This window comes from Chroicocephalus ridibundus, chromosome 2, assembly GCF_963924245.1.
Source record: "Chroicocephalus ridibundus chromosome 2, bChrRid1.1, whole genome shotgun sequence".
Lineage (NCBI taxonomy): Eukaryota > Metazoa > Chordata > Aves > Charadriiformes > Laridae > Chroicocephalus > Chroicocephalus ridibundus.
Genome location: NC_086285.1, coordinates 35,553,335 through 35,697,122, shown reverse-complemented (window position 1 = coordinate 35,697,122; position 143,788 = coordinate 35,553,335). Strand labels below are relative to the sequence as shown.

Sequence of the window (143,788 nt, the reverse complement as noted above, 5' to 3'; positions counted from 1 at the left end):
CTGGAACTTGTTTTAAAGGAGAAACTGCTAGCACTGTTACTGCTGCTGTTCACAGGAAAGCCTGCAATTATAAAATTTATAAAAAAAGTTAGAATGGGCACAACTGTGATACTAAGCTACTGCTGTATTTCAATACTGCAGGAGAAGAAAAACTCAAGAAAATGTTTAACTGTTAGTTCTTAATGCAGGAACTTACTTGACAACCCGAAGCCTGATGTTTGCTGTCCTCCAAATCCAAAGGCAGGCAGTGGTTGAGTGACCGTGTTCTTTAATTCAGATAGCTTAAAAAAAGCGGGGAAATGCCTTTCAATAAATACTTGAAGCAAAAATACAGCTGCCCAGTCCAATTTAATACAACTTAGAGTAAGTTAGACCCTGATCACTTTCATTACAATTGCATGCTCTTGCAGCTATGAAAAAAATGCTTTAAGGCTCTACACTATTCTCTGTAAAACACTCCAGAAACACCAATATATTGCAATTTACAGATTGCTGTCTGTCAGTCAGTGACCTGAACACCTCTTCCAGCTCTCGTTCTCATATCTTACCTATTTCAGTTAGTGCTTTATGACCCTATCTATGTCATTGCCTTGACTTAGTCCGTTCTTTCACCTTCGCAAATCTAGTCTTCAACCGTGCTAAAGCCCAAAATCCGCTTCTCGCCTTCAGCATTGAACATAGCAAGGGGTATGAATACATTACTAAAACTTTAATGTGCTTCACGCAGACTCCACTTAAATCAACTTACTCTGTCTCCCTGATTATTTAATACTGACTTTAACTCAAGCATTCTTTTCTGACACATCTAGATTCACAGGTGTTTGTCACCTTCCCAGGAACAACTACTATTTGCATCTTCAAATTTTATACAAGCAGTTTCTCTCTCACCTATCTATCAATTTCTCATTCTGGCATTACCAAAATGTTCTGTTTATCCTAAGATGACCTGGAGAACAATTCTGGTCTCATCTGCTGATTATACCTTTGAAGAGTCAAATATCAGCACATGGAAGAAAAGGTGGGGTGGATACTTGCCTCTTACTATACATGTACTCAACCAGATCCTGACCTTAAGCTATGGTTACTTCCATGAGGCTTGCAATGCTAGTATTCCAAACCTGGGATCCAGCTGCTGCCTTGGTAACACGGAACCATCCTGATTCACTACTGTCCTTAGTTAACTAAAGGGTTTTATAATACCTGCCTGCAATTCACCAATTTCATGATTCCAAAGAAAGGTGGATGTAAGACCCAAAACTGTGTTCACAGACTTTCACGTTCACCTGACTCAGATAATCTTTCAGTCACATTTCTATCACCTATAAAAAAACCACATAGATGGAGAGATGTGGCAGTTTTCAAACTGCAATCATTACTCTCATGTAATTCCTCCTTACACCCTTTCCACTCTCTCTAATGTTCCCAGGAGCGTTCTAAGATTACTGTCAAGGTCCTTGTGCCGCCAGTCAGCCAAACACTTTCATGCCACATGTTTTTCAAGGCTGCAGTGCCAGCACATAACACATCATAGTTGAGATTTTCAGAACAGTTCACAGATCTACCATAAAATTGCTATTGAATCTAGGAATCAAACATTTTCATTTCTCAGCTATTTAGGTGCAAACAAGAATGCTCTAAAAAGAATCATGTATATTTGGTTGTAAAATATAGTATCCTGTGATCTTCAAAGCAATACCTATCACCTATTTGTATAAGGCTAATAGAAGTGTAGTTAAGTATTTGATAACAGCTGAAGTTTCTATAGAACACTTGCAAAATCTCTTCATTAAAAACAAGGTGCCACATTACAACTACCATGTCTTAGAAATCTTTGTAACAGAAACTAACGTTGATGTTTGCAGGACAGTTTGGTAGGATGTGTCTAACGAAACATGAATCTAGGAAAAACATTTGCCCAAGATTAATAAAAAAAAATGACATCAGGAACAAAAACATTTTACCTTTCATTAACACTTACCAAAGCCGCTTTTGTCGATGCATTTAAAGTTTTCAACTGAAGCAGACGATTTTTCCATTGTTCCGCTAACTGTCGGACAGAATTTATCTAAAAAGGGGGAAAAGAAAAGCGTGGGTTTATTATTGGTGAAGACACAAAAAATAAAGAAAACAGAGAGATCTGAAAACTAAACTTAAAGAAGATTTCCAGAATTAGAAAAGAAACTTCATTAAGCCAAGAAGACAAGATTTTTGCTTTCGTGAAACTTCAAACTGAGAAGCTGAAATTTTTGTTATTAACACACAGTTCCTTTCAATTCTCTTACTATTGACCTTAAATCAACTTTTTTACTTCATGTAACAATAAGATTAAAAAAATGTCCTGGGGCTTTCTAAATCTAAGTTCTACCACTGTCAGAATTAGGTGCTTGGGGGGGAAAAAAAAAAAAAAGACACCAAAACCCAACAAACCACACATAAAATATGTAAGCTTTAAGTATAAGAGAACAAGCTCTTCAGTCTTTGTTTTATTTCTGGCTTGTGCACTTACATTAAGTACACTCATTAAGCTGAAGCTCTAAGATTTGCTTTAGCTTCTCTCCCATTTTAAAAAAAAAAATGCTCACTTTCAACACACTGCAATTCAGAACACTTTAATAGTATTGCCCTAAAATATTTAGCTTTGCAGAAATTAACTTTCTTAATTTAAATCAACCCCTTTAATGTGATCCAACAGATTACCGCACAGAACATATACAGCAATAAATAGTACCTATGTCTATTGGATAACTGTGATTAAACAAGAAACTTGAAAGTCATTAAATAACTTAGGTTTCAGTAATTTCAAATGTGTATTTCCTATATTTAAGTTTATCAACACACCTTATTCGAAGCCCGACCTAATTGAATTTTCATTAAAAACTAACCAAGTAAAATATATAATGTCCCAAATGCCTGCAAGAGTGGCATGAGTAATCTTTTTGTAAATGAATTCCTTAATTTTTCAAAAGGGTCTTACATCACAAACATCAATAATTCTTTTGTGTCTAGTCACATGCTGGAAGATCATGTTGCTTGGCATCAGCTCTTATACAACAGACTGGAAAATTCAGATTTTGACCCAGTTTAAGAATAGAAACACAGGCTTTGGAAGAGACATGTTGTAATTAAACACTTTGTGAGACAACTGTATCATACAGTTCTCATCTATATACTGAGACTTTCATGAACTTGCATTCAGTGCTTCAGTGAGGCCACAAATGTTTTTTTTAACAGCCAGGCATAGTGTGTTGTTTAATCCTTTCTGTTTTTTTTTTTAGTTGAAGTTTCTTAAAAAAATTCTCTCCTGTCTTTGAAAATGCAATTCTGATAATTCTAAACATGTGAAGCAAGAGTGGTGACAATCGCAATTCCTTCTGTAATACAGAACCAGACGGAAGAGGAAAGAGTGCAATGTAGCTTGATTTAGTTTGTACTTGCATCTATCCAATAGCCTAATTGCTCTCCTGGCACAACATTGAACTGTGCTAGCTTCCTTGATATTGATAGCACTATGAGGGAGGAACAATGCATATAATTTTTTATATATACATATATATAAATATACATATATATACACACACAAAAATCCATATATATTACTTCATTTCTAGAAACATATATACTCCTTCAGAAGTATCTGCTATTTTCAGCATTAAGTCCCTGCAATAAAGATATGTAAAAGAACAAAGTCAAATAAACTTCCTCAGCGTTCTACCTAAAGTGCTATATATCCAGCTATAACAATCAAACTGACTAACAGCATACAAAGTATGAAACTTCTGAGATAGGATTCAAATAACTTCTACAAATAACACACACGAGCAGGGACAAGACTAAGACAAGGAGTGTGTAGGTTTAGAAAGACCATGCATTTAACTGAGACTAGCTAAAAGTCTATTGCTACCACTTTTTGTAGGAGCTGATATGTCTAGATATTTAGGCCACCAGTTTTAGAAGCACAGATCTGATAGTTTTACCCTGTGATCTCAGACAGAAATAGGAAGTTACAGTAGAGCAGGCAGACTAGCAGCTATTTTTGCATTCTATTTGGTGCACAAAAATTAAAAAAATATTTTGACATTCTGATAATCTCCTGGAGTCTGGTAATTAAACGAGTCAAGAGTTGCCACCTGAAGAATAGTAACAAGTCCTATCCCACAATGTGTCCACATCAGTCAGCATTTTTTTTAAATACTTACGTAGTTCTGAACATCATTGTTTGCTCTACAGTTATAATACTCCAGATGCAATTCTTCTGGTGAGAAATCTGTAAAGCCTGTAAGGAGAGGAATAATCAAAAACCTCCAAGAAAATATATCAGTACTTCCATTTGCCTTCTACAGTTATGAAGAGATGGGCCTTAGTACATTATCTGTAAGTCAGTTACAGTTGGAGACACAAAAAGGATTAATTACAAAATTTCAAAGATGAATGTCCAACATGAATTTGCCATAATCCAATATTCTTTTCTGTTACAGCACAAGGCAAATCATCGCCTTGCAAATGGTTCCACAGAGGTACAAAAGCGTAAGAAACATCCTAAATATTAGCAATACGCGGCAACACTAAAAACCATTACCTACCTGAGACATTTGGCTTTTCTTTCATTGGTGAATAAGATGAAAATATCCATTGTCCTGAAGTTTCCCAAATTTCCATGTCTTTGGCTACACATTCGCTAGAAAAGAAAACAAAGTAAAACCACAGGCGAAAGTGAAATTATACAGTCAAAACAAAACCACCAGAAGCAATCGCCTAGTTCGAATCTAAAGTTAGATTCAAAGACCCACTACCATGAAAATGAAGCAGGACACTAGTCTGAGTGAACAAGAAAAGCACTCAGTTCTCCGTGGAAAAAATGCACTTATTTGGCAAGATACATAAGTGCCTCTTCAAAGCATTTTACTTTATCATCTAACTGCAAGTAAATCAAGCCAGATCTTAAAACAAAAAAAATAATCCCAAACCACACAAAGTATTTCGTTAATCCTCGTATGGCATATGCTGTCACAGGATTTTCCCTGAAGCTGTTGATCACAACACAATTTAAAACCTTCTCAATACTAAATGATTTTACAATATAAATGAATACACACAGTATTAAATAGCAAAATTGAGAAAAAAAGAGGAAGGAAATAAAAAAAAAAGAGAATAGTGTTCAATATCAGTTTATGAAAAAGAATCAAAAGCATAAAAATCCAGACATTGCAAAGGCAGAGAAATAGAAGCTACATCAACAAAAGATAATCCAAATGTAAACAAAGAGTGAAAGGGTAAAACTGAAGTAGACAAGCAAATCACTACATAGTAAGAAATAAACAAAGATTTTAACTATTTCAGGTATTTGCTGCACAATACACATTCACATTTGAGAAGCTGAATAAATAATCTGTTAAGCATCGTCTTAATGTAATCTTAAAAAAAAAAAAAAAAAAAGTTTTTCCAAAACCTCACTTCTTCAAGAAATCACACTGCCTGTTACTTCTCATCACCTGCCCTGTAATCATCTTGAACCTGCTGGTCACTCTCAACTGACTCTAACATACACACATGTGAAACCAGGTTTCAATCATTTTGCCATTAGCAGAACAATTTTTATCTTCAGTGTCAGGAAAACTAAGTCAAATACTTCATCTTCTCAGACTTTTTTAAAGGGTTGAAATGCTGTCCAGGGGGCTCTGACCCATTATTTTCGAGTACCAAAATCTTTGTTTCCTTCCTTATCCTTCTGCCCACAACTTAAATACCATACCATCTTACTAATATCACAGTTGTCTAGCTGCCCAACCCAGGTTCAAAACAAGGATCACTTTCTTCCCATGCCAGCATAACGCAAGAGAACTAAATGAAGTATTGTTTTCTCCAGTTCTGACTGCAGGTCCCAGCTTCCTCCTCATGATTGTGTCCTCTGCATTATCTCTTGTAAGGCAGTGAGCTTTTAAACCGCTCATCCTAAATGCTTTCAGTGAGACAGGACTATATCTTACAGAAGCCTCTCCTCTTCATCTTTATAGCCATCAGCAATATTTTGACTGCTCATTAACGCAGAGAATCTGTTCTGCGAAAAGTCTGCATTTCTGCTGCCGCCGCCTGATGATCCAAAATCAGAGGAGCCAAAAAATCCTCTTCCGTGATCTCTGCTGCCACCCCATGCGTTAGACTTGAAGGTAGATGGCTGGATAACATTAGTGTATCTCTGGTTAGCAGTACCCCACGCGTTGCCTCCTCCTCCTCCTCTGCTAGTGCCTTCCAATAAAAGAAAACAACAAACAGAAATTTTAAATCATTAAGATACTGAACAATACCACATCAGTAAAAACTGTAAGTATAACTATTCTTAGGGGGGCAATAAGAATCTCGAAAAGAAAACGTATAAGTTTTTTTTCCCCCTAATGAGTTAACCTAGTTATTTAGTGAGCTTAACCCAGCGAGTTCCAGAAGCGGGAGACGAAGGTGAACTAGTCCTCACATCACCACGCCAGCACCAACCCCTCGGCAACGCAGAAAAGACACTGTTTCAGTTTTACTTATGTGGTTTCATAAAAGCAACTACCCCAGCAGAAAAAATAGTAAAGGAAATTTAACTCACAGTACGCTTACGTTAGGGGACGTTAAGACGCCTCGGCGGCTGCCCCCGGGGGCTGCCTCTCCCCGGGGGAGGCCGCCTCTGCACCCCCAGCCCCCCGGCCTACAGGCCGCTGTGCAGGCCCCACGCCTCCCCCTCCGCGCCTCCGCCCTCGGTGGTACCTTGGTAGTGGGGTGCGGAGGACCCGTAGCGCCCGCCGCGGGGATGCTCGTTCCAGCACCTCTCGCCGAAGCGGCAGCGGCCCTGGAGGAAGAACTGACAGATGGCCATGGCGGCCACCCCCCCTTCCCAGCCGCCGCCACAGGCCGGCGCCCTGACGTCAGACGCAGGCGCCGCGCGGCGCGGCGGGGAAGAGGCGGAGCCAAGGCGCGAGCCCGTCGCCGAGCAACCGCCGCCGGCGCGCGAGGCCAACGGCCGCCGCGCTCCCAACGGCCGGCGTCGAAAGAGGGCGGCTGAGGGCAGGGGCTGTCAGGCGGTGGGCTCTGTCGCCGCGCGTCGCGATACACGGCACGGCCTGGGGCAGGGGAGCGTCGCCTTCAGTGGAGATGGCGAGGTAAAAATCGAGGCGGGAAAAACAAAACAAAACAAAACAAAAACCCCCAAACAAACCCAAAACTACCAGGCGTATGTAAACATCACGAGCATCGTCACCCTGCGCAAAGGTTGAGGCATTAGGAAGGGACGGGGGATGGGAGGGATTGAGGAGCAGCGTGGAGCCCCACCACCAGGAAAGCCACACGGAGAAGATGGTAACGTGTTGAGGGACACGCTACTTCTCACATGTCGTTTCCTTCATCGTACTTAAAAGTTTTTCCAGTAGCTTTAAAAAAAAAAAAGAATTATTAACCCCCTTGAAAGTAAAGTTAGAAAAAGGCGCTTCACAATTTTAAAGGCAGATACAAAAAAACCCACCAAACCACCATCAGTCTGTACAACCTAAAAAGTGCACACTTCCCTCCAGTTTTTACGGTATTGTAGAATTGAGGATCAAAGACACCAGGGACATGTTTGTTTCATGGCTCAGAAAAAGGGAAAGGCAAGGGGGAACATGAAGTGTTATAGCATTCGCTTACTACTAAATAAAGAACTGAGCTGCAGGAACCACTATTAAAAGCCCATGAGTGCATCCACTACTTTCTGCACAAGCAGAGTTGTTAGGATGAGGAAGAAAATGAGGAGGAAGTCTACAAAGAAGAACTGACTTTGAAAACTGGAATTTATACTACTTAGGAGAACTTGGAGGATCTTCACATATAAAACAGACTAAAAATCCACACCACCAGCAATGCACAAGGTACAGGTAGGCAAGCACCAACTTTTTAAGTTAACTCGATAGTCTCATAGAAACAGATCTGAAAAAATTAGCAAGTTAGAAGAGAGGTGTCAAATTAAGATATTAATGAACTAACATGGGAGCAGGACAGACATACATACATCGTTTGTATAGTCTTCCAGAAGCTGGAAGATGTACATGCTATTGACACCAATAGCTTGACAAGCTGAACTTCCACGCTGGAATAAATTCACTATCATGTTGGCTGGAAACATTTACAGAACTATATGCTTATAAACCAGAGATTAATAACCATGTGCAACTTTAGAGGACTTCTAGAAAGTATCTTTAATGACTTGGTTCATGCCATTTTAAAAACAGTCATTTTCAAGAATAAAATCAATACATTTGTTGTATTGACTTTGCTTTCCCAGTCCTATTCCCATCTTTGCTAATGGTTTGGCATCCACAGTATGTACAGTATGATGCCTGGGAAGATACATTGAAAATTAATCCCAAATTTCCAACTTGCTAATTATAGTGCACAATTATTGTTAACAACCCCCACCATCCCCCTACCTCAGTATAATAAAATAAAAAAAAGGTCTGTCTGTGAAAGCTCCCCAAAATGCCAAAGATGTCATTAGCAAAGTATTATGGCCTGTCTAACTTTAAAAATTGATACGCAGTCATGCAAATGATGGAAGAAAGTCACTGGAAGAGGGTAGCTATCATAATCTAGAGAGCTGTATAGCCTATCCCCATTTACCATGGGAATCTTTATTATACTGCTGTCCTTGGTCTTTTCCTGAGGAAAAATCTTCATTGTGTTCTAGTAAGATTTCTGCAAGTAGGTATAAATGAGAAAGATTTTTGCCCATATTTCTCATGACCCAAGCTGCATTTACTCACCTTTATTAAATGAAGAATCTCTACAACTGAGCTCAGTAAAGTGTCATTTAACCAGTGTCCTGATTTCAGCTTGGACAGAGTTAATTTTCTTCCTAGTAGCTGCTGTGTTTTGGATTTAGTATGAGAATAATGTTGATAGCCACAACTAAACCAATATGTGTTAAATAATGCTTATATTAAGTCAAGGACTTTTTCAGCTTCCCACAGAAGCTGAGAGGGAGCATAGACAGGACAAGCTGGACAAAGGAACAGTCCACACATCATGCTCAATATATAAATAGGGGTTGACCGGGGGGCAGAAATCCACAACTGCTGCTTGGGACAGGCTGGGCAATTGATCATTGGGTGGTGAGCAATTGTATTGCAGCACTTATTTTGTATATTCTCTTATCACTATTATTTACTTTTCCGTTACTGTTCTATTAAACTGTCTTTATTTCAGCCCACAAGTGGATTTTTTTCCTTTTTCTCCCTCTTCTCCCTACCCTACTCAGAGTGGGGGTGCATGGTCCTAGTTGCTGGCTGGGGTTAAACCATGACAATCATAAATCTTATCTTCATCAAATGCTTTGAGTTCTTTTAAGTAATTGGATTTGGTCTATTTTTGACAAGGCCACACACAGAGTCCTTTTAAAGGAAGATGCCATATGATTTCAGCTAGGTAAGTGGATTCTCAAAACACATCCCCATCTCTTAAAACAGACAAGAAAATGGGCATGACGAAATCCATGTTATACAATGTGCTGTATATACAAATTGAAAGACCGCATCTCAGTTTTTCCTGTTACTCAGTTTAACAAGATTCAATAAAACATGGAAGCAAAGCACCAATAGCCATCTTTCCCCAAGTCCTTGAAGAATGTCTCAACGTCTCCTACAGGTCTTCAGGTCTCTAAAGTTTCTTCATTTGCCCCACAAGTGTCTACAACACAGATTAAACAACTTGTCACTGGGAAAGCACGGACTTTAGAGTTGGCTATCCACTTGTCTGTTTCAGTATTATATTCAAGAATGTGCCCCAATCGACCAACACCCTGAAAACCAGCCAGGACATAGACTACAGATCCCACGGCAGCACACTTCACTGTTACACCTTTCCATGGCATTGGAGACACCATCTTCCATTCATTCATCTTGATATCGTAATATTCTACATTATCAAGGCCACCTACAAAGCAACGAAATAGATAACCGCTTATTACATTATACCATACAGAGTGAACACAAATGCTTCATTAAACTTAGTCTTTATTTTCAAGGTTTAGATTAAAACATAAACCCTAGAGTTAAAAACAAACAACCAACCTCGAAAAAAGGCCACAGATTTCTAAACTACCAATTTACCCTTTTATAAATACAGAAATAGAGAAAAGTAAAGAGGAGACTGAAAGTCAGATGCGTTGCAACAAGTTTCACATTATATGCTTTCTAGAGATTCTAACACATTACTTCATGAACAGAACAACTAACAATGCCGAATTTCTTACGGATTTGTGGCTAGTGACTAAAATGCAGGAATCCACCTGAAACTTCCCTATAGTGAGGGCATTTTACTCTAGAGGGGTCACCAGTACCTTTACCTAAATTAGTCATTTACTGATAGAGGATGTCTCTCTCCATTATGATATTAAAATCATTGAAGTTTAAAAGCCTAAGTCCCTTTGAAAAGGGCCAAGGGAATCAAAAGTTATTGAAGAAAAGTAGATTTTTTTTTTAATTTTTTTCTAGGAAAATAGGCTGGTAATTACACTTCACAATATCTACAAACAACCTGTTATCCCTATTTAACAATCATAATAGGAGTCACAGTTTTCACTTCCAGTACTGAATTATTAGACCTGAGAGATTAAGAAACCTTTATATAATGTTAAGAGGTACAAATATTTCACCCCAACCATAGCTTTCCCCCATTATATAACAATAAGAAAAATTAATCAGTCAGGCTACAGAATATGAATGATGAAATAATACTTTAGCTTCTTCATTCAATAATACACACTTCTAAAATGAGTATTCAGTGAATACACTAACATTTTGCAAAATGGCAGCTCTGGCTACAACTGATTTATAAAATGTTTGTGCAAAAATGCATCTACTGATGTTTTTGCATTAGAAATCAACCGTGCCGGAAGAGTTTTAGTAGCTAATTAAAATACAAGCTATATTCTAAAATAGCATTCATCTGAAATGAAGTATTTCAACTACCATAAATAGCAATTAATAAACCCCATAGCTGAGAATTTTCATTTGAAAAGCACTTCAGAAACTCTGTGTAATTAAAATTCAATTCTCTTGGGAAATAAACTACTATTATTCTAGTTTTAAAGACAAGGAGACAGGCAGCTCATAAATTACCTGCCCATGACAATAAGTCACATTTCAAAACTAGGGCAGTCAAAAAAGTTCTCGCTTTTTCACCACTTTAAAAATAGCCGACTAGCTTTAAGTTTTTAGACTGAAGTTCCTAGAATAATGGCTACACCTTTACCTGTCTCTCAAAAGAATACTAAACACGCATTCATGCAAGAATGCTCTCAAAATACATAATGAACAACGAAAAAAAAAAGAAGTTATCTTTTCTCTAATGACTGCTTTAGCCATTATAACTACTGCAGAACTGGGCTACAGTATGGGTACATTATCTGAATTTTGACAGCACTGTCATTAGTAAAAGAGTTTGAGAAACAAGATACAGTGAAGTAGGGAGGTGAAAGAAAGAAGGCAACAACAATGATGTGGTGACAACAGGACGTGTTTTATGGTACTGCTCAAAGTTTTTCAGCTGAACAGAGCAGAATGAATTCTTTGCAAAAGAAAAAAGGCCCTCATGAAACCTGCTAGAGAATTAATGGAATTAAAGTACCTAAGCCATTTTGTCCACCCACAGCAAATATTTTGTCCTTTACAAACACCAGCCCGTGATTCTTCCTGGCTTCAATCATTGGACACAGCTCCGTCCATCTGGGGAAAAAAAAAACACAAACAAAAACAGGGAAGCTCACTATTTAGTACCTAAAAAAATAAGTATAAAATATGTAAATAAAACCTAGTATTAGGAAAATGAAATATCACAGAATCCCAGAAAGGTAGGGGTTGGAAGGGACCTTTGGAGATCATCTAGTCTGACTCCCCTTCCACAAATATGGAAATATGGAAATATGGAATAAACCTGCTTAAGAAAAACTACTTTTTAAGTAAAATTACAAATAACTAATTTATTACTGCTTAACTCAGGAAAATTCCTTACCGCATACAATTCTTCCTATTAACCTATACTTCAGTTATTTACAGAGCAAGCAAAGCCACAAGTGACCAAAAATAATCAGAATTGATACAATACTTACGTTTCAGTAGCTGGATCATAAACTTCACAGGAATTTAGGACTCTTCCAGAAACATTGTTTCCCAAACTTCCTCCACATACATAAATGAGACCATTCGCCTCTACCATTCCATGGCTGCATCGCTGAGTCAGCATGCTGGGCTTTGTGTGCCAGCTTTCTGTTCTTGTGTCATAGCATTCAAATAAATATAGTGCAGAATTTCCTTAAAAAAATAGAAACCCACCGAAGTGGCATTAATTTTTATGGCTGTCTTTCTAGAGAAGAGTCTAACAGTAATTATCAAATTGATGCTTTATTTGTTAGTTGAAAAGGGAAAGCTGCTTTCCCATCTCCAAAAGCAGAACTAACCAACTTGAAACTTGGGACTTTTCAGAAAGCACATACTTGGAACTCTTTTGACTCTTGTTCCAAAATATGGAAGTTTATAAAACTGCTATTTGTTATTTGTGTTTAAAACCAAAAACAAATTATGAGATTTTTTTTTTAGGGAGGGAATAAACACTGAACGGAGATGTATATAAATTATGATCATATTCTCATCATCTCATGCTACTCTCACTACTTGGAAATATATTGAACTTTCAGATGCGAAGATGAAACCAGCTTTGTAAACTTCGAGAAAAAAACCTCATGAATCTGTACTAAACAATGTGACTTGCCCAGGTTTCAGAATAATTGTTGCCTTTGGAATTAGATAGCTTGATTATACCACAGCATACTCCTGAATTATTAGTAACCACAAGACGGCTATCCCTCACCATTTTACTTTTTTCCTGGGGACTGGCAGATACTTATTTTCTGGAAATGCAAAGTCTGTGTACTCCTCCCTCAAGGGCCAGTAAAACTATTACTGAAATCAGAACCAATTTTTCTAACGACGATAGATGGAAGCTTAAAGACTTGTGCTCAGGTAACTAGCTGAACCACAGACAAAGCAGAGAAGGCTGGATACAACTTTCTCAGAAAAGAACAAGAATCCTTCTCCCCTTTGTTTCAATAAATAAATTCACCTAGAACAGTTAAAGGTGCCTTCTTTTGTGCCTCTTTTTCCTTGCCTTTCTACTTCTAAAAATTGTCTCTCACTAGCAGCACTTGCGACCAGCTGGGGATTTGAACCCTCAAAACAGTGCTATGTTTCCAGATGCAAAATACAAGAGCAGACTCCTATATACTGTGTGTTTATTTACTCCTACCACGTAATTCTCAGTATCACGAAGAACTGTATAGAGTGGGACATATTTTTTCCTTGATGTAAATACACATCCTTATTGCTTTGAAGTTGTAGAAATTCTTGTCTATGGAAAATACAGCAGAACTGTCTTTAATGTCTTTTTTTTTTTTAAAAAAAAAAAAAAAGGTAAAAGCTTCCGTTTTCAGCATGCTGTCAGTATAATGTTAAATGTTTTTCCTGCATCTAAATATAGTGGAAGAATCTACTATGTTTAGCTTTCAAACTCTGATAACTATTGCAAATAAGACAGTACTCCCATCCATTCAAAAAGGGGAAAACAAGCCCTGTTTTCTGTAATGGACTGGTACAGTAATTTGTTTTCCAAACTCTTCAATCAATGCAAAAAGCACGCAGTTTTTATATTTCTCTACAGCTTTTTCAGCAATTAATAGTTTCACATAATTGCCTGCTCCAAATGAGAAAATACTAGATTCAGGATAGACAGACTTCTCCAAACAGTGTTCACTGGATTCCAAAGAAAAAAAAAATACATGCAAAAAACCCTCCGTAATTAATTATTAGCTTTTATTATTCTGTCTTCCATAATATTTACGGATAACAAAGTGAAACTGCAGTAATGTGAGGTTGAATTTAAAAGAAAACTAATTTAGTTTCCATTACAATTGTACTAACTAATTACAATGTATTAGAAAATAAAATGTACAATCAAAGCTTGTATCATGCTGACATGCGGGAAACTCGGAAGATCTATAAGATTTTGTAGCGTTCCAAGTTTCCCAATGCAGCCTTAGTGAAGCCCATTTGAAGTAATGGGAAAGGTGCTATTTCACATGTATACACTAGGTGGCGGCTAGGAGCAGTCTAATCTGCTGCTACGTGAGACCTCAGGATTTTAGAAGTTGGGTAACATTACCTCAATGTCACAACTTCCCATTAAGTGACTTATCAATGTTAAGCACCGATTATGACCTTTTTTTTCTCTGCTCACCTCCCTCTGCAGCAGCGACGAACTCAAAAGGATTTACTAGAAAATTTCTCCCTAGCTTTAGGGTTTGGTGGGGGTGTGTGTGTGTGCGTGTGTGTGTGTTTTCTTTTTTTCTTTCCCAGAACACAGGCTTTTTTAAAGCTTTGTATTTTTATGGATATAGCATACCTACATTCCCACTTTGGGTTTGCTTCTGATGTATCGTACTTAGAAAAACAATAATTTTAAAATGTTGCTATAACAAGTCACCCACCAGGTTTCTTGGTAAGAGAAAAAAACAACAGTCTTATTTTTTTTTTTTACTAGGATAAGTAATAATGTCTAAAGAAAGTAGTATTTCTCTATTTACTGAGGCAAAACAACAGAATAACAAACAGAAGATAACTTCTGTCATTTGACAGAAAAATTGGACAAATTCCTTTACAGGGCCAGGTATGATTTCACTACCAAAAGCATTGTTTCAAAAGCATTTTTTCACCTTCTTTTCCTGTCCCCCCTTATAAAAAACTTCATTAAGCTCAACATATGTTGTATACTAGTAATACCATGGTCAAAATGGTGCTATTCTGGCCATACATGACAGAAAATTTTAAATCACAGTGAGTTCTGTGGATTTTCCGAAGGAAGACAAGAGCAGAGTGGGACTCCCAAAATACATTTGCTTGTCCCTAGTAACTACAACTCTTAAGAGTTGCAGTGTACTTTATGCTCTAGTTAATGTAAGTATTATTCATTTCAATCAGTGAAACCACTTTTAAAACAAAACAGAAATGGATTGTTGGATTGTGGGGAGGATAAAATCCTAAATATGGGAAAATAAACTCATTAGGCTAACATGGCAACGTGCAGTTTCTTTTCAACAGTCATGCAAAAAACAGAAAAATTTCCAGGTATCTTTGTTTGTGCTTTTTTTTTTTCGTTTTGTTTTAAAGATTTTTAGTGTCTTACCCACTTCTGAACCACCAGATGTATAAATTTTGCCCTCAGCAGCACAGGCTGCAAGGCTATCTCGAGGTGTTGGAGGTCCTAGCTTGGAATACCAGCTATCCTTCACCACATTGTAGCAGTCCATTCGCTTTATAGGGAAGAGCTGGGAACCACCCAAAATATAAACTACGTTGTCCCAGAAGACACAAGCTGCATCCCTGCGCTTTTCAAAGGGACATCGGATGTCTGTCCAGCTGTAATCCTGCATTACAAAGAACAAGTAATGTCTAATAGATTATAACACTTACCTGCACAGTGAGTGTTTTTCAAAAAGAGCTTTTCATAGAGATTTAGATATGGTCAGTTTTAAAGTTCCTTTTCAAAACAAAAATGAATACTGTTTATTGAAGAATATTCCTCAGTCGTACTCTTGAAAAATTCTCTTAGACACAGACATAGTTAGCTGCAATGAACCATGACATTATGAATTTCTATTTCCTCATCCCCTGTGTGCACCCAGTATAGCTTCCCTGAAAAACAGATATTTTTCTTCCCCAGCAGAATTGACCTCCTGCTGCTATCATGCTAGAAACAATGCATGTGATCAATAAAATAGGATTACACTTTCTTTTACAGGAATGGAAAAAGACATCTTACATATAGTAACAGATTCTTTCTAAAAGAAAAATATAATACAGAATGTACCAAACAAAGGCGATGGAAAAAGGAGAAGATAATATCCAAATTGACAAGCAACTCAGTTAAAAAGCTCCGATACATACTTTATTACCAAGACAACTAGAAGCTTATTTACAGAATTTACAAAACACAAATGATCTATAGCTATCCACAGTTGATAGCATGAGAAATAGGGTAATGCTCCATCACAAATACTGGCAGTCATGTTGCCTAGAAACTGATTTTGCATGGATTGGCAAAATCGGCGAGTATCTGGTATGGGCAGTAACACTACCCAAAGCCTTAAGAACACCAAACTCAGCAACTGATGGCAGACCAGGATAGCATACAGCACAAGAAACACGTCTTGAGTAATAGCATCTCACATATTCCATGAGCATAGCTTTTATCCTATACTGAACAGGAAAGTATGGGACCTTAACTGTTATCTGTGCCACCTCAGGATGGTCTAGCTCAACCTGCTGAATGACCTTCATTGTAATGGTTCACACAAGACGTTACATCATTACATTTTCTTAGCAAGGACATACTTCAAACACCTTGGTCAATGAGGAAGAACAGCGACTCCTACATGGGGGTTCAAAGAAAGAGAGGCAGAGCATGTTATAGTCCAAAACATCTTACAATCTTTTCTTGTAGCATCCCCCATATCAAGAAGAGCTGGCAGGTGCATGTGGCCCTTTATGGTGAGAAACAGGTCCTCAGGCATCCTAGAAAGGAAAGCCATACTACAGCATGGCAAAATAAATAGCTGCATAAATCTTAAGAAAATGTCTTAGTGCATTGTGCAAGATCAACATATTTCCCAGCTCAAACTTCTGGCACTTTTACAAAAAATCCTGTTGTTTTCCCTTAATGTTATAAAGGGCTGTGATCTGACCCACTTTTATGGCCTCAATTCATAGCTACTATTTCATCCACACCTTTATCAAATGAAAAGCCATAACCTGAGCATACTCAGCAGTCTCCTCCTATTTCAGCAGGAGATCATTTAGATCATTCTCTTGTAATGCTCTTCAGTGTGCCTGCACCACATAGAATTGATTTAAATTTATGCATTTTACGCAATTAAGAGTTATGTGGAAGAGCTGCTTTATGCCACAGTCAAGATCCACACAGCCCTGGGCAGTGGCAAGCCTCATTTTTGAGGGGCTGAGTAGGGAAAGAAAGACCATGATAGGTACATGGTGACACTTTCCCTGATGATCTTTGTTTTCAACAATTGTGATGCAGGACACTAGAGGCAGAAGCTATACCTTTGTATTTAATAGTTTTGAAAGGCTTTTATCTCTTTCATGAACATATTTAATCACTTATTAAAACTATGTGAACTCCTAGCAGCCACAAGACCCTGTGACAAGAATGGCACATGTAATTATGGGCCATGTGAAAGAGTTTGGGCCTTTTGTTTGAGATTTTTTCCTCACTTTCAGTTGATACCTCCTCTTCCAAGTTTGTCAGGGAAAACAGCAGACATATATACGGACAACCTCCCCACTAATAGCTCTGTGTCTTCATAAAAGGTATGCTGGTTCCCTTAATCATCAAGAAATAGTGTTGCCAGGCATATGTCACTTTTTACTTGCCATTGCTCGATTTTGCACTGTTAGAAAGTTAAAACTTCCAGCCATTTCTGGTCACTAGAGACACCAATTTCAAAAGAATAAGCATATTGCTGCCTCAAAATCCCATAAAATCCTATATACATTTTTATGAAGAATTCATAAAACAAGTATTTCATTTCCAACTTGGGAAAAGAAAAAAAAAAGCAGCTTTAAAAAAATATTCTGTAGAAAATTCAACAAGAAAATGCTTCCCACCACCATTAATAGGACATCTAGGATTTCTAGCAGCATTCTGAAAACAAACATCTCTACTCAAAATATTGCCCACAAGTTTTATGCCCATCTGCATCTGTCCTGTTGCATCATTTTCCTTTCTTGATGAAGTACATGCATAAATAGAAGTTACAAAGACAACAAATATAGACAAAGTAATACTGCTAACAGTCTCAACAAATAACACACAGTATCCAATCCATTCTTATTTAAAGAACCCTTTTTGACAACAAGGAAATGAAGATCAACATTAGAGACTAATTTTGTGTGCAAAGCAATAGGTGAAAGTTAAATTTTTTTGCACTGTTTTTATAGTATTAAAATTATTGAAATTTCTATCATTTACAACTGAGAAAGTATTTTCAGGAAAAATGTAACCTTTGTTTTGAATGGTTTCTTTAGTTGACATACAAGAATTTAATTAAATTCAATAATTTAATTAAAATCACAAGTGAAGGACTAGGTCACTACTCAATCAGTTCACAAACAGAATTTCACTTCTTTCCCAAGGTCCTAACCTTGCAAAAGTACATACACAACCTTAATTCTTTGTTCTGTGACATTCCATGATCTTTTGATAACACTAAAGTGAGTTAAATATGATATAGTCTTTGCAGCACTCACTGGAGCCTTACATCCCACACTTCTTTTGCATGCACACAATGCTAATTCAACAGGGGTTCTGGATCCTTGGTTTGTTGCATTTAAGAAGCTACTGCCACAGTTAAAGATCAAACTCAGATACTCAAGCAAAACATCCAGAAAAGGACCTTTAAATAGCTTAGGGTTGGAAACGAAGTAAGTAAAAGCTATTCAACAAGACATGACAGGCTAGCTAAGAATACCCAAGAAAGCATGTAAGCACTAGGAAAACATTCAAGGAAGACATGCTTGTTAGAATCAAGATCTCCAATTACCCAGTTTTCTCCTCCTCCCCCCACCCCTTTAATCCACATGCAAGGCCAAAAAGCTCGATCAAGAGGCAGTTATGCAAAATTTCTTCCCAACTCAATTCTTTTTTGGTGTTATGTCTGGACAAATAGTCCATGAAAAAATAAGCTATTTTATCCTATGCTGCATGTAGGCTCATATAGATATAACTTCTGTCCACAAAAGAGATTTCTTTGTAACATTATAGTTTAGGTCTGACTGAAGATCACCTAACTGTATACATAATTTTCCTTTAATTGTAAGTCTTTGCCTGTCACTTCCACTCAGCATGCACTGAGATTATTGTTTTTCAAACAAGATTAAGTTTTTGGAAAACACACGGTGACAACTAGTGGGGCTTATATTAGTTTATGAAGAGCGATGAAGCAACACCACCCATCTTTTGAGTTCTGACCACCGTTGACATTATGCACTTTTGAAATTTAACCTATCAGTTAGGTTGGTAAAGAGACCACATGCATACTATGCTGATACCACCACTGCCAATTAATGACTGCGACAATAAGTCTCAAATCTAGTTTCCATCCTGCCTAAAATTAGCTTTGTTCCAACATAAGTTACTGGAGATTAAGAGAAAGAAACTTTGATCTGATTGCCTTCTAATACAAGAAAGGTCAGAGCGTACTGGGTGAAATACAACTTTTTAAAATGCCAAAACCAAGTAACTGTTTGAAAAGGATGAATGCCTTGATCAAAGGCTTCCCCAACTCAGACCTTGGAAAGGAAAGAATTAATGTGCTCCGTTCCCCTCACCTCCTCACCCCCAGTTGGAGTACTGCTTATATTACTTGAGTACGTATATAAAGGAAAAAGGTGGTCATTATTTAGGAATTTGGAATTCCCATTAAAAATACATATCAAATGTCTCTCAAGCTAAGTCAAAGCTGGTAGATTTTTTTCCCCAGACTTGACTGGTGCTCCAAGAAGGTGTCTTCAATTTTATCTTACACAAGGGATGTGAATGATGAGTTCAAAAAACATCCCAAGAGCTCATTCATTCCGAATTAGATTTGACAGGGCTCACATTGTGTGTTATCTGTATGAACTTTATAGCCAAAACTGTTTGAAATTATAGCAAGCATTTCACACGCTGAGTTAGAACAACCAGAATTTCTGCAACAAAGTGTTATATATATATATGTGATTTCATAACTTAAGAGAGTCCTGATGTTTAAGTAGCAACTTTTTTCTGCATGTGCTTGCCTGGTAAAACAGAGTATGGATAATCCTTCTGTATGCAGCCGATGTTTCTAGACCATCTAGTCTGCATAGCTGAAATATACACCATTCCTGTGGTTTGATTTTATTAAGGAAGCATCGAAACAAATTTCAGGCAAAGCTTGTTTGCTCTAAATTGGTCACCTCTAATTTTTTTGTTGTAGAAACTCACTCTTTTCCATTTACATAATACTTGGCTCCCAGTTCTTCTCCTTATATACTCTTAAGAAAAAAGAAAATTGTGAACCATTAGGATTTAGAAATGGTCACATATTTATAATAAATGCACTGAAAAAAACACCTTGCAGTCTAAAACTGGCTTCTACACTAACATATAAGCCAATAATTAAACTTGTGCTAAAAAGAAGTTGCTTTGAGTTATTCTCTGAACACATAAGTACATGCACATGCATACAGACTTTCATATATTCCTAACTAATTGCTTGATGTTTCGGTGACTTTTTATTTATTTCCAGCTGTGGGATGCACATACCAATCAATTCTCAACTCAGATGGATTTACCAGAACACCATATCTAATACTGCCAATAAACAAGCACATAATCATTCTATTCAAAATTAAATACTACATCTAGGTACACAGATTTGAAAACACCTAATTAACCGTGCTCTTCCAACTGTATACCCAAGAGACAGGGGATACATCCTTCCTAATACCGTTTTGTAGATCATTGTGTCTTAGTTAATATCATCAGCAAATAAAATGTGTAAGATTACAAACAGTGAATCTTAATGCATTCTGAGGTAACGATTACCTTTGGATTAAAATATCTGCAGGACTGGGGCTGTGAGCCTCCAAACAAAGCAATGCGATAATCATGTTTTTTTCTTCTTGGTCGCGTACCTTCCACTAACTCTTCTCTGTCTTCTGGGGAAAGTAGATGGTATCGCATCCCACCTGGAAGGAAGAAAACAACTCTTGCAGAACCAGTGTGGCTCATATATGGAAAGAGATGTTTCAGAGGCAGGGGTCGGGGGAAGAGGGGAGGGAAAAGGGAGAAACCAAGTTGCTACATTACACCTATACAGCTTTCACTTAAAAGGGAAGAATGCACAGCAGCACATGAGGATGGGAGCATACATCCAGACTTACACCCTATTTCAAATTGCCTGCTGCACGTGAAAACAGGACATGAATATGGAGTCATGTTATATACCAATTTATCGATTAGCCTATGTAGCCAATATTAACAAGCAACTAAATTTGTTGCACTGAAACAGGCAAAAAGAAAGCAAACCCAAAGAAAAGGAATGGCAGAACTGGGAGCCTAAAGAGGACAATACTAACATTTAAAGAAGAGGCCTGAATGCAATGAGGAGTCAACCATGCCTGCCTCCTCACCCCCCAATTTCTGATTAATAAGGAAGGCATCTCTAGTACCTCATGAAAATCCCTCATTTTTGTTCTTAGCTTGGCAATGCAAAAATATTAGTTACAATTGGTATAAGAAAATAAGCATTCTCCTAAGAAACACTTGAAAGAATGCAAAAATATTAGTGACATTACAGGCCACTGAAACCAGCCAAACAAAAATTCTTGTTTCTTAAACAATGCACCCAAATCCATGTCACACTAGAAGTATGACTGAGATGTTGATGGTCAGCAAATACTTACCAACACATAGGTTAATTTGACTCTTGCTCATTGACTGAAGGAAAATAGTTGCATACTATTTTTTAGGTCTACACTAAAAATGAAGCCAACTAGTTAACCGCTACCGAAATGAAAAGATATCCTTCCAGAATATTTATCAACATCTAGGCTTTTATTTCTTACACGATAGAATTTCACAAATGTTGTCTAAAAACAAAAGCGAAGCTTGCTCCCTATCTTATCTGTGCCTTGAGAATACAACTTGCCTGTAGGCTCAATGGTCAGTATATCTCAGAGACAAAAGTAGCACAACATATGGTTAACATTCTAATTTGCTTAGGGAAGCTTTTTAATATTCAAAGTATTTACTTATAATATTTCTTTTGTGAATCACATATGAACATGAACAATACTGAAGTTAGTAGCCTGTCCCAAAGCCACACTAACACTTCCAATTACCCTAACAACTCATTGACAAAATCTCCATTCCATTACTCATCATGGAATTCATGTCATTTGCTAGGAGAAAAGAAATGAAAGTCACACTCTGTTACATACGATGGGTTTTATTTACATGATAATCTGCTAATCCAACTTCAACTAAACACAGCATCCTAGAGGGAACACAGTTAGATGAATTTAATGTGAAAATGTTGTCAGAGCATTTTAAAGCAAACAATTTTCAAAAATTCCACAGCATTTTTTTAATTATACAGAACAAAGATTTTTGCTAGAGGTCAACTTACTGATCACCATTTTAAGGCATTCTGGGTTATCCTGAATAAGTGGTTCAGCCTGAACTGTTTTACTTAAGAAGTTCTTTGATATAAGAGGAAATCGGACTTTAGCAAGAATGTCAACCATGTATGGCTGGCGATTTGGCTCATCATACTTCAGCCATCTGACTGCTGCATCATAAACCTTAAACAAGAGAGAAGGAAAGCAAAGAATAAGGTACATCACCACACCATAAGACAAATAACAAAACTATAATGCTCCAAATTGATTCTTCTGCCTGTTGGAGGTTAACTTATACTAAAAGTTTAGTATGTGGGGATCCATCACCATCTTCCAAAAAAACCAAAAAAATCCCCAAAAACCCACCCCACAAAAAAACAACCAACCAACCACCAAAAAAGACAATGCTCAGACATGAAGTAAAACAAATGCACAACCATGGCATAAAACCCATCTACAAACTTTAAAAAACCCCACAACACTACTTCTGCTATCTAGCTTTTTTCCCCCCCCTTTTTCTCCAAATGGGAAGCATGAATCTGCAGTTCACATTAATGTGGGTAACCCCTGTACCAAGTTAAGGCTAAGACGCTTCGAGTTCCATGTCATAAACCCAGGTAATACTTCACCAGAAATGCTGAAATAGCTTCTACTTGATATAGTCTCCTGAGCTGAGAAACTGCTTCTGTTATCAAATCGTAGTGTTGGGTATCCAAATATATTGCTATTGTTGTGTCTTAGGGGACCATTTAAATTAAAGTTTTTAGCTGCAGACTGCTGTAAATTTAGCATTCAGAAAGCCTCCTCTCTATCTCCTCTTACAAGAAAAGATAATGGGTTTTCTTAGAGGGCAGAGAACAGGGAAGGTAATGAAGAAATCTGCTTTATTTATGATGGTTTTCTGCGTCAGGAATGAATGAAATGAAAATCCAATGTTAACTATGTACTAAGATACTTCAATGCTGCTCTCAGACATAGTAAGCTTATCTACTCTGCTGCCACTTCAGAGTCAGCACTAACGTCCTTATGTGTGGTAACACAGTCAATACCTTCTCCTGTGGCTGAAGCAGATCACAGTAATCAGCAGTGAGTGACTGAGATATAATGTCAAAAGGTATTTAATGGCAGAATTGGAGTTATTCAGAGGGACTGTTAAACCACCTCAGCTATAATCCTGCAAAATGACTAGGGAGAGTAAAGAAATAAAAAAAATATTTAAGGCTCAATTCTATCATCTAAGGAAATTCAATAGATTGACTGGGACACGAACACTGTATCCCTTCATCAACAGAAACATTACTTCCATACAGGAAAAACAGGACAGCTAGTAATGAAAGCCACCTTCCTTTTTTTGCTAAACAAATATGCTTTCCTCCAATACAAAAGTTTAGAGTATGTCAACTTTCTAGCAGTACTCCTGAGAAATAAGATTCCTTTAGTATCACTGGCAAACTCCTGCAGTTTCATACTGCACACTGCCACTTTCATAAAGGAATTTTAATGATGCCATGCTGCCTACACAAGATTTCTAAGACTGCTGCCAAGTTAAAGCATGCCATCCTACCTTACTAACAGAACTTCAAGAATGTAAATTCCAAAGCATCATTTTGGCTGCAAGCTAAACACCACTTCTAGCTTTGAGAATGTTACCCTGTGACCTGAACTTTTCCCAGCACATGTCAAGAATTTTGACCTGTGGATACTTATATTTATACTTATAACTAGCCAACTATCATATTCTAGTCACCTGATATTATCTTCTGCTCTTAGTAATTCTTATTTTCATTGAAACTTTTTAATACAAGAGATTCATAGAATTAGTGCATTTTTGTCAATGTAAGCTAACTTCAGAATCAGGAAAATATCCATTACTAAGCGGATACACATACCATCTTGACTATGAGAAGTCTACGTTGCACTTCAAAGGTATGAGTCAACTCATGATGACATACCCAAACAAACTTAAATTACCTAGTTCAAGCACCAGAACAGTACAGCTAGAAAGGCAAGATTTCAGTATGGTTTCAGTAGATTTGATTGAGCAGCTATGAGAAGGACCCGGCAGCTACAACCATCCTGCAGTCACCTCTTTGGGCTGCAGTGCGGACACAGTTATGCTCTTCCTATTTTCCTGCAGCAGGAAGAACAAGCTGGCAAACAAGCATTCAGGGCTATGCTATAAACTGAATGAAGCTTTCCAAACGGGACAGCTGTGAATGTAATTTCTACCACAGGTTACAACTTTTGAATAAAACTCCAGGCTCCTTTCAGCCACCTAAACTTTGTTGTGTCCATTCCCTAAATAAGGGCCTTCCATCAACCCATCACAGTCAATGCATCTAGCTTTCAGAGTTTTGTTCATCTCACTTCCAAGTCACTCAGTTCCTGAAGCTTAACTTGTGCATGCATATGTTTCCATCAGAAGCAACTCCTCTCTGAAATAGGATGAGGCCATAATTCAGGTCGAGACATGAGACCTTATCACCCTCTACAACTACCTGAAAGGAGGTTGTAGAGAGATGGCGGCTGACCTCTTCTCCCTGGTGACAAGTGATAGGACGAGGGGAAACGGGTTCAAGTTACGTCAGGGGAGGTTTAGATTAGATATTAGGAGACATTTTTTCACTGAGAGGGTTATTAAACATTGGAATAGGCTGCCCAGGGAGGTGGTGGATTCACCATCTCTGGAGGTGTTTAAAAAAAGGGTAGATGGGGCACTTAGGGACATGGTTTAGAAGTGGCTCTTGTCAGGGTAGGCTAAAGGTTGGACTCGATGATCTTAAAGGTCCCTTCCAACCTCAACAATTCTATGATTCTATGATTAAGGTACAGTTTGTTTACCACCTTGAAGTAGTTCACTTTCACCAATAGCACATGAACCCCAATCTACGAGCAACTGCTATAATACATCAAACGTAATTCAGTTCACGTACTACCGAATCAGAAGCCCTATAGCTACCTTGATGAAGGAAACTGTTTTGCCTACTCCCTTTATGACTTCTTTCTTCCTAGTTTGCTGCAACAACACACAATAATAACCATACTTGAAATATGGATATTCATTAATATTTGGCTTTGACCAAGCTAGGATGCATCTTTTATTCTACAATTTAGCAAGAATTATGCGCATCATATCCTGTAGGAACATCAGAAGTGAAATACTTTAAAACAGTTCTCGATTAAATAGAAGATAGTGAAGTTCAATGCTCTTAGCTGGTATGAAACAGGGATCTCACCTGGTCTTCTGCCCTCACAGTCAACGTATCTTGGTTCAAGAGGTGTGTCACACGCTTAACATCAAGCTGAAGAAACTCATCTGTCTTGTAAACTTCAGTGAAATGCTGATGGATAAAATCATCTGCAGTGGCTTTCAGTTCTGGACAGTCTAGGCATTCTGCTAACACACTTATACCTATGAAGGAAAAATTAAGAAAAAAGCCCTTCCAAACTTGAACTGCAATTACCTTTAATATATTAAAATAGAATAAAACTACTGTAATTTCAGTACTACTTGCAACCCCAATTTAATATTTACTACCATGCTTTCTTTTTCTCTAAAACACATTCTATCATAACTCATCTGCAACTCAGGACAAACTAAGATAAGCACAAGCTGCTGATCCCTGTCCCTACCGAACTAATAGGAGAGTCAGACCTGCAAGCACTTGCCCTATTAACTATCTTTATTTCCTCCCTGGTTCTTTCCCATTACGAGGCAGACAGCAGCACCATAACCAGGTCTGAGCCATATCACAGTAACAAAGTCTAACAAGAACAGCTTGAGAAACTGGATCCAGGTTTTAGAACCTCCCCTGACCTGCTTACGCAGCAGCAGTCACCAACCAAGACAAATTTCCTTCAAGAGTCATGGTGAACTGGGACTTTTCTATACAGGTAGCACAGTCTGCTACAGACCAACACAAAAAAAGTCAAGTTGATGCTGCTGCAAGGGCAGGTTGGCATAAACGTATAAATTGCAACTGCTACTGAGAAGCACTGTTTTCAACCTTCCCATTAGAAACCAGATAAGCACAAAGCTTTTCAGCAGCAAGTGTTGCTCATCATGGTCTTCCTCCTCCTTCTATGGAAGAAATGGCAAATGGGGTAGAAGTAACTCAACAACCCATGGGCTACAATTAGTCTGAGCTGCTCTAAGTAGTAAAATGCAAACTAGAAAGATAAAATCTGAGTGTACGAATCTATCAAGAGATTCAAAATAAGACATCTTTTCTTTCAAATATACTTTTTTTTTAAATGAACTGTCAACTTGCATACGAGTCTGCACACAGAACACATTTCAACTTGTAAACAATGACTTGAGGAAAAATTGATTTAATCTTTATCTCCCTTTTTGCTATAAATTAGCAATAAAGTATGCAAGACCGTAATTAATTTTCTAGTTAACAACAACCAGAGGAGGGAATATGCCTCAAAGCAAGCATAAGTGGCATTTTCCTTAGAAAGTAGTGTCTGTCTTCCAGCAATTGTTTCAGAGCCACAGCTGTACTGCACCAAATTGTCAGTTGAATCATTGTAATTCAGATACTCTGCAAAACATTTCTATTGATATTATAAACGTTTATAATGTGATTGAGATGTTACTGGGAGAATTACATGGCAAACGTCAATAAGAAACCCTATAAACAAGTTTATCTTTAATATTTCGTTAAATAAAGTGCAGCACCAAGTCTTAAGCATGAAAAAGCATTTAGTTCTACTAGTTGTTTACTTTACCTTTTCTGTAACACTGAGTTCACATTACAGCTACAGAACATATTTAATATCAAACCTACACAAGTGACATTCATGCGTTTCAGTCAAAATTAAGAGTGATTAAAAACAAAAGTAAGCTAAACTTATCCTGTTTGTACTTTTAGAAGGTACGCTAGTTTTGTAGAAATTACAACTCTGTCAAATTCTGTCTCCAAGTACAGTAACAACAACTGAAAGCTCCACCTCACTAAACAGCTGATGTTCTCTGATAAACAAGAAACTCCAGGGTGCTGCCAAGCTGGGATGAGACCTAGCACAGTCAGCAGACTCCGATACTGGCAAGACAACTGCCAGATTGTTTTGTCTATGCCAAGGGACACCAGTTCAGATTCACAGCAAAATTATTTTTATATGCTTGGATTTAGCCAAGTATTACTGTCTTTTAGACAACACCATCTCTTTTTCAGGAACAGCAAAGTTAAAAAACAAACAATAAATTTGTTTTTTATTTGTAAATAAACAAACAACAAAAAAGTCTGCATTTCTCTTACCAAGACAATTGGAAGCATCGACTTGCTCTTTTAAAAAATCCACACACATTTTTTTCACAGGTTCAATCTGATATTGGTTTGCTGCATCTAATAAAGACTGGACGTTATTGCTGTTAACTGAGATTCTGCAAAACAGAAGGTGTAAAACTAGCATCACTAAAATTACTTACTTTATTGTAGCAAAAAAAGCAACTTACACCAATTCACATAAATGGCACAATTATTTCCCTGCTATTTGCCCAAGAATCTTTCACACACAGTCTGAAGACACAACCTCCCCTTCATGATCTTTCCAAATTGCTTTCATTTGCTCTACTTTACTGAGAAAGGGCAAAGAATAACTGTCCTGGATGCTGAAGAATAAGCCTTTGACACAGGCCCTCTGCAGTACCATGCTATTGCTTTGGCTTGTGTGATTAGCCACTTCCACAAAGCAGAAAATGAACAGAACCTTTGTTCTGACAGTCTCCTACTCCCAAACAGGCACCAGCAAAATCTGTCTAAACTCATTGTCAAGACTGCTCTGGCTGATTTGCCCAGAGTGCACAAGCAGAACAACCAGTTTGGCAGTGCTTCAAGAGAAAGTACAGAGCCTGCAGACAAGGGCTGTGGCATCAGGGGAGACAACCATCTGCCTGGGGTGCTGACACTGACTGTCTCTCGCCACTGATGGAGCATACGACAGGATTCCCCTCAAAGAAAGGCGAAAGCCTTCCTAAGGAGAGTTAATCCAGTTAGTAGAAAGATGAAAGGCCTGCCATCCATCAGTCATGAGAGCTGATTAAGAAGTAGTTTACAATCCTAGACATCTGCACAAGCTCTGTTTAAAAAAAATAATACATGGATAACCTGAGATGGGAGGGAAATGCTGTTCACAGAACAGTTACCAGCCTGCCTGTCCTGAGATGAAGGTATAACTCCTGGAAGTGGTTCCGTGCAATAGCTACCATGACCATACAGAGAAAGCCTACTGATATCTATAAGGGCCTGAATTTCAGAACAATGGTAAATATCATTTGACTCCAACAGCCAAGTGCTGTCAAGTGCTTTGAATTGCTTTCTGGAGACAACTACTACTCTCTCTAGTCTGTCGGGCTTCCTCCTGTTTATATAAAAAGGAAAAGGGAAGAAGAATAGAAGGTCTAGTCACATCAGGCTTTAAACAAAGTAAAGGATCGTAATGGTAACAAAACTGATGAATCATAAAAGCATTATTTAAAGATTTTATCATTTACAACTGGCAGACTTCCTAGAAAAAGTGTCAGCTTTAAATAACAAAACTACCTTGCAGTATAAGCAAACTCCACAAGCTGTTCAATAATGTCAGGTTCTGCATCTTTTAGCTCCACTTCAAAGGACTTCGATTCAAGCATATTTGCTGCAAATAGATTAAGAGACAAACTACATCAATAAGCCACTCTAGTTATTGTACGTTTTGCAAACAGTAGAAAATAAAGTGATTATACAAAGTGGGGAACCTGTTAAAAACTGCACACAGTTGATAGCTGTTTTCCCAGGATTACTAATGCAAATCAGGAAAGAAAGGGGGCAGTGGGACAAGCAAGGTAACTGGTGTGTGCGCATGCTTGTATTATGTAAATTATGATAAACTGCATTAAATAGAAAAGGTCATAGATGCTGTTGACTGCAGCACAGACTGCCAAGCTAGCATTACCAAAAACAGGAAGCACACGCTGCACTGTCAAAAGCTATTTCCACATTCAAGTCGATAACAACGGAGACAGCCCCGAGCTCCCTCATCCAGACACCGCACTGTAAGTTTGCCCACAGACGGTTACAAGCTGACCACTATTTTATTTGTACTCAACTTTAATGTGCATTTTATAGCAGAGTAATTTTACAATTCCTGGGCAAGGCACACAAAGTAAGATAAATACTACATAATTGAATTTGCAAAGATAACATAAATGCAAGAACATTTACACGTCTGAAAGCCTGTTTAATATGTGGAAATGCCTAGTGGTGGGAAGCAGTGCGGCAGACAAATTCTGTCATGGGAGTAAAAACTCCCAATTTTCGGGTTAAGGGAGGGAGACCAACTCTAATACAGTATATGGGTCCCAATTAATAAGAGAGCTTACGTATGAAGTAACACTTGATAAAAACAGAGTTAAAGTGAAAATGAGAGGAAGGGTGAACAGAAATGAGTGTAAGTAGGACACAAAAGGAGGAGATCTTCACATACTTATCCCCGAAATTAATCACTTTCATAAAATAAAACACTTGTCAGCCACAAGCCTAACAGGATATCATCACGAAAGCTTATAATTAATCAATTTTGAAGAGACTTACTAGTAAACATCAAGTTAAAAAAGTGACTGGCTGAAGCAAGAACAACACGGTGAGCTGGGATCTTTCTTTCTTGAACCAGAAGAATGACATCACATAGAGTTTTCTAAATCAGAGGAAAAACAGACAAACAAAAAAAATCACAAAGATCAACATTCTCAAAAATCTTTCAACAATATTTCCTTAAAAACAGCTTTGGAAATTCATTGTTTTGCTTAATCCACACAACTCAAGAGTATTATGTAATAAAAAGATTTTCTGTAAGTCAAAGTTATGTTCGGTAACCTGGAGAACTAGCAAAGTTCAGCTTACCCATGAACTTGTACCCTAAGGATGGTCACAAATAATGTATCAACTCTGATTAAATTTTTCCTGTGGCATTTAAATCAGTCTCCAATAATGTAGGCTCTGCAGCACCTAGCACGAACTGCATTTACATCCATTAGTGGCTCTATTCTCCACTCAGCTGTTGACTTTCAAAAAAAAAAAAACAAACTTTAGGAACCTCATATCTGAAGACTGACATCATATTGCCCAACCGGAGTGAAAGCGATGAACAAGTTCAAAGCATTCAATGGAACATTTTTAAGAAAATGTATCCCCAAAATATCACTTCTATGGAAGGGTTTGATGGATCACACCTGATGAGCAGCTAAGTAACTTCCAGACCGAAAAAAATATTTTTATTTCTTATTTGTTTGCTATTTGTATATAGGCAGTTAGTTTCTCCCCTACACCTGAACTGTCACACAGTGGAAGGAGAAAGGAAAGTGACAGTTCTTATAAAAGTCGTCAGGAGACATGAAAGGAGAGTAAGGGATTGGGGTAAAAAAAATACATAATTTGCACAGATTATCAAATGGTATCCTTTCTAAGAACATATTGACTGAAATAAATGCACTCCATACTACAGTTAATTATAACATCTTCTTTATTAAGAAAAACTGGGCCGCACTGCTCTCTAAAATCAGGAATTAATTTTCAGCTACTACAGTAGAACTACTTTCAGAAACACCTATCTACACCCAACCCTATATTAACCCCAGAAAAGAGCATTTCTACTGTGGGAAATACATGTTTTAAATGTATCTAAAAAATACCATGCATTTAAATGTATTTTAAAAAAATGTTTTAATTAGAAGTTAGATGGGGGGGTGGCATACAGCTTCCCTTATATATCTGTAGCTTTAAGCCATTTAGGATTGAAACAATATAAGAAGAGACCTTTCAAGACAAGTTTCAGGGGAAGTCCTTTAAAGCTGGAATTCCTAGCACATCTGGTTCAAAACAAGTGTTGGAAACCAGCAGTACAAGATACCATAAAATCCTGTGGCTAAGCTTTGCTAAGACTTCCAACTGTTGCTTGAACTCCACAGTGCATTTCTAAGATACATTTAGTGCCTCAACTCAGCATTTGAAGCACCCGGGATATTCTAAGGCCTCTCTGGGTATGGGAAGAAATATTTGTCAACCAAAACAGAACATCATTTTCATTTCTTTCCCTGGGATGTTTCTGGGTGTGACTGCTCCATTTCAACTAATGCTCTTCTGAGGACTTCTGTGCTTCTTTCCAAAAGGACCCATTGGTGTCATTGAGTCACCTCAATGAGGCAACTTATGACTGGTGTTACATCAACCAAAGGACACACCCAAGCGTGAGCTTGCATTAGGGCGCTTCATCTTCCAAATAACAGGTTCGCAACACCTCACAACTCTGTCCCAGCTTCATTCTCAACTCTTGGCTGATCTCCACTCAGCTGCAAAGTTGCAACAAAGGATTTATGCACATGCTGTCAAATTGCTCTGTAAAACCCACAAAGACACGGGCCACCTCATGTTGGAAATGAGCAAGGAGTCCTTTATGCACTAAACAAACATGTCCCCAACATCTTACCAGTACCAAGCGCAGGTATGTCCATAGTTTTCACTCTAAATTCCCATATTCATGGAGGCTGCCTCTAGATCCCAGCTCGCACAAAAAGCAGCCTCTTTAAAATTAGCTGTACTTTCCAATTGGCCCATTTTCCTACAGCGTTAAACTCATGCAGACAAATAGCTAGTGCTCCATATGCATGCGGCTATTTCCATCACAGGAAATTTTTAACTCATATCATAGTTAGGTTTTATAACCACAGCATAGTTCTTGACTTAGCAAAACACAAGAAGAAAGAGCTGCCTATAAATCCTATTAAACTAGTCAGATGAACACGTACATTTTCCTCTGGCTCCTGCTGATTTCCTAGTTTTATACTATATAATCACAACTCCCCTTCCCCCACCCTCCAGTAATAGTTAACCTCCTCTTACAAACAACTCCTAAAGCAAGCATGAGCGTCATGAACCATGCAAGAATTTCTGGAGTGGTCAGCATGGGGTGGGATATGCAAAGCCACCACCTGAGCTCAGATCAGAAGTTTCCAGGAAACTGATAGCAGACAAAATTCAGAGTTATACCTCTCTGGGCCCAACACATTTTGAAATCTGAATCGAAGTACACACAGATTTCACAGCACTTTATCCTGATCCTCTCCCACCCTGTTTAGAGTAACTCGTAACTAGATGAGAGCTGGAACTCTACTATACTGAAAGATGAGGTACTAACACAGAACAACAACGTGGTGCCACAGACTGGAGTAGCAACACAATAAAGCTCTGCAATTTGCCTGTGCTAGGGGCTGCACACACATCTAAGGGGGGGGAGTATTTCCTCTACCTACTTAAAAAGCACAACAGCATTTGGCATCCCCTCGTCAACCATGACCGAGGTACGAGCTAAACAGTGATGAACTCAGCTACACCTAGGAATGTGTTTACCCCAGTAGAACAGAAACAAAGCCTACATCGAAAAAGTAGATCATAGGCTTTAAGTCTCAACTACCTGAAGTCACCAAAACCAATTTGATTTTTCATACCCAGGAGCTTAGTTGCATGAAATGGTTTATGCAGACAACACAACTGAGCGCGGATTAGTGAGAGAAGAACAGGGCTGAAGTGCTGCAGAGAAGCAGAACCAACGCTCTGGTATCACTTGTGAAGCAAGGACCCGGACCGCTGATGAACAAACACAGCATTAAAAGCTGGACTGAGACTTTGCCAAGACTAACACTAGGAGACAAGCAACAGAACCCTAAAGGTACAACACGTGACAGTGCCAACTACAAAGCCCCCCAAGTGTTCCTGAGCAGCTGGCTTCAGAGGCAGCTTTAATTCTGGCTCTACACAACTGTTTTTTAAACGAACCAGAGTACCACAACCAAGCCAGCTCCTCCCACAAAGGGAAAGGTTTCTCCATATGTCAGGAGTTACGTGGATTGTTTTCCTGCCCTTGTACCAGCAGTTTAAGCTTTTTAAGGGGGAAAAAAAAAGTAATAATCAGCACTTCTTTCATTTTGGACAGCTCAACTGAAATACACCTGTATGATTATAGTTTTGGTTACTACTCTTGTTCTATTGGTAAACAGAAGAGTCACCTTTAATAATCATTAGCCTATTGACCTAGGAAGCTGATCAGCACCAAAAGTCCAAATTTGTGAAGATGAGGCCGCCAGCCCCCTGTACCGCCATTGGCTTCTTCATGCGGTGGCCAGAGGCATTCGGTACGAAGCACAAGAAGGAACTCGGCCAGTGAAACCAAACCACGGTTCCTCCTCCCGCTGCAGCTCCACCGCGGGGGCGGACAGCTCGGCTCACGGGGGCGGACAGCCCGTCCCTGGCAGAGAAGCTCCCGCTTAAAGCTCCCCATCCCCATCTTTTTGCTGCCCCGGGGCTTCCGTTCGCAAAGGGCCCCGCCGATGCTCCAGCCGGAGAAACTGGGCCGCCAGCCGCAGCGGGGCCCCTGTCCCTCCGCAGGTGACCAGGCGGGGCAGCAGACCCGGGCCCTACCTGCTTGCGCATGGCGTTCATCACCCCCATGAAGCTCGCCAGCAGCTTCGCCTCCTCGCGGGCGGCCAGCTTCTTCTCCGTCTTCTTCTTGCCGCTCTTCTCCGACCCGGGGGCGGCCATGCTCCCTCACCGGCGGGCCCGCCACCCCCGCCGGGACACACGCAACGCCCGCCAGCTGCCGGGCGGCGACGACCGACGACCGACGCCCGGCCCCGGGCAAGCAGAGAGGGCTCGCCCCCGCCGCGCCGCCGACACCGGAGCCGCACTGGCCGCGGCGGAAGCGGCCTCGGGAGGCGGGGCCGGGCGCGCTGACGCCATCGGCCGGCGCGGCCCCCCAGCGCGGGATAAACAAAGAGCGGAGGGGCTTGCGTGCGTCACGTGGTGGGCGGCAGAGCGCGTGCGCCCTGAGGGGGGTGGGCGGGCGGGCGGGAGGAGTTGGGAGGGGGCGGCAGCAGCAGGCGTTCGGGCCGGTGGGGTTTTGGGGGGATTTCTTTGGGGATGGGTGCGCCTAAAGGGCTTGGATCCAGGCACGTCCATGCATGCCAGCAGGACTAGGGAAGTGATGGTCCCCCTGTACTCGGCACTGGTGGGGCCCCACCTCGAGTACTGTGTCTAGCTTTGGGCCCCTCACTACAAGAAAGACATTGAGGTGCCAGAGCGCGTCCAGAGAAGGGCAGCGAAGCTGGGGAGGGGATCTGGAGAACGGGTCTTACCAGCAGCAGCTGAGGGAACTGGGCTTGTTTAACCTGGAGAAAAGGAGTCTGCGGGGAGACCTTATCGCTCTCTACAACTACCTGGAAGGAGGTTGTGGAGAGGTGGGGGTCGGTCTCTTCTCCCAAGTAACAGGATGAGAGGAAACAGCCTCAAGTTGAGCCAGGGGAGGTTTAGATTGGATATTAGGAAAAATTTCTTCACCAAAAGGGTTATCAAACATTGGAACAGGCTGCCCAGGGAAGTGGTGGAATCACCATCCCTGGAGGGATTTAAGAGACAAGTGCTGAGGGACATGGGTTAGTGGTGGTTTTGGCAGTGTGAGGTTGATGGTTTGACTCAATGATCTTAAAGGTCCCTACCAATCTAGGCGATTTTATGATTCTGTGTTTTTAGAGATCATGCAGTATCTGGGAGGATGTCAAACCTGCCATGGCCAAGTGGCTGGTGGGTGTTGGCTGTCACGGTGGGTGAGCAAAGGGGGAAAGTTGGAGCATGTGGGTGGAGGCCCTGCCAGCAACGCCTGAGGGACCTCGGCCTCCATTGTCAAGGTGGAAGTGTGTCTCAGGCTTGCGTGGGCTGAGAAGGGAAATAAACGTGAGGCAGAGGCAACCACTTCTCACTCTTGGTGGCTGCATCCACCCCTCTTCCAGAAGCAGTGAATGAGCCAAAATATTTGGTGCCTGGATCCCCTGGGCCTTTGGGTTGTGACACCCAAAGCTTCATTTTTAGTGTGAATTTGCTGTTTGCGTGTTTGTATGATGTTTCCAGTTTAATTCTACAGATATCAAGGTGCTGAACAGCTAAATGCCATGACTCAAAGGGAGGGAGTTTTATGCATGGAATAAAGTGAGGCTTTGTTTTGTTAGATAGCGGAATGAGCTGTTTTGTTCCTGATATCACATACCTTATGGTAAAACTTAGTAAGATGGACTTTGTACTCCATTTGGTATTCTGTGGTTCTGCCATCTAATAATTATTCCTATATAGAATAATAGAATCATAGAATTGTTAGGGTTGGAAGGGACCTTAAAGATCATCTAGTTCCAACCCCCCTGCCATGGGCAGGGACTTCTCCCACTAGACCCGGTTGCTCAGAGCCCAGTCCAGCCTGGCCTTAAAAACTTCCAGCGATGGGGCTTCTACTAGCTCTCTGGGCAACCTGTTCCAGGGTCTCACCACACTCATGGTGAAGAACTTCTTCCTAACGTCCAGTCTGAATCGACCCACCTCTAGGTTTAATCCATTCCCTCTAGTCCTACCATTACCTGACATCCTAAAAAGTCCCTCCCCAGCTTCCTTGTAGGCCTCCTTAAGATACTGGTAGGCCACTATAAGGTCTCCTCGGAGCCTTCTTTTCTCCAGACTGAACAACCCCAACTCTCTCAGTCTGTCCTCATAGGAGAGGTGCTCCAGCCTTCTGATCATCCTCGTGGCCCTTCTCTGGGCACATTCCAGCACATCCATATCTTTCTTGTAGTAGGGGCTCCAGAATTGGATGCAGTACTCCAGGTGGGGTCTCACGAGAGTGGAGTAGAGGGGGAGAATCACCTCCCTCGACCTGCTGGCCACGCTTCTCCTGATGCAGCCCAGGATACGATTGACTTTCTGGGCCGCTAGTGCACACTGACGGCTCCTGTTGAGCCTCTCATCTACCAGCATCCCCAAGTCCTTTTCTTCAGGGCTGCTCTCAAGCCAGTCACTGCCCAGCCTGTATCGGTGCTTGGGATTGCCCCGACCCAGATGGAGGACCTTGCACTTGGTCTTGTTGAACTTCATGAGGTTGGCATGGGCCCACCCCTCCAGCCTGTCCAGGTCCCTCTGGATGGCATCCCTTCCCTCCAGCGTGTCAGCCGCCCCACACAGCTTGGTGTCCTCGGCAAACTTGCTGAGGGTGCACTCTATGCCACTGTCCACGTCACTGACGAAGATGTTAAACAAGACCAGTCCCAGTACTGATCCTCGAGGCACTCCACTCGTCACTGGCCTCCACTTGGGCATGGACCCATTGACAGCCACTCTTTGGGTGCGTCCGTCAAACCAGTTCTTTATTCACTGAATCGTCAGTCCATCAAACCCATATTTTATCAGCTTGGAGACCAGGATGCCACGCGGGACAGTGTCAAAGGCTTTGCTCAGGTCCAGGTAAATGACGTCAGTTGCTCTCCCCTTGTCTATTGATGTTGTGACCTCCTCATAGAAGGCCACCAGGTTTGTCAGGCACGATTTGCCCTTGGTGAAGCCGTGTTGATTGTACCCAATCACCTCTTTGTTATTCTTCTGCCTCAGCAGCGCCTCCAGGAGGATCTGCTCCATAATCTTACCAGGCACGGAGGTGAGTCTGACTGGCCTGTAGTTCCCTGGTTCATCCTTCTTTCCCTTTTTGAAAATGGAGATTATGTTTCCCCTTTTCCAGTCAGCGGAGACTTCACCAGACTGCCATGACTTTTGGAATACGATAGAGAGCGGTTTAGCAACCTCATCCGCCAGTTCCTTCAGTACCCGTGGGTGTATCCCATCAGGTCCCGTGGACTTGTTCACTTTCAGGTTCATCAGATGGTCACGAACCTGATCTTCATTTATGATGGGCAGTTCTGTCCAACCCCTGCTGTTGTCTTCTGTGACTCCGGGAGTGTGGCTGGAGCCCTTGCCAGTGAAGACTGAGGAAAAGAAGTCGTTGAGAACCTCGGCCTTCTCCATATCACTTGTCACCAGCTCCCCCATTTCCTTTCTGAGGGGGCCCACACCCTCCCTAGTCGTCTTCTTACCATTAATGTATCTATAGAATTTTTGCTGTTTCCCTTGATCTCCTTGGCTAGATTTAATTCTAACTGAGCTTTAGCATTTCTCACCAGGTCTCTTGCTGTTCGGACAGCTTCCTTATATGCCCCCCATTCCATCTGTCCCTTCTTCCACTGCTTATAAAGTTTCTTTTTGTGTCACAGCATGTCCAGGAGCTCCTTGTTCATCCAGGCAGGTCTCCTAGCATTCTTTCCTGCCTTCCTCTTTGTCGGTATAGTTTGCTCCTGGACATGGAGAAGGTGATCCTTGAATACTGACCAGCTGTCCTGGGCCCCCCTTCCCTCTAGAGCTTTGTCCCACGGCGCTTTGGCCAGCAGATCCCTGAAGTGACCAAAGTCTGCATGCCTAAAGTCCAGGGTCATAAGCTTGGAATACATCCTCCTAGTTGCCCTGAGGATCTTAAATTCTATCGCTTCGTGGTCACTGCAGCCAAGGTTATCCCTGAGCCTCACGTTGGTCACCAGCCCTTCCCTGTTGGTGAGAACAAGGTCCAGCATGGCACCTTTTCTTGTTGGTTCCTCTACCATTTGGAGGAGGAAGTTGTCATCAATGCATTCCAGGAACATCCTGGATTGCTGGTGCCTTGCTGTGTTGTCCCTCCAGCAGATGTCAGGGTGCTTGAAATCCCCCACGAGGACCAGGGCCTGTGAACGTGAAGCCACTGCTATCTGCCTATGGAGGGCCTCATATGGAAGTAGTAAGAATTTTAACCCATTTATCCTTTATTTCATTGAAGTAAACACGCTGACGCAGCTATCACTTGATTTTCCAGATTTTATTATATAACTGCAAAAATGAGAATCATCCACATCTGTCTATCATCGCAAGTCTTAGTACAGCTATCTTAGTGACAAACTGAGAAAACTGGCAATGTACCTCTGGCTGATTTCAGATTTCACAGTGTAAAGAATTTACCTGTAGAGTTTTAATTTCAGGTTGAAAGCAGTCATGAGATGTCCTCTTTCTGCGTGGGATACACAGAAATAGCTGTGTTGTTGGGACCCTGTGTGCATTCCCCCTGTTGTGGGAGCTTAGTCAGCCGAGTTAAAGATTTCAGCTTGCTGAGTCCAAGGTCGGCGCCTTTGCTGATAAGAGCTGTGGTGAGGAAAGCTAAAAGCAAGGGCCTGCCCCTCCTTTCCCTGAGGAGCTGCTTTTAAGCTCCCATTGCACCGATAGACACCACATGAGCACTTCAATACGCTGATCCCACTCGTGTGTTACCTTCCTTTGTACTGCTCTGTCCCTGGGGTGGGCAGGGTTACTTGACCTAATGATTAGCATTAGTCATATGGCATGGTAGCATAGGCCTGGAGCATTAGTCATAGCATTAGAGGAGATGTCCAGGGAGGTGCGTGTGAGACAGGCAGGCAGCTAACCTGATGTACGTGTCCAGATTAGGCTCAAGGGAGGGGTTAGCAATACTCAAATCCCAAAGCAGCTTCAGTGGGATTTCAGACTGAGGGTAACCTGCGACGCAGGGAACCTCTGTACTCCGTAAGGGGCAACATACCACAAAGCCAGGTTCTCTGGGGAAGTTTTCACTACTTCAGGCCACAGCATGAGATAAACAGCTTGTGGGGGAGCAGCGAGGGCCAGCTGCTCCAGAAGGGTTGGGGAGCCGAGAGCTGTTGCCTCACCAACAAGGAGCCAGCATGCTACGTAAGAGAGTTCTAGATTTAGTTTAAATTTAAAGACTCTTAAGATTGAATGTCATTTTAGCTGAGATAAAATTCTATATTCCTTTTTGATGAAAACCAGCTGTCGTTCATGTGTGTGTGTACCTATGTGTGCTTATGTGCACTGTCATGTGTAATTAAACAAAGCCATGTCAAGGGGTCCAAGCATATAGAGATCCTAGATTTGAAGTCCAAGATACAAGAATCTTGGAGGGATGGCAGAAAAAGGTGTAATCTCAGGGACAAAATCTCTTACTCAGAATTTTGAGATGAGGATTGGAAAGGAGAGTCAGCTTCTTGTGAAATCTGAGAAAATAAATTCAAATAATTTAAATGAATAGACAGTTTGTGGCAGATTTAATACAAATGAAAGCATCGTAATGTGCTGTCTCTCATCTAAACACATTGTTATTCTGAAAGCACTCTATAAACTTTAACAGGTTAATGATATCTTATCCCTCGATTCACAAACTGAGGTTCAAATTAAAAATAGAAAAGGATTATCCTCTTCTCTAAAGCTCATTTTATTTCTGAGTTTGACAGGGAAACCATCGGCCTGGCACAAACAATATCATATCCATTGTGGTTGTGAAAGCATATCAAATTACATTTTGAGCGATCCACTAATGCTGCTAAACAGGCTGATGCAGGAGAGCTGGGTATCCTGAAATGTTTTAGTGAACATTGTTTGTTTAATCCAATAATCTGTAATCCATAGTGTGGTAGAGATGTTTCCATCAAGAAGATGAAGTAATAAGCGTATCATGCCAAAATGTAGAAGATTAGCGAGGCCTGGCTCTGCAGTACAGATTCAGAAGGACATGGGGCACCAGTCACAGTCAGCTCTTTTTGCTAGCCTGGGACTGAAAATTTGAATATATACAGCATCCTTTTCTCTCAGGGGTGAATGGGCTCCTTTGGGCAGGCGGAATGCTCTTCAGTTTACTTTGGCACTGGGGTGAGATTAATTCCCCTTTTGTCATGTTAGCATTAATAATTTGTTATATCCTGTCTGTAAATGGTAACTGTTCACCTGCATCTTGTTTTTTCTCATTCAAAAAGCAAGACAAAAGGTGGAAGTTCTGAATCTGAACGTATGTGTTAATCTCATGTCGCAATGACACAGAGGCGTTACAGAAACCACTGCTACAATATGGATACAAAGCGTTCCAGTGTTGTGTCTTGTTCTCTTGAGCCTGGGTCTGCTCACCCAGGCTCATTCTTGGTGAGCATGCCACTTCTTCATTCAGATGAAGCAATACTGCTTGCGAGGCCTCTCCCTTCTTTCCTTTCCCATCCTCTCACCAGCAGTGCCTCTGCCTCTTGCAGGCGACATAGGCATGTTTGGGAAGATGGGGAAGCTGAGGAGAGTTGTGTATCCTAGGAGGAATGTGCGAGAGAAGGGGAGGGTTGTGCTGGACGTGGAGAATGTCTTGTGCCAACTTGCAGTGCAGCTTTCACTGTGAAAGGAAGGCTCCCAAGGGACCTCTGTGCTCCTCTCACAGAGATAAGGAGAAATCCCTCCTTTCCGCACCAAGCCACCTCCCTTCAAAAGCACAGGGGATCCTCTCTGAAAGATTTCGTGCTCTTGTGATGCTTAGCAGCATTCTGATCCTATTCCTGGCAGTCCTGTAGTCAGAGTCAAATGCCTTGGGTCGGCTTGTGTGGCCGGCTGGGTGCTCCCTACTTATGTTGTTGTGGATGACTGACGAGTGCGAGCGGTGCTGCTGTCGCGAGTAGAGTCGACAACGGAGGTGAAGCAATGAAACCAAACAGAAACCTGTGACTTGGGATAGGTAATGGTCTTCGTTCAGTGTATACTGGCTGAAGAGGAGCCGGCACATTCAGCATGAAAGAAAGGTTGCCCAGATGAGACCTTAAATTATTTAACAGACGCCACCTTTAAAAGCAGTTCTGCTCTTGAGTTTGTGATCAATTCATATTCAGTGGATTAGAGAAATACAAGCCAATGTGTCACAGCGGAGAGCAAAAAGATCAATGACAAGCACTCAGATCAGACACTACTGGATTAGTAGAAAAATGACATCAAAGATGAAAATAGATGCTTACTTGGGGATAGTATTAAACCAGGGAATGTCAGCAGGTTTGAAGCTTCGAAATAGACTGTCTGTGGGTCTTGGGTGTATTATCTAACAAAGTGGCAAAATACTGTCCAAATTGTAATGTTTCTGCTCTTTTCATCTTAACCCATTCCAGATATTTTTTTTTAAGAAAAAAATACCTCAAGGCTGTTCTTCATTTATCCCCGACCAGTCCTTTATCACAGACCATGCAGCTACATACGGGAATTTCAACTATTCTAGAAGGAGCACCAGGACAAGTCGCAGCATTGATGCTCACAGGAAGCATAAACTTCAAGAAGAAAAAGGGCTTATCACCACATTAGCCAGGATGCCTTACTGTATGCATTAAGGAGATCAAATGTTTATTTCCTTGTACTCCCAAGAGCAGTGGGAGCACTTAAGACTTCCTGAAATCAATATTCTGGTTTTGACTGGCACAGTTTTAACTGTCTCTGGTCTTCTCAGGAGCATGTTCTTACTGGGTGCTGGTGGCTGCTTCTGAGCAAGGACACCTTGTCCCACCTTTTGTCGGTGTCTCTGAGCCGGTGCCAGCACACAAGGGGAATTCTGTCTGAATACTTCCCTCGGGTTTGAAGCATTTCCAGGATATTCCCTCCTGTACAGTTTACTGGAGGTCCTTCTGATTTCTTGGCTTGGGGAATTGTTTTACTGTCTTGAACCAAGGCTTTCTCACTGCTTGTTTCTACAGTCCGAGTACTCTTTTCATGTGGCTTTATTTCTTTTTTTTAAATGAAATTGTTTCCTTTTTTTGAATTTTCTGTCGTGGTTTAGACTTGTGCCTTCAGTGCTAACGGAGGGCAGAATCTTGTTTTCTTACCGTGCTGTGTGCTGTGGCTTACAACATCCCCTGGCATCCCAAATTTTCTGTTTTGGTAGATATATCACTCGCATTAAAGCTTTAAAGGCAGAGGAAAAAGAGACTAAAATGGATTTATAATTTATTTACTTGTTTGTGATGTAAGGAAGTTATTTTTTTTCGCTTCCTTTTTGCATTAAAGATTAGGGTCCATAATTTACAAGTGAAGCCCCAGCTGACGAAGTGGTTCTTTTTCACACCGTGTAACTGCTGTGTTTACTGTTTAATTTTTACTGCATGTTCACCCAAGCAGTAATGCTTATCTGAAAGCAGCACATTTGTGCTGGGAAATGGCAGGAGCAGAGCTGCCCTGGGAGGGAGCCGGCTGCCGAGGTGACCCCGGCCCGGCATGGCAGTGTCCTTGCAGTCAGGGCGATGTCCCCCAAGTCCGAGCAGGGCCAGGGTGGTGACAGGACCTGCCGATGGTCCAGTGGTCATCAGAGGGGGTGAGGTGATAAGGAGCTCCTGCAGGGCCCCAACAGTTTGGATGCGGGAGGTTCTTCCAGTGAGACACCGCCTAATGTGTTTGGTTTTGAAAAACACACCTACTGCATTCTCCCAAGCTGAATTTCATGCTTTTTAATTGCACTGTTGTTGTAATATAACTCATCTGTATTTCAGCAATGAGGCTTGGGACGTGATGGGTTTAGGAGCGAGTGGAGCCTTATCCTGGCAGTGTAGGTTGGTACGTGCCTTTTGTCAGGCAGTGGTCCTTTTTCACCGTCAGCACTTCCATTTTGGCTTATTATGGAATGATTTATTGCCCAAGCCAGCCAAAGGAGGCAACTGTGACAAATGCATGTAAATATTCTGAAAACAATCTCCTTTCAGGAACAGATAAAGCAAACAAGACAAGAAGGAAAGCAGAGGACTCCCTGGATCCCTGTTTGGCTGACCCCAGCCAGTGGGTGGGATGAAGTTAATTCTGCCGCAGGAGGTGTTCCACAGAGTCATTAACATCTGCCGTAGGCTGAATACATCTCCTGGCTTTTGGTAATGTTTGGAACTAATTCCAGAATTTTTCCTTCATTTAGTTTTTCTACTCTGACGAATGATAAATATTTAGGCTGTCTACAATACTTATAATCCATCCCTACTTCTCTGCTGCTTCCTCGAGGAAAAAATAATATTTGATGTGTCTTCGAGCCAGTTCAGTAACTGCTATAGCCCGGGTTGTAACAACATAGCAGTAGAGCAGCTGAACATAGCAAGCCTGTCTCTGAAGCATAAGGATTTGGGTTTGGCTTCGCCGTCTGCCAGTAGCACAGGCTGCTGCCCTCCAGAGCTGACCTGTGGGAGCTTGCCAGGGGCTGGGCCAGCGAAGTCTGAACCTACTGCGAAGTTTCTGGATACTGCAAAAGCCCGAGGCTTCCTTGCCCATGAAAGGGAAAAGCAAGGTCATAATGCACATAGGATTAAAAAAAAAAGTACCCTTGTTTTATTGCTTAAAATTACTGGGCATCAACTTGATGAAGACTTAAACATGCATTCTTTTTAGTGAGTTTGAAATGTCATAATCTTAAAGTGACAACATACAGTAGGATATGGACTGTCTTCTCCCAGAACGTTCTGCCCTTCTGCACATTCTAGCAATCAGAGTCCCCCCAAGGGCCATCCCCTTAAGAACTACTCCTTTCTTGGGAGAAACCTAGGAGAGAAAGGATTACCTACACCTAAATAGCTCCTCTTTGGGATGGCTCTCAGTTTTAATAAATCCGCTTGCGAAGCAGCAGAATTCAGGCACTATGTGTTTAAGTATCTGAACTTGTCTAAGCTCACAGTAGGTTAGCCTCCAAACTGGAAACAGAATCTGGGACTGGTAGAGCTGTTTGTGCAAAAGTCCAAATCAATGGGTAAAACTGCTGCCTCGTGTTACAGAGAGCATCAGTTTCTCCCCAGCTAAGATTTCAGCAGTTCAGAGATTTATTTTCAGCCAAATAAACATTATATGACCTTTTAGTAAAAATCTGTATTTGAACTCTTTGAGTGTGACTATTTTCAACATGAGTTTGTAACTTAGTAGCTTTACATTTCTGTTTTGGTTTGTTTGTTGGGGTTTTTTTTTTGTTTTTTGTTTGTTTGTTCATTTTCAGTTTTGTTTTGTTTTGTTTTTTAAGTGGGAACATATAGGAGGACAATGTAGGAACAGTGAAGCCAGGGACTGAGTTTATCTGAATTACCTTTGCCTCTGTAAGCTTCACCCACAGCTAAACTGAGGTACAAAAAAAAGGAGCATAACAATAACAGTTGAGTGAAGTTTATGCCATCTCACCTACCAATGAAGGCTCACAAATCTTGAATTTCATCAATAGCAAAAGTTGGTATGAGCAGTTCTGATTCACAGCTTTTTACTGATTTCCCAGGGTGAACAAGGGATATTCCAGGGACCCTTGTACCTGCGTAAACCAATGAATTGCTTCTTGTTCAAAGACATAAAACAAAGGAGAAGAAAGGATTGCCCTCATGTAGTGAAAACCCTTAGTGAGGGCACAAATTTTTTCTTTCTTGTAGCAGCACACTAGGAAATAGCAGAACTGTCTTCATAGTGATGTTGGATTCTATCATCATTTAGAGGAACTCACAGCCTCTATGCCCCGCCGATACACGTGATGATAGTTCTATATATACATTTTTAAACAAATCATATTTTTCCATTCCAAATGCTGCCTGGAATGGGATGCCTTCAAGGAAACAATGTGTGAGTCATCCTTAAGAGACGTGCAATTCAGGCACCTCCTTTGGAACAAAGTCGTGTATATCCAGCTAAAATGTCCAATTATAAACAGTATTATGTTACTCACATAATTGCCCAATGGCCTTAGAGGCAATCTGTTTTTTTTATGTCAGTAAGGATTAATGTTGAGTTGTTGATGTTGAAAGTTAGAGTAACATCACATGAAGATTAAAATGCCATTTCAGTGATAGTTTGTTCTGGGTTACGTTAAGAAAATAAATATGAGCCTGTGATCATTTAATATTTGTAAAACTTTTACTCCTCTTTAAACACTTGTTTGAATACCTGAATGTAAAAGATATTTTCTGAGGGTTAATTCTCGTGGGAACCTCAGGGTGGAAGGAGAACTCACTATGGGTTTTGGTGGATAAGATAGCAGCACTCACAAACTTGGGTGGATTGTTTTTTTCTGTGTACCTTTCTGTGTTATGAAAATGCTATTATAGAATAGTTTTTCACAAATTTCCAGTCATACATGGGCTTAATGCCGGCTGTGTTTCTCAATCCCCTGGCTCTAGTTTTTAGTTCTCCCACTCTGGGAGGTATGGGAGAACTAATGCAGGGAGAGAAAGGTTTGAGAAAGTATATGTTAGAGCTGCTGGTTGCAGGTGCAGGATGGAGGGTCTCACAGATTATAAACAAATGGTACGGCTTATTTAAGAGGAGCAAAATCATTTTGCGTGACCCAGTGCGTGAAATTCAGGGAGTATGGAATCCATACATCCAGCCAGTGGGCCCCCTGCTCAGCTGTAATACTTTTCTGTTATTGCTGCTGTTCCACCCTACTACTGGAATAGGTCCCATTGCTCTCTTCATTCCTGGGATAGTGTGCATGTGCCATATGGAGCTAGCACAAGAGTAAATGATAAGCTGAACTTCGCCCGCTCTCCAGAGAACTGTCAGAACTTAGGGTGAATAATAAAGGCTGTAGAAACACTGATTAATGAGCAAAGTAAAGGGACTACACAGAAAAGCTCTGTCATTTTGGCATTTACTTGAAGAAAATAAAATACCTAATGCCTCTAACTCTTCTCTCCCCAGTCACCCACTGAGCTGAGTTTTTTGGAGGTTTTTTATTATTAACGTCTAGATTTGGCACTTCAGGACATGCTCTAGTGGCAGAGATTGTACGTTGTTTGTTTGAGGTTGGTTTCTTTTTTTTTTTTTTTTTTGGTGTGTGTATGGTTGGATTCGATGATCTCAAAGGTCTTTTCCAACCATGAAGATACTATGATTGTATGATCATGGTTTTTGTCAGAGTCAGGTTGATGGTTGGACTAGATGATCTGAAAGGTCCCTTCCAACCTAGGCGGTTCTATGATTCTATGATTATAGCACAGAGGTAGGAGACCTTGAGCGCCTGGGAGCTGCCAGGGCTCTGAATGACTGCTGAAAGAGTGATAATCCTTGGTGTTAGTAATGCCTGTGCTATTGGGAGTAACTAGCTTTGAGGAATCATCTTGGAATTACCCTGATGTATTTGTCATGTTCATTTGACTGCGGTTTGGTTTTGTGTGTAGGAAGAAGCTGGTTTTGAAAAAAACCCAAGCTATTAATGATGATTAAAGAAAGCTGTTCTGCAGTCAATTGTAACTGTTTCTGTTGCAGATCATAAGGGTTGCTGGATTGACGTCTTTCACCGAGTTCTTCGGTGACAGTGGTATCTCCCTATGTCCCTACCTGTAATGTTTTATGCCTTTCTTTTTTAATGTTCTTCCTCTTGGATCCTTTTGGAGCTCTTAACTACCCCTATTCAACAGTTCTACCTCTGTAATTTTCCCTTCCTTTATTTTACCTGGACTTTCTCACAGCCTTTGGTCACAACCTAGCAATTCTCTCAGAAGTATGAGCCAAGGTTGCACACCTATGTCGGATTGGATCCTTGGCACAGACAGCTGAACCCCTGGGGGGTGACAGAGGAGGTGACCAAGAGAGCGTTGAAAGATGCACAAGATAGGAGGTTACAAGATGCAGTAGATCTGTCTGGATCCAAGACCAGACAGTGCTGAATGAGTACATGTTGCTGGAAATAGTATGGCTGCTTTCAATAGCATATCGTATTATCCCTTTAGAAAAGAATCCGAAATTCAAGCAAATCAATAAAAGGCTTTGTGAGTACGTAAAGGTCAGAGAGTGCCTGCTACACACTGACCTATGACATCTCACTTCTTTTGTTGTGGCAATGTGTCGATATCTCCCCAATAATACACATGCAACTGGGATATAATAGGGGCTTTACTGGTTTCCACTGGGCAGCGAGGGGGCTGCGACACAATCACCGACCTACTTTTATCTGAAAGAAACAACCCTTTTCTCTCCTGCCTTGCAAACAGTAAGATTGTCAGATCCAAGGCCAAGTTCATGTTGTTGTGAACAGCTGCAAATCCACTGACGTCAGCAGAGCTGTAACCACTTAGTAAAACAGCGAGTCCAGCTCGTGGTGGTTTTTTGGATGAATTTCAGTGGAACAATTGCATTCTATCCGTCTAAAATTCTCCTGAGTTTTTCTCTAGATGGATATGTTTTTCCCTGTCCTGTGTAGCGCTGAAGCGTGCTGTCAGACAGCTGCTCGTGCCACGTAGGTGATTCTTGCAGCCCTCTACCTTACGAAGCAGATTAGAGTCTGGCTGGATGAACTAGCTACATCATAGAAATGTATGAGATTGTAAAAGGAGAAGTAAAGCTTTGTGTCTCAAGGGCCCAATAAACACAATATCCCACAATGCAGGAACTATGAAGTGTACTAGAGAGGCGCAGGCCCTACGTGGCCAGCAAGAAGCATGATGAGAATGTTCAAAGGGCTGCTCAAAGTAGTCTTAATCTTACAAGACACAGTCCACTCTGGCTTGATCTTGCAGAGTGTCTAAAAACATTAGTTCCATTGACACAGACCTTGAGTTACAGAGACCTAAGTGAAGCAGAGACCCAGCACTGCAGAAGTTCAAGCTTAAGAACAGTCACTGCTGGTTGCAAGAACTTTTTTTTTTTTTTTCTGTTCTACCAAGAAAAAGAGAAACTCTAAATGGGAATGGGGAAAGCGCTGTGAGGGCATACCAATCCCAGTGACTTCTGCACCAGCTTCCAGACCAGTGCTGCTGAGCCTGAAGTACAGTGGGAGCAAGTTGTTTGACCTTTGGCACAAGAAATTACTTCCAATAGACTATGTCTGCATTAGGTTAGGTGGTGCTGGTCCGATTCCCTAATCAGGGAGTTGCACTCCAGTTCTTCCCATTGAAGTTCCGTCTGTCTCAGGAGTTTGCAATCTCTGTGTTGAAATGGTAGATAAGTAAACAGGATCTTTCAGGGGGAAAAAAAGTGTTGCTTCTTTTAATTTAGTCAAAACAAGCTTCTGTATGGACATTTGTATAAGTAAGAAATTATGATAGTGTAAGAATGTCCACAGTTCTAATCTTCATTTAAGTTATACAATGAAGTATTTACAGATTACTAAGGCAGACTTCCTAAGGCTGACATGAGCATAACACAACGTCAGCAGCCAGGGTCCATTGATGATGTTCTTTGTGCAGAGTCACATTTAGGCTGGTCTTTGATCCGAGCAGTGTGAATGGCAGTGGTTTGGGATGCTTAGAATGGGTAGCTGACAAAAATGAGGAGACACAATAAAATTGTTAGCCCTGAGAAGCAACGTGATGAAAGATACATGTCTGAATCACGGAGGGAAAACACTTTATGTACAGGATGAATTCTGAGTGTCTCATCTTTGCCTCTCTCAGCCTGGGGCTGTGGGAAGAGCAAACAAAGAACGTGTAATTGTTCCCACATAAGAACAGACAAGCTCACATTGAAAAGATAATGAGTGAAACTATCAGGATTCAGGGATGTTGCATGCAGTCTCCAAAGAGAAACACACTTCAGTCTGAGACCTTGAAGATCAAAAGGAGTCAAAACACTTGTAAACCCTTGGAGAAGACGCAGGAGAGGGAGATCACCTTTCAGAAGCTCCCTGTGGAGAAAAACTGACAGAGACAGGAGAGAGATTGCAAAGAGAATTTAAATACCTCCAGCCTTCTTAGACCAGGCAAGCCTGGTCTTGGGGAAACCTGACAATTGTGGACAGTTTCATGGTTTTAGAGATATCTTTATCTTTCATATGCAAGTAACAGATGATAGGATTTAAGATGGCCATTCATTATCTCTGTCATTGATACTAGAGAAAACACAAGTACAGTTATGTATGTAGGACTAGGGGAGTCATAATAGTCTGGAAAGTGCAAACAGGGCCCCAGCAGAAAGCAGAAGCATCATGATATTTCATCACACACACACAAAAAGATGACAGCTAGAGGCTTGGGATGTGGGAAGAAACCTGCTCGGACTGAGGTCAGAGGTATGCTAATAAGCAGCTTTTCCCCTTTTAAAAAAATTGGAGTATGTTCTTCCCTTCATGTCTTTTTCCTACTCCATATCTGTGACTTTACCTTTTTCTGTCTCCTCCTTTTTGATACATACAGTCCTCCTAAGGGTAGTATTTTATGTATGGGGGTGTTAAATCCTTGTGTGTACTAGTAGTTCTTATAACTGCTACTCCAGCTATGCAGGGGATGTCCTTCAAAGAAAAGGTACAAGTGTTTCCTAAAAGTGTGATTTAACTTAATTGTTGGCTAAGTGGAATTGGGAATTGCCAAGCCTTTGGAATTGCCAGAAGAAGCCTTTTGTGAAATCCTTTTGAAGCATATTTTTTTTTCTTTTTAATAGAGGTACCTTATTTATTGGGGGTGTGGTGTTTTTCTTTCAGCCATGTGACTGGAACCTTTCAGCACGTTTCTAAGCTGCCAGGCATTGACAGCACGTTTCTAGTCTGCCCACCCGAATACCTTGGGCAGCAGGTGGCTTCTTTTAGCAGCGGGCACCTGCTGCCATATCACTTTGCCAATGCTCTTCTGATTTCTAGACAGCTTGAAACCCAGGCCAGGCATGCTCAGCAGGTTTGACAAGGGGCACATCAGGCTTCCGACCCATTTGTAGGCTGAGCAAGTGCTCAGCACGTGTCATACTCTTCCTTCTTGGCCTCCCAGCCACAGACATTGCTTCTCTCCAGTTCGTCCTGCATTATCTCCCATTGCTGTCGGTAGCAAGAGCTATTTTTGCAGTTTGAATCCTTCAGTGCATCTTCGCCTGTTGCCAAGTCTAATATCCAGGGCTTTGTCGTCAGAGCCCCCTGTGATACCCACACTAGTCTCAATTCGTCTCCCTGTGCTTTCCACCACATTTCTCTCACCACTGATGCCAACTGCAACAATTCCTTCATGTTATTCTTCTGTCCTCACCTCTCTCTATTGTTCCCGTGAATTTCCTTCACGTGGAAAAATTTCCTGACTTTGTATATTGTGTCAGACCACCCACTCGTCTGCAGGCACCTGTTATTGTTTCTCTTCCTGCATGAGAAGGAAAGGGGGACACCAGGAGGCAAACAACCTTCGTTTGTTAAATTAAAGCCTTTTTTTTTGTTAGCTTTTTCCCAGTGAGTCTGGGTTTATTCAATGTTAGGCTGCAAGTTTATTTGACTAGTTTGGTTTGGTTTGATTTCACGGCAAAAATCTGGCCTGTTGTGTGCATTTCTTTCCTGGGAAATACTTCTATAAACTTACTCAGAAGCAAGAGCCAGAATCCACATGCACCCTCTCCATCCCAGACACAGACTGAACCTGCAGATATCACCTGCAACCACACAAGATTTGCCCCACGTCATTATTCTCTGCTGCTCTCCATTGAAAAGGAACAGAATAGAGCGAACAAGAGGACAATAGATAGACTTGGCACTTGCCACCCCTTGTGCAGGCAGCGGACCTACTCAGGCTGGGAGGAGGCTGCAAAAGTGCGGCCATAGTCTAGCAGAGATGAATGGGCTTAAAGGAAAACAAGTGTACTTCCCTGCAAAATTTTGAGAAAGCCTCTCAAATGGTTGGCAACTCCAGTTTCATTTGAGCAAATCGCAGAAACTCATGTCCAACAAAAGAAGTTAGATATGATGCTTCAGAAGACATATTCATTCTCAGTTCTTCTTTTCAGTTATTGTGAAGGTCTGTTTGCATTTGCAAATATGAAGTGAAGATGTAGCAAGAACAGACACTATTTCTTCATGCAAACATATGGTATTTTTATTGTGGAGAAAATTAAAAGCCTCACATGTAAAGTGTTGCATATATTTTCAATTTATACTGTTTTGCATAACTAATTTCTAATATCTTGGTGTTTTTAACAAGCCTATGTTTCAGATTTGCGTATCTTTGGAGTGCCACAATAATACATATTCTTCTAAAATCAATGCTTATTTGTATCTTTCCAGAGATATTTGACAAGTTTATTTGCTTTTCATGGTATAATTTGAAATTATCTGGCTGGGCCATTTTTATTTACACATACTATATGAGGTTTGAATCATTTCCTCTAATCCTTTTTTATCATGTGTCTCTTGAGGGAGCTGCAATTTAAAATATCTAGAACGCTAAGACTGTCGTGTTGCTTTCCATGCATTTCAATACCGTAGTAGTTCCCAGTGTGCGAATTTGCACCAACCCTGCTGATGTTAGAAGCATTCAACACTTGGACAGAGAAATCTGTGTTGAACCCTATCCCCTCCAGTAGATGTCATCATGACAATGGAGAATACTGCTGGGGATACTGGTGATGAGACCTCCTGTGCCAAGGCAGGAAAAAAGCTTTGCTGTAAGAGACTTTATTTCTGTGAAAACAAGGTAGTTCTCTCGATGCTTAGCATTTACAGAGAGTTTTTCATTTCTACAATGCTTTGAAAAACATGGTGACTATTAAAACACAGTCAACAGTCAGGTCACACCAGGCTGTGGTCCATGGCAGTGGTGTCTAAATGCTTTGAAGGTGGCCATAAATACAGATATATACGGGCAGACATGCATGCAAAACTCAGTTTGTCAACTGCTTCTTTTTTTTTTTTGACTATATAGTTAAATTTGTATGACACCCCTTGCTCAAAGGCATCACACCCTTTCTGTTATACTTCCCCCTCCACCCCCAATCCTCTGTAGAAGTAATTTCTCCAAAGGAAAACCCAAATCCTTCTACTTCATTTTTACCAAGAATTAATCTCTCCCCACCTGTCAGCACCTGAGCTGCTGGGCGTCCAGTGAGTTTTAAGGTTCACAGCTGCCTGAGTGAGTGATGGTTGTTGAGTGGTGACTAAATCCACAACCCTGTATTGTTACTAGGTATAATTTTAATCTCTCCAACAGAGAACAATCCCGAGAAAAGGCAAGAGATAATCAGTCACTGGCAGTTTTACATGCACAAGGGCTGCAAGGCTGCAACGTGCACATCTACAAAAGAACTTGAAAAACATATTGAAAATATGTTTAGCTATTGTTAAATAGCTGGTCTGAATTTCTCAGGCAAGGTCATGAACTTCTGGCGTAGAAAAGAAATATCAAACACCTTTCCCCACCTTGGAAGTCCGAACAGTGTTATCGAATATATGATGCATATCTAGTATCAGCCAGTGCTACACCTGTGTTCTTCATGACAGAATGATAACATGTAAGATGTCATCAGATAAAATAGAGCACAAGCAGAGCCGAGTGAAGCAAGAAAGCTGCTGAGCTGAAATGTGACTTCTAAAAATCAACAGGGTGCAGCTATATCAAATAATAAGTCCATAATTTGAATGTTCTCTTTTATAGCCCTATGAATAATAAGTTTTTCTTCTTTAAAATGTCAGGCTTTGGGGAAGTAGACAGCAAGAAAGCAGAACACTAATGGCCTGATTAACTTAAGAGTCGGCTTCTGCTCCTTAGTCCAGTCTTTGAGGCTGAAGCAAGTCACATTATAAATTCTAAGGAAAATGGCCAAATGATTAGACCAAATTTGTGACCTCCCACATTAAGAGGAAAGCAAGTCTTATTGGCAAGATTTTTTTCATTGTTCACATTCTTAAAAAAAGCGTTGGCTGGAATTTTGTCCTTGACCAAGTGGAAAGGCTCTCTGCTGGCAGGAAAACAAAATATTTAATCAAAACAAAGCAGCTGACGCTCTTGACAGAGGAAGAACAGACATCTGTCTGGCTGTTCTGAGTAAGCAAAACCATCTCAGACAAAATATCAGAAAAGCCCCATAAGATTCTATTAAAATAAATGGGGTAACGAGGGGGATGCAAAGAATGCACTTGTTTGTAAGTTATCGTCTCATTTAGGCACTGTCAAAGTAGTATAGAACCGGGGAAAAAAGCATGTCTTTATCCTCGGGAAACATAGGGCAGTTTATTATCAAAGTTAATAATGCAAACAAGCTGTAAAAAAACCCCACAGTAACATTTTAAGAACTGGAAAGATATAGCTATCAACTACAAAAGCAAATATAAAAATTTAGATTTAAACTATCAGAAAAGGTAGCAAAGGTAACTACATACCTCATGTTTGCTTTGGATTTTGCTTCAAATATGTGAGCTTTTTGTTGCAGACATATTCCTGTTTAAGAATACTTATGTTCCCATTAACAGAGTTCCCATACTTATTCTGAAAGCATTTTATAACAGTGTAATTTAGCACTCTGAGTTTCACTTAAATCTTAAAATATTCAGTCTGTAACCCATTACTTTGAGAGGAGGGAATAAGCATGGCTGATAAAAGCCCAGAAGACCAGAAGATAATCATGAAGAGATATCATTCAGTTCGCTGTATCTGTCTTAAAGCAGGGTCAAATGTACCTAAATTGTTCTTAAAAAACTGAGATGATGGTAATTCCACATTTTCTTCCAGTGATCTGCTCCAGTTGCAGTGCTATCTGTATAGTTAGAACAGGACTTCCTAATGCCTACCTTCTGTCTCCCTTGCAGCTTAGCCCTGTGATTTGTCACCCTGACTGCTTTAAAATAGACATTATCCTCTCTCAGGGTTATGAAACTTAGTAATGTAGCTGAAGCCTTAACTTTCCCGAGGGAAACTGCTTGAAATGTGGAATCTTCAGAACAGTGCTGGTTCTTCTACCCTGGAAGAGCTACAGCTGGGAGCAGGATGGTGCTGTGGGAGTTGAGTTGGGTCAGACCAAAAAGGTGTTGCTGTACAGACACACTGATGCTGCCTTTCAGGGCAGCTTTCACTGGTTCTGTATGGAACCAACCACAGCACATGTGCTAAGGGTTTACTAACACAGGCCAGGTGTCAGGGTGTCCAAGCAGGACAAAGGAAAGCATTTGACACTGTCCCGCATGACATCCTCATCTCTAAATTGGAGAGACATGGATTTGATGGATGGACCCCTCAGTGTATAAGGAATTGGCTGGATGGTCCCACTCAAAGAGTAGCAGTCAGTGGCTCGTTGTCCAAGTGGAGACCAGTGACGAGTGGCATTCCTCAGGGGTCGGTATTGGGACCAGTGCTGTTTAACATCTTTGTCGGCAACATGGACAGTGGGATTGAGTGCATTCACAGCAAGTTTGCCGATGACATTAAGCTGTGTGGTGCAGTTGACACGCTGGAGGGAAGGGATGCCATCCAGAGGGACCTGGACAGGCTGGAGAGGTGGGCCTGTGCAAACCTCATGAAGTTCAACCAGGCCAAGTACAAGGTCCTGCATGTGGGTCAGGGCAATCCCAAGCACAAATACAGGCTGGGCAGAGAATGGATGGAGAGCAGCCCTGAGGAGAAGGACTTGGAGTGTTGGTTGATGAGAAGCTCAACATGAGCCGGCAATGTGCGCTCGCAGCCCAGAAACCAACCACGTCCTGGGTTGCATCAAAAGCAGTGTGGCCAGCAGGTCGAGGGAGGTGATTCTGCCCCTCTACTCCGCTCCGGTGAGACCCCACCTGGAGTACTGCATCCAGCTCTGGAGCCCCCAATGTAAGAAGGGCATGGACCTGTTGGAGCAAGTCCAGAAGGGGGCCATGAAGATGATCAGAGGGCTGGAGCATATCTGCTATGAAGACAGGCTGAGAGAGTTGGGGTTGTTCAGCCTGGAGAAGAGAAGGCTCTGGGGAGACCTTTCGGTACTTAAAGGGGCCTACAGGAAACATGGGATAAAGATGATAAAGAGGGACTCTATCAGGGAGTGTAGCAATAGGACAAGGGGTAATGGTTTTAAACTGACAGAGTGTAGATTTAGATGAGATATTAGGAAGAAATTCTTTACTGTGAGGGTGGTGAGGCACTGGAACAGGTTGCCCAGAGAAGCTGTGGATGCCCCATCCCTGGAAGTGTTCAAGGCCAGGCTGGATGGGGCTTTGAGCAGCCTGGTCTAGTAGGAGGTGTCCCTGCCCATGGCAGGGGGGTTGGAACTAGGTGATCTTTAAGGTCCCTTCCAACCCAAACCATTCTATGATTCTGACATCAAGCTTCTTCTCTGGGCTAGTAGAAAACACACAAACTTGGTAGACTCAGATCTAGCGCCCTGTTTTGGGGGGCTAATGGGATTACGTCAGAAGGGATGGCTTCCATTATAAAAGTGTGTGCGTGTCCTTCTAGCTCTTGTGATTCAAAGGAAAAGCTGACAAACATGACCCAAGAGTAAGCACTAATGAAATGTCAGCTGGTGGCTCTGAGCCCAACCGCACCCTCTTCATCAGCTTAACCACATGCCGAGGGAGGAAGCGGTGAGCACAGCCCGGCCACCCTCCTACACACCCAGCACCACCCGGGCTGCAGAGCAGCTCTGCCCTGGCACGGACCCGGGGGGACAGGGCTTCTCATGGGGGAGCCCCCGGGACCCTCGGGGAGCAGGGTGGGACACAGGGTTGGTTTGCTCACTAGGAGACAACTCATGACTGTAAGCATCTTCTGAAAAGAATACGCAGCTCCTGGGGTGGTGGGCTTGTCTGACAGCCCTCGTAAACTGAGCTCTTCACTTCCCATAGTCCAGCTGCAAGACAATAAATACACACTCTCAAAACACCGTGAATGTGCCCGGGCACACATGGGCTGGGAGAGGAATTTTCTGTAGGAATAACAATTAGTGAGCGCCTGAAGAACCGTGAAAATGAAAAAGTCTTTGGATTGCCTTGAATCTTTTTTTTTTTTTCTTCCGTTTTACTTTCACAGCATCCCCACCAGCCCTCCCTGCTCCTCCTTGTTTATACAGGGAGAAGGAACCCCCCCAGTCAGGCACCACAAACAGCTGTGGTTAGGGAGAGGAAATCCAGCTCAGCTGTGATAATTAAAAGAGCTGTGATACTTTAATTGAGCTGCTAATACCAATGTAGGGATGTTGCATAAAAGGCCTGGTGGTTAGCAGCTTTTCCTTTGGTAGTTAGCTGAGAGGGGATGGCTGTGGTGGACCCCTGCTACCTTCTTCTACCTTCCCTGTCCTAAAAGCAGCCTTTGTGTTCTCATTCTGTTGTGATGCCATGTGTGCAGTTGTACTTCTTATGAGAGCAATCTCCACGTAGTTCTTTTGCCCTCCTTCACCTCGAGGGCTTGTTTCTAGAGCTCTGGACTATGTAGGCTTTGATGCAACCCTCGTGTCTTTCCCCCTCAAACAATTAATCCTGTGATCTGCTGTGCTTACAAACTTACATATGTGCTTTTAACCTCTGCTTTTAAAGTGTGAGGAAGAAGTAATGAATTTCCTGCCTCTCAAGTATTAAGGCTAGTTTACGCGTTACTGATGTTTATTGTGATTTGGTTGCTGTGTTTTTTAAATTTTGCCTTATGTTAGTGGTACAATAAGCAGAAGCTTTTTCGGTTATCAAATGCTCATAGTAGCTTCTCCTTAAAATTTAATCAAAATCAGAAGCTATTATATTTTATTTTCTAGTGTTGTAAACATCATCCCTTAGTGCAAAATACTAATATGGAACATATTGTTTAGAGAACTGGCCTTCAACAGCAGGTCAAACTTGGCTTTAAATTCAAGTTATGTGAATTTAAACTTCTGGAAAGCCTTTGAATAGTAGAATAAATTAATTATTTTGTTTTTAATTCTACTGTAGTGGTTTTATATTAAATATTTGTTCATAATATTGGCAGACTAAGGCTAGCACACTAAAAATAGTGTTATGCTTGTGTGTAAGTTTTGCCAAGAAAAGCTGAGTAAGGAGACCTAAGGAAAACTACAGGTTGCCAGGAGAACTCCAGGTCAGTAAAAAGCATAAAATAAAAGTTATCTTTATTTAGAATAAATAAAACTTATAATAAATTATGAAGTAAAGAAAATGTTTGGGTTTTATTTTTTTTATAGTTCTATGCCAATGTATGATTTTTTTAAATCTGAAGTTCTATTAAAAGGACTTTATTCAATCAATTGACCAAGAAAATGTTCACAGAGGCCTCTTTTTCTTGAACATTTTCCTTTAAAGTGTTTTGTGATAATATGAGAAATCTGAGACTGAGAGATCTTCAGTGTTTCAGAGGCAAACAGATGTTAGTGATTTTTCACTTTCCTGGAAGATCTAGCAAAGAGCTTTCTGCTGGAGCAATTTTCTGTCAAAACATGGATTTAATAAAGCATAACTTTTTCTGGGAAGATATCAGTTTCATTTATGTTTTCAAGAGAAAGCTATCAAAATATTTTATTCATACTTGAAACTACAATATTAAGAGGGAAATCATAAGTCAAAACTAAACAGCTGACACTGTCAAAATATTTGTCAGTTGTTTCAGTGCTCTCAAAATAAAAATTGCAGAATTTGTGTTTTTGCAGAAAGTGTTGACTTCTTATTTCTATTTGAAAGGAAATTTCAGAATATCTGTTTGGGTTTTTTCCTAGGTCAGCATGATTTTCTTACTTTTCTCCCTGACTTTTTACATGCTTTGGCTACTGAAACTGTTTTCATGGAGGATGTCAGACCAGGCAGAGCCCTCTGCGTTTGATACAAACATCTTGGAACTCTGATGACTTGAGGAACGACTCGACGCTTCCTTGTTTTCCCAATTAGTGGAGTTATCAAAGGCTCTGTAGGAGAGCAATGCGAGTTCTGGGCATCTTTGAAAATGTCAGCTGAATTTCTAATCAAGACTACGGACCACTCTTTAATCCTGCATCTAGCCTGACTCCGTCCTAACCGAAGCAGAAGGGCTGCTCCACAAAGGTGCTACCGTCCATCTACCAGTGTCTGTGGTTGTTACAGCCCCAGCCAGCCTGGCCTGGGCTGGCACTGGGACACAGGACCAAGAAAATGTCACTTCTGGAGTTCTGTCTCACTGCCCTTCCCGGTGCCATACAGGCTGCGGATTTGGCATGAGATCAGATGACTGGAAATAATTGCTATTTTTTCCCCCAAGGTCCAGATGCGCCGTCTTTTAAAAATGGACTGTGTGTTGAATTGAGCTTTCAGAACGTGGTCATATGACAGAGATTACAGTTGTTAAGTATTTATTTATCAAGGATTTCTATTTTTAAAGCAGCTTACATCCCTATTATAGTTCGCTATCTAAATATAAGAACTTATAATGAAGAGGCGCAGACCAAAAATAATGAAGCAGGCAGAAGCTGTAGGTTCCAAATTATGTTCCTGAGCGATGAGAACGTTTTACGAAAACCAGAAGAAACTGCTCCCTGGAAATTCTGTTTCTGAAACAACAGTGAGCAGCCCTGACTGCTGGGGAAGTGGAAAAGTTCTGATTCCTTGTAGCCCTCCTCTTAGAGGGCAATTTGAAATGGATTGCTAACGGCAAAAAACCTGCCATAAACACATATATGCACAGAAATATAAACAGTAAAAAAAATATGTATTGCATACGGTTTTGTACATTTCAAATTATTTAGGTTAATGTAGTAAGAATGCCTGAAATACTAAAAGAATTTAGGAGTTACTAAAATCTGTGGAAGTAATATGAGATGAACTGTTTTCTTTTGATAAGGTGACCTGACACTGCAGAACTGTTAAGGTATGTCATATGCTGTGTGCGAACAATTTCCCTGCCTTTTGTTTGCGGATGATTCATTACTTTTACTAATCATTAGGAGTCACAACACATCAATAAGAGTAAAATTAACAACTAATGGCAGTATGATCTCAGTACACCTCTTTGCAATTACCAGGGTCACTGAGTATGTCATCTGTGTCACAAGTCCCCGCAGTACCCAGTCTCCCTCCTGACGCTGGGTCTGAGGATGCAGGAACAAACTCCTCCTGCACTGCTCCGTCTTGGCTCCCATCTCTTATTCTTTGGTCCCTGTTGCACCCCGAACTGCAGGACCAAGCGGTAAACCAGCTCAGGGAATGGAATCGTGTTTTAAAAACTTTCCCCCCCCGCCCCCACTCAGTTCTCTTCAAACTGAATTGGTATTTTATATAACTGCTGGTTCACAAAACCCAGAAGGATCTCAGGAATAGGTGCAGGCAGCAAGGTGGGAAAGACATTGTGATGGGAGCTGTGTATGGCTGCACTGGTTTTGGCATAAATAGTGGTGGAAATGCAGCAAAACTCAGATAAAGAGCCTAAAAAAAACGCCAAACCATTAAGTATTCTGGCTGTGATTCAGATGTATGTTCTTTCTGAGGTAGAAATTTATTATCTCACTCATAAAGTTCCATTTGCTTGTTCCTAAGATTATGGCATTTAATTGTCTCTCTTCATCTTAGTAAAATAATAAAGCTCTTTTACACCTTTGTCGGAACTAATATCATCTTTCTCTTCAGGAAAACAGACCTATTTTATCCAGTGTCATAGAAACTGATGCCAGAATGAATTTAGACCGTAACACAGTGGGAGTATTCTAAAGACAAATGGCTTAGTAAGACAGACATTTATATTCTAAAAGCTGATTTTATGTATTATAATTTGTATTATAAAAGGTCCTTGAAAATAACCCATACATTTTAATGTCAATAAATTAAAATGATACTGGATACCTATGGAAGTGAATAGTATAATAGCACAAGTCCAGATACAGCTTAGACAGAAAGATACTGACGCACGTACACACAGAGGATGGCCAGGAAATCTTGAAGAAATGCTTTGAACCTGCCGTTTTCTCAGGTTCAAGGCTCCAGAGAAGCCAATAAACTTTTGTGTGAAGGCATTATCTGCCTGTACAGAGTCATTTAGGAAATTAAGACTAATAAGGCACAAAAACCTGGGGTTTTAAATGAGTAATTGTATGGGACAAGGCTTTGTGACAGTGTTGGTGGAGCTAATTCGGGTGCTGCCATTACATGGTATTTGACACTGACCAAATCACAACCTCCTTGCTTCAGTTTCACCACACAGCAATTAGATTACTGATTAATTTAATCTTTATTAATCCTGAAGATTACTGTAAGCATGTGCTTCTGAGGATTAAAACATAATCCTCAAAGCATACTTGCAAAGAAACCCTGGCCATAACAACAAATGTAAACTGAACTTTAATTAAAACAAAAAGTAGTTAATTATGCAGTATTCAGTTTTATTTCAAGTTCATTCTTCAGAGCAATCCGAGGATGAAGTCAGGAGGAAAAAAAAACTGTGAAAAAATGAAAAGTACTTGTAATTGAAAAAGGCCTTAGAGTGCTGTGGAATGAGACTTGCCCACAATTGCTCCACTTTGGGAAGGCTGATAAGAATCGGGTATCTAAATAATAATAAAGGCACGCCTGATAAAAATTAAGGGGCATTCCATTATGAGGCATTCTCATTACGGTGCCTAGAAGCATCCCTTGTGGAACTGTCAGCCAGTATAATCGTCCCTTTGTTGGGGCTGGGGAAGTTAAAAGACTTTAGTTTGCTTTATAGCCTCATTAGTCGGCCTATCGCCAGCTCTATTTTTGTTTCTAAGCGACGGCAGCCGGGGAGTCGGGGGTGGGGGGCGGGGGGTCGGACAACGGTAAAACACACGCCTTTGGTGCCGGCTGCCCCAAAACCATCCCAAGCGCTGCCGCTGCCCGTTTCGTCCTGCCCGACAGCCTCCACCATCCCTCGCAGGACAGCTCCGAGAGCGGGGCCTTCCCGCAGCCCCGGAGGCAGCAGCTCCCGGCAGGGTAGGACCCCCCCCTCCTCCACCTCAGCGCCCCGCTGCTCCGCCTCAGCTTACCCCGCGCCTAGCGCTGCTGCACTCACGTTCCCGATTCAGCCCCGGCGGGGAAACAATAACTCGTTTCCACCCCCTCCCCAGGGCTGCCGCTGCCTCTCACGTTTCCGGGCCTGCGGCAACGGGACGCGGCGGCACCCGCCCGCCTCCCCCCGGGGCGCCCTGACAGACCGTCTGCCTCCACCCCCTCTACCCGCCCGGCCCCGCCCTCGGAGCGCGCCGGCACCACCCATTGGGGGAGAGGAGGGCGCGGGCGCCCGCACGGTCCGCTCTGCCATCCTATTGGTTGGCGTCACCGCGCTTCGCCTTCTCATTGGTCGCGGCCGCCGCCAGGCAGTGGCGGGCGGTGCCAGTCCCTGCCGCTGCCCGCCCGTCCTCCCCGCTGTCGCTCCCGCCGGGGCGAGTAACTCCGCTGAGCGGCGGCGGAGCCGGAGTCGCCGGGCGGGAGCGGGTGAGTGCGACTTACCGGCCGCCCTCGCGGAGGCCAACTTTTCCTGTGCGGAGCTGGCGGACGGTTTGCCGGTTTCCTCGGCGCCGCCGGGACGGTTTAGCGGCCGTTGAGCGCAACTAACGGCCGGTGGAAGTAGAGCCCCCGCCCCGGTGGCAACCGTCGGCGCGCGGCTGGAGCGGCCGTTAACCGCCGGGCTCGCGCGCGGGGCGGGGGCGGCAGAGTCGGCGTGGCGGGGCCGGGGGTAGGGCCGGTGCCCGGGGGTGGTGCAGGGGCAGGGTAGGGCTCGGTGGGTTCCCTCTCGCCTTGCCGGGGGAGAGCCGGTGTCTGCCCCCGGTGCGGGGCGGGGGTGAGCGGGGCCGCGGTGTGGCGCTCTGGGGACCAGCCTCAGCCTCACCCCGCTCTTCCCACCGGTTCCCCCCGGGGCGCCGCCGGCATCCCGGCCGCCTCTGGCCGTCTGCTGGGGTCCTTCCCGCGCCCATGCTCTCGGCTCGGCTCCCGGGCGGCCATCGGGGAGGTCAGAGGCGGGGGAAGCGGCGGCCTCGGCGGGGCAACCGTCACTGGTGTCGCCGGGAGAAGGCAGCCGGGGGTGCGGGCTGAGGGCGAGACAAAGGAGCTGCTGCCGCTCCGCTCCCCGGAGCAGGGGGCAGCCGGCCCGGTGCCTGGCTTCCCGCCCCGCTGCTGGGCGCCTCTGCCTGCTCCTGGCAGGATTTAGGAGATAGTTTAGTGGCGTGCTGTGAAATACGTTCGTTCTAACCTACCTTTTCTGTAGTTTTTTTTTTTTTGTTTGTTATTTCCCTGCCGCGTTGAGTTCGGTGTCCGCGGGTAGGGATGCGAGAGGTGGCAGCAACAGTTAGAATCGCTGAGAGTTTGCGGTTGAGGTTTGTAAGTAGGAAGCGCCGCAGACTGCAGGGGGTTGTGCCTGTGTGGGCTTCCTTACGGAACTCCAGGCACGTTAAAGTGAAGGAGCTTTCCGTCTGCTTTGTGGTTTAAAGGTAACGGTAAAAGCAGAGGCAGTGCCCGTGGGCTTGTCTTGTTCCCTGTAATCCCCAAAGCCATCACGCTTGTTTCCTGTCCGATTGAATTCTAACGCTATCCCAAAAAAGCTCCTCAAGTCTTAAGTCCACAAGGAAAAGATTTGTGTACTAGAGGATTATTAAGTCTTGTTAGCATTGATCTTTCATAATTTTTAACATACGCTGCTAGTGAGCGAGAAGAACAAAATAGGAAAGTTTCTCTTAAGTGATTGCTGTTAGGTATCATTAGCTGCAAATTTAGATTTGATGATTAGTTTTTTTTTAAAGGCAACTTTAACGAATGACACTGCAAAGAAGCAAAAAGCAGTTTTATGTAGCAAAGTGTAGAATGACATTGGTGATTGCTTTTCATTGCATCTAAAAGGCTTTTCTGCAGTTTAGCCCTCCAATAACGCAGCTAGATGCTACTGCGTCTTTTCAAAAGCTTGTGCTTTTCACAGAATGCCTTCCTCTATGAGAGTGGCTTCCTTTTTTTGTCCTCTCCACCTTCCAACAAGTTCTTTTATGTTGTGAAAAGTAAATAGTGTTGTAAAGCTTGGACAAATTAACTTCCAGTCTATTTCACTAGTGAAATACTTTCAGTAAAAGTAATGTACTTTGAAGTTGAGTTTTAGATCCATCTGGCACTGTTCTTGGGTGTATTCCTCTAGAGTAAGAAGACAATATGAAAATATTACTTTTGAAATGCAAAACTCAGCTGCTTCTCTTCTGTGATAATCTCTTTGTGAGACAAGGTACTTTTAACAGGCCTTTTATCAGAGGGGTGACAATTTTGGGGAAGTTCAGTATCGCTTTGGATGATTTTTTAACTGTAGCAATTCACTTCCTTTCAGTCTTGAGCTGTTTTAAAGGTTTTATTCAGAATGCTTCATAGAAGGAAAAAGGCTTTCATGGGCAGAATTGTGTTGAACTTCAGCCATAGTCTCCTGAATGGGAGGGTTTTCTTTCACTTGAGAGTCCATGGTAGACATGTTCACAGGCATAGCTGGGTAGTTAAGTCACTGGGATTCAAATGTTGCAAGGACTTGCATTGCAAACAAGAATGTGCGTGAGATATTGCAAGGCTAGGCAGTACAAATGGTATGTGTCATCTACATTTTACTTAACACAATAGGGCTAAGCTGTGAGAAAAGACCATTTACTGATGCATATGTTATGACTATATCAAAACTAATAGTAAATCGCTGAGTTAAAGCCTAATTCTTAGTACATGTTAATGTAAAAAAGCAGTATCTTGAACCTCTCTGTATGTTCGTGTCAGGAAATGCATTTTTGTGAAATCCTGCCTTAAAGTAAATATTAGGTATTTTCTTAACCTGTCATTGACTTTAACACATGCAATGTGAAAATCACCTTGTTCCTTCTGGAAACTTATATTATTAGTTATCAAATGTTGGCTTATGTCTGTCTATTTTAACTAAAAAATAAACATACATTTTATGGCCCAATGTGACACTGTTTCGCTTTGGGTTGTGTGGAAGATGCATAGTTTGAGAAATCTGCATGATTTGTAAAAGTCACAGTTCCCAGGCTTTCCTTTGGGACTGAGAGCCTGTGGAGTACCCTTCATAACCGAGGCTTTCAAATTAAATTTCATGAGGCTTAAATATTTATGTTGATCAGAATATTAAAATACAGTAGCACTTGGATTCTTAACAGGGATCACCTGGGCACTCTGCAAACATACAAAGCCTATATCAGGAACAGCTTAGACTTAAATCCGTTGGGTGGATCACCAGGTCAGGTTTCATTCCCAAGCCTTCACTTAGACAAGTACGCTCTGTGCGTAACCTGGCATGCTTCCTCTCTCACAAATGCAAGATTGGGTACAAAGCTTATGCTTAAGTCTGCCATAGGATTTGTGCGGGTGGTATTGTTAGCACAGACAGAGATTATATGTATGAATCACTGCACTCGTGTGTTACTTACGGTGTTACCAGTTACCAAGCAGTCAGTCTTCCAGGAGCAATACGCATGAAGTTGAAGCAGGAGATCTGTCATACTGTATAGGGAATGAGAAGCCTGGCGATACAGCCTTCACTGTGTGTATGCTCTTGTCTTCTTTGAAGTTAGGAGAACTACAGTCTGAATCTCTTACACTTTAGAAAATCTGAAGACTGCAAATTTGTATTTGTTGTCTGAGGTGTAATAGCTTGATGACCTGAGTGCCTCTGTGTAATTTCTAAGACTTCTTCTGTGGTATTATGAAAATACCATATGCTTAAAACCTGCATGTTATATGCAGTATTTTTCAGTGTGTTGCTTTGTGCTTGGTAGGATGTACTTGAAAGTATTTGTTGTTTTACTGGAATCTGGTAGTTTTCCTGCTCAACAAAATTACAGCTTTTGATTTGTTAGTGCTGTTCCACTTAAGTATGTGAGTATAAAGAACAAACACCCACCTTAATGAAAATTGTAGGCATGATATCTTTTCTTTAAATCCATATTTTCTTTCTTTCCAAAAAAATGGCCCTTTTGGCAATTCGCTGTCCTCGGTTGCCAGAATTGAAACAGTAGCATATTAAATGCGTATTTGGGAGTGGAGAATGTGTTGGAATTAAAATCTTATTTTATTGTCATCATTTATTTAGGAACTTAAATTGGATTAATTTATTTGAAATTGTTATTGAGATAATCTTGGAAGGCAATAACAAAGTGGTGTTGGGATAGACTGAAAGCTGTGTCAGTACAAGGAGTACTAAAGTATGAAAATGTTTTGAATATGTAGCAACTGTGTATTGCTGCGAGGCCCAGTTTAAAGCTTCTAGGTTGCTGAAACTCTGCATGCCCTTAAAATGTTTTATTAGTTCCTGCATTGATCAGAATCTTCCCTATACTCTATAAAATGTAAGTGTATGCACACACTTTTAAGATGAAATTCTTGCATGCTTTCAAGATTTTCTTTATAAATAACTGACACTTAAAATATTTGAAGTTATTTAAAAACATTGGTGAAATTTAAAAAGTTTTTGGTGAGGCTAAGTGGTGGAATGCTTCTGCACTTATTTGAAATCATCCAATTTCTATCAGTATTTGTGCTGGAACTTTGTTAGCATGAAATTACTCTTGGATTAGATTAAAAAAAAAAGCAACATCTGAAAGATCCAACAACTATAATAGTTTTCAATTTATAGCACATCTAAAATAGTGCAGGGTGTGAAATGTTTTCTTGTACTTCTGGTGAAACTGCTGTGAAGCCTTGTCCTAATTAGGACCATGTTCAAGAGCAGTGGAATAAAAATAGAATGTCGGCTTAGTCTGAGAGGGCGACTGTTATTTACAGCGATTTCTTTAGATGCATCCCCACGTGAACTTCCATGCTTTGGTAACAACTGGAAAGGTAGTGAATGAAAGCAGCCCAAGTGAGAACTGAAATTGTCTGAATGCGACACTGCCTTGTCGTTGCAGTGCCAGAAGTGGGAGAATGTTGGTGTATTTGTTTCAGTGTGATGAATTATGGGCTTCATATAAGGCTTCAGTGTAACTTCTAAGTGATGTACAAATTTAATAGAAGTTGGTTCGATAAATAGTTGTTATTAGGAGTATTTTTTATTAGAACTGGAATCAATAAAGCATGTGAAATTTGGACAGATACTTAATAATCATCACTCTTCTGTATGGAGGATGCCATGAAAAGTGAGGTCGTGCAAAAAACCATTTCTTAATTTTATATGACTGGCATTGCTGGAGAATCATCTGATTGTTGAGAGGAAGACTGGAAAGGGGTTATCTCTCCAAAACAGGTGTACGTTTGTGTTCTTCTGTCTCTAACCCCTGATGATATGGAATGCTGTGTAGCAATCAAAGTATAGCAAAGAAATTCAGGTAAAAGCAATAGTAGCTGAGTGGTAAAACACACCTATTGCTAACGCAAAAGTCGCTGAGTATTTGTTTTCTATCCTGATTGGCATAAGAGCTCTCATTCTAAATTTAGCAACAGAAACTGTATATTTTGGGTACTTTTGATAGCTACTGAAGACTGCCCTCTTAGGTAAGAGATAAAGTATCTTTTGCATTTTGTTACTTTTTTCTATTTGGAAGCTAACCTTTAATTAAAAATAGCATAGTATGCTCTATAGCTGCACTGGATACTAATTAACTCACTTCAGTGCTTAAAGCCACGCTGTCTCCTAAGGTTTCCTGCTGTTTGCACTGGATAAATATTTATGCTTCAGCAAGGCATTAACTTCAACCTGATGAATAGTGCATACAACTTTAATATTTTTGTTAATACTAAACACCATGATTCAGTACTATTACTATATTTTATTGCAATTCTTTTTTTTTATTTTAGAAAATGGGGAAGAAGCCTGTTACGCTTTAAATATGCGATAGAGAATTAAATCTAATACTCAATAATTAAGCTGTCTAGCAGTCTGAGTATTGTATAGCAGCTAGTGCTGGATAATATAAGGTCTTCTGGTTAATGGGCAAGGCTGCACTATATCACTGTGGTTTGTTTTCAAGTACTGGAATCCCATTCTCGTACATAAAGACAATTGGTTTGTATTTAAAATTCTTTTTAATCCTACAGTATGTGCTGTATTAAAGGAAGTGACTGGAATATGGGTAAAAGCAATAAGTTGACCTAAAAAAATCTTAAAAAACCTGCATTTAACAGGTTTCTAATACCACCCACCACCTCTGAAAATTAGGTTACTGTGAATATTTTCAAAGTCTATCATGTAAGTCATTGTGGGTATGCTATAATAACATCTCTATCTGAGAAAGCAGGCTATAGGATCTTCAGGTAAAAAATGAAAAAGTTTTTCACCAGTAACACTCCTGCTCAGTGTTTGCTGCCTGAGGGAAATCGTGTTACTCTTCCAGAGCTGAAGTAGGTTGCAAAATCAGACTGCAATGTCATATATTTTGTGTTAGGCTGATGAAGGGAAATTTTTTTAAAGCATGAGGAGGAATGATAGTAAGGAGTTCCTTAGCTCTTGGTACTTAGTTCTAAAGCAACAATTTTGTGTTCCTTTCAGTAACTTTACACTGGATTTTGCCAGTGAAATTCTCAGTATTCTCTCCTACAGTTTGTGGTTAGTAGCACATCTGGCTCAACCAACTGCTGTCTGCTCAGTTAAAATAATACCTTTCTTAATGCCTTTCTTTAGGTTGTGCCAAAATACCTACCTGCTTCATGTCATGTGCTGCAGACATGCTACTGCTTTTACTCAGTTACAGCTTTTAGGCTCAATAAACTGTAGTCTTTCCACTCGCATCTCTCATTCTCCCAATTATATTGACTCCATGTGTCAGGTCTAGAAAGACTAATAGGCTCCTGCATTTTTTTCCTGCTTTGAACTAAATTCCCAGTGCAGCAGCCAGAGGAGCAGGTGAGAGGCTTTTGACAGTAATTCTGCACGTCTGCTTACACATTCTGTAGCTTTGCTGGTGCTGGTATAGTATTTACCAATTCCTGCCTGTCTTGAGAGAATGTGATTTACATTTAATTGTAAAGCTGAGGGGAAAAAAAAATCAAGTATCTTTCCCCCCTTCCTGTTTTCTCAGCAGCATTTTTTGTCAGTACTGAAAAGGATGGGTATTTTCACCACAGTGATGTTGTGATGAGACACTATACTTCAGGCAATCAAATTGTCATGTTACTTAGTGAAACACAACAAAGGGAACATCTGTTTTGCAGGGAATTTAATGGTACTGCTTGAAGTATCAGAATTTTGTTGTTTCAGCTAGGATTGGTTGATGTTTTGTTGAATTTTCAGTAATGTGTGCAAATATAGCAGAACTACTCTTCCAGCACTTCTGCATCATGCTAGATTGACTGAGTACATTAGCAATCTCTGCTACTTTTAATTTTTTTTTCTGCCTTAGAAACTTCTGTTTGGCATACATATTTTCAATATTATTCTTTTTGTCTTATGCCAAAATTTGAGTGTCTGAAGCATGTGCATTTGCACTGGTTACCAAGAATTCTTACTAGAATGTAATGATGTTTTGTGCAGTGGTATTTTATCCCAAACTGTTCTTACTGGCAAGCTATAGCTGTACAGGGAAAACTGATAAGGATTTTCCAGCTGAAACTTGACATAATCAGAGAGCATCTTTAAACCGTGCAGTTCCTTTGCATACATAATGCATACATTCATTCATTCCTTAAGGAAGTAATGAAAATCTTTGGTTTGTTCCCATTTTAGTGGTATCTAAAAGTGTCTTAGATGTTTTGTCCTATGCTGGCAGAGAAGTGGATGATTGTTCCCCTATATTCACAAAGTTGCAATCCAGTGAAACAGCAACAAGGACTAACTTAATAATTTACAACTGCTTTTAGGTTTGGGAAAATAAAGTCCTGTATAAATTCAGTAGCAGCAGTAGGATGTGGGTATACTTGATGTCAAGGGAAAAAGGAACACCTAAAAGAAGGTCCCTGCTTGTACAGTAAAAAGAGGAACTGATAAAAGCGTGAATAGGAAGTTAACGAAGTGATGAAACAGAAACCAAACGATGCCATATTTACCCTTTAAGAGGTTCCTTAATTGCGTCTACTGATTTTGAATGGTAGATATATGATCTTTTTGTGTTGTGCAGTGCATACTGTTTGAAAAGTGGCCGTTCACCAAGATTATATTTGGTTTTTTTCTCCCATGTGATATAGCTTGTTTTGCTCTTGGTTCTTTGCAACTCCTCTTTCCTATGGATATGACAGTTTTTACAAACATGACATGTTTCTTCCTAAGGTTGTTAATCTGTATTGATGTTGTTCAGCTCTGGTTCATTTGAGTCCACTGTGTCCCAAATGCATGTGTAGTCAATGACCAATTTCCATGTATTGTCATAATTGCATCTGCCATCCAAGTGACTCTTCAGTTGCCGCTTGTAAGCAGAATACACTAAATCAAGTTCCAAGTTCGTAGACTTCAGATTATTATAGGAACAAATTTTGACCACTTTGTTGTTAGGCTACAGAAATATTTGTCAGGCTCTAAATCATGAAGTCTGTGCTCTAAACCAGGGCTCTGAATTTGTAACTGAATATTGAAGTATCACTCACTTATTTTAGAAATACTAGATATGTGGGTCTTAAAGAATGCACTTGGAAATAAGGCCTGTCTTGAGCAGAAGACATCTTGAGATTTAATAAGAATGCAAATAAAAAGAAACAGGAAAAGAAAATGAATGCATGCTCTGTTATTTTTAATCTTAAACTGTTTTCTGCTACCTAAGTGGTATCAATATAAATTCATTAGAAACTTTCTGATCTTATGAACAATGGCCGATTACTTGGTGATACCATTTACCCTGGAAATCTGTACATGAGTTGCTCAAATAAGAGTCCCTCTAGAACCTGTGTAATCATTAATTATTAATTTACTAATTAATCATGTAAATAATTAGATTTATATTTCTTGGCATAATTAATATTCTGAACTTTAGACGCTTTCATGAGGTGGGTATTTTTTACTTTAAGAGCTTCTTCATCTCATATGAATTTAACCTAAATTAATGTGCCCTACGATGTAAGACAATTAACACCTCTTTTCTGCTTTGCCACTATTGTGCTTTTGGGATTTGACTTTTTTCTTTTTAAATTCCAATACAGAGCAAGACGTACAGGGTAGTAAATTGTCTAAGACTTCAAGTTGCACACGTTTTGTCTGTACTACAACATTGAAATTATATGTAGCCACAGAGCATTTCGTGTACCTTTTCTGAATGAGACAGAAGTGTAGGTCCTGCTGTTACTTTTTAAAAAATTTAGTTAAGTAGTCATGTTTTCTTGTTGCTTATAAAGTTGTTCTTGGATGCTCTGAGATGTTTTTCAAATTAACATGTCCAGTCCTATGAGTGTAACAGGCTTGTGCAGGAGGGCTGTTGTGGGGGGAGGAAAGGAAGGGATGAGGAAGAATGAGAAAACTGCCATATTTTTCCTGAAGCTGTTTAACACAGCATTATGTGCATATATTGATGGAGCATTTTAATACTGTAACTTAACAGGGAGCAATCACCAACCCCTCAAAGCAAACTAAATCCTAAGATTTTCAGTATTGATGTCCCCCTCCTCTGGAAAACGCACCTTCATATAGTTTTTTTTCTGTCAAAATGAGCTACTAAACCACATATCAATAGGCCACCATAAACCTCTTTTTGCTGTAAAATCTCTGGTGTATTCTTAACAGCGAGGTTCCTGCTTTTCTCTCATGAACTTTGGGGAAATGCTAGAATGATATCCTGTAGGTAATACTTTGCAAATACTAAGTTATCAATAATGCTAATGCTGCTGCATTGGTAGAGTTAGGGTGATGGGACATATCATAGTACTCACTTAAAATAAATGCTCTGGAGTGAAAGTAAAATCAAACCCTTCCATTGCATTTGTATTTGATCATGTCTGATAGTACACTATATTGTAGATCTGCCCTGGGTAAGCACACCATAATGGTTATTCTTGCAGTGTATGAAGTTCTTTAAAGCCTGTTTCTGGGACATCCAAATCGCTGACCTTTCCCAGGATTTATGCCAAAAGCATAAATGCTTGTTTCAAATGCAATGTGTTGGACTTTCTCAGCTACAAGTGGAAATGCTTTGAAAAGATAGTTCATATTTGTGGGTACATGAAAACTTATGAGTGCTTGCTGAATAGGAGTCCAGGTTTTAAAGGCAAGTTTTAACTGGACATGGGCAACGGTCTGGTGAAGGAGGGTATGACTTCAAAGCAGACAGAATTATCTTTAAATGGTTTTCATGCTACTAATACTAGTTTGAAAAGTTTTTAGAACTTACAACAACTAGTTTTTGGCAAATAAGTAACTTCTGAACCATCTGTAACTTTTGCAACCTAATTCTCAGTTTGTGGAGCTTGTCTCACTTCACGGAGGCAGGAGGAACATTCAGTTGAAATGAAGTCCCAAGCTGCTACAAAATTTCTTCCTCATGTGAAGCTTGTGTAGTAATCTTCTAAAGTCAGTCCCTAGGTTGCAGGTAGCCATCTCTGCCTTTCAAATTAAATGAGGTGCAGATACATAGAATGGAGTTGGGAATAAGCAGAATCTCCTGAAATTTCATTCTTGGCCAGTGGAGTTGGGAAGTTTTGGCCAAAAAGTGTTGCATTCTTAATGTTGCTACTAAAAAGTAAAAGGTGAAGAGTATGAAAAATGGAACTCAATGCTCAAACTCCTGTCCTTATTTGTGACCTGAGACTTTTTTCTTCTGGTAAGTCACTGCTAAACTACTTGTCAGACGAATGCTTCTCCACTTGCTCCAGCTGAAACTACATGCTGTAATGGTAGAAGGTGTTGGAAATGTGCCTTTAACAGTTGATGCTCGTAGATGAAGTACAGCCTCTGCTCAATTCTCCACATGCTTTTTAGGTCATACTCAAGCTATTGTGCAGCATCTGCTTATGCATGCTTTACATTGAGTCTTTCCAACAGCTGAATTGCCTGACGCCTTTCTTTGTGATGTGTGGTTGAAAGTTCTGAACAAACTCTAGCTTGAGATGACTTGCCATTTTCACTTAGAAAGGAAAGCTTGTGTTTAAAATTCACTTGCAGCAGACTTCACAAACAGCTAGATTAAATGAATAACTACTAGTCCAGGTACACTACAGTAGCACGGAAGTAGTTTGAGGAGGCAAGGAACTAGATATCATACCATTGCTACCAAAATAATGCTCTGTGCTCTTGAAAAGACCATTGGTTGGTTCAAGATTTACATGCAACGCTGAAACAAGAGCTGCACCATAATGATTCTCAGCATAGTTTATTCTATTTCAGTATTTTAAATTTGGTTTTGAGTTTTGGGGAAAATTCCTGACTTCATAGGGATGAGTGTACTTTGGTCTTAGGGAAACTAGGGCACAGGAGAACAGTAAGTTTACTTTGCTTGGGGTTCTGTTGAGAATGTTTCCTGTAAGTAGATAACTCCTGCAGCACTGCTTTCCCTTACAGAAGTGGTAAGAGCACCGTGTCATGTACTGCAGTATTGTCTGCTCATAGACGCATGACCACAATTACAGCAGCGCTGATACATAGAAAGCAGACAAAATTTTTAAAGCTTTCTAGTTTGTTTTTATCAGAGCATAAAGAAGATACCTTTATTTTAATACTATGGAGTTTTGTGCCTAAAGCAAAAACTGGAAAACCTGTGTGGATTAGGTGATTCTTGTAGTGTTGGCACACTGTTCCCTTTTACACATTTCTTTTGTCATTTCAGTTATGTTTGGTTGAGCTTGTAGTTGTACTCACTTCAATGTTACTTTAATTTAAATTCTATTTCCTTATGATGCATATAATTATTTCTTTGTGTATGTTAAACTGGTAACTATATTAATCCAGAATATGTAAGAGCATACTGTAAGACAAGATTTTTTCTATTTTTTTTATTTTTATTTTAAACTAAGACAAGACTGTTTATATCTGTTCTTTCTTGAAGATTTAATAAGATGTGAACAATACTGTTTGCGTGGAATAAAATGAAAAAGGAAGCAAATATATTTCAGCTGCTAAGAAAAACTGTTTAAAAAGTAATAGCTCTTACTTTAATTTCCTGTAATGAATGTAACTGTTGGTATATTACAGATGATAGAAAAGCTAACACTTGAGGATATACTGCAAATGAAATAGCTTGAAAGAGACTAGGGATTGTGCAAGCTGGAGAATGGGATGTAACTGGAGTGAGATGGCTTACAGGTGGTCAGTTTTGACTTGCTCTGGGGTTACCAGTAAGGCAGTTGTACTTAACAGCGTGCTCTTGTGCAGAGAGCAACAAGGAAGAAATAGTAAAGTAGGATTTAAAAAAAATAAGTAATCAAGCTGTGGAAGTTACTTCATCTTACTTCAGTTTGGCACTGTACTGCTAGGGCTGCTTTTGTACTGCTTTAACAATATAAATCTGACTTAGTATGGCTTCTATAAATTCAACTGAGTATATCAATGTCTAATCTCGTATCTCTGTCTTGGTGAATTGTTTAACTGGCATGATTCATTTGCTTGTCTTGAAAGAGTTATTTCCTTGCTGGTAAAGGGCAAGTATGAGATTAGTTGCGTACAAAGGTGATTTGTAATTGTTGTTTGCTAATCTGAAATTGAGGAAATATAATTGCCAGGAGTCAAAGATCAGGATTAAAATCTTCCAAAGCCTATGCTTGTAGGGATCCTATCATCTACTCAAGAACTTTTAGAAAGCTTTCATCATGAATGTTTTGGGTCATGTGGGAGGGAGGTGGCAAAACTGAAAAATGCCCTTGGCAACATGAAATTCAAATTGGCTGCGGTTTCAGTTCCTTTACAAACCCCTGGGAACAAACATGTTCAAAATAGTTACCTTTGTGTAGGTTCATTACCGTATTGTGAAATAATGACCATACTGAATCACCAGAATTTCTGAAACCTCATTGTCTAATAGTGGGTGTTAATAGAGGCCTGGAGAGGAACAGATAGGGGAAGCTGGAAGAGTGTTCTGGGGAAGCAACTTCTGACTTCAACTTTCTGAACTGGGAGAAGTGCTTATGTATTTAGTAGCTGTGGATGGATTCTTCCATGAATGTGTCCAGGCTTCTTTTTCCTGTGCATTTATGTAAAGTTCAAGTACTCACACTAGGGACTCAACACATACTTTCTTTGCGTTGTTTTTGGTAACTCCTTCTGTTTGTTTTGAGGTGTCACCTATAGTTCCACTAATGCTTGTTGGTTCTCCTGTTAGATGAGGTTGAACACCCATCTCTTGTCATTTTAACAATTTTCTTGAGCCTGAGTCAGTGATGCTCGGTGCACTGCAGCTATCTTGTTGACACTGCCTGATTTTACAGTGAAGATGGCAATTATCAGAGAATATTTGATACTGAGTCTTTGAGCGCTGCTTGCATTGTCTATTTGAATAGAACATGTGACTGTTTCAGGCTTAGCACAATGGAGGTTTTGTTTCTTTGTGCAAGTTTGAAAAATATGAAGAAGTCAGACCTGGCCTTTGTGGTTCTTGAAGCTTACCAGAGTGGTTTTTGGAGTTCACGGTAGTATTGGTTTCTTTTCTCAAGAGACTTTGAATAATTTGCTAGCCATTACTGCACCTACAAGTATCTGTTTGAACAGGATAGCTTGATCATATTCAAAATTGTATAGTAAATTAACAGATCACTGTATCACTAGAATGAGTTGTGCATTAACATCAGGAAAATACATTTGCCTGGGTGGTGTTTTCTGTTCTGAGGTTTACCAAGGATTGTGTCTTTGTTTCTGAAACAAGTTGGGAGAGAAAAGGGGTTCAGCAAAGTGAATTTTAACCAGAGAATGTAGTCCTTAACTGAACCTGATGTATGATGTAGAGCTGATTAAAAAGTTTTTAATACTACTTGTACTACTTCAAAGGGTAATAAAAGTGGAGTCCTAATTGGCTCTTCCCTACTTTTGTATACAAACTACTATAGAACACAAGATCAACACGTACCAGGGACTTGTTCCTTTATGGGTCTGGTACATCCTAACAGAATGCTCACACATTTACTTCGTTCCTCTTCTGGGATGAGTTGATGAATTTGTCTGTTGGTTCATCTTAACTTTCTGCTTCATGTTTCCCTTAGGCTAAGAAAAAAAAAAAAATCTTAGCAAATAGTACAAACTTCCAAGCAGATACTTTTCAGGTTAGGTAAGGGTACACTATATGCTTTCCCTCCTTTTCCAGCAATTCCCAGAGGATGTGACTTGAGCAGTTTTTGGCTCCTGGTTTTGTTTTTTCCAGCTCTGTGACTTCCACTAGTAAATGCCTCATACTGTGGTTCCAGAAGGTCAGTTCTGCAGAACTCAAGAGTATATTCTTCGTCCAAGTCCAGCCTCCTTGTACTTAATCCAGATTTCATTTAGACGCGTGTATTCTGCGGATGAATGCTACAAAGGCTGGGTAGCTTTAAAGAATGGGAAAGTCACTTATTGTGAGAATTTTTTTTTAAATATCAACCTGTGCATGTGTTGTCTGTGACTTCATTCAAGGCTATGATTTGATATTTTTGTATTAAAAAAGTCTTGAGTGACAGGAATGAAAAACTGAAGCAATTTAAGTAGATGGATCCATTAGTAAGTTCGCAAGAGAATACATCTTAATTTGTCTTGGCTTGCTCACCACCAGCTGAGTGCGTAGCAACTTTTTCTCCCCTCTCTATTAAAATCAGTAAGTTTGGTAAGATCCTGTTGTATTTGTGCTGTAATGGAAAAATGAATGGTCTTTGTAGAGACTTTGTAGAAGTGTCTTCCAAACAAGACTCACTCTTGTCATCTAAGCTTGCTTGATATCTTATTCCAGTTGTACGACTCATCTTGAAACAAAGCAAAAATTGATATCTCCTATGTAAGGAGAGTTTTATTGTCATATTAGAATAGAGAAAGATCAATTTACAGCTCTCAGAGGCTGCTTATTACTTGGGAACAGATCCAGAGAACAGTCTTACTTCAAGCTATATCAAAATAGATTGCAGACTTTGAGTGGAATGTAAGTTAGACTTATTCTCCTCTTGTTGATGTTAGAGCTCAAGTTGCATATCTCCTAGGGTTCCAATGTTAGAGATTAGTAAGGGCTGTATGGCTTTATGTATGCTTACTTTAAGTAGATGTTCTACTAGGAAAGCAAGTTTGTAAATTATTGTTTAGTGTAAATCGTATTTCTTGCTGCTAATCCAAGTTGGGAGTCTCGTGGAAAATACTCAAAATTGCTTTTAACTCACAAGGCATAAAAACACAGATAAATTTGCCATGTGTTAACTGGGCTGCAGTAGCTGTGCATGCTTTCATCATGTGGCAAATGTGCAGTAATGTGGTAAGACCTGCAATGAAAGAGTGTCACCTGAAGGTGCTTTACTTCATGTATGATATAAACTAAGAATATATATGTGTCTAATAAAAGATGAACAGAGATGTGACAATCTGACTGTTGCTGGGATCCATCACAAATAATTTTGTGGTATCATTTGAATCTTTGAGACTACTTCTTTCCTGCAACTGTTTTCCATCAGGACATCCAAATGACTCTGTGTCCTAATCTCTTGGAATGAGGAGCATGGGGACATTTGACGTTGATCATCAGTTTTTGTCAAAGTATTGTTTGATTTGTGTAGACAAAAGCAGCCTGTTTTTAAAGAAATTCTCAAACTCCACTGATCTGAACTCTTTGCAGGGACTTAAGAGGAAGAGACCAAGAAAAAAGTCTATTCAAAGGGAATAACGTGTGATGTACCTTAAAACAAGACATTTTTGAGGAAATGCTGTGTAGTGCTTGCTGTATTGTTTGAATTTTCATTACAGTTTTGGTATTTATGATGTACATTCTTAATATAATTTTACAGCTTTTTTTTCAGAGTAGCATGTGTTTACTTCATCCACTTTATGTTGCGTTAATTCCATAGTGACGGGGGCATCTAATGCTTACAGTGGCCTATATCTTGCAGTTGAATCCACTCAAATGGAGTTGCAATTAAGGCATGCTGGTTTAGTCCTTTTGGGATTTTTTTCTGTAAAAGGTTAACAGATGCTATAAATTAGGCCTTATTTTGGCCTACTTTGTGTTAAAAATTCCATTTTAGAGTTGCTTTTTGTAAACTTTCTATGGGCTTCAGAAAAAGTTGTGGTGTTAACTGAAATTTGCTAATCCTTCCTTTAGAACAGTCTTGGGTTTGCTGGCTCTGTCCATACATTGTTGCAGTTCAATTTGATCTATTATTTAACTAGAACAAATGTGGCAATCCTTAGCAAAACAGTAGGTTGTCTGCCTGTTTTAATAGATCCCACGCACCTGATGTGTGGAATCGAGGCTTTTTTTCCCTCAAGGGAGAGGTCAGTCTAACAAATAATCGTAGTCTTTGTCTTCAAGGGAAATAATTATAAAATTAGATTTCTTCTTTATGGTGCTCAAATGTGTATTGCTGTAGATGCGTATGTGCTTGAGGTTAAACAGCGCATTCAGAAGGGTATGTGCATTTTTTAGTGCATGAAGGTAAAGTAAGGACAGTCTATGTTCTGTGCATCTCAGATGCCTTAACTCTCAATGGAATGCCTCTGCTACTTTAAAAATCAAAGATTGAATAGCTAAAACTTTGTCCTGTTTCTTTAGTTTAGCTTTTTATAGATTTCATTTCATTTCATGCTTTTGCCAAAAAAAAAAAAAGACTTGCCTTCAAATACACAGTCATAAAAGCTTGAAGTATTGTCCTTAGTCCAATGGATAATGCCAGCCAAGGGTGCTCTTACTGTTTTTACTGGTCAAATGAATCCTGTGTTCTCTGGGAGGCTTTAATCTGAAAATAATACTTGATGGATCAGTAGAAATAGGTGGAAAAAAATTTATCTCTGATAAGTGGTGTCAACTATGGACTGGAGTGTCCAGGACTCTTCTGGACACTTTTAAATCATGGGTTTCTTGCTTTGAACAGTCAATATTAGCACAGGCATTTGAGCTATTAATGGGGCTCTGTAGGGAATAGTTACTATTAACCCTGCTGAAGCATGAGACGTTGCAAAAGCCTTTGCCTGCAGAGGAGTGAAAGTAGGGCTGGTAGATCATGTGACCTGTAGGAACTGATGAGTTTGTTGCTTCAATAATTATAGCAGGAATAGCCTTTGTGTTTGTTAGCACACAATATTATCCTTAAAAGCCTCACTTCGCAGCAGGGTTTGACACACAACTGATACCATTCAGCGGCCACTAATACATATTGTCATCATTATAACTTTAGAAACCCTCAACGTTGGTCAGAAAGAGTTGGTATTTGGCTAGATGAGTTTCCTTCGTGACAATCCTTCCTATTTCTTTGTTGATGCAGGATGACAGAATGGATGAGGTTTGAATGGACCTCTAGAGATCAAGTCCAACCTCCTTTTCTTGAAGTAGTGAAAATTGGAATAGGTTGCTCAGGACCTGGTCCAACTGAGTTTTGAATATCTCCAATGATGGAGACTCCTCAGCTGCTCTGGGCAATCTGTTGCAGTGTTCAATAACTCTTATATGATATTTAAACTCTTTTTAATGCATTTCAATGTGTCCCCATTGCTTCTTGTCACAGGATGCCAATGATAAGTGCCTGGCTCTATCTTCTTTACTCCCTCTCCTCAAGTAATTATCTACCTTCATAAAATCCCCATGAGCCTTCTCCAGGCTTAACGGTCCCAGCACTCTCAGCCTCTCCTCATTTGCCATGCTTCAGTTCTTCTATCAGCTTTGTGGCCCTTTCCCAAACTCTCTACAGTATGTCCATGTGTCTGTTGTGCTGGGGAGCCCAGCACTCCAACTGTGTCTCACCAGGGCTGAGCACAGGGAAGGATCACCTCCCTTGACCTGCTGGTGATGTGGGGGCTGTTGGCCATCTCTGCCACAAGGGTGTATGTAGCTGGCTCATGTTCCCCTTTTTCATGAAGACCGACAGGACTTTTTCTGCAAAGCTGCTTTCCAGCTGTCTGGCCCCTGTGTGTGCTGGTGCCTGGGGTGGTTTGTTCCCAGGGACAGGACTTGGCCTTTCCCCGTAAACTTCCCGAGATCCGTGTGTCTGCTCACGTCTCCTGCCTGTTGGTGTCCCTGTGAACGGCAGCACACTCCTCTGGGGTACTGACGTCTCCTCCTGGTTTTGTGTTACCTGGAAATGTGCTGAGGGTGAGCGCTGTGCTATTGCCCGTCTTCATTAATGAAGATGTTAAACTGTCCTGGCCCAGGTATTGACCCCTGGCGTACGCCAGTAAGGCCAGGTCTCCATCTGGGCTTTGTGCCACCGGTCAGAGCCCCTGGAGCCTGGCAGTTGAGGCAATGTTCTGTGCTCAGAGGCATGGGATTCCTTGAGGGCTGCGCTTGCTGGTAACGACATGACAGTAGTCTGGTTGTGTGAGCTGTGCTGCTGTCTCTCAGTGATCCCATTGAGATCCTAGCCCTGCAGCTTGCATGCAGACCACTAATTCCTCCTGCTTGGTCACCATTCTGTGTGTGTGTTGGTGTATGGAGGCTTCAGAGAGGCACCCAGTCACGCTTATTTGCTTGGAAAGGTATTAGAGCTTCCTCCATCAAGCTGTCCTGCAGGCAGCACTTTATATATGTGCTTACACTTCAGGTGGGGCCCTCGTTTGCTCTGCTCTTTGTTACGAGGTCTCTGTTGCCTATGTCACTCTGTACCCTTTGCTTACCAACCTGGTCTGCCACTTCCTCACTTGGCTGCAGGTTGTCATCTACCTCCCCTGATGTTGCTGGTGTCCTTCTCATGGAGCTGCCCCAACCCTCTACCTGCCAGGAGAAGCCTTTTAGTGGAGCTGCTGCTGCATTGTACCTCTGAGGTGTTTACAGCTACTACTGCTGTTCTCTCCAGAAATTAAATAAAGCCCTGTGCGGTTTATAATTCCTTAGCCATTCTTTGTTCCCCTTTCATCCTCGGAAAGTGCTGTTCTTGTATGTTTGCATAGACTTGCATATCTTTCTGGGGTTATAAGAGGAGATTGCTCTACCTGGTTCCCCATGGTTTCACCTGACCAGGTCACTTATTTAATGATAGTGCTAGTGAGGCAGGGTGGAAATTTCTGCCTGTTTACACTATTATTGTGTATTAAAATGATTCAAGAAGTTGCTGAACAGCCTGTTCAATTTTATTGCTTTTGCCATGCATGTTTGAATAGTCATTTCCTCAAAGACATGTCCTGTGCATTGAAAGATTTTGGTCACTTTCTCTTTAAGTAAAGCCACTCTGCATCTCTTGCGTTCAGGTCTTAGTACTGATGATCTTGCTCTGTCTGAGATGGGGCGGGATGTTGGACAGGGGAGTCCATCTTAGGCTACATGCTGAGGCAGCAGGCTTGTTGTCCTGCAGTTGCCACGGTGGGGGAGGATTGAAAGGTTTTTCCATCAGTCTTTATTTCAGTGACCTTTTCCAAGTTAGGAATAGCAGTTGACTAGGAAAAGCCGAAACAGTCATTTCTCTTCAGAGAATCCATACAGTTTTCTCTCAAGTTCTGTAAGCTGAAAAATAAATTGAAATCAAGAAGGTAATATTTTTCTGTTTTCAAAATGCCATTTCTGCAAATCTTTGACTTATTGAGCTTCCCACGCGATACATATTTGGAATTTATTAAACTGCTGTATGTGAAGACTCCCATGCTTAATGCTTCCAGCAGCTTGCTAAGTGAGGTAGAATAAAAGTTCAAAGTAATGTCAGCATGTGAAATGTTAACAAGTAAAAGCATGATAAGATTCTTTAAATATTCCCAGGGACTTAATTTTCATTATCTGTTTAATGCAGTGACTACATAGTTTTCACAAACTGCGTTTGCTTATTCTTTCAGGCTGAAGGTTTCAGAACGGATGTTGGAAGATGTTAGCTGTGGATACTGGGGTTGTGGAGGAGTGGTTATCAGAGTTCAAGGTAATATGCTCTCGGATGTTTAGCCAGTAAGGTTTGAATTGCACTAGAGCAATTCAACTAGCAATTCAAATAGCAACTAGAGCACTGCACTAGAGCAGTGCGCGAGAGTGCTTGATTGCTGTAGAAAATAAAGAAAAATAGTAACCTTGGGTTTTGCTGAGATAATGTGATATGTGCAAATGCCTGCTTGAAAGGAATTTTTTCATTGTCCTCTTTCGGATTACATACTTCCTGATAGAGAGCGGTGAAAATGTGTATCACAGATGAATGGTCTTGTTGGTTTGAGTATGGACTAGACTTGACTATAGGTTTTGCTCCTGATCTGCTTAGATACACTGGGAATGTGTTTTCCTATCTGTATAATGGCGTATGAACTCCTCTGAAAGACTGCAGGTATGATGTACTGTCAGAGCTATGAATAGTAAGTTTAAATATACAGATTCCAAAGGGTTGTTGAAAAGGTTAGATTTTTACCCTCCTAAGTACTGGCAGAAAATCTGTCTAGTGTTAGAGAAGAGCTGTTCACATCAACTGACATTTGTGTTCTTTCAAAGTAATACTATATCCTGTAATAAAGTTCACTAGCTGGGTACAGTCAGCCTTGAGAATAGCCCTTTAAGTATGGGGCTGCAAACTGCTAAGTTTCACAGTACTGAAATTTCACAGTGATATTTCATTGGGATTACACCTGGATTGTAGTCTTGGATTTTTATCTATTTCCCATCTACTGTCATTACATTCTGTATGACACTGCCTGCAAAATAGTAAAATGAAGTGTGTCTTATGGCAATTTTGTTGTCCTGAAAACATGGTGATTTCTGTAGTAAGGATTTCTTTGTGAAACAAGTTTTAGTTTACTATAAACTCTGATAAGTAATAACTTGTAATGGAAAATTGTTGTTCAAATAGCTGTTATATTTTAATGACAAAAAATGCTTTTTCTAGTAGTTATAATATTTTTATTTCAGACACTACCAGAAGCATCCATACCCAGCTATGCTACAAACTTGAAAGACAAAAGTGCTTTGATTTCATCTCTTTACAAAGTAATTCAGGAGCCGCAGAGTGAAGTGAGTATATCAGATCTCTTGCATAAAATGGCTGACATAACACCAGCAGAATAAGACCTTGTGTGCTAGTTAATTGTTCTAACTATGTGAACTATAGAACCACATGCAGAGTCTCTGTCAAAATGTTTGTTCTTAGCAATGACATACTACCATGGAAACAATAAGTTTTGTAACCTACTGATCATAGCCAAGCTTGCAGATCATACTCCTGGGCTTCAGGACTTGGGTATAGAATTGTAAAATATGTTAAGGGATTGAAAAGGTGTTTGAGACTGACACAGAATTCTTTCTGTAATTCAGTATCGCTTGAATGTGAATTTATAGCTATCAGAAGCTTGTCTATTACAACCCAAGAGAACAATGTTAGATAGGTTTCTAATTCTTCTAAGTTATTTCTTAGGTTTTAGGGTTTTTTGTTTTTATTTTAAATACATACAACGTAAGTATATGCATTTCTACAGTGGATATACCCTTGATGAAATTATGGCAAAAAAAAGAAAAAAAACTGGGGGGAGGGGGTAGGTTTGCTCTGTACCTGTGCCAGGAATGGTTCCATACCCCATGTCTGCACTTTATTTTAAAGTGTCCGGGTGAGTTCCGAACATACTGACCTGGTTTTAGTTGTGTTTTGTTAACTGAATTGTCTTGCTTTCTACCATCCCGCAAACCTTTGTGTATTGTTTCGAAATTGCACTCCTTCTGAAAAGACCCAGCATAAGGAACCTTTCCAAAGTTTGAGATGATGCCAGCAGTGGTTATAGGATAAAATGCTTTCAGTATATACATTTTTAGAGAGAATGCTGGTAGAAAAGCTCCCAGGTTGTCCAGCAAAGAAGAAATGTAATTTTACTTTGCTGCTCAGAAAGGCGTTCTGAGTCATTCCAACTGCTGAGTCAAGCCTGTCTGGTCTTCAGAATGTGCATCAACATGTAAATTAATCTGCTGAGTCTCCCTGTTGATTGCCGAATTGATATGTTCTTTGATTTCTTACTACTTTTGGCTATACTAGGTTTCTCAGAGACCTTAATAGCAGGGTGGTCAAGGCCCTGCAAATTCTGCTCAAAAAGGTTGTTGGGATAATTGTGGGGGCAAAATATTGAAGATTTCCCTGTTGGTGAGACTTTGAATTGAATTGAAAACCCAGTGCTGACATTGAGTGTTGTGCTGCCTTGGGAGAACAGTCCTAAAGTCTCCACTTGGACCTTTCTCAAAGTACCTGTCACTGTGGAAAGGACTACTTGGAGCTTTCCACATTGTGAAAATACTTATAAACTAGCAGTTAAAAAGACAAGTAATTTCTTTCAGCTCTTATTTGAGACCTGTTGACTGCATTTTGTAATGACAGCTTGCTTTACAGTGTAGGATATGTACAGTGCTGTCTTTTCTTACCTCATGCAAAGGGGAAAGATTAATGCATGAACACTATGAATACTGCTGAGATTAAAACCAACCAACTCCATCTGTATATTTTTATTATATTAGAAGTACATATATTCAATTATCTCTACAATTAAAATTGTGATTAATCTTGTTTTGAGGGATGGATGTGTTCTTTTTTTCAGCATTTGAAAATTAACTATGTGTATTTGCATCTGTGACTGCATCTTCCTGCTGGTTCGCGTTTGCTGTTCATATGGGATTTTTTTGGTTTGCTTTTCCAAAAATTTAATAATCAACTTGTGAGATAAACGAACTACTTGTTTGCTATAGCATAGAAATATCCGAAGTAGCTGTGTTAGTAAAGAGTTTGTTGGTTACTTTTGAGGTTTCTGGGCCACTGATAGGTGAAAAATGTAATTCAATACAAGGAGAATCTTCGGTATATGCAAAGATTTAAAGGACTTTTAATGGACTCAAGAGCCCAACAGCTAAAAAAATAATAATAACATTCTGAGATATGCTTCTTCACAAATTCTCAAGACTTTTTACTTTCTACTAAAGCTGTCCTTTTAGATAGTAGCCATGCAGGCATTTCCATTAGGAAATAGAAAGTGTTTGGAGTGTCTAACACATTTGGATGCAGCTTAAAAGGAAGAGGGATGAAATTGCTTCGATGTTCTTCTGTTCCAGCATTAAAAATTGTTTCAGTCTACCTACTTTTTAGAACTGGTTTAGCATAAAACAATGTCGTGAAACAGCAACAATCATTAGTGCATTTTGATATTAGTTGTACCATGTGGTGGCATTTTGAGGAAGAAAATCTGTTTTTGTACTGATTACGCATTTAAATGTGCTGATATAAAGCTGTCTCAGTTGCGATAATGATGTGAACATGGATACCTGTCATAGCTATTTATGTGCCTTTTAAAGTTCAAGCACATAATTCTGAACTGATACTTCATTAAAGGAAGCATGCAAATTGTGCGAAATATGTAAGCTGAAAATGGAAAGCACTTGGGCTGATAAAGTTTTCTAGAAGGATCTTTGCTATTCTGCTCTTAAAACTGACAACTAGTTTAGCTTGGCGTGATTTTTTTTGCCTTTGCTGTAGGTTTTTCACAAATTATTTTTCCAAAGAGAAATTGTATCTGTCAGAAGCTAAAAGTTCCTCTTTTTTTTTTTTTTTTGAATGCATCAGGTTGTCCCAAATTACTACTTAAAAAGAATCAAAACCTTCTCAGATCCTTTGGGTTCAGAAGTAACTTTTGGAGGTGAGAAACGCTGACTCAACTTTCTAGTCAGGAGGAAAAACTTAGGAAAGCAAGCAGATAACTTTTTTTTTTCTAGCATGCTCTTCTGGTGGTGGTGCCTCCTATGCTGCATTAAAGGGAGGAAAATATAGAAGAATGGGTTTCTTACCTTCTTGAAAACTTTGCTCCATTGAAAAACTGAAAGTGTGACCTAGACAAATAGCAGACAAACTGAGTGTTGTAGTTAGAATAAACTGGAAAACGTGATCTGCGTGTTGCTAGCAGTAAAGTACATATCTATATTCAAGTTTTTAATGATCTTCAGAAAGATGCTGACTAATACTTTGCTTTCTGAAGTGCAGTGACCATTCCAGTTAGGGATCTTTTCTGAGTGCGGTCTCTAAAATACTCTAAAATGTATGGCTGGTTTGGGATTCCATCATTTGCAGGTTGAAACTTTTGGGGATTTTGTGCAGGAATATGTTTCAGTGAAGGTCTGTTATTAGTCTGAACATTCCTGGTTTTGAAATGAATTTTGAGTCTATTTCTGTGAGTCATTGTTGCGTGAAAAGGGGCCAAGTGGCCCCTTTTCACGTAGATGATCTGTTAAGATGTTAGATAAGTAGATGATCTGTTAAGATGTTAAATCTTGGAGGTAAGAAGCAAGGCAGCAAACAATCCTTTAGGCATGTTACATTTGAATCCTGTCTTTCAGAATTTGCAATTAGAGAATGTCCCATTTTATGTGATGGTTTTATTTTATATACTATCTGGAGCTGATAAAATGAATTCTAAATTGCTGGAATCTCAGATTTCATTTTGTAAAGTTCACTAATATAAATGCATCAGCTGCCTAGATTCTTTTTCAGGGAGTAGTTTCTTATATGATAGGGTCCTCCTACTTGTTATTACTTGGAAATACATGATTTGGAACATTTAATTAAAAATCCTGTTTTTTCCCTTCCCTACCCCACTTTTGTTTTTTTAAGAATAAATCCTTTTACAGTTACAAACTCTTATCAATGGTTTTCTGTGTTTGCTGCCAAAAAGTATTTTTGAGTATATGCTTTTGAGTTTTTGCTTGAGAGTGCAGTGTCCAGTTCAGCTGGCTTTGAAGGTGCCGACTGGTTTTGACAGTATTTTCCACTTGGGTTAGGAAATCTCCAATCTAGGTGACAAAATAAAAATATGACTTCCATACTGTCCTGGTTTGAGGGCATGGTATGAGGTGTGGTGATAACAAACAAGTATCCTTTATTTATGCCTTTGAGGCTGGAGGAAGTGAACCAAAATTGAGGGGAAGGAGCCACTGGAATTCTTTTTTCACATGGGATGAAGGGGCTCTACTTTTATCGTCTCAAAGTATTTTAAAAGGGATGAAAGGTGACTTGGGCAGTTATTTCAGCAGTCATTCCCTAGTAGCTAAAATGTAACATTTATCAGTTTACAGTTTTGTCCAAAGGATTGATTCACACAAAGTTGCGGTTTCTTGTAATGTTTTATTCATTCACAACTGTAATTTCTGTTTCAGCTTTTGGAGCCAGTTTGCCATCAGCTCTTTGAGTTCTATCGCAGTGGCGAGGAACAATTGCTACGATTTACGCTGCAGTTCCTACCGGAATTGATGTGGTGCTATCTTGCTGTCTCTGCCAGCAGAGATTTGCAGAGCAGTGGATGCATAGAGGCTCTTCTCCTAGGAGTTTATAACTTGGTTTGTATTCGCATGTAATTATTCAGGCCTAAAAATATTAGTGTGCTTTTGGGGGATACTGTGGAGTATTTTACTGGGAAATCATTGACAATTTTGTTTCAGAATTGAAATGAAGTGATTGAGTATCTCAGTTTTTGACTCTTCAAACTGGTATCCTTGTCAGAAATCTGCAACATGAACTTTTATTCTTTTATTTTGGTGAATAATACCTCCGCTCTTTTTGTGGATCCTAGAAAGTATTAATGCATTAATGCCTGAAGGACCCAAAGGAGTCTTTTTAATTTTTTTGTTAGTTAATTGTTGGTATGGTGATTAAAGTTACATTCTGCTTAAGAGCTTTTAGAGAAGATACTTTTGAACTGGTTGCCCGTATTTTCTGGGTATTGTTTATCTTGCCTAGAAAACACAAAAAAATCACATTCAACAAGTTCTTACTATTCAACTGCTGAACTGATTGCTTAGCTTTGAGAAATGAAAGGTCTCATTTCATTTTGTAATAACCTGGACATCTTTTTTCATATTTTGTATGAAAAGATAATGTTTGTTACTAAATTACTGCTTTGAAGAATAGAATTATGAAGGAACTTTTAAGAGCACCATATTTTAGTTATTTAGTCTTTTTATGGCTATTATAAAAAGCTTAGTGTTATTATGTCCATTGGAATTCTCTTCAGTGTAGTTTGTATGTTCTGGGTGTTTTAGGAAGGCTTTTGGGGAAGTGCAACAGTGATGAATTTGTCTCCTCTTCCCATCCTTCTCCTAAAAATGATCTCAAATATCTTTAATAAGCAAGTGAAAACATTTTTTCACCCAGGATTCTAGTTGAAAAGACCTGAGCCCTTATGTTCATCTCTTCTTCAGGCGGAGTACAGACTTCTGGTGCTTTATGTGTGCTTAGTTGTATATCAGAAGAAAAACATTCCTGAAAAGTATTTGGTATATCTTATACCTTAATTCAATTCACTCCTTTATTTTCATGATGAAGTCATCTAAAATGGTTGACAGATGTGACTATCATCACTTGTCTTTCTCCTAGAAGAGACTACATTTACCATTAAGCTCGAAACCAGTCCAGTAATGTCTTCTCTTAGCTATGAACAGTTTCTTCCTCAATTAGTAAGGTAGCCGTCCATTACCAGCTACTTGGGGTCATAAGAATTTTATGTCAAGCTTCTGTAGGAAGCTGTAGATCAACCTGATTTTTGGAAACATTTATATTCTCCCCTGGTTTCTGCTTATGCTAAAGTAATGCCATGATACTGACTTCTCTGTTGATGTTGTATAAAATTTGTAACTTTAACAATCAAGAGGGTACTGTCCTTCAGTATACAAAGTTGAAAAGTAGTAGGTAACCTGCTTAGATACTTATTTTATCTTTAACCAGCTACTTTGTTTTCAAAAGCAAGAGGAAAGATACAGCCTAATACAAATAGTAATCCTTCTGTAAATGTGTGTGGTGGTCTCTTGGAACTTGAGGAAATTAACCTGCTCAACAGAGTCCTGCAGCTTCTTACTGAAGGAAATAGAAAAATTAAGTATTGCTCAGAATAATTTTAAATTCACTACATTGTCAGGGGTATGGAATTACTGTGGCTGAACCTTGAGAATCACGAACTGGTTTGTTTTACCTTCAGCTTGGAGACATACAGTGGTAGTGGATGCAGTTGATATTTTTGGCGTTCCTTGGGTGTAGGTATCAGTTTTTTTCTAATATGCTTCAGATCTTGAAATCACTCCTGAAATTTAATTACAAATCTGATTAGAATGAAGAGTCAAAATATTGATATTTTTAGATTTTAAAAGTTTGGATGTAGCCAGTTGCTTTTCCCTTCTCCTCCAATATATCGAGGAAACTATTTTCCACATGGATCCAGAAGCAATATTGAAAATTAAAGTAAAAGTGGTTTGAGTGGAGGAGCTGTGTAACTCTTCAGGCAGAACAGTTCTATGACTTTTTGATACTTCTCAGTTTTCCTTTACCATTTCATATTCTACTTTAAGACATGAGTTTTAATAATTACTATGTGAAGTTAGTCCTTCTGCCTTCTAAGGCATGGATGTTAGGAGACAGTGATGCTCCTCTCTAATCTCTACCTTTAGATATATGAAATCTGCTGCTGAAATTTAGGGAGGGTAAAAAAAAAAAGGTCTTGTGTGTGCAGTGTTGGTTATTGATCAGGTCTGCTTTGGAACTTATGAAGGTGTTTTTTTTTTTTTTTTATTTGAAGCATTTCAGTTTTCTTCTGTGATACTTAAGCACATTTTTTTTTTGCCTTATCCATTAGTCTTCCACTAACTTGCAGGAGTGAGAAGTCTGCTAACATAGTGCTATGGTGGTATCTTGCAGGAAAGTAGCTTCTCTAGAGCTCTGCATCCAACTGTATCTATAAGTGTGGAATTATCAGGCTTGGACTTTTGCAAATGCTATGATGTTTGCTACTATCAAACTATATGAGGCTGCAATCATTCCAAACAAATTACTTGTAGAGCCATTACTTGATGAGTAAATAGTTTTCAGAACAGAATTATTAAGCATTAACCTTCACAATTAGCAAATAACATATAATTAAAGAAGATAAAACTGTTTAAACATATTGAGATTTGCAGTTGGTGTTTTTATAAAGTGGACTACATATGCAAATGCATGTGCCCTTTGCTAAGTGGTTTGAATAGTTTTCAGAAACAAAGCGAATGCACTGATAGAAAGCAAATACGGACATAACTTCTAGCATGTAGCTTGCATTGTTATAGTATCCCTGTCAGTCCCTATAATAATTTGTTGGCTTTCTTTATCCATTCAGCCCCATCCAGCCTTTAACATTTCTGAATGTCTGGTTTCTGTGGTACAGTGTAACCATTGGTATCCTCTGTCTTTTTCAGGAGATAGTTGACAAAGAGGGACATAGCAAAGTGCTGAGTTTCACAATTCCGTCTTTGTCCAAACCTTCAGTCTATCATGAAGTAAGTGACATGTACAACATACAGTTACTGATTGAGAAAGGCAGCATGCTTTGGAAGCATATTTGTTAAGCATAAAAGTGAAGAGTAGTTTTAACGTGTTGCTTGATGACATAGGAACATATTTCTCAGTCTCTTCAGTCGTTTCTCAGTCTTCTCAGTCATTTCTCTTACTAACTGATCTCCAAGGCCTCTTCAAGACTGAATAATCCTAACACCAACTCAATGCACCAACTAGGCTGTTTTTTTTTTTTTTCCTATTCTGAAGTCATATACCTCATCTGGTGTAAAATAACTTCTCAAATCTAAGACAGCTAAGCAGTTGGATAACCTTAAGCCTGTTGAAAATTTATGTACATGTATAGTGATGCTGATCATTGTGTATTTTCACTTGCGTTGTAGCAAGACTTAGGTGGGCATGTTTTGAATGACCCTTTTTCCTTTAGCCTTCCAGCATTGGCTCCATGGCTCTCACTGAAGGAGCTTTGTCGCAGCATGGTTTGTCCAGGGTTGTGTACAGTGGACCTCATCCTCAGAGGGAGATGTTAACAGCACAGAACAGGTGAAATTGTATAATAGTATTTTGCTTGAGAATCACTAATGAATCTTAACTTCTCGGGTTTTTAATATAGTTACAGGCTGAAGGTGGATATGTGTATGCTGTGCTTTGGTTTTTTTTGTTTTGTCTTTAAACACGTTTAAATGTAGATGCAGAAAGACTAGCAATGCATATTGCTAGTCTTAAGTAGAAATGCTTACAGAACCAAACTATTTAATTGTCCATTTTATTGACACAAAGTACTAAATCTGTACAAATAACTCTTGCAAATTTCTCTATAAGCTTGTTGGTTGTTCTGTGGTGTTTTTTTTGTTTTTTTTTTTTTTTCAAAAATACAGTTGGTAATGTAATTCTAATGTGTCTTGTAAATCCCAGGTTTGAAGTGCTGACTTTCCTTCTGCTCTGTTACAATGCTGCCTTAAGCTACATGCCTGCAATTTCTCTTCAGTCGTTGTGTCAGATTTGTTCAAGGTAATTTCTGTAGATTGATTACACTTAAAATGGCATTTTTAAGTTGAAATTCAAGAAGTTTGAACTTTTTTTTTTTTAAAAAAAGCTTAGATTCCGGAAAGCTGCTTGTAAACTTGACTCTTTTCCATAAGTATTTACAGCTGCATTATTTACTTTTAAAGTATCTCTTATATAACTTTGGGTTGAGATCTCAAAAAGGGGAAACAATGACCTGGTTTATACCCAGTGCTGTTAAGTGGAGAAGTCAAATCAAGGGAACTGTTTGTTTTTAATCAAAGTAGTTTTAGGTGTGTTAACTAAATAAAATCAGAAATGTGTTCTAAAATCTTGGTTAATGTTGCATTGCAAGCTTACTAAATATATTTGAATACCATTCAAGTTGAAACTTTCTTGAAATTATAGTAGATCTTGAAACTAGAAATATATCCATTTCTTACAGGTACGTTGGGTATTTCCAAAATCTTCTGCTACTTCAAAAAAACAAACAAACAAACAAACCCACCTCAGCTTTGATTACCGTGTCTATTTTTGATGCATCTCTTTTTTCAAAGAGGAAGAACTGGTAGTAAACATATCTGTCTCTAGATTTTTTGAAAGTGGACTTTGGGTTAAGGAAAAAACTAGAATGTCCCAGTTAACCCAGGAAACCCAAGAGAGACCTAGAAGTCAACTACAGCAACTCTTAACCGGTCATAGTTCCCAGGTTTCTTACGCAAACAAAACATGGCAATGGATGCCTGTAAGATTCTCCCCTTTTCGGAGGAAGAGAGAGAGCATTGGAGCACTTGGCAATATTTACAAGAGGCTTTACAAGGTATTTGTTAGATACGCAGGTCTAAATTTTAAGGGGAAAAAAATATTTAGAAGCTAACCATTGTGGACATGAGGCTGATGTTGCTTATTCTGCTTGATTGGGTTTTGATTATATTTGGGATGAATAATATTTAAAAGGCCTCCAAAAAATCCCAAGCAAATTACCAGTAGATGCAAGCAAGTCTTTCTACTTCAAAATGTTGAACGTTTGGGTACTGAATTATTTGATACTCTACAATTCGACTTTTATCTTAGTTCTTCATTCCCTACTGGTTTTGGCATCCATGTTTCTCTGCTTACTGAAAATCTCGCCCTAACAGCATTTTAGGGATTCAAGGGAATATGTGTCAGAAGACCCAGAATGTCTTTCAGTATCCTGTTTGGATGTGTTGCTGACAAAATTCTCAGAAGAATCTATAGAATAACTCCTTTAATTGGTTTGAGCAGTGTTGAATTCAGGTTTCTTTTGGAAGATCTGTATGAAAGCAATCTACAGTGAATGTGCTTTCTTCTAGTAAGTCTAATTCAATTTTTATGACTTTTCTAAAGGAGCAAAAGCTTCTAGTATTTCTCATTTACAAACATGAACTGTAAATGTGACAATTGCAGCACAAAACATTTTGCGTTGATCTCAAGTGTTGTAAATTCAGATATTTTTGTATTTGGGCATCTTCAGTTACTAAGTCTCTTCTCATAAGAATATTATCTTACTCTGATGTAAAGCAAAGCACTTCTGCGGATGTCGTTGTAGCCTTTTCAAAGGAAGTAACTCAGATTAGAGTAGGGCTTTTAAAAACCAATTAATACTGGCATTAATAGACTGTCTGTATTAAGGTCTTTTCTATATAACTGTCAGTGTTCACTGATCACATTCCTACTGTGAGTTCACTGTTTTCCCCCCAAAACGCTTACTATATCCATATACATCCCTGTACATCTCTATGCATCTAGTAAATGCATAGATGTATACATTGGCCTAAAAATGACCCGGTTTAATGGTTTTTATGTAAACTAGCATTTTTGTTTAAACTAGACACTTACTTGCTGTTGCCTCCACGCCTCAGGCTTTACACAACACTGAAATGCTTATGATTTTAGTGGATTATAAGTGTTATCTTTGAGCCAAACCATTGGTAGAAATCATGGACTATCTGGAACTAAAGTGTTGCCCAAGTTGCATAATAATAGCCTCTTCTGGGGGATAAAGAGGAGGAAAACGGGATGGGATTTTTGCGAGGGAGTTATTCAACTTAGTTAATTTCAGTAACTGGCTCATGTGGTTTAGGACTAGGTAAGAGTCAGAAAAAGAGCTTTGATGCTTTAACTTTTACCATGTATGGACAAAAAGAAATATGAGAGGATTAACTTGTTTGGTTCCAACATCCTGAGTATATTTAACAGAAGAGTCTCATTTAACTTGGAAGCAAGACTTTTGTTTTAGCTAGCTGTGCGTATACTTTGCAGGTGAACTTTTTATATTTTAAGAAACAAGTTTATTTTCATTCTCATTTCTAGAAATTTAGAGTTTTAAGCCATTTGAATAGTGAGACACAAATCATAATGCAATCTGAAGTAATGTATTCCTAACAATAATAAAATCGGAGTTTAAAATCTGAATGAATAAGCAAGGAGTACTTAAATACTCTGTGCTTCTGGCCAGTAACAATATCAAATCTAGGGGAAAATTTGCAGTTACTTACAAATTAGCATATTCAGGTACTCTTGAGAATCAAAATTCAAAACTAAGCAAAATAATTTATGTGTTTTTTCAGAAATATAATTTTGAATTGTTGAATTCAGACACTTACATCTTGGTTTAGGCCAGTCTATGAAGTTTGTATTTAGGGTTGTAAATTTCAGTGAGAATTATAACTAAATACTGATGCTCAGCAGTTGACCAATCCTCTCAGGTGGCAGCACAAGCCTACGGTTTATGGAATTACCTTCAATACTAGATGAGTGCATAGAGGGTACGTATCCTATACCTATAGGTATCTTAACCTCATGAAGTTCAAGAAGGCCAAGTGCAAGGTCCTGCACCTGGGCTGGGGCAATCCCTGATACCAGTACAGACTGAGGGATGAATGGGTTGAGAGCAGCCCTGGGGAGAAGGGCTTGGGGATACAATGCAGTATGCACCTGCAGCCCAGAAAGCCACTTGTGTCCTAGACCGTGTGAAGAGAAGGATGGCCAGCTGGTTCAGGGAGGTGGTTCTCCCCCTCTACTCAGCTCTCCTGAGACCCCACCTGGAGTACTGCATCCAGTTATGGGGTTCCCAGTAAAAGAAAAAGACATGGACCTGTTTTGTGGACCTCTGGGTCCAGAAGAGGGAGACAAGAACCATCAGAAAGCTGGAACACCTCTCCTATGTAGAAAGACTGAGAGAGTTGGGGTTGTTCAGCCTGGAGAAGAAAAAACTCCATAAGACCTTATTGCAGCCCTTCAATATATACAAGGGAGGCCTATAAGAAAGATGAGAGGGGCTTTTTATCAAGACCTGTAGTGACAGGACAAGGGGCAACAGTTTTAAACTGAAAGGGGATCGATTTGGGTTGGACATAAGGAAGAAATTTTTTATGATGAGAGTGGTGAGACACTGGGACAGGTTGCCCAGAGAAGTTGTGGATGCCCCATCATTGGAAGTGTTCAAGGTCAGGTTGGATGAGGCTTTGAACAAGCTGATCTACTGGAAGATGTCTCTGCCCATGGCATAGACAGTGAAAGCAGATGATCTTTAAAGGTCCTTTCTGATCCAAACCGTTCTATGATTCTTCCTTTATAAACATAATGTTTTCATTTCCTTGCATGTTGTCACTAGCGTGGCTTCCTGTCTTTCCTGATGAAGTGTTTAAAATGGTTTTCTTGTTGTTATTTAGACGTATGGTGATATCAGCATGAAAGTTAAATTTAGATTATACTAGGTATAACGTGCATACTGAGAGAGTTGCTGAGCTATAGAGATCTTGGGGGCACTGTCTGCATTTTTGGTGTGGTTGGCGTTGTTTTTTGTTTTGTTTTGGTTTTTTTTTTAAGTAGCCAAAGCAGAAGATGAGTTGCAGTATAGAGAAGGACAGGAAAAAAGTGCAGTAGGTTAGTGGCAAAGTTAATTTTAATAAAAAATGGCTTCTGAAATCTCTATTACAGATGTAATTTGAAAGGTACTACAATGCAATCTTAACTCTTTTTTTTTTTTTTTTTTCCTGGAAAAAAAAAATATATTTAAGATAAATTTTATAAACACTCCAGTATTGAAGCTTTCTGAGACTAAACCTTCTAGTGTATGCTTTGGACAAGGAAATACTTTGATTAATGTCATTAAAGGTCATTCTGGAAGTCCAGTAATAGCCAATGAATTGAATAATTAACTACCCAATATCTTTGATTTCCAAAATGTTTTAGCTATGGAACCTGATGTGGAATTTAGTTCAGAAGTAAATTCTAAAGCTGACTCTTACTGGATTTTAGAATCTATTTTTATGAGTGTGACACTTCTGGTCTCTCTGCTTGAAAACCTATATGCAACTTCCATATTATATGCAATGACATGCTTCTGTATGTAATATTAATAGTTGGAATACTACTTTATTTCCTTAAATACTGTTAACGTATTTTTTGTCTGTTCTGCAGTAAGTTAGTGGATTTAGAATGGCTTATACTGGCAGTTTTCTTTCGTGTTCCGCTGTAATGTGAAAATGTAACATGAGTGTCTAGGGTGTCTCTGTTTTGAAGGATTTGAACTCTGCCAGTAGAGGGCATACCCTTCTTCCATTATAAGAAATATTCCACTTCGGCACAGGCTTGTTGGTGGATACCTTCCTGTGGGTCTAATGTAGTTAAAACATATATTAAACACCTAGCTTTGTAGAGTTCTATATGACTGTGTTCTACGTCATTTGCTAATGAAAAAATGCATGATTTCTTTAGAATTTGTGTCTGTGGATATCCTCGCCAACAAGTGAGAAAGTACAAGGGAGTCAACAGTAGGATTCCAGTTTCATCTGAATTCATGGTGCAAATGCTAACAGGGATTTATTATGCCTTGTAAGTTGTTATTTTTTTATACGCATACAAAATAAAGAAATTTCATCTTAATTTCTACTCTTATTTAGGTATGCTACCTTTGAAACATTTTATTTGCTAGAGGGCAGATGGCATGTCTAGCAATAAGGCCCTCAGGAAGAGAACATGGTTCTCCAACTAGTTAGCTGAAGTTATACTGGGGAGAGAGGGCTAGAACAGCACAGACATAATTGCCGATGTGAAAAAATCTTAAAAAACAAAACAAAACAAAAAAACCCCAAAAAACCACAACCAAACCTTTTCCATCCGTTGTCTGCTCTCCACATATTTGCATGCTAAGTTTTGACATCAGTCTAGTTAAAGAAAAAAGGTCTTACTCTTTCTCTGAAATGCTGGTGTCATTTACCCTTTGATAATCATATTAATGTGTGAAGCTCTCTTATTAACTGAAATAATTAGAGACTAGTAACACAGGCATACTCAAAAGGTGGAGTAATATTAAAATAATCCAGTTTGAACTTCAGAGGATTTAATGACTAGCTGATCAATAATTAATTATGTCATTTTTTTGAACTGCTCAGGGTGGCCAATGAAAATAAAACCTTGTTTCCACAGATGCTACTTCAGAACAAGTTCTCTATATAGCAGGCTTACTCCTAATGAATACAAGTAGTTCAACTCTTCTAAACTGAGCTCTCAAGGACTCTGTGATGGTTATGTGATCAAGAAGGTTCATCTGTTGATATAGATGCTTATTATTATGTATATATTTACCTTTGTAGTTATAACGGAGAATGGGATCTGGCTCGTAAAGCTATGGATGACATTTTGTATAGAGCACAGCTGGAACTCTATCCAGAACCTCTGCTGGTAGGTGTTGTATTTCAACATATTTTTTTTTAGTAGAATTTTTAGTTTAGGAAATCCTTCCTATGAATGTGCATGATGTGACATCACACCAGGAACCTAAATCCCGTGAGGTCTATGTGGCCGTGCTCGTGTGAATAGCTAGATCTTCAGGTATACATACATGCACACAGGTGTTTTCATGTACTTAATTATTTTGTTATCTTCCCTAGTGAACAAGCTCCTTTCAATAGAATGCTTCTTAGTCTTTAAAGTTTAGATAATAGTGCAGAAGCACTCTGAAGTTCATGTTAAGTAATAGCCACATCTTTAAACTGGAAACTTTGTTTTAAAAAGTGGTGGGTATTAAATGTAACTTAGTTCTGAGAGGTAATTGCAACCAGCATTCTTTATAACCCATGGAAAAAGCTAATGTGCTTTTTGACCTTAAACTGGAATTGTACGCAGTATTCTTCTTGGAGTAGTAAGAATCCCCTGACAGAATTTTTCTTCTAAAATTTGGATCTTCATGTTAAGAATTTAACTTCATCTTTTCTGTTCTAGGTTGCTAATGCAATAAAAGCTTCACTGCCTCAGGGTGCCATGAAATCTAGTAAAGAAGGTACAAGATGCATTCAGGTTGAAATTACACCTACTTCATCCAGAATATCCAGAAATGCTGTGACTAGCATGTCTATCCGAGGGCATAGATGGAAAAGGCATGGTAAGAAGCACATTTTGCAATAAATTCTCAGCTTTTTGCACACGTTTAAAATAATATGGACCATTTTGTTATTGCATATCTTCATTACTAGTAAGCAAGTAGCAGTTTGGAGGTTTTTATTTTCTTAACTGGTGAATGATGAAGTGTATTCTTTATTTCCCTGATCATGTTTAAAAAAAAACCACACCCCACCCACAAAAATCCCTTTTGTTAAAGGGAGCTGTACAAAGTTATTGATCCTTTAAAGAAGCTGATATTCCTGTTTTCTTCTGAAAAGTACTGTATAGTACCTGAAGCTAAGCAAATACTTAACAACTTTAGCACAGAACCTCATCTGTCTTAAATTACTTAAATAAAAATTGGATTTAAGGGTAGAGGGATAGATTATTACATTTTGGTGCAGTGGCTTAACCCCAGCCAGCAACTAAGCACCACACAGCCACCTGCTTACTCTCCCCTGGTGGGGTGGAGGAGAGAATCAGAAGAGTAAAATTGATAAAACTCGTGGGTTGAGACAAAGACAGTTTAATAGGTAAAGCAAAAGCCGTGCACGCCAGCAAAGCAAAACAGGGAATTCATTCACTGCTTCCCATCGGCAGGCAGGTGTTCAGCCATCTCCAGGAACACAGGGCTTCATCATGCGTAGCGGTTACTTGGGAAGGCAAAAGCCATAACTCCAAATGTCTCCCCCTTCTTCTTCCCCCAGCGTTTATTGCTGAGCACAACATCATATGGTCTGGGATATCCCTTTGGTCGGTTTGGGTCAGCTGTCCTGGCTGTGTCCCCTCCCAACTTCTTGTGCCGCCCCCAGCCTACTTGCTGGTGGGATGGTGTGAAAAGCAGAAAAGACCTTGATGCTGTATAAGTCCTCCTCAGCAATAACAAAAACATCCCTCTATCAACGCTGTTTTCAACGTGAATCCAAAACATAGCCCCGTACTAGCCACTGTGCAGAAATTTAACTCTGTCCCAGCCAAAACCAGCACATTTGGGCAAACTAATATAAGGGCTTCCACAAAGTAGAACACGGGTCTGGGCTGAGGCATAGAAAAAATGGTGCTGAATGGATGAATGTTCTACAAAAGGAGAAACATTATGTTCCACCACTTCTACCATCTTCAGATGAGGGAAGAGCCACTGGACCAGCGATAAAAATTGACAATGGCTTGCTCTGCTGGGTTCGTAATTCTGATGACAGGCTGAGTGAGTGTAGATAAGAATGCTTTTTTAATAGGTTCAATACAGATTTTGAAGTAGTATCATAAATTCTGTATGATGTGCACTCTATCAGCTTTTGTAGTATATGGACAATTTGGTTAGAAGAATGTTGCCAGGTTACTTCTAAAGGACCAAGAGGTAATTCAGGTAAGCATTGAGAAAGCTTATTTATAAATATGCTGGTAGAAGATGACTTTGAAATAATGATAGAGCTTTCTTATCAGTAATGATACACATTGCTGGTGGTGGTAGTACCAATAGTAATCTGACATAGGGGGTGAGGGGCAAAGAAAGGTAAAATAACCTAATTTCTTTTCAATTGATTAAAAACTGCTTAAAACTGTCATACAAAGCTGAGGATGAAAACATTAGTGTCTTTAACTTGAGTGAGGTCCAGTAGCAAGTCACTACTGAAATCTCAAGACTTGCTAAGGACTAACCATTTTAGTCTTTATTATTTTCTTTTCTTCAGGCTTACAGTTGTTAAGCGGGGATTATTGACCAGATGCAGGAAAACTGTCTGATAGATCAGCTTTTAAATGGACAAATGCTCTGTGAAGCTTGGCAATTTTGTCAGCTATCATTTTTGAGTTGTTCTCATGCTTGTTCAAATGAGGTGGTGGAGGGGAACACAAATCAAGGACACTGAGTGCTAGTTCATTCAGAGGAATTGAAAGTATTAAAATAAACATCCCCTTTGTGTTTGCAGAAAAAATGAAACAAACACCATCCTTATAAGAATGCAAATTTTTCAGCAAGTACAAAAATCTAGAAGCTTTTGCAATTATTGCCGCCTTGCAGGGGGTGAAGCTTGCTGAAGTTCAAGGAAAAATGGGTGCGACAAGTGTGCCCTGCAACAGATAACAGTAGGGTGAAAGGGAAATTATAGGACTCAGAAAATGGGGAGAATGATGTGTTTTATGGGGGTGTCATAAAGCAGGACAAGTTGAGAGAAACGGTGGTAATCTAGTTAGTATGACCCAAGTGAGGCGTAGTCGGTGTTTAAGGATGAGGATTGAAAGATTAAGGATTCTTACAAAAAAAAACCCAAATATTTTGTTTGGGTTATTGGGAAAAAATTGTATTTGACTCAATGGTACAGGATTTAATGAAGAGGAAGAAAATCACTTGATGTAGGTCAGGGGCGGAGGGGAACTTGTATAGCAGGTTGTGGGAGTAGTTGTAAATTTGAAGACTATGGAAACATCAGGCTAGTTTAAAGGCCAAAACTGAGTCTATGGTATCTTTGACTAACTGACAGTTCAATTATGTTGTTTGGTTTTTTTTTAAGTTATAAATGTTCCATGCATATACCACTGCAGCTAATCTCCTCAAAATTTACATTATAAAATACTAACAAAATTATTGTTTGTGACTCAAAAAGCCTTTTTAAAATCAGAGTGGATGGTTTTCTTATTTCAAAATTCCTGATAACAACATTCAGTGCCCCACAAGTCCTGATGAAAGAAAGATATGGAGTAGATCTTCAGGGTCAGCATGCAAGAAGAATAACACGGCTTGTGCTTACAGATGCTTGTTTGAATTAAAATAAATATTGGAATTGGTAGTAATCAGATGACAAACCTCGTACCTCCTGACCGTTATTCTCTCTCCCACAGTGTAAGGGGGAAAAACTTATTCAGGGGTTTTATTTTTGTGCTTCAGTATAATAAAAATGAGCTGTACAAATGGATTAGGAAGCTAGGAGGAGACAGCGAGAGATAGTTTGGTCTTATGTATTACATGAACCCAAAGACCTGATGAAGCAAAGTCTCCCTCGGTGAAGTAAGGGCAGCAATTTTCAATAACTAGCTATTTGTGCAAAGTGAATAAAATAAAAGAATTACAGCCAATCACACTTCCAGCTGAGAAGCACGGGCTTTATTTCTTTTTTCTGTTAAAAAATTCAGTTTACTTTAAAAGTCTGCAGATGTTGTATCTTGTGAGCCTTTTCTAGAACTCTAGATTGAAGTAAGTTCTGAAAAATAGTCGACTTAACGTTTAGTCTTGTTGTGATACTTGACCCTGTAACTTGTTAGTTAGAGCTGCTACTTTGAAAAATTTTTTATTTTTTTTTAAATCAAATTGGTATTGTGAATTTGGACTTCTACGGTAGGTACTTTAGAGGTACTAAAGGTGAAGGTCACTTGCAAAACGATCCATCTAATCACAAATTAATAGTATTTATAGAGTTAGTTGATACTAACCACGACTTATCAACAAACTATTTAGTGCTATTGAATTGGATTACCTATAAATCATAAAGCTTTAAAAAGAGGAGCATTAGCTCCTCTATCTAGCATTAGGTTTTTTTATAGTATTTCTGTTTTAAAAACAAGCCTTGAGTGGCATCTCCATACAGTTTGTAAGGGATGTAAAAAGCTAACTGAATGGTTATTTATGGAAGCGAGATAAAAAAAACAAAGCAAGCCCTAGCAACACATTCCTTATTAATGTAAAATCTGCCAAACTGCCCTATAGAAGGGTTGCTCAGGAAAAACTCCTGTGTGTAAAGGTAACGCATGTAAGACTCAGATGTAACAGACCGAGTAAGAAGAACTAAGCAGATGTTGGTAGGATACATAACATAAAATCAAAGACATCAACGAGAGAAGGACAAGATTTTTTTTTTTTTTCCCCCATTGCAAAGATTGACTTTCATGCAATATACAAAGTTTAGAAACGTTAGTCTTTGAATCTCTGGAGAGAATTTTCTTACTGTTTTTGAAACAGCATTAGTTCCTGAAATAGTTATAACTTTCAGGAATCTGGAATGAATGTTAATTTTGAAGTATAAGCTTGATGCTTTTGTGAATAATTAAAAATGCTGACATTGTTGTGCAGGATATGCAGCTTGAGCTTGTGGTGGTTAAAATTGAATTACAATCCAAATGGGCAGTTTCCCTGTGCAATCTGAGGTAAATGATGTAGGCAACCATAACAAGGTAGACGATGATTGAAATATCTTTTGAATTAATTCTTAGTAGCTAATAATCATGAAATGCATTTATCAGGGTTGGTTGTACTACTCAAAGCATTCAGAAATGTGACTCCAATTGCATTTTCCTTCAGTTACTATGGGCATATTTGTATAAACTTTCAAACTGACATAATTATTAAGTTTTGTCTGCACTATTTAGCAGTGTCCTTTTTCTCTTTTGCTACATTGCCTTGTGCAGTGGGTATTAATGTCTCTTTCTCAAAGGATAGACCCCAGAGTTGTCCAGCTTGAAGCAGTGTTATCTTCAAAAGCAAGCACTACGAAGCTCAAGGTTTGTTTTAGGTGTTATTAAAAGTTTTAAAATAGGGAGGGGATGCTACTATGAAGGACATGGATTGTGTAGTCTTATCTCTGTTGCGAGACTGTAGATGCTGTGGTAGACAGTATTAATAAGAATTGAGATACCCAGTAGCCCATTTTTCCCATTAATTTCATCCTGTAGCTCAATGTTAAACTCAGAGAAAAGTATATTCCCTTTCATTAGAAGTAGTTAATAGCACTTAACTAAAAGGTAAGACATAATTATGGTGAATAAAACTCTTTAAGGTTTTTTTTTTGTTTTTTTGCCAGTTCATTGTGGTAGTGGTTCCACGGCTGTGGGAATGCAGCAATGGTGATTAAAGTGCTGATATCGCAGTAGGATATTACATTTAGAAGTGCACACCACCAAACAATAACTAAATATCGCTGTTATACAAAATCTGTAACAAAAAAAATTCTTCCTCTGCTCCTCTGATTTCTGCTGTGCACTCCGAGTCTCCTTTCTTTGGAGCTGGATGCTGTTAATTAGTGCTTTTCCGCCCTTGGTGGGGAAGGGTCTGACAGTAAGCTCTGTTCTGCCCTCCCCTCTCTGGTGTCCTGACTCTCAATGGAGTTACTAGCAGAGTTGACTTGTGCATATGGAGATCATTAGATCCCAGGAAGAAGCTCTGCTAAAATAAGGTGCCTGTAGGTGCCTGCACTGACAGGGTAGCAGGAACGAGTTTGAAGATTGGCATAGCAGAGACACAGGTACCTCACCCTGGTAAAACTAGACTAATGAGGCCAAGCAGAGCATTGATCTTCTCTCCTCGCTAAGCTTTCTGCTCCTATGTTTTTAGAAAAAAGGCTATACTTGATGGTGGTGGTATTATTATTATTATGACTAGTGCAGTTCACGGTACTCAGTTGTTACCTTTGTTACTGATGATAAAAGACACTTGCAGAAAGCGCTGTTAGGAGTGACACTTGGAAACAGTTCTAACTTGAGTTTCCTGCCAAAAATCAGAAAGTTACTGGCTAATGGCAGCAATTATTAATCCATTAATCCAAAGAAATCCATTGCCTTTGGATAGTACAACTTGTTAAATTGATACTTTCACTAGTAGTTGACCAGTTAGAAAGAATCATGATACTTAGCATTTGTGGGTAAAATCAGGGATAGCTCTTACACCAGCAATGATGTCCATCCCTGCCACAATAACCTCTAGCTCTGAGATTTATTTCATTGTTGTGATAACTGCAGACAGCACAAATGCTAACGAAAAGCCCAGCGCTGTAGCCCGCTTGACCTAGAAGTACACTGTGCCTGCACAAGGGTCCTCAGCGCAGGGATGGGGGCAGAGAGGATCCCCTCCAACTAAAAAGCATTAGAGTGTCGCTGTGAAAAATCATCTTATCGTAAATTCTTCTGGTTTTGGACTTCATACTGTCAGTGAAATGTCTGTACTGCCAACTTCTGTCATGTGCAGTAGCAAACTGGCATTATGGTCTGGGCAGTCCTTACTTAATCCTCAGGTCTGAAAGAACTGTGTTATGAATAAAACACAGGGATTCCGTTGAACTTTATTCCAAGCTGTGCTTTTATTGCATTTTTAGTCTAGTCAAGTTTGTGGCCATAGTGTTTGCATATAGTATGCACGTATAACACAATAGAATATATAACTATGTAGCATATAGCGCAGTTCTTGCTTTTCTTCACTCACATTTCTGTGGTACACATCTTCATGGAGGATGTGCCATGACTATCTGTAAAGTTGTGGCTTCTCTTCTTTCTTCGCCAGGTTATCTAAATGCAGTTTTGTGGTTGTAGAGCTAGTGCTGATAAAGCAATTATGACTACTTCATAAAGGACCATCAGATACTGAGAATACTTCAAACACTGTGGATCTGACAGGTTGCTAGGATTGTGACTTGTTACTTGTACATACATGGAATTTCTATAAAGATTCAATTCCCATTTTTGTTTTAACTTTTTCTCCTCTCAAGAGCTCATCCTTTTCAAACCTGTCTTCATCTAATGTAGACAGGCATCTTTTCAGTTGGGATTTGTTTTACCAGGACCTTGTAGAACTATTGCATTCTTATCACTAAATATCATTATTAAATCTCTTGTGTTTACACACAGCCATCGTTCTCACACTTTGAGTAGCAGTGGAGTTTTCTGTTTGCTTGGGGATTGTTTGGCTATGGCTGCAGGCATATTTGACTGTCTTGAAATGGTTTTTAGGCCAGGCTGAGCACTTGTATATCTGCTGTTGATAACCTACCCAAATGAAAAGAAGTAATCTTAGAACCAAGCTACATTGGGTTTTGCCTTAATTTCTCTCTTTTTTTTTTTTTTTCCCCTTCCCTCCAGTGCTGCAGAAAGTTGTGGTGCTTTCTCTCCCCCCAGCTTAATCCCTGTTTTCTCAGTTACTTAGTTACTGTCTTGTGTGACACAAATAAGTTTATTGCAAACTAATTTAGCTGTAAGCTCATATAAGAAACTTTAAAAAGCTGAGGAGATCAACATTTATGTTATTAGTAGGTGGCAAAAACTGCAGTAAAACTCCATAGGTTTTGTCTGAATAAATTGATTTTAGTAACTAGAGAATTTTCCTACGTGTAAATATCTTTCTGGTTGAAAATAGGTTTTTGAAATGAAGAAAGAAAATGGAAGTCAAAATGTGCTTGAGTTGGCTTAGCTGTTTCACTATTAGTTTTCAGAGTGACCACTATGCAGCATCACATTGTAGAATTTCTAGTCTTACATGATAACACATGAAGATGAGATACTATTTCATTGTAAAAATAAGCTTCACTTTAGCATGGTGATACAGAGAATATAGTTGTAAAAGTGAATTATGGAGACTTCTTTGATTTCTGATAGTTCTCTGGATGTTTGTTTCATGATCCTCAGAAATTTCAGTTTTGAAAGATCAAGCCATGGGACTTTCCAGTATGTGGGTGCAGGCCAATAATTGGAAGATTGAAGCCTGCAATTTAGAAATAAAGCAAAATTCCATACTTGCTAATGTTGCTAATTAACAAGAGGTTAATATATGAACATCTGCTTTAATTCATAATGCTTTAGTCATCTGTATCTGTTGGCTTTTGTTTCATTTCAAACATCTTTTGTTTTTTTTTCTTATCCATCTTTAATTCTAGAACAACCAGAGAATGGTAATGATGCTACTGAATTGGGCAACTTTATCATACCTGAGATTAGTGTCACAAGTGTGGCTGGAGAAAGGACCGGGAATGGGGAAAAGAGCAGAGGACTAGCAGAGAATGATGTTCAGCATTTACAGGGAGTACAGGAGACAGCTACAGATCCTAGAACTGACAGCAAAGGCATGCCAGAAATCAGGAGGCAAAAATCTGTAAGAAAAATGATGGAGGATGGAATAAACTCATCTGGCAGAGTGCAGTTTTAGCAGAGCACTTGTAGCTGCACTCTAAGGTACCACTGTTGATTGAAAGGGTCACTGCTGCATGTCTGGAGAATTAAAGTATGCAATTAATATATTTGCATGTGTAATAACACAAATGCATGTATTGCACACAGCTTTGTCTGTGCCACGGACAATGATGACATACTTACAAGGAGATTTATTTAATCTGGAGAAAATACACTGTGAGACTCAACGTACCTTTGAGTTTATTAAGCATATTTATTTGCTTTACAAAAGCCAGCGATCAAAGGTATGAAGAATCCATCAAAATGGATGTGAAAAGTATCTCGCTGTGTACCTCAGACTTCCCAAATTCCACCTTTCATGATATACTGGAGATCTGGTGTTGTGCTTGAGTTTCCAGCTCATACCACCAGACCTGTGATGCAGAAGGTGACCTTTCAGTCCTAAAGCATTCTTGCATTGCTAAACATGGAGGTGCCGTATTGGGTGTCCTGGACATTGATCATTATAATTAATGAGCTTTGCAAAATCAGATATTGGAGCACTTGCTCAAAATAAGATTTACAGTTTTTTGTTCTGTGTGGTATCTTCTGATCTATAAATTTCTAATCTCCTGCATGAATTAACAAGACTGCATTATTTTTTATTTTACAAAATCACTGCAAAATGAGATTGTGGGCATGCTTCTTGATCTAGTTACTGCAGCATTATTTGCTGTAACTCTCTATCCTAATGAACCTTAATTCCAAAATGTAATGGAGTAGGTAAGTGTTTTGTCTTCTGTTCTCTGTTCTGCTGCTGTATGGCTTCATGCTTGTAAATATCAACCTAGCAATACACAAAATCAATAAATGCGAGAAAGTCAATTGCTAATTCTTTATTTCTTTTCCTACCGTGCAGGTAATACTGATTTAGGAATTCAAGAAGAACTGATAGAAGTATCTGAACCCGATGAAGGGTTTTACTCTAGGGCTACTTCTAGTACAAGTCAGTCTGCCCTATCTAACAGCAGCAACACGAGCAGCAAGAACCTCTTAGGGAAGAGCCAGCGAAGGTCTGGAGGAAGCAAAGCTGGAGGAAAAGAAAAAGAAGGCGAAACCTGCAGAGAACACTTGTCACGAAAACAAACTCAGAGAGCCATGAGCGAGAATCTAGAGCTCGTCTCTCTGAAGAGGCTGACACTGACAACTAGCCAGTCCCTGCCTAAGCCTGGCAGCCATAGTCTGGCCAGAACGACCACTACTGTCTTTAGTAAATCCTTTGAACAGGTCAGTGGCGTCACAGTTCCAAATAATCGCGGTGGTGTGTCTGGTACAGAGGCAAACAGGTTTTCCGCTTGCAGTCTTCAGGAGGAAAAACTGATATATGGAACAGAAAGAACAGATCTTCCGATTTTAAGCAAACAACCTAATCAGCAGCGACCTCCTAGTATTAGCATAACTTTGTCAACAGATTGATGTTAAATTGGCAAGTGTGAAAAATAAAATATTGAGAGTTTATGCTGATATTGGTACATTGGTACATTAAGCTCCTTAATATGCTATACGTTACTTTCTTAAAACTCCAGCCCATAAATTCTTGTTTGGCTCGCATTTGACAGTAATAGTGAATAGACAACAGTTGTAATTATTTTGCATCAACTTTAATAGCTTGGAAAGTTCCTCTTTGACTTACTGTATTTCTACACCCGATTGCTTACAGCTTCATGTGAAGTTTACAGCTTTGCCAATTGAACAGACATTGATCGGTTGTTTTAGCCAGCCACCAAGATGTGTGGCTTTTTACAAGTGCAGAGCATGGGAACAAACAGAGCCTCTTCCCCAGGTTCTGCTTTTTTCTACCACTTGGCATAGGCAAAACTGCAAGTACTTGTTTTATTTAAGAGGAGTCTCACAGTATGGGCATGGAATTTTGGAACAGCGCTGTGAGAACATAAACATTCTCTTATGTTAACCATGAGAGAACTGTGCTTATGTGTAAGGTCAAAACTAGAAGCATCAGTTCAGTGTTTGATGTGATGGCGGTTTTTGTAACAGTAGCTAGTACACATTGCAATGTTCATACTTCTTTATGCCTATGTGAGTCTGAATTATAGATATGTTTTGGTTTGTCTGTATGTCTTTGAAACTGCGCCAAAAAGCCATACAGCAGCAGTACTTGTGGATGGGAGTCTTTAGACTTTTGAATTGTGTGACAGACACTGTCTTTCTTTCAGATTCTTAAATATCAGGCACAAAGCTACCCATTGAAAAGTCGCTGTCATCAGTATTTTTATGATTTATGGGGAAGAGGTGTGCTTCTGTAACCATGTTATGTAGGAAATAAGGTGTGAGCCCTTTGAACTGACTGAAGCAAATCAGGAGCGTGAATCTGTTTAACATGAACTTCTTACCTGAGACTAAGAGAATATTACCAAAGGATATGTACTTTCAGTAACTTGCAAGCACAAAGGGAAATTACAATGTAAATATAACTAGCACTGTAATTCCTAGTCTTTTATATCTATTATTTTTCTAGTTTGAAAAAACAGCAGCCTGTTCAAGGCTACCTAGCCTTTAACGCTCGGTTAATTTGGTGACCTTGTGTGATACCAACTTTTATAATGTTAAGATTTTAATTAAAACTGGGCATTAAAATTTCTTATGCAGAAATTTGTAGAAGCAATAGTTGACAAAACCACTTCAGTAGCAGTGATTAGCTGATAAACACACAATATATTATTATGAGTGGAGAAATAGGATGAAGATCTAAGGCGTAGTCATTCCCAGCTGTCCAGATTTCTGCAGCTTGTGATCCCTCATTATCAAGAACCTTGTAACAAAACAAACACTAAAATTCTGGTAGACTTACCTATTTTCCTGGAGATAAGTTTAGATATCCCTTTTTGACTTAAACCGAAGCAGAAGTAACTTTTAAGCAGCTAATGTTGTTCAGGTTTATAGCAATCAATAAGCTGGTTAATTAATGAAAAGAGATGAGGAAACATAGTTGATAGGGACAAATAAGTTGTATAATTCTGCTCCTAAAACTGCAGACTAGATGTGTACAGTTCTTGAGATTCACCCAAGTATGTGGAATTGCTGCATCAGTCTATAGATGTTTGTCTTCTCCTGAGAGTCTGAGTTTAAATGAACGTGCCACACTTTCTCATTCCTGTTTGTTGTGTGACACTTCTATTCTAATAACGCAGTATTTCACCTTTTCACAGTGAAGCGCTTTCTTAATTGTACATGCAAATTTACATTCCTAATGAATAAACTCCACACTTGTCCTGTTTAGTGTTTAATACTTTGGCCAGTGAAATAAACTGGTTTTCGAAGTTGTATGTTTTTGTAAATACTTTGTACAGTAGAAAAAAATTTCCTCTTTTTTTTTTTTGCAGGTTTTTCTGCAATACATATTAGACAGCGTATTTGTTTGAGACTGACTAGTACGTGTGGCTGCTGGAGCACACATAAGCACAGGCCATAGAAGGGGTTTAGGCAGCTGAGAGCAGACATTGGCGAGCACTACACGTACTGAGTGTAGGGCACTTTCTCTCCTTGAAATTTGTTCTAGGTGTTACAAAGAAATAACCTACAGGACTTCCAGCTGCCTCCTGATCTGCTCTTGCAGTGTAGTGTTTAAGAATACTTTGGAAACACTTTACAACAATTTAAACTGAGTCATAAATTAGAATAGATAAATAAAATTGCAATTGACAAATGTTTGTTGTGACGGTATTAGTTGTGAGTAAGTGTTAAGGGACTAGAATTTTTAAGTCATTCTACTGGTTTTGTTTTGTTTCATCTAGTTCATGACTCTTTCAGTTATCTCCACAGTAGACACTCTTTCAAGCTGGCTGTCGGTATTAATGATGTTTATTGTACTGGGAAGATTTAGTCACTTCAGCTATAAATAATTAGAATTTTGATGGATCTAAAATGCCATAAAATGTAGATATGTAACAATGTTTACAATACTGTTGGCTACCAGCCAAACAGTGTTAAAGTTAGTTTATCCTTTTATTTTATCCAGCTAATTATTCTAACTGATCTGGCTTGAACCCAAGACGGACTTATATTGGTACAACTGCAATTACATTAAAGCTTCATATTTTGGGGAGAAAATTATGAAAGGAAAGGTTCTTGGTACTAAAGGCTGCTGTTTCTGTACACTTGTGGCTTCATATAAATATGTATGTATTGGTCTCTGGAGTAACTTACACAATGAGCACGTTTTTTGTGAACTGACATCACGCCCCGATACTGATTGAGTCTAAAGAATTTTTTCCTGATGTGAGTAATAAAAATTTCAGTTGTGCTTCTTTCTTTTCTTAAATATGGAAAAGAAAAAAAAAAAAAAAAAGGCAGGATGGGGGAGAGGGAAGGCAGAATTATGTGTTGTCCAAATGTCCATGGTGCGGGACTGGGGGAGGAGGAGTGGGGGTGAAATACAACAGGAAGCAGATATATTCTTCCACGATATTTCTTAAATTGTCAAGCTCCTGGCTTTTGAGCATTAATTAACTGATCACTTTATACTGATTATTAAAAAATGTATATTTCTCCTAACAGCGTAAGGAAAACCTATTAAGACATCCCATATTATAGCCTACCTGGGAGTGGGTAGTTCTGATGAAGCCATTCCAAACATCATACACAGCTGCAACATTCTGCAGGAACAATGTTATGTAGGAGTGAATCATCTCAAATTATAATAAGAGAAGTTGTTTTCATGCTGACATTTATAACTGACCTTACTGTTTTAAATCAAAGGGCGCTGTTTCCAATGATGGCTTTGAACAGCAATGCTTTCAAGACTGTTGAAACGGAGAAGAATTATTTCTATTGTGAGAATCTGTAACATTTGTGCAAAAAGCATATGGTCTCTAACCACTTGCTGTAGAGCTGCGGTGACTCTTCTGAAAGGAGGCAAATGTCCTTGAATAATACCTGACAGGTACAGAAATACATAGCTATTTTAGTCACACTTCTCTCTAAAGAGGTCTCTTCTGGTTTATATGAGGTTTCTAGAAATTTCTAACTTAATTATTATGTCTGATATCTTTTGGCAGTGTTTGAGGCTTACAGTGCTGTATATAGGTGTGTAATATATTGCCTTTTGTATCTGTACAATTCTAAGACTAGATGTCTACATTTCTTAATATTCATCAAAGTCTGTGGAATAGCTGCATCAGTTTATAGATGTCTGTCTTCACCTGAGAACCTGAGTTTAAATGAGCGTGCCCCTCTTCCTCATGTTCTTCACTTTGTCCTGTGATACTCTTCTGTGCTAGTAATGCGGTATTTCACCTTTTTTTTTTTTACAGTGTTTTCTTAATTGTACACGAGAACTTACATTCCTAATGTATAAACAACAAGTTGTCTTGTTTAGTGTTCAATAATTTGAGCAGTAAAATAAAATGGTTTTTTTGAAGTTGTCTGCTTTTGTAAATAGTTTGTACAGCGGAAAATTTTGCTGCTCTTTACAGGCTTTGTTGAGATACATGTTAGATAGCAATATATTTGTCAAGTGAAATAAGTCTATAAGCCACAGTAAGGTTGCCCACATGACTTAAATATGCTGAATACTCATTTTACAGAGCGTAGGCTCTGCAAATGCAGCCTTGTCAGGTAAGACACGGCGCCTAAACCACTTGGCTGAGAAACACTGACTGACGGGTGAAAGGAGCGTTCAGGCAGGGGAGTTGTAAATTAGTTGGTGGCAGAAGTAGATGACTGTCCTGTCAGCGATGTGGCACTACTTGGGCAACTTGGTAGTTTTGACCGTCTTGAAATAAGAGTGGTTTGACACACAGCCATTATCTAACAAGAAAGACACATTGCAGATCTCCTGTCCAGCAACTTGTGCTGTGTTTGTGACCTGCTGGTGATGTGGGGGCTGTTGGCCATCTCTGCCACAAGGGTGTGTGTCCCTTTTTCATGAAGACCGACAGGACTTTTTCTGCAAAGCTGCTTTCCAGCTGTCTGGCCCCTGTGTGTGCTGGTGCCTGGGGTGGTTTGTTCCCAGGGACAGGACTTGGCCTTTCCCCGTAAACTTCCCGAGATCCGTGTGTCTGCTCACGTCTCCTGCCTGTTGGTGTCCCTGTGAACGGCAGCACACTCCTCTGGGGTACTGACGTCTCCTCCTGGTTTTGTGTTACCTGGAAATGTGCTGAGGGTGAGCGCTGTGCTATTGCCCGTCTTCATTAATGAAGATGTTAAACTGTCCTGGCCCAGGTATTGACCCCTGGCGTACGCCAGTAAGGCCAGGTCTCCATCTGGGCTTTGTGCCACTGTCAGAGCCCCTGGAGCCTGGCAGTTGAGGCAATGTTCTGTGCTCAGAGGCATGGGATTCCTTGAGGGCTGCGCTTGCCGGTGATGACAGAAGCAAAGGTGGCAGTGAGTACCTCAGCTTTTTCCCTATCCCTTGTCACCAAGTCCCCCTGCCCCACTCAGCTGTGTGATGCCCTATTTTTCCCTAGTCTTCCTGTTGCTCATGATATGTCTGCTAAAGCTTTTCTTGTTGCCCTTCACCACCCTTGCCAGATTCCTCTTGATTTGGGCTTTGGCTTTCCAAACCCGCTCTTCGGGAAGGGGTGAGGGGGCAGGGATGGTGCCTCTATAATCCTCCTTGGTGCCCTGCTCTTGCTTCCACCCTTTGTATGCTTCCCTTTCATGTCTAAGTTCAGTCAAGACCTCCATGTTCATGCGTCTGGGCCTCCTGCCGCCGCTGCTTGCTTTCCTGCATGTTGGGATTCTTGAGGCTGGAGGAGATGGTTCTTGAACACCAACCAGCTCTCCTAGGATGGTCTCCCATGGGCTTCTACTGAGCAGTTTCCTTGAGTGACAAGTTCTGTTCTGCTGTACGTCCAGGGTTGTGATCTTGCATTTTGTTCAAGGTTTCTTTCCTTTACCCTTACAAATGTAATCTCTGGTGCAATGGTGTAGTGAGACCTGGATGAATGGAAGAGCTGTAGTAGCTGGCAGCAGTGGGAGATCTTATGTTTTGGGAATGCTGCATTTTCTTTTCTTTCTTTCCTTTTTTTTTTTTTTAAACTCAGATGTCAATCTTGAAGCTGTTGTTTTGAGTGGGCAAAGCTCATTTTCCCTTTATACGAATGGGTGAAAAAGGAAATCTCAGGTTCTTTGTATTTCACTTGAACAAGATAACCATTTTCTTTACCGGAAGGTACAAATTAGACTCAATGCTGCGACTGTCCTGGAAGCGTGTGAGACTTTCAGTCACAGTGAGTGAAAGGCAATGCCTAGAATGGGTTCTTACATGGTTTCATACAGGAATTGTTATTGATTAGTGAAAGAAAACGTGAGTTTGAATACCTTCTCTCTTCCCAAAATGTGTAGCAGAGTACAAAAGAAAGTAATCCCAAAATACAGCCCTTAGTGGAGGATAAGAGTACCCGAGAGCCTGCTGGACAACTGACAGTGAGAGGGATGTTTGAAGGTAATACAAGCAATTAGTAACCAGTTACAGAAAAGACGTTTGTTTCTACAGGCAACAGCTAGTTGCCCGCATTGAGCTTGTAAATACTTATTTTTCACGTTTTATGTTAATCTAGCTCTGTGTTAAAGGTGACTTCAGCATGAGGGTTTTCTCCCAACCCACAGCTGCCAGGTAGTAAATACATCTGCTAGTTCAGAATAGTGGGAAAAATGTCACCGTGACTCCAGAAACCTTTGTGAAACAAGCCTTTACATTGCATGGTGCTTGCTTCATTAACTTGATTCTTAAAACGAGGCTGTGCTTAATCATCGGTTACTCTAAATATGCTGGGACAATACTGAAAATTAATGGTGCGGAAAGACTTGTGGAAGTTAGTCTGAGTCACACCGTACTTCTGACAAGCTGCCTACTTCTTGTTCTCGCTGTCAGCGCTGACGAACGCTGACAGTCCGCTGTGTCGAATTTCTTTGTCTGGACTATGATGGTGGATTTTTCTGGTGCGAGAGGGTAGATTCCTGAGAAGGTGAGAAGAAATACCAGCTTTTACCTCCACAACACAGAGCAGAGGAAATGGAGTGTCAGGTATGGGCGCAAGAAGTCCTCAGTGTGGATGTGATTTTTCTGAAGTTTCTGCAATACAAATGAACCAAAATAATGAAAAAATGATCAGTGCTTCCTCAGAACAGAGACTTCACTCGCGCATGAAACTTGAATATCATCTTCGATTCCTATCGAAGTGGGAACAGAACAGTGACTCATTTAAAGCATACGTATAAAGCCACATATAGGTTATGTACGTGTATGTATATACATTTATACATGCGTATATGGTTTCCTCTTCAGCTAGTCAAGGTATGGGGGTTGTAGAGTTGTTGGGGACGTTACTGGAGCTGGCAAAGCCTTGAACCAGCACTGATGTCAACGACCGATGGCACCATCTCAAACAAACGTAACTAGGCACTAGAAAGTTGTACTCAATGGTGTATTTTCTTTGTGGTATTATCTGCCAAGAGTAAATTGATTGGAATATAAATGGTAAAGGACCTTGCACTTATTCCTTATATATATTTTTAAAAAATCACAATACTCATATTTTTTCTTTTGATTTATTTTGTTATTAAAATGCATTGTGGTTTCGTTATCATTAATAACCTGCAGTTCAGACTTTGCTAATAATTTGGATTGAATAATTGAATTGGGATAACATTATATAGGGTAACATTTTGGAATCAAGTGTGAGCCAACTGTCGTACCAAATGTCAGCTTTCGGCAGGCTGTCTTGCCCCTAAAATGGTGGTACTTGAGAAATCTGCTATAATAAACCACAAAATGGAAAGAGTTTTGCAAGGTAAGAGCATTGATATTCCCCAGAAGACTGTTTACTTGTTAGTTCATTGGGGTTTATATTCCTAATTTCAGCTGTTAAAGAAAACCAATCCAACTGCTGTTTAGCTAAGCTACTCATTTCAGCTCTGCCTGTACTGACTGGAGAAGGATACAGGCACTGTCAGGCTGATTCAGCACATCCTGAGGTAGGCAGGGAGATCCTCTCTGACACCTGGAAAGCGTTCATCCCGTCTCTCGCTTCCTTCTTATCCTGAACAAGTGGCTGAGCATTCCTGCCTCCGTGCTGCTTCCTACTGAGCTGAATCCGCACGTCTCCCTTCATGCTGCATAAAGCCAAAATAAGCTTTAGCACGGCATCGGTCACCCCAGCATAGCTCCCAGTGCCGGCAGCTGCCCTATCTTTGCCAAAGGCCCTACAAGCAGGCAGATGTCTAGGAAGAACAGATCTGGTGTAGTACTTCTGCTGGCCAGGATGTGAAGATCAGCTTGAAATAATGTTGACAGGTGCTGGGAGCTAAGATTCAACCTGCATCTCTTCAGATTATTTGCGTAATCATAAAGTAGTTGCATTTCTAAATGTCTGAAGCGGGGAAGAAGGAAAGAACTGGGGCACAAATCTCTCCATAGCATTCCTGTGCCTGCCATTCTCGCTTCAGGATCACACTTAGGAGTATGTAATAGCTTTAGCAGCTTTTGAATTTAAAGGTAGAATAGCAGCAAGGCTGCTAAAGCTTCCTTACAACTGAATGACGCTTGTTCAGCTGTAGCTGAATCCTCTGACAAATCTGAGGCTTGGTTCTTAACTATTCAGCCTGGGCAGGAGCTTCTCGACTGCCTCGTGTACTGCATCAAATTCGTAACTTTAAGCTTCTTTAGTTATCCGTGAGAACTTACTTTTTCCTGCTACCAGCGCAGGAAGCCATGCCACAAAAGCATTGCCCTTGAATCTAGTGTGAACCTGAATGTGTTTCAGGTCCTCCCCAGCTCAGCGAAGGGCCGAGGAGAGATTTTCATCACTTCAGGTTTTGCCCAAGATGGGCTCCCTGCCGAACGTCAGGTGTGTGACGATGCTACCAGTCGTGTAGAGGCGTTTGCATGGCAGCCAGCCCTGCTGCAGCCATCGGAGTGAGGGCAGAGGCCAGCGCGGCCACCAGCTTCTCCAATGCTCAGCCTTTGCGTGGGCAGACCTCGATGGTGTGGAATCGCAGGGGCCCGGATGCACTTCCCAAACGGCCAGCTGGAGAGGCGATTCCAGAAGTCTCGGACTGGACACTGTGTTGAGGCCAAGCAGCACTTCAGCTGCCAATCTCCTGAAACACTGCGATCCAGCTTCTGAACGGATTAGTTCACTGCTTTGACATCATTACCCAAAACAAAACATGCTTACGGGAAAATAACTTGAAGAAGAAATTACTGAGCGATGGATTTCTCCAAGATCCCACGCTGTATGACCCATCTTTTTCGTAAAGCCTGGCCTGCGTGATACGTACTGCAGCATGGTACGTGTGCTCCGTTCTCGATGAATGACAGTGGGGCTGTACCGAAGGAGCAGTGTGGGGTAAAAACCTCTGTGATCCTTGTGGGCACAGAGTTTTGACGCATTCTGGTAATGGTGAGATGAGTAACTTCTTAAATACGCCAACAAAATTGGTTACCAGGTAGATCCACTTATAAAGTATTTGATGCCATAATTTAATTTCAGGCAGAAAAGCAGCGCCTTGGAAGAATCTTTATTCAATCTTGAAATATTGAAGAGCTTTAGTACGCTTGACATTCAGTGCCACATTCAGAATCCCTGTAATTATTCCTTCCTACTCTAATAAGAGCAGGCACTATACAGCACAAGTACTGAGGGGTAGTTTTGTTTCATGCTTGAAAGGAGGAACACGCCGCATAAAGTGCACTTTGTACTGAGCTGTGGGAAAAGAGGTGAATGAGAGGCTAAACCAGAAGCTCTAAAAGCAGTTCAAAATGTCTAGTACGCTTCCTCTCTGTAGGCAGTTCTGAATGAATGAAGAAGCCGCGCAAAATGAAAGGCATAAAGCTGAGAGCTCGCTGGAGCGGGGAGAGCTTTTGGAGGAAATCTCTGTCTCCTTCCTGGAGAGGAACCTGAGCGCTGGCGCTACCACAGGAACAAATACAGGGAATTAATGCTGAAACAACCTAACGTGGGACTAGAAGGGCATTTGGGGGCAGCACTGGTGGCTGCATGTCTGGTACCTGAAGCCAAAACGTCAGGGACTTCTGGACCGTTTCTAGCAGAGGGTTAAAGAAAAGGAGGAGAGACAATGAGTGGGTGTGAAGAATTTTTTTCTTTCTTAAAGGAGGTGGCCACTAGGCTGGCTGTCAAAGGTGCCCATTATGAAGGAGACAATGGGGTTGAGAGGACTTGGTGAATGTACTAGCCATCAGCTGGATAACTGAGGGAGTTTATGGAAGAGACAGTGCAAAGGCTTCAGCCTTTGGTCAGATCTGACCTTACGAGGTGTGAAGGAGGCATCAATAAGGATGGAGGGTTGGAAGTTGGACATCTCAAGGTTTGCAGATAACAACCAAAGGGGAGAATGAGGAGCCTGCAGTTCACAAGGTACATGGGAACAGCAACTCTGATGTGATGGAGGAACAAAGCTGCCTATGTGGCATGGCACAGCTGATCTGTCCACCCAGAGCAAGAACGAGGTGCAGATCTGACTATAAGAGATCTCGATTAAAAAAATATTTGTTGATCGTCTCACTGATTTGGCCAGAGTAATGTGACTTAGAGGTCTTTTTAATAGCGCAAGGAATTTGCATAACAGGAGTAACCCAGACCTCTCACACAGCAGTATGTGACAACGTTTACAGTGGAAATAATACACTGGAATAGCTTTTGAAAGTGGAGCATGAGCACGGAGAGAGCCACGGGACTGAGAAAAGGCCCAGGTAAGGATAAGGCTGGTGGATTAGTGCAGCACATGAGCAATGCTGCAGATTTAAAAAAAAAAAAAAAAAAACAAACCAAAAAAGGAAATGATTATGTGGTCTTTGAGCTAAAATCTCTTGGGAAAAGAGAAGTAAAAACATTTTAGTGGGATCGTAGAATCATAGAATTGCTGAGGTTGGAAGGGACCTTTAAGATCATCAAGTCCAACCATTAACCTACCCTGACAAAAACCACTTCTAAACCATGTCCCTCAGTGCCCCATCTACCCTTTTTTTAAAGACCTCCAGGGATGGTGAATCCACCACCTCCCTGGGCAGCCTATTCCAATGTTTAATAACCCTTTCAGTGAAAAAATGTTTCCTAATATCCAATCTAAACCTCCCCTGACGTAACTTGAACCCGTTCCCTCTCGTCATGTTACAGGTCTGCTATAATCTTTTGGGGAGGCATTTGGAATCTTGGCAGAGGAATGCTAACAGAATTTGTCGTTAGGAGAGACTTAGATTTTCTTGCTATAGATTGGAGGACTAATCCTATCAATAATTGCAGGTCCTTATTGCTTCTGGAAGTCATAACCGACACTCTTATTCAACAAAATGTTCCTGAACCAAGAACAGGGTGTGCTGCTTCAGGCTTTGAGCATTTTTATGTTGCGCACTGCTGGGCAGTGGATTCCTGAAACTGGGAATAGAAGTAAGTCAGCCCTAGGTGGGAACTTGGCTGTTCAGAGCACCCTTCTGGCGCGTAAACCACCTTGTTCAGCTGGGGCTCTGGTACTTCCACATGAGACTTCATTGTACCACTGTGCAAGACTTACAGTGGAGTAAGAGAGAGTTATATGAAGTAACTTTGTTGTTTGAGGCAATAAAAAGTAGACATGGAATGAAAGGACTTTTTATTTCAAAAGGGTAAACTTCGAGAAAGGAAGATGGCTGGACAGAGACATTTATTGGCCTGAGAGAAAGCAAAAAAACCCCCAAAAGCTCCAAGAAACTTTAGTCAAGGGACAGAGTCCTTTGCACCTTAAAAAGAGGAGAAATCTTGTACAGAAAGCTGGCATTGAAACAAAATTCCCCTTAAAAATGTACTTGAGCACCTGTGAGGAACTGAAAGAAGGGGGAGCAGAAGAAAACATACGGTCTAATGGGATCAGAAAGCCTTTGTGATGCAGTGAATTACCGGAAGACAAAACTGAGTTTAACTTTCGCAAAGGGAATTAAAATACATGTACAGATTCCTTAACTATAAAAACAGATCAAGGGGAAAAGGACAAAAAGCACGAAGGGAAGGAGCAGGAACGGGGCTGAGACCAGCAACTGTAAAGTAAATGTTTCAAGAAGATGGACATTGCCACCCCACGGCCAGTCAGTACAAGGACACAGCGATGGCCATCCAAAGGCTGAAGCAGAAGGTACGGCGGGGTTACGTTCCTACAGGCAGTGTCACAACTGCTGCTCTGAACTGACAGTGAAAGGCCGGGCGTCCTGGGCAGCGCACGGCCCCAGCTGTTCATCATTCCCACCGCAGGCACCAGGGTCAGCCCCACAGGTTCATTTACACACCACCGTGCGTGGTCTGAATAGAGCAGATGCTTTGTGCCAAGAAGAGCAATCCAGTGACTCACAAGGGCAGCTGCTGACCTCCTTTAAGCTTTTAGTTATCACAGCAGATTACGTTTCCTTCAAGCAAAGGTAACAGAAGCCTCCCTGTGGTTTGTTGGGCTGCGCTCTACGGAAATACTATTAAACATTTCCTTTGCAGCTTTCGTTACCTGGACAGATGATGTGAGGCATGGCAGGGTTACTGTCCTGAAGGCACTGCGTGGGTCCTTCTAGCAGTCAGAAGGAAGATGTCCCATAGTGATCTGATCTGACCACGTTTCCTCAAATCTCTCTGTATTTACTCAGTGGGCAAGTTATTGACTCCCCCAAACTCCCCTAGCCTTGCCAGTCACCTCTTCTAACATCCACAATATTCGGAGAGGCAAACCAAAATGTCAAGTCGCATAAACCACTGAGCACCTACGACAGCAGGCTGTCACATGGAAAACCGAGCACAGCCAAAAAAGGAGGTTCAGGGTCCTCAGCCAGCCCTTTTCCAAAAGACTAATACACAGTTTGTAGGAAAAGAAACAGCGTGACAGAAAATACCGGCTCTCATTCAACTGCAAACATGGAGTACTTGTATCACTTCTCACGTACCGCTCTACTGTGACTGTCATCAACTGAACTCATCCCAATTCATATTTCTTGGGGAAAATATTTTCTTCTGTAGAGTTATAGAGAAGGTGACCGAATTATCCGAAAAAAGTTACATGGAACTATATGAGAATGTATGGTAAAAGAGAAATACTGGTTAGCTACTTAATAAAACTGATAAATCCTAACTTTTTATAAGCTACTGCACTGTATAGATGAAATGATAGTTTTGCTGTCATAGTTGATCTGTGCTAATTACAGCAATTAGAATGCTTGTGGAAAAGGAAATTTGCAAAAAAGAATATTAAGTGTTCAGCACTCAGCTGCCTGTCAGCCGAAAGGAGGGCGAGTTAATTGAATGTAACAGTCTATCCTCTTTCTGTTGTAAATCAGTGGCTAATTATAATGTGCAGCTACGTGGCCGTATGTCACTTGCTCTGGCAGAACAGTAACGTGTCACGTCATTGATCGCTGCCCTGGTGGAGCCGAAAGCGGTTGCACCCCTGCACTAAACGCCTTACAGAAATCTAACATATACATCTAACACATCTCTACCGGAATCTAACATATATTTAGTGTGTTGTATTAATATGTGAAATTTTATTTTTTATTTTTTTATTTTTACTATTGCTATTTACTGTAAATAGACTTAAATATAAAAGAAAGAGATGAAGTGGCAGAAATATCCCCTAGGAGCAGGCACAGAATTACTGAGACAGGAGCTGTTGCCAAGTGCAATTTTTCTGTAGGCTTCCTGAAGCTAAGCAGAGCTGTCCCAAAGTGATTTAATGTCTCCAGGTATCTGGAAACTGGCTACTTTTAATCTATGGCAGCTTTGGTTGCCCACTACAGAAAAAAAAAAATGCAGAGCTGTCCAAAGGGCTGCTTTTCTCAAATGTTTGTTTCCTAGTTGATTATATACTTGTGCCCAATTTAAAATACTGCTTAGAAACCGAGCGTGGTTTCTAGATTAGGGTGCCATAGAAATCGTTCCTCTACCTCACCTCTCCTGACGGATTTTTCAGGCCAGAGGACGGGTCTGCGTAGGTGCAGATACCACAAATGAGTCTGGGAATGAAGACAAAAGCCTTAAACCCGGGAGAGGCCAGTTGTTTGGTGCAATAGAGGCTGGGGCTGCAGCCTGCAGCCGCTGGAAACTGGAGATAATGGTGTAGTGACAACAATATTTAAAAAGGACAGTAAGGAATATACACAGTAGAATATATTGCCAGACATTCCTCGAACTTTCCCCCAAGTAAGTGCTTTTAATCTGTGAGGATAAACCAGAAGGTAACAGCATGTATTTGGCGTGAAGGGCGATACGGTGGGGTAGAGAAGCAGGCTTAATGAAGCCAGCGACGCCAGTTGTGGAAGGGAGGCACTTTCCAACACAGATCAATCGTGTCTTCCGTTCTGCGTCAGATAGCTCAATTTTGGACGTCACGCAAAAAGGTGACGTTTTGTGGTGCCAGGAAAGCTGTTATTAGGACAGTTTATTAGACTGGGCATATGGTAGACAGTGTGTTTAATAATTTTTATTCCCTACTAACTAAATAATAACTGGTGAGTAAAATGAGGTGTTTTGTTGAAAAGGGGAGTTGAGTATTTGCAACATTTGGTTGCTTGAAGGTGAGAAAGCACCCAGCTACCCTCAACTAGAGGAGCAAGCACACCACTTAAACGTTCATTTATCCACCTGTGTCTGGCAAACAGGGAGTCAGGTACCTGTCTAAATGTTTGCAGTAGCTCACACTGAGGACTCAACACGGATGGGAAATTAAAGGATAATTAACATTTTGCCCATTTAGACCAGAGCCCTCGATGCCACATTCTCCTCACGACAGCTGCAGCTAGAAAGGTTTGCTCCTAAAGGACAGCACAGAATTAATCTCATTTCAGGAGATCAGAATCTCACTGGAGACATTGCAGCATGCGTGATGTAAGGCAGGAACCAAACATTTCATCAGCGTAGCCCCACCAGCGCGGTGTAGTTCAGATACAGTATTGCTTGCTCCTGTCACTGTTTACACCACTTAATGGGAAGCTCCGGTATCTGCTCATGGTATTTCCACTTACCTGGCACGAAGGTGGGTGTTCTGTTTTCTGTCAGCAAACTTCTTGACTTCGGAATTCAGGAAGAGTGGACGCGTTGATGCCCATGAGGGCAGAACATTGTTCTTCATCTTAGATTGTGTGTTTTGTATTGCACCCACCTTACCTTTCCTCCTTTGGATATATACTTTCACCTCTCGCATGATTACTACTTGAATGTCAACAGCTTTCAAATTTGCTTTTTTCAGGCCAGCACTGAGATACCTCGTGGAACCAGAGCTTTCGGCACGTGAGCTCTGAGCTTTCTGCAGTGCCTTGCTCTGCTTGGTCCTACGTTTTTCGTGCCGTGGCTCTGGTTTTGGAGCGTCTCTGGAGCTTGCCTTTTAGTCATATGGTGGCTGCTCAGGAGGTGTATCAGTCATGCATGCTCTCTGTGGTATGACAGCCCTCTCCAATTTGGCTACTGTTGGCCTTGGGTTGTTCATCCTTGCCTTGGCCCTCATGGGAAGCCACGAGCAGGAAAGCAGGGGCCTGATGGGTGTCGTTCTGGGGCTCTCTGCTCCTCCCGAGAGGCATTTTTATTGTGAAAGTACAGAAATCCATCCAAGAGCTGCTATCTACTCAAACAGCAGGCTGTTCAGGGCAGGACACCCAGAAATGTTGGTATTTGAGCTGAAAATGTAAGCGTTCATACAGCCCACTTCCTGCGTTTGTGCAGTTATGGTATGGGTCTCCTTTGTCAGGCAGAAACCAAAATACCGTTCTGCCTTTTCCCTTTTACTTAGATGGCATTTTGCAATATAGGTATCATCTTTCAGGGGATTAGAGGGCTAGAAGCTCTTCCTGATACCTCTTCTTGGGTTAGTGGTGGCTGCCTCCATCTAGTTGTTTGTAGACTTACTTGGAAATCGCAGTGACGGAGAACAAAGAAAGAAGGAGTCCTTCTGCATAAGGAACAACTGCTGTTTACGATTCCTGTGAAGGAGGGAAATGGAATATCCCAGGTGAAGAGGTTAAAAGCAAAAGCAAGACAGGATGGCACTAATGCCACCGAGAGCCTACACTGATGTCACAGTGGTATGGTTTGAGGTAAAAGGAATTTATTTCTTCTTGTCTTGTGACAAAGACCCTCTTTGTAGAGCAAACCAAGCATTTAGAAAAGAAATGGGGGGAAATTACCATCTATATATTTGTACATACACTGACATACAGTTTGTTGTTACACCACATCTAGGAATGAATGTAAGAGTTGGGTCAAGTCATGAATATCTCTGCCCCCCCCCAGTGTGGGCATTATGATATGGTCCTCAACACGAATGACTGCTCATTCCTACAAGGGGAAATTGCTGTAACAGAGAAGTTGGTGTGAGAAAGTTCAGTGTGAGATCTTATGAAAGGAGAAAGGGGTATTTATTCACTATTCACAAAATGTTTAATCAAGTTGATTTTATCCACTCGCACCCATTCTCCTACAGATCTAATTAATTTACACTCGGACACTCATATATGCATGAGCACCAGGACATATAAGTCCAAGTGTCCTGGCCAGGATCCCTTGTGTTTGACACAAAGGAGCAGGGATGCTCAACGGTGATGCCCTCGCTACATGCCCAATGTTCCCCTTGAATGGGGGTAACAAAGTAGTTTCTGGACAGATTTTTCATGTCCCTTAGGAAGGATCAGCTGGTATCCAGCCATCTTTCACCTTGTAATCCTGTTTACTTCGTTCTCCATAAATGTCAGCCAGGCTGCTGCCCATTGCCTGTTTTTCCTTGTTTTCAACACGCGTGTTTTCCTGACGGGCTAACAGGAAAGGCGTATCTGATGCTGTAGCTTTGTCACCCTCCTCCTGGGGTCAGGATGCCAGGTCTTTCACTGACAGGTCATCTGTGTTGTGGCTGTTCTCAAAGTGCAGGTCTTTGGCCTTGACATAAACAGAGCAATTCCTTAATTTTTCTGCTGGGAACGTTTTTCTGTGTTAACAGAAGAGTGCATTCTTTTAGCCCTCTATTCTGCTGTTGCTGCTGGTGCTTGCATGCATTTCCATTCATACTTCATACCAGTCTTCATTTCTCTGTTACAAATCTCTACAGCTGCTGAAGATATTCCTGATCCCCTTTTATTAGGATTTATAATCTCTCTAAAATACATCATTTAATGCCACACACAGTCTTTGACAGCAAGCAGATGAATGCTCTGTTGAAATGTAAATGAAGCTTGTAAATGTTAAGGTATCACACTCAGGGAAAGAAAAGTCTAAAATCTAGGGGGGCGTCTGTCCCCTACGTCTGCTGAAGCACAGGCTTATTAAAATGCTGAAGTACATGTGAAATAATTAAAACATTGCGGTGGCCAATATAAACAGCTTGAAAAATAACAAAATTATGCCTGCCAAAATAGTAAATGGAAAACTGATAGTGCGTATTTCCCGTGACGCTTGCTGGAGGATCTGAACACGCCGCTCCCGCTGGCCTCATGAAGTTACTGCTCTAAATTTACTATTAGTGGGAGAAAAGCAAACCATTCATGGTTTGATACCCTCTTGCTTGTGCCCAGCAATGGAAATTCTATGTTATTGCTGACAGGAGGCAAAACCCTGACTTTACCTTAAATCTTGAAGCTGAGGTTTGCTAGTCCTAATCAGTGCTGGGTATGGAGCCAAGAGGGGTGCGTCCGGATTCAGCTGCCAGTGTTACAGCACACCACTACGTGACAGCATTAGACGCTCTGAAATGCAGGATAGCACAGTAAAGTCACTAATTAGTCTGCACGTTCCTGGCTTTTAGCCCTGTTTTAGGTACTTGTTATTACTTGGAAGTAGAAGCTTGAAATCTGTTCTCTCAGTAACCTTGTTCCTTCTGCAACTGCATTCACCTGTGACACTGGGGCTAAGATGTCTTTCCGGTATCAGTGACTTGAGACATGGACGCAATTAATCAGGACAGCCTGAAAACTCCAGCTGCCTGAAGGGGAGAAAAAAATTGGAAATGCATGATGCAATACCTTAACAAGAATGAAACTTCACTGATCTAACAGTTTACTCCTCAGGTTCTAATGCAGAGTAATGTTTTCCTGGGACAGGTATGTGGACACCCCAGAGGACTGGAAGCTGCAAGGCCGGATTTATCCAAGTTGGAGATAAACCAAATTTGGCACAAGCTAGAATTTGCATTTTTTTCTAATGTTGAGATCTAATTAAAAGTGGAAGTTAAATGTGGTTAAGATCCCACAGAAGAACATAGTAAGAGATGCCACACACTGTCCTATGCACAATCTCAATGCAGAATCCTTGCTCTTGACCAATCATAGAGCCATGGTCCCTGACCATTTTTGTCACCACACACTTTCTGGCTTTTTCAAAGTTTGGACTGGACCCTCGGATAGCATTCACCACAGCTGTAAGGTAAGTGCATGAAAAACTTTTTTTTTTTTTTTTCAATTTGTTGTGGAAACTGTAATCAGAAAATTTGGGAGGGCTATCTGTTCCTGCCTCTACTACAGAACGCCTGTGTATCAATCTAATCACCCCAATCAAGATGTTTCTGATTTTCTAACGTCAAATATTTGCATGTGTGGTTCTAGGTAGCTGAAACACTGAGTACTTCCAAGCTGCAGGTGAGGTTCACTATATGTGTATATACATATATACACCCATGTATACACATATATACTTAGTAATGGTGTTGGTACTGATATTCCAGCTGGCTCATTTTAAATTAATTCTGATAAACCTACAGTTCTGTACCGTATATATGTACATTCATATACATATAACGCATGCACAAGTGTCTATACACACGAACATACATGCGTGCATGTGAGCTGCAGGCTTTTCAGAATTAACTTAAGGAAAGCCAGTTTGGATACCGCTATCATTCCAGTGGCAAGCACAACCTTCCCCATGAGTCACAAACCAGTTTCTTGATGGCAGGGGCACCGCAACTCGCCAGGTGGCTGGTGAGAAAAGTTTGTGCCTTAATGTTTCTTCCGCCTTCAAAAGTGCTGGCTGCTCTGCAAATGCTGAAGTCCTCCTCTATGAACTGGGCCTTATGCCCTATTGAGTAGGAAGAATACGACCTTACCAGAAAGCTGATTAAATAGGTTAACATTTAAGACTCCTATGTTACAGTAAGATGCCCATAAAATGACCATGGAGAAATAATTTTATTGAGCGCACTTAAAGTGAAACAAACAGTAGTTTAGAAAATGCATCATAACCACTGGTTTACCATACAGAAGACTGCACAAGTACTAAATTTACTATAAAAACAAAGAACAACCAGAAAAGCAGAAAGAAAAAAAATTTTAAAAAAACCCTCCAGTGTGCACAAGGTTAAGAAGCATTTGTGCAAATGGATGTATTTCTGGCTTGGAGCCAACTAGGGAGAAAAAGAAATTGCTACACACAGATTCCCAGAAGGTATACCAGAAGTTGCAGCAGACTGTTGGAGGCTGAAATATGTCAAGAACGAGAATAGTGATCAGTAGTTTCAGATAATTTAAGCAGAGTCTGCTCACAGGTAGTAGACTCCACAAAATTCTAAACATGGAAGCAATCCTTGGTGTTTTTCTGCTACTTGTGACAGCAAGTATAAACATGCTTAGTTTACTGAAAGGCAGAAGGACACTTCAGCACATATTTAAGGGTCCTGGCAACATGACAGCAGTAGGCTTTAATTTTCATAGATGTAGAAGTATCTTTTCACTGCCATTAAAACTCCCACCTCTGAAAGTACATTACCAGAATAACCAACTTTGATAAATACATTTGTACAAGCTTTATACATGGCACATTCAAATTTATGTCTTTTTAAAAAAAAATTTAAAACTAAGTCTACTTTGCCAATAAAATACTGTTTTATTTTTTGTCACAGGCACACAACAATGTCATGTTCTTTATTCAGACAGTATATCTCTCTCCATTTGTTTCCGTGTAAAGAAACACAACAAGAGGCCTTTGATCGATCAGCAACAGCTGCTGCTCTAAGACAGTTATTTTGCGTTATCTGCAACTCCGTACTTCAGTTGGGCCTGCTCAGCAGAACAAACACCAACTGTACATAACGATGACATGCTTCTGGGGTAGTGATACCTTAACTGCTCTTAAATCATTAATTTTTTTTAATGTTTCATGTATATATTACAAATAAAAGGAAAAGTTGGGTACAAACAAAAGGGAATATACACCACCTAGGATTAGCGTAAGAAAAGATCATTGTGGAGGTAGAGCTGTAAACCTGTGAAGCTTACAGCAGGAAAAACTTGCCATGCTCCCAAAACCTCAGGCTTATTTCCCCTTAAAAATGGTTAATGGTTTTAACTAAAAGACATAATCACTTACACAGATTAACAATAGCAAGGTGAAAGTCTCCTTTAGCTCCATGTATTTAACAGATACAACTGCTATGGTGCAATTTACCTCCCATTTTCCCCATACTCAGGACATTTTTAACGTTACTTTACATAATTGCTTTATCAACACCTCTTCTATTTATACATGATTTTTATGTTTATAGATTACAAGTTACCTGGCAAAAGAACTTCAATTCAAGAGTGTCGAGTGGATTTATCTGTGGTTTTAATCTAAAGAGAATTTTACCATGGAAAGTTTTGTTTCTTACCGTGGTGCAAAAGGTAAAAAAAGCCACCTGTAAGATGGGAAGACGGGCTTAGATTTATCTGGGGGCCAGGCAGATGTTGTCCTTCCCATGAATGCACACCTTTGCTCTCTTGCTGGAGAACGCGCTAACTCTTCCAGTACATTGTACTTCTGCACTGAGAACGAAGAACATGTTAGCACAGCTGCAAGGGACTGAGAGAGGGGATTAAACGAGAGCTAATGCCCCCTCTCCGTGAAATACAGCAAATTAAAGAATTGTGGAAGGCATTGGTGCTACATTGGAATTAAGATTTAATTTTAGACTCAAAATATGTTATATTGTATGTATCCTTCCCAAAATCATAGCATTTGCCCTGGGAGTATGAAATTATTATTTTTTTTTTAAATTTATGGGTAGCAATGTATAATTAGGGATGAATGAAAGAAGTGTGACACTGGGAATCACAATTCACAAAGCGGCAGTTTTAGTTAATCGAATCATTATCTTTCTTGCTTCTTCTTGAGCTAAGGGATACAGTGGTTTACTATAAAATTAGTCTGTAAATAAATGACTTCAATTAGTGGTTACTTTGAGAAGAGGAGAGCTTACCTTCTGCAGAAGATAAAAAAATCTTGTCCCTTTTGAGATAATTGCATTTTCAGGCCTCTGTAAGTCACGGAAAGTAATTACTATTTGGAGACGTCAGCTCTTTGTGAAGTGTAAAATTAAAGTACAAGAGAAACCATCAAGAATCTTGAAGGAACTCAAAGTGGACTCCTCTGTAATCTGTTCTTACAAACCTACACACGGCACTTCTAAAATAGAAGAGCTGCAAAGTCAGTCACAGGCCATCGTAAAGGTTGTCTGAAAGCCTTCCCTGCCCATCTGTGTCTCTGGACTTACTTCTTTAAAAGTTAACCTGAAATTCATTGCCTGAATTTACAGGAATAAGTTTTGGAATAATTCCCACATTGTTTTAATTTACTTTAAACCACTGCCAGATATTTCTGACTCCTCTTTTAACATGATTTGTCTGTAAATATACCAAAAATGAATAACACAGTAATAGCTTATTCAGTATTTGAGTCCAAACTATAAGTGCCCACTCATTCATGTTCTAATTTAAAATTTTCAATGCGGTCCTTTTCATTGGAGTCATATAAACCAATGACTAATTCCCACCATCAACAAATGTCCACTGCAAATTAGCAGTAAGAAAAAAAGGACAAAATGCATTGTGCAATGTGCTCATTCATTCTACAAATGGAGTTTTCAATATGCAGCACCAAATGTTCTATGGTGTATCTTATACAAGTCTTAGAACTGGCAAACTTTGTAACAGCATGCCTCCAGTCTTCTCTAGAAACAGAAAGAACAGTTTACACTAAGGCTTACAGATTAAAAAAAAAATCAGCGTATTTTTATAATTTAAAAAGATGTTACAATGGGTAATGACCTCCTAAGCATACAAAGAAAATGGAATAGATAGCAACACTGATCCCACAAGTGTTACTGACCACAGGCACAGTAAACAGGGTGGGCTTGGTGAGTTAACAGGAAGTCTACTGTAGCACTCATAATTCGGAACCGCTTTAATTACAGATGAAGGAGAGAGAGGAACAGTCTATTAGCATCTTAATCCTTCCCCTGTATGCAAATTGACTTTTTAACTGTACATTCCTGGTACTGAGACTGGAATGGCTTTAAAGGTCTACATAGAAAGGCTCTTCATTCCTTGGAAAGAGAACAACCTAACTTAAAGAATGACAAATACACATAAAAATGCAGAGTACTTGTTTCAATAACAAAATACTACTCTTAAAGCAGATCTTTAGCCATCTGATCTGACCGCCACCCATCTTCTGGAGGAGAATATTTTTCTCGAGAGCTACAACCTGTCTGTCAGGTTACCTGCCTATTTCATCCAGTTAAGCTCCTCAGCAACTGGGGCTGCTAGCAATCCTTTCCATAATGTTTGCAAGAGCTGGCCATGTCATAGGTTATTTGTGCAAAAGACATGCCGGAGCACTGGACTGGATCTCGGAAATCTGGATTTTGTTCTTGCTTCTGCAGGTCACCTAGATGGACAACTTGCAAGACTACCACTCTATTGCTTAGTTTCTTCATCTGTAAAATGGGGACGATGATATTCACTAGCTTTTAAAAAACATTTTAAGATATACATGGTTAATTATTAACCAGTGTGGATTATCCCCCGTGAGTAACACACAGCTGCTAATACACTGACTTACCCACTTTCATATTAGCATCTTTATTTAAACATTCGCTATTCTTATTGCGACATAGCAAAACACTCATTTTGTCAAACAGCAACTGTAAAGAAGCTTTTATTCAGCACAAGTGTAATTAGAGTAGTAGAGAAGTGATGAGATTTTCATCAGCTTTGAGCTCGAGGGACTATCTGGTGCTTTAAATTCAAGTAACTGAAGTAGCAAAAATAATTTCCAATTCAAGTCTGCCCTCCGCTGGCTTAATGAAACACTGCTAATAAATTTTGGATCAATAGTGCCTTTCTGTAAGTGAAGGAACTAAATTAATAGAAGCTGATACAATTTATTAATTGAGACCTTTAGTCAGCATTTATTTTTTAGTTTTTTAATAGTAGTTAAATAATTTGTAAATTTCTTTTTAAAGTCCTATGTAGGCTCTGCGTCAGGTTCTTGCTCTTCAGGCTTTCAAAAGCCCACCAGCGTATCATTCATTTCAGTTGCTGGAACTAACATACAACAAGGGAAGTAAATTCTGCACATCGTTTTAAAGACATTTAATAGAAAAACTACAGAAAATAATTTTGCTGTGATACAATTAACAATTCTAATATATAGTGCTATATGTACTAGTCAAGTACTAATGTCCTAAAAGAGACCAGTATCAGTCTAGTCTAATACCCTGTCACTAGAAGCAGTCTTTCCCCCTAAAATGTGAAAGAACAACTTTTATTACTGTGTTTATTTTAGAGAGAACTTTCCATCACAAATCCCACACGCAATTAACTCATCTCTTAACTCAGGAGGACTCATTTTCCTTTCTATATTTAAAGTAGGAAAGTAATTGGGGGGCGGGGGGAGGAAGCTATCTTATACTTACTCACGTAGATTCATCTAGCATGATCTCAACCCCAAGGTGACGTTTGTTTCTGGAATACAAAATCTGTACCGTTATGCTCTGGAGGACGTGATCAAGATGAAAAGCCTCTTGTTCATTTATCTTGTCATCTTCGTGCTTCATTACACTTAACAGCATCTAATCTCTGGTTACTGCTACCTAAACCTAAAATAAAGGAGTAAAATGTGTTTTCTTCAGATGTGTACTTAATAAACACTTGAAAAAAAGGGAAAGAAGAAAAGCATCACAGAAATTTTTTACTTGGACCATTCAAATGCTTGAAAATCAGGGTCAGATTCATAGCTTGCACCAAGTGTGCCTAATGGACTTACAAAGCAGAACATAAGGAACTTTCAGAAGTTCCTTGAATGTCCTCTGCATCTGCTAAAATTCTTGCTGAAACAGCTATCATTCAAAACAAAACCTTTAGGAGTCCATATAACGTTTTACAGGCAACAGTGAAAGGCACAATTAACCCGTCCTTATTGGTTGGCTTGGGGTTTGGTTTTTTGTTTGGTTTTTTTTTGGTTTTTTTTTTTTTTTTTTTTTTGTCGTTGTTGTTGTTTTTTTTTTCCATTTAGGTAGGAAGCTATACAAAAACCTACTGAAATCTCATTAATCACTCCCGTATGTCCTGTTACAAATCACCCTCTTAACCCAGACTTCAAAAAAACAGTATCTCAAATGACTGCCATTGTGCACTTCTAGATTACTGTTTGAGATTTTTAATAATGCTAACTGAAAAGCAGCAGCATTGCCACACTGAAACACTGATAGATATTTTCCTGAAACGTAATTGGTGTTCTATGCATTAGTGGAAAGAGTCTAAAATGGACTTGCAGACACGTCAATTAGGCTGCCAATATATAGAGGATATACATGCATGTCTACTTGACAATATTTTAAAAATAATAACATCTAAAAACATTTGTCTGGGCTAGACATGGCATATCATTATGCTAAAACAGAAAATATCTGGACAGAAATTATGTATGAAAGGCAAAAGGGACAGCATTTTAAGAGTTTAATTTTCATTGAACAGTAAAAACTTCATTAACCATGAGTTGTGCTTCACTTAATCCTGATAGCTCTACACAAGACTTGCAAAGGAAGAAAAGAGCTTTCCATGATCACCTTCTGGTATCTATGAAAGGCCGTAATTACTCTTCATTATAATACTAAATTAGTGATCCTAATCCTCCATCTGCTGAAGATCTCAAAGAACTTCCAGTGAAATCTGAACTATTGAAATGCGAAAAATACAGACAGATATACATGCTGATACTTTTGTTAATATTGGTTTGATTTCAAGTTCTGAAAGGCAGTTCTTTCTGGACTGTCTGTCACCTTTAGTAGGAAGCTCACGCAACGCATTCTGATGGAGCTTGGCAAGAGGAGGTGTGAACTGCTCCCTACCTTGTTGGTCATGGTTAGGCCATGCTGAATCAGGAATATGACAAAGGTTTGTCCTTAAGTTTCTGAAGTGAATTCACCCAAAGTGAACAATCAACGTAACTAAGTATCTACATTCAGTTTATCAAACTAATTTGTTCAACATTTAGATAATACTGAGAAAGATTCAGTTTATACATATACATGACACATTTACTTTGTTGTCTGCGTAATCTTATTCAAGATCTGAAAATATACATATTTTTACCTTTCCTATTATGCTCTGAACTCTGTAATCTGCATTACGAGTTGTTAAAAACTATGATTCTGTGATTATAATGACAACACTAAAACATAGACTATCTTTAGATAGCTAAATTAAAGCCATGCTAAAGTACAATTCAATTTATACTTAAAAAAAATAATTCTTAACTAACACCATTCCTGTTTTGAAGGCGCCAAAGCAAAAGGATACTTAGGGATACACACAGTAACCGAAACTATGTAGTTTTTTTAACAGTGACTTAAGATAAAAAACAGAACAAACTCACATTCTAGCAGAAAACCCACCCAGACCTGTTCTACATCCACCTCACATATTTCAACTCAGAGGTCCTTCTTTTTGCTTTACTACTTGTTTTCTCTTTGCTTATAACCAGAAGATAATGAGTAGCTTGTTGTTGTTGTATGCTTTTATCTTGTAAAATCTGAAAGAGTGCATCCAAAAGCAGTACTGTAAATCAGTGAAGCGAATGTTGTGCATCCATCAGTTATGATTTTCAAATATTTCTTTGTCAGAAAAAGTTGTTTCAGCAGCATGTTTATTTTTTGTAGATGGATGCCAAGAAAGACTATTACAACAAATGCTCACTGAAGAAAGGAAGCAGAAGATGACTTTTAATTACAATTCTTCTTTTTCAAATGCTCCAATTCTACGTTCTGTATCAAAGACAAATATTTCATTTTCAAGCGCAATGCTGCCAACTGATTGCAAAGACTTAAATTCTCAGTTTCATGGTTGCCTTGCCTTAACGCAATGTACTAAGGTCAGAATTGGTATAAAACCAAGTATATTGACAGCAAAGACTGTTTTGGAAATCAGAATATATTCACTGTTTTCCTCATCTTGTTTTGATCATAGTAAAAATTTGCCTAAACCAAACATCTTTGAAGTCCTTTAAAATCTTTATAGATGTGTGCGGTTATAACAACATATTCTTCAGCAACAAAAGTGTAGCTGAGATCTGTTGACACATAAAAGGTTTATATTCAAATATCTTCAATATCCTCCTAGAGCTACTGAAACTTTCACTGCTCAGATGCTAAAAAAAACAAGCTTAGTTTAAATACAAAGAATGAGTAAATATGGATATTAGTTTTGGCCTCAGAAAATCCTTTAATCCATCAGCTTTTTGCGTATCATTGAAAGTATGCGAGAAATCAGATTATTGTTTTCATCCTCGGCCAAGAAATCCATGCAATCATAAAAACATGCATTCAAGAAATGTTGTGGTTTTAGAGGAACTACCTATGGTAAAAGGCAGCACTATGTTTAAATGTAACACTTCACTTTCAGTATTAAATGAAGATGGGGAGAACGGGAAAGTCAAGTTTCAAACAACAGTAAAATTTTGCAGCAGATAATATTCAGTTTTCAAGCACAACAGCAGTTCTTATCAAAGGTCTCTAAAAGCATTTGATGAGGTTCTGTTGAATGCTGTCTCACCTCAGACTGCTGTTTTTCCTTTGCTGGCCTCAGGAGCTGTAATGAAAACAAATTAAATTATTGCTGTGTTTGCACTCAACTCCATATTACCACTCAGTTTTGTTATTTTTTTTTAAATAAATAAATTCTATAGGTTTTGTACTGAATATAAAAGACTACTACACTTTGCTTTTTGTTCCTACCACTCTGATCATTTTACTAATTTTCTAGCTAGGCATCTGACAATACCACTTTTCTTGGAAATAGCCCATATCAGACAGTGATCAGAGTAGTGCCAAGGAGAATTACCCAGAAATTCACATGAAAGAGATTAGAATCTGGACAGAACTTTTTAATATGCATTTTATACCCATTACTACTGCATTACAAATATGTTTTGAAAATATGCTAAATGCAAAAAATCAGACGTGTTCACCCCCAAGTAATCTAGGTCTTAGCAACATTCAAGAAAGAGACATCTTAGAATTCTGACATTTTTCACATGACATAAACAGACAGCCTTAGTCTTTTTTATTTTGACTGTAGTGCTTTCCATTTCTATTTGTCTCCGTGAAACGACAAGAAATGTTTCCCAGACCACTAGTACTGCAGAATAGCCAGGTTTTATTAGTATAAATGAATGGAAATACTAAAATGGAATGGAAGAAAAGGACCATCATCACTAGGGCACAATAAAAATAGAAAGTTTAATTGTAATAATAAAGTGAAACAGAATGCCTAATCATGATATACCACCGTTTTTACTGACATCATAAAGATTCACCTTGTAATGGAAATCTGTTAAACCTCTTGCTTATGGTCTTGTATTATTTATAGTGATTTACAGCGTAATCCTCAAGTATCAAATATCTACTGCAGTTCTTTGGAATCTAAGTTCCTCCCAAACAGAGTCAAACTCAAACTTTGTTCCCAAGCAGACTAATTTAATGCAGTTTCTTGACAGTAAATTGAAGGGGAAATCTCAAAAGTGGGAGTGGTAAGTGCATAATGGAAGTCTGCAGGGATTTCCTATGTAGAGTTTACATTGTGATTTTTCACAAACTTTAACGTGTCACTTCACTTTGTCGTCTTCTTCAGCCTCCTGAGTAGCATGCACTGTCGCATGGCTTTACTTTGTGGTGTGTTGAGATAAAGCTTTAGAGGTCTGGAATTCTTTAACCTGAAATGTACCCTTTGCACCAAAAAAACAAAGACAAGCTAAAGCCATCAGACCAAGTGACATTATTTCCCCAAACCAGAGACTGACGCTTAAGTGATTCAGTCATGTCTGTAAGAACCTCAGTTCTCTCCTTTACCCATGAGAACTGAAGCACTTGGTTGCTTTACAATGACTGTTAGTGGTATTTATTTGCTATGAAAACACAGCACTTGTGGAATTACTGCTAATCAAGTTAATAAAACAGTAGGGATTCATATTTTTCTTGTCCCAGTTAAAACCTCTGCAATTTTATTTCTGATTTTACTGTTGTTGCTGATCATGTGAACTACAAAGCAAAAGAAATTCAAAGAAGATTTTTGTAACAAAAAATTTTCGAACACATATGGTATTACTAGTTTTCTTTTGTCCCTCCAGGAATTGGTGCTCTTGTTTTTCTTATTTAATGGATACAACATTCCAAGTGCTTTTGTCTCCATTATCAGCCATAAGAAAAAAATAAGAAAAAAATTATCAAGTAAAACCAATACCATTCATGGAAGCATTAGCACAATTAATTATAAACGTGAAGTAGTACCCACAGCACTCACACGATATCCTACTTCTGTCTTCTCCAGGCAAAGCTGCCTCCATCAATTTCTTACAGTACACATTTCTTTGGGTATTGCTTCTTCTTCCTTCAAAACAGCTCATTGTTTCATGCCCAAGCACAGGCATCTTTGCTATTAGGGGCCAATTTTGAATATTTCAATTATTTGAATAGTGCTGTTCCACCAGCTTGAACTTGCAGGGAAGACAACTGATGCTCTCTTTTACCCTTCGGCTGAGTCAATAGCTCACCAAAGGACTGCTGAGCTCTTAGACCCTCTAACATCTGAGGTACAACTGGAGCCAAATAAAAGCACAGAAACTTCTGGAGTCAGTACAAACCTTTGCTGTTGGCATGCTCTTTTTGTGCTGTTTGGGTGTTATGTTCATTTGTGTGTTTTGGTTTGGGAGGGTTTGTTGGGTTTTGGGTTGGTTTGTTTTGTACTGCAAATATGATACTTAGGGCAGTATGAGACTATGGATACGTCTTATGATGGAAGAAGTGCCGTTCTCCGGTCACTTCTCTTAGTTTACAGATAGCTTTTTCTCAGAATCAGTCTGTAACACTGTATAAATTTAGATCATTAGATATACAGAATCATCTTTTTTTTTTATTTGCATACAAAACACATGCACTCAGGCTCTTCTAGGGCACGGCACTGATTTTGTTTGCAAGAAAACTGTGTCAAAGAAATCTTAACTTTCTTGCTATTAATTTCATGGCTTCTATGGTGAAATAAAGGAAATAACCTACAAGCTTTTAGTCAAACATCAGAATTAGCAGACGTGAGAAATGAGAGCTATCAAGGAAAGTTTCTGTGCTTTGAAAATTATTTCTTGACTTGATGTGTGAAGGGAAGAAGAGAAGTACTGGTGCTGGTACACGGGGCACGCTTTTGTGAATACCCTTTCTCAAGAACATCCACAGTAAGAGTATACTGTATCACCTGGGGCACTGTTAAACCAATTTATACTCAACAGAGACAGACCTGTTTAACCACTTGGATCAGTTGTTTAGTACATTTGACCTTCTGAATCCCACTTACACTAAAATTACATGAAATTTAAGGAAAATACCTTTTGAATTTAATTCCAATACAGTGGGTCACATTTTATTGCAATATTTAGTAAGAGGTTATTGACAAGCAGAGTGCTGTAATGAACAGTTGGTTTTGTATGTTTAGAGAGAATAAGCTATAACAATAACTACATTGTGGAAGCAGATCCGATTTGGTCTCATCTACAAATGAAAATCAATTTAATAAAAAACTGATGAAAAATAGGTTCCTGCAGCAACCACTTTTCTTCCTTCGCAAGGGTCAGAAAAGGTTTATGGGTTTGGTTTTTTTCTCTTTTGAGTATGACAAGCCATTACTGACAAATGAAGATGCCTCTTGTACTACACTTGTTCAGAAGAATAGTAAATTTATCATTTTGAATGTTTGCACAACTCTACTCATGAGTACTAGTTGGAAAAGTTTTACAACAGTGATATACCAAAAAAAATGTAAGCTAATGCAAACCTATGGATACAAAGGCTTGTTACCACAATTTCAAGTTAGAATTCTCAGCTTGAATAGAAAACTACCCCTAAAATAATTTAACAATAGTTATACAGTACTCAATTTCAGGATCAGAAATACAGCAATCCACTGATGTAGAAGTACCAGGCCAGATATGACAATGTAGGAATACGTGGCCACACTGGTAAGTACAAACTCACCTTTAACACCATCCAGAAAAAAGTAACAGTCAAACAGCACTTCAGAGGCAGCTCTGTCTTTTATGGATGAATCATTTGTTTTACTAGTTGCCTAAGACTGCCACAGGTAAGTCTTCATTAGTATGTTCCATACATTCTGGATTTGTTACCCAAAGTGCTCCATTAATCTGGAGTCACTATTTTGAAGTAACATGACATTGGTTGCTAAACAATAAACTGGAAAAAGCCCCACCTGCAAGATGATACTGGGAACACTTTACTTTTTAAAGTGAAATGAAGATCTCCAGCTAGTATTTTTCTACCTATCCCAGCAGCTTACCTGCTGCAGAAAGAGTGGAGTAAGCCAAAACTGATTGTTTGAAATCTTCATCAAGCAAAACTAACTCTTACAAAGTCAATTGACACAACACATTCCTCCATTATTACACATCATTATTTGGAGCACACTGTGTCGCCCCTAATGGCAGAAAGCATAAAGAAAATAAGATATATGATCACATCATGTGCTACTTTTCATGAAGGCATATTCTTTTGGGAAAGGTGTAGGCTCACAGTCCAAGCTTCATACTCATGTTCATCTGCTGATGAACTACAGCACTGGTGCCTAACCTTTCTTTAGGGGTAAGCTATTCAGTTTATAAAGAAGCCACTCAAGCACTCTAAGCCTCAGCTTTACTTGTTAGATATCATTAAATATGTGTCAGTCACATGACGAGAAATACTGATATATCCCATCAACATATTTAATGCATAAGAAAGCACAGTGCACATGGACTAGTTTACCTGAGGAAAGGCTGTTTGTGCCTTCCGTAACATGACATCGCATTTGTGCCACCACATCACCAAAATACTCTTTTATCCCCCACATTTTGATTAATGGTAGATTGTAGCAAAAGCAAGCTGTGGGCTGCCAGAATCCCTCATGTGGCCTGCAGTTTGCTACCTGTCCACATTTGGAAGAGCAAGGAGCAAGCTATAAGTTCATATTTTGATCATCACAGAATGGCAGAGCAGGCATCCACATGCTGGAACAGGAAATGAGGTATATGTATAGGTGATATTTATTATCTCTTATTATTCTTATTATCTATTATTTTTATTCTTTTTTGGATCTAAAAGCACTGACCTGTTGTTATTCTTAATGCGAAAAAATGGCTACAGAACTTCAAGTAATTGCTTTAGGTAAACCAATACATAAGACGCAGGACCTTAACTGTGTCTGGTCAGTAAATCATGACTGAACAAAACTTAGTAGATTTCTGCTCTGTCACAAGGAGTGATTTTTAAGAACTTTCTTCAGAGTTTCCATATGCAATTAAATTCCCTCCAAACTATGACAGGAGTTTGAGTAGTTAGCAAACATGACATAGACTCCCAATGTTAAATACTTCAGACACACTAGTAATACTAGGAACCTGAAGACCTGGATCTGTCATTACAGCAAAAGGCAGCAGACTCCCTGACAAACAATGAAAACATGGTACAGATATGACATAACTGGCTGAGTCAATGGCACAGACATCATGCAGCAAGATGTCTCATAAGTAGTGGTGTCAGACAACAGTTTGGTGGTTAGGGTACTGCAAGGGGTTCTTGCTGAGACCACTCATTTATTAGTAACAAAAGAAAGTGCCTCAGTATTTATCCAGGCTCTGAGTTTGTACGGACAACAAGCCCTAAGCACTGTACTGGCATTTTCTAGATACTAGGTCTAAAACCAGAATGCCTCTCCCCATATCTCTAGTCAAGCTTCCACTCCCAGAACTCCGCATACCCACAGACTGAACGCACCTCGCAGTCCAGTATAAAGGTGGAGAGACATCTCCAATTTCACCCAGAAACATTTTTCTTATGGCTCCACCTCTACCTTCCACTTACCAAAAAGCACTTCCTCCTAGCCTCCAGAGCTGGGGAGCAAAGCGTCCGCGTACCTTGAGAGCTTAAGGGGGGGAAAAAAAAACAAAAGAGCAAAGCAAACCAAAACAATTAAATAAACGCAGGACCTACAGGCTGAGGAAGAAGGCCCACAGCTTTTGTAAGCCCGTCGCCCTCGAGCAGCGGGTTGCCCTTGGCCCGTCACCCTCGCCTTGCGGGCTGACAGTGCGCGGCTGGACCGTCCCTTCCGGGCCGGGGCCGGGGCCCGGTCGGCAGCGAGCCGCCGCACTGCGCATGCCCGCTGGGCGGCGAGGAGCGTCAGGGTCCCCACGCCCGCCATCTTCTTGCCCTTCTCAGGGAAGAACCGCCCCGCACCGGCGCGTCTCCTCCCCGCGACGCGGCGGCGGCGCGATGGGGTCCCGCCCCACGCCGCTGGCGCAGGGTTACGAGGGCGGCTGGGCTGCTCCTCCTCCTCTTCCTCCTCCTCCCTGTCCCGCCGCCGGCATGCCGAAGCTTAGCAAGGAGGCCAAGCAGCGGCTACAGCAGCTCTTCAAGGGCGGCCAATTCGCCATCCGCTGGGGCTTCATCCCCGTCGTGCTCTACCTGGGTCAGTGGCGACCGGAGGACCGGCCGCACGGCGTGGGGGGAGGGCGCTGAGGAGGGGGGGGGCCGGCAGCGCGCGCTGCCCGCCCGGGCCGTTACTGCCCCCTCGGCCGTTTACTGGCCGCCCGGGCGCGCGCGCTGTGCGGGGGAAGGGCACGTGCGTGGGGGAGGGGCGCCCCGCCGCGACCGGGTCCCTGCGGCCCCTCGGCGCGCAGGCGCGGGCGGGGGAGCGCTGAGGGGCGCGGAGCGCCAGGGGCCCGGTGTGGCGGCCTGGAGCGACCCGCCGGCTAAGGGGTGGGGGCTTGCCCTTGACAGAGCTGCGAGGTAGTTGTTTGTTTGTTTGTTTTTTTATTTTTATTTTACTTTTTTCCCCTTTAAAAAAGTTTCTCTGCCCCTTTGCCTTCCTGGAGGCACGTTGAGTCTGCGTGCCCGCTGAGGGGAGGGCCGCGGCGGATCGGGCCCCTCCGGGGAGCGGGCTGTGCGTGCACCGGGGCAGCGTAACAGCACACGAAGCCGCCATTTGATCGCGCATTGAATGACTGACGGCTTTAGCAGGCCAGCCTCTGTGTTTCTTGCAGCAGGAAGTCGCTGAGTGAGGCGAAGGCTGCCCGTGAGCTCCGCTTTGTGGCACTGAGGGCTTTGCCAGCCTCTGGCTGAGGCTGAACTTCCAGCTAGGTGCGGGTTACTGCCTCTCCCAAAATGGCGTGGCTCCTGAGGAGCATTCAGGGGATGCCTTGGTGTCATGCCTGGCGCCCAGGATGTACTTCTCTTGCTCCTGTCGTGGGGCTGGCTGGGCATCGCTACCACATGGTAATTCTCCCACTGAGTTTGGGCTGTGTGCCACCAGCTGTCCTTGTTGAAAAGCCTGACCTACTTAAGATACGCCTGTGTGCGATAGGCCTGACACACTTGTTCACTTCTTTTTATGACAAGGGGTCCCATGAAGGCCGATCCCTGCAGTTTGTCTGGCTTCTGCCTGAGCTCTGTTGGGCCTTTTGGGAAAAGCATCTAAAACAGGCAGGCATCTGCCTCGGACACAAACATGGAGTAGGGTTGGGAGCTTGATGTGTTTACAGTCAAAGCTGATAGGTTGTTTTAATTAATTGAGGGGAATGCAGTGTCCAATTGGAAGGGCTTTGATTGTTCACATAATTGATAACAATCATGAAAAAGTTTGTCTCTTCAAGTTACGTATGTGCTTTAACAACTACAAGTAAAAAAGGTCACTTCAAACACTACAGAAAAAACTAATTGGCCGTATTTGATTTAAAGTTTAATTACACTTCCATTTTTAGTGTATCATTTATTTTAAATTGATAGTTTTTGGGTCAGAATTTCAGCAGTGTTTTCCTGCTTTCCTAATTTTGCTTTTCCTGAAGTTTTGGGTTTTTTTAACTTTTATCACAGTATCTGTGGATATGGGAAAGATGCTTTTTGCTCTGAGGGACACCAGAGGAAATTAAATAAGTTACTTAAAGTCATATAAAGCCATCTTGTTGTGTTTACAGTAGTTTCACTAATATCAGGGTGTCTAGTATATTTCTGTTACATAGCAGTGAGAAAGTAAGTTGTAGTAGTTTAACTTCATACCTCCAGAAAATAAGTGTGCTGTTCTACATCACCTTCTTATAAACTTGTCAGCTGTAATGAGAGGACATTAAGTGTAAGCATGGGAGGGGAACGTGCAGGTCCCACCTTTACTTGCCATAGACATTTGGAGGTGGAATGCACTCAAAGTCTGTAGAATTGGAAGAACTCTTTTGTACTGGGATGACATTTGAATCTGGGAGGGAGGGTGTGGAAGGGTAAGAGGCTACAGAGTCCTTGGTGTCACTGATTCAAGGTGAATTTTTGTATTGACCCCTGTGTATATGAAATACATGCTAAACTAAACACAGGCAAGGAAACTTTCAGAGATTTTGAGCTTTTAACTTTCTCTGAAAGGCTTTCTAGGTCAGGATAGGATGCTTGGGGGACGTACAAGGGAGGCTGGTATGTGAATGTGCAATTATAGGTCATTGGCCAGGGTTTTTTCGTTGTATTTTTAAAACTTGCTTTAAAGTGGCTGTCCCTGTTTTAAGTAGGTAAATTAGACCAGTGCAGTCTTGTTAAACCTGGCTTGCTTATTTAGAAGGGGAGGGAAAAAGGCCAGAAACATTCATACACACAGAGTGTGACTCCTAATACAACTTCATGAATTTTAAAGCAATTTTGCTGGACAGCATGGCAACCAAAGAAAGAGGGTCAGGATATTTAATAGTCTCAAATCACACAAGGTTATCTTTAAAGAGCTAATCCAGTGCCTGTGAAGTTAATGGAACTTTTTCCATTAACCTTCATGGCCTATCTTCCAGGCAAGCTGATGTTATTTATTTTCTGTAAACGAGGGAAACAATATATTTTTCATATAACATCTATTTCTAGATAGTGAGTGTGGGAAAGTGTGTTGAACAGTGCGTGAACTGCCTGATTCTACTTCAAGACTTTTAATTTACAGTCCAGCAGGCAAAGATATTTCATACACTGAACCTTCAGTCGCTTCTCTAGCATACGTTTGCTTTAGGGAATTGGTATTTGAGTCATTAGCTGGGGGTGAACTCTATAATGAATTTTCTTTTCATTTTCCTGGGTGTTAGTAGATTGACAAAACGGTGTTGGTTTTTTGTTTGTTTGGGTTTTTTTTTTGTTTTTTTTGTTTTTTTGCAAGCTTTAGTACCAGGTAACTTTTCAAAAGGGCCAGTAGAAGGTTTTAGGATGATTTAACATTAGAATTCTGTTATCCTAAATTGAGTGAACTGTTATTGAACTGTTACTTTTAAGTTCTGCGTCAGATGTCATTGTGGAATGTTGCCTGTTAGGACTCAAGGTGCTCGCTTATACCAGTTAGAGGTGTCACTGTTGGTACCGCCTTGCTAGGTTGCTTTCTGAACAACATTTAAAATCTGTGTGCTTGTGCGTGTATAGGTGTGTATGCCTTGATTTTCGGGGCAGTCCCTGAATTTTAAGTCAGATAAAGATGCAGGTAAGAATTTAAAAAAAAGAAACTGCACTTGTATTTATTTTCTCTGCTTTCTAACCCTGATAAGAACGTTTAATTTTTATTCAGGTTAGTACACAACTTCATGAACCACAGTTCTCTGCTCAGTAGGTTTTCTTTTTTTCTTGCAATTTAATGGGCTGGAATAATTTGTTAGTGATTTAACTATATAGGAATTGCCACATACATTACATACATATATGTAAATATGTATGTTTCGCTTCAGGTTTTAAGAGAGGTGCAGATCCTGGGATGCCTGAGCCAACTATCTGGAGGTATGTATCAGTTCCAAATGTACATACAAACCCAATGCAGATAGTTACCTTTTTTGGTGTTATCTCTGGACAGCAACAATTGTGAAGGTTGCTTTCATCCATTGTTTTTGATTGTTAAGGGTGAAAGCATAGCTGGTTGTGGTTCTTGTTTCTTTAGAAATCCAAAGGAGAAGACAGCAAAACACAAGTTCTTGGGAGGGCCTTTCTCTGAATCTTGCATGGCTTTTAACATATGGGACTTGCTGTACCTTTTGAGTGGAAGCTGCCCTTCTGATCTGTTGTAGAGCTAGTGTATGCAAGTTTCTCCACTGAGGAATAACTTTTCAGCTTTCTAGCATGAATTTAAAACAAAATCTGATCTCCTTCTGCCATTGCAAATATAGTAGTAACACTGCATAAAAGCTGCATGAAATAAAGGGCTATATCCTTCAACGTTGGCCATTGTCATGAAGCAAAGTGTATTTTCTCATGTTGCCTCTTTCTTGTGGGACTGTTAGTGCTGCAATGTCGTGGCATTAGTAATACTTGAATTTTTGTGGTATTTGAGTTTTATTGGAGGGCTTCCATGGGTCAAACTAATTAAATTAAAATTTTGAAGAAAATGTGACTGTTATTTTTCTTGAATTAACTTTTGTTGCTGTGCAGAACCAGATATTCCTAAGACTAATAGATGAACTGTATTGTTTGCGAAGTCATATATTAACTCTTCTAGCTTCATATAGTTACAATGTATAGAAATCCTGTTTTTACGATTCAACTGTTCAAGGGAGCTACTTTTAACAGTAGAACATATGGAAAAAAAAATGTATCAAGATCATGTTACAATTTCAGTAAAATCTTTTGTTGTCTTAAGAGCTAACTTGCTGGAGTTGTTTGCTGACAACGTTTCTATGTTTAGCTTCACTAGCAGTTTGGGATGTTTTTCCTGGTCCATTGAGTGTGTCTCTGCACAGCATAAAGTATGTATTTCATACCAGAGTATATGTACATAACGTACCATAAGCGTGTGTTTGGTCTAATCTGAAGTTTACAGATGCTCATTTTTCTGAGCATGTGTTCATGCTCTGTAGGCTTAAATTTTATTTTAAAGGTGGCATTATTTCAGAATTTTGGGGGCTAGCATTTATTCTGTACATTTACAGGGCTGTTCCTCCAGACTTGTGTTTTACAAATATCCATTTAAAAACTAAAACATGCTGCAAATCTGACTTACGTTTCCTCCCCCTTCCCCTTTCAGTCTACTTTGGGGATGAAGGATGTGGTGGTCCTGTTCTAGAACCAGCCGATGGACAGAGAAAGTGTCTGAAGATACGTACATTCCAGAGGATGAGGCGGACACTTAACACCAGCTGACTCGATCAGCTTGCTAATGACATAGGTTGTACATAGAACAAAATGGAGTTTATATGGACCTAACTTATTTGAATTACAGTGTAATTAAATAAATACAATTTGAATGGATACGCATTGTTTTTAAGTCTTTAAATAAGTATAATGTAGTAATTTCTTTATTACAGAAAGGATAACCCATTGTGTGGTTTTGTGTCCGTGTCCCCCGCCCCCCCGGTCCCCCCTGGCCTCCCCAAATATGGTAATATTCAACCCCCATATTTATCCCTGTTATGATGGTCTTTTGGGTAAAGACTCCTCTTTATCTTCACAATAATCAGAAAACTGAGCTAATATTTGAAGTACTTCAATAATCTCCAAAGTTTTTTTGCCCAAATGTTGGTAAGCCTCTGCAGCTAGTTCCTATGCTGACCTGATTGTTTTCTTCCTTCCTCTTGGATTTGTTCATCTCTGGATACATTAAGGGTTGAGAGATGGATGTGTTTTTTCCTAGCATAGTCAGATAGTTAAAAGTATACTTGTCTGCCAAATTTACCTTTAAACACTATGTACATTTTCTGTAATTTGGGGTGAGGTGGGAGGACACGACAAAAGTGTTCTCATGTGTGTATACGTATATAGTGCTCTTACTGTAAGAGGAAGTTATTGATGTACAACTGAAGGAAGAAAACAAGTACGCTAAACAAGATATATGCTTTATTTTTACTCCAAAGCCTTGCTCTTTGGAATCTTATTCATTTGGCTTCAGTTGTTTTTCTCCCTTTTAAAACTGAAATTCAGGCACTGAAATGGCAACTGCTTGGTTTCTGTTCAATAGAAGCTGCATTGGGTGAATTACTCTCACCCCTCTAGAACTGTACATGCTAGTTTGTATCTATGCAGAAATTTAAAAAAAAATAGCGTTCATTGGTTCCAAATTATCATTGCAACAAAAGTATTAAGTATTCTAGATTTAAGATTGGCTTTTATTTTTAACCTCATAGATTTTCAGACAATTTTTACATTAATTAAATGTTTAAGGAATAGGAGATTTCTCAGTTTCTCATCTGCTATGAAAATTCATGGTAAAGTATTACTGTGTTTAAGGGCAGACTTAAGGTGATTGGAAAGGAAATGAACGGAAAGGGAAAAAATTAAATTGAAAGACAAGAATTGGGAATTAAAAAAAAAAGTGGGAAACATTGATGAGAACTAAAACAAGCCAACATGTTCCTTAAAATTCCATTAATTGTAGTAACTAAGTGTCATGAAATAGTGGCATAGCTAATGATAATAGAGGGCTGACAGGGGAATAGAGCAAGGACTGAACGCAGAACACTTGTGACCCT

At 40.1% G+C, this 143,788-nt stretch overlaps 4 protein-coding genes, 1 long non-coding RNA gene and 1 other non-coding gene across 19 annotated transcripts in view; 2 read left to right on the top strand and 4 right to left on the bottom strand.

Moving 5' to 3' along the window:
* Nucleotides 1–7,675, bottom strand: part of NUP42 (nucleoporin 42) — an 11,091-nt gene extending 3,416 nt beyond the window's left edge. The window contains exons 1-7 of the mRNA XM_063325005.1: nucleotides 6,745–7,675; nucleotides 5,985–6,243; nucleotides 4,581–4,675; nucleotides 4,197–4,273; nucleotides 1,979–2,065; nucleotides 197–281; nucleotides 1–61 (exon numbers count right to left, since the gene is read on the bottom strand). The exon at nucleotides 1–61 is cut by the window's left edge and continues 3,416 nt beyond it. Coding sequence (XP_063181075.1) covers nucleotides 1–61; nucleotides 197–281; nucleotides 1,979–2,065; nucleotides 4,197–4,273; nucleotides 4,581–4,675; nucleotides 5,985–6,243; nucleotides 6,745–6,853 — 773 coding nt within the window. The 5' untranslated portion in view covers nucleotides 6,854–7,675. The remainder of the gene's footprint in view (nucleotides 62–196; nucleotides 282–1,978; nucleotides 2,066–4,196; nucleotides 4,274–4,580; nucleotides 4,676–5,984; nucleotides 6,244–6,744) is intronic.
* Nucleotides 7,676–7,781: 106 nt separating this feature from the next.
* KLHL7 (kelch like family member 7) lies at nucleotides 7,782–34,066 on the bottom strand. Of its 2 annotated transcripts, XM_063325003.1 has the most exons (12): nucleotides 33,932–34,066; nucleotides 33,731–33,893; nucleotides 29,852–29,954; nucleotides 28,823–28,916; nucleotides 27,539–27,663; nucleotides 25,511–25,686; nucleotides 22,283–22,457; nucleotides 20,698–20,840; nucleotides 15,238–15,478; nucleotides 12,113–12,314; nucleotides 11,632–11,729; nucleotides 7,782–9,936 (listed from the first exon to the last, which is right to left on the bottom strand). In XM_063325003.1, exons 2-12 carry the CDS (start codon nucleotides 33,848–33,850, stop codon nucleotides 9,653–9,655), a joined length of 1,761 nt encoding a protein of 586 aa, XP_063181073.1. In that variant the 5' UTR covers nucleotides 33,851–33,893; nucleotides 33,932–34,066; the 3' UTR covers nucleotides 7,782–9,652. The 2 variants fall into 2 exon arrangements, with proteins under 2 accessions (XP_063181073.1, XP_063181074.1); XM_063325004.1 differs by lacking the exons at nucleotides 33,731–33,893; nucleotides 33,932–34,066 and having other exon boundaries at nucleotides 28,823–28,939.
* Nucleotides 34,067–60,863: 26,797 nt separating this feature from the next.
* Nucleotides 60,864–109,461, top strand: HYCC1 (hyccin PI4KA lipid kinase complex subunit 1). 5 transcript variants are annotated; one of them, XM_063324999.1, is made up of 12 exons: nucleotides 60,864–60,998; nucleotides 80,284–80,363; nucleotides 81,332–81,433; nucleotides 85,595–85,774; nucleotides 88,655–88,735; nucleotides 89,179–89,294; nucleotides 89,667–89,762; nucleotides 94,500–94,616; nucleotides 95,378–95,465; nucleotides 96,006–96,165; nucleotides 104,944–105,311; nucleotides 107,426–109,461. In XM_063324999.1, exons 2-12 carry the CDS (start codon nucleotides 80,313–80,315, stop codon nucleotides 107,462–107,464), a joined length of 1,398 nt encoding a protein of 465 aa, XP_063181069.1. In that variant the 5' UTR covers nucleotides 60,864–60,998; nucleotides 80,284–80,312; the 3' UTR covers nucleotides 107,465–109,461. The 5 variants fall into 5 exon arrangements, with proteins under 5 accessions (XP_063181069.1, XP_063181072.1, XP_063181071.1 ...); XM_063325002.1 differs by lacking the exon at nucleotides 107,426–109,461 and adding an exon at nucleotides 103,793–104,007 and having other exon boundaries at nucleotides 104,944–105,093; XM_063325001.1 differs by lacking the exon at nucleotides 107,426–109,461 and adding an exon at nucleotides 103,793–104,087 and having other exon boundaries at nucleotides 104,944–105,081.
* A 498-nt stretch (nucleotides 109,462–109,959) lies between these two features.
* Nucleotides 109,960–137,489, bottom strand: LOC134511288 (uncharacterized). Of its 9 annotated transcripts, none has more exons than XR_010069843.1 (10): nucleotides 137,199–137,380; nucleotides 131,854–131,889; nucleotides 128,718–128,900; nucleotides 126,219–126,275; nucleotides 125,631–125,784; nucleotides 122,821–122,972; nucleotides 122,616–122,736; nucleotides 121,715–121,982; nucleotides 120,034–120,984; nucleotides 109,960–112,119 (listed from the first exon to the last, which is right to left on the bottom strand). It is a non-coding gene; the product is annotated as an uncharacterized LOC134511288 (long non-coding RNA). The 9 variants fall into 9 exon arrangements; XR_010069845.1 differs by lacking the exon at nucleotides 109,960–112,119 and adding an exon at nucleotides 112,660–114,751; XR_010069842.1 differs by lacking the exon at nucleotides 109,960–112,119 and adding an exon at nucleotides 114,763–119,025.
* LOC134512373 (small nucleolar RNA SNORD93) lies at nucleotides 131,507–131,594 on the bottom strand. Its single transcript, XR_010070108.1, has one exon. It is a non-coding gene; the product is annotated as a small nucleolar RNA SNORD93 (small nucleolar RNA).
* A 30-nt stretch (nucleotides 137,490–137,519) lies between the features above and the next one.
* TOMM7 (translocase of outer mitochondrial membrane 7) lies at nucleotides 137,520–142,571 on the top strand. The gene is made up of 3 exons (XM_063324997.1): nucleotides 137,520–137,802; nucleotides 141,062–141,110; nucleotides 142,348–142,571. Exons 1-3 carry the CDS (start codon nucleotides 137,607–137,609, stop codon nucleotides 142,361–142,363), a joined length of 261 nt encoding a protein of 86 aa, XP_063181067.1. The 5' UTR covers nucleotides 137,520–137,606; the 3' UTR covers nucleotides 142,364–142,571.
* The last annotated feature ends 1,217 nt before the right edge of the window (nucleotides 142,572–143,788 follow it).

Excerpts from the sequence above, each read along its gene's own strand:
- KLHL7 (XM_063325003.1), bottom strand. The coding sequence starts at position 33,850 with ATGGCCGCCCCCGGGTCGGAGAAGAGCGGCAAGAAGAAGACGGAGAAG. Across the intron at positions 29,955-33,730 it reads TGAACGCCATGCGCAAGCAG|AAAACTCTATGTGATGTCAT; the intron begins GTAGGGCCCGGG and ends CCTCTGATTTAG. Across the intron at positions 25,687-27,538 it reads CGATGCTTCCAATTGTCTTG|GTATAAGTGTGTTAGCAGAA; the intron begins GTAAGAGAAATG and ends TTTCCTTCATAG.
- HYCC1 (XM_063324998.1), top strand. The coding sequence starts at position 80,313 with ATGTTAGCTGTGGATACTGGGGTTGTGGAGGAGTGGTTATCAGAGTTC. Across the intron at positions 94,617-95,377 it reads ACAGGGATTTATTATGCCTT|TTATAACGGAGAATGGGATC; the intron begins GTAAGTTGTTAT and ends TTACCTTTGTAG. Across the intron at positions 95,466-96,005 it reads TCTATCCAGAACCTCTGCTG|GTTGCTAATGCAATAAAAGC; the intron begins GTAGGTGTTGTA and ends TTTCTGTTCTAG.
- TOMM7 (XM_063324997.1), top strand. The coding sequence starts at position 137,607 with ATGGGGTCCCGCCCCACGCCGCTGGCGCAGGGTTACGAGGGCGGCTGG. Across the intron at positions 137,803-141,061 it reads CCCCGTCGTGCTCTACCTGG|GTTTTAAGAGAGGTGCAGAT; the intron begins GTCAGTGGCGAC and ends GTTTCGCTTCAG.